We start from the raw sequence: 144,179 nt of genomic DNA, 5'->3' as shown, positions 1-144,179 counted from the left end.
CTTTGGGCTGGCACTCCCTAAACTGGCAACTCCAAGGATGAAAGCAAAGACAAGTTGGTTAATAGACACTTATTAAACATCTACTGTGTGCCAAACACTGAACCAGCAAAGAACACATGGTGATCAACCTTAAGATGTTGGAAACTGGTTACCTGGATGTCTTTTCCTGTGTATCTCTGAGTTTCTCTTCAGTTGGAGAAAATCTGGTGAGTTGGACTATACTCTAAATGGTCTGAGGTCTTAGGCACAGAGGATTGGGCTGTGATTCTATATCACAGCTGTCCCCTTGATTGCACTTTCAGAGCCTTTTCCTATTAGCTCTTAGTGTTTATGCATCAAGGGTAACAGCACCTCAAGTTCTACCTTAACCCATATACTATTCTTTCCTTAAGGCCCCCTCAGATCAATGACACAGATTGCTGCTTTTGTATGACTATTCTGACCCTTCTGGTCCCTCCCTGGGTAGGAACCTTTTGATCACAGTGTTGTCTTCTTTGCCCATTTCCCCTTTCCCTTCTGACCAAAGAAGTTATTCATCCTGATTCATGTAAGGCTCTTAGCCAGTGACTGTTCCTATTGATGGCTTTGCCTTGGATGGGAGGCAGAACCAGCAGGAAGAGAGTCTCCATTAATTCATTCAAGAAACAGGGCAGCTAGGTGGTGCAGTGGATAGAGCACTCACTGTTCTTTGAGTCAGGAGGATGGGAGTTCGAATCCAGCCTCAGATACTTAGCACTTACCAGCTGTGTGAGCTTGGACAAATCACTTCACCCTGATTGCCTCTCATCCAGGGCCATCTCTAGGCATCCTGATCCATATCTGGCTACTAGACCCAGATAGCTCTGCAGTAGAAAGTGAGGCTGGTGACTTAGCACCCCCTCACTCAAATCCAATTCATCTACTTGTCATCACCCTCTGAAATCAATAGTGAAGAGAGAGCAAATGGCTTGATTGAATTTATGAGGTTTCTGCTTGTGGATCAAGCTCTGTTTGCTATAAAGTCTGATGATAATGTGCTGTCAGTGAGCATAACTGAGAAAACGTAAGAAACTGTCCAAATAAATGAAGTCATGTCCTATCTCTATTGTAGAATCTAAGTTCCTTTAGGACAAGGGACTAAACCATTTGCATCTTTGTAGTCTCAGTATACAGGATGATGTTTTGCCTATAGTAGGTATTTAATAAATATTTACTGAATTAAATTGCAACCTTGTTGACCTCCCCAACATACACACACACACACACACACACACACACACACACACTCCCATTTCAGTTGTGACAAAAAGACAACTGGCCACAGCAGGTAGCCACAAGGGTTAACCAAAAGAACCGCTAAAGAGAAAGAAATGAAAAATTAACCTCAAGCAAGACTAGAAGAGCAAGGAGAATTATCTGTCCTACAGAAAGCATTATTTGTTTGTGTTTCTAACAGTGCTAAGACTGATGTGTTTATGGATTGCAAGGTGAGCTCTGCCTTGGAAAAGAGAATCTACTTTCCAGATTATTGACAATGATGAACTGTTCGGGGTGGGGTAGGAGAGGAGTATAGAAAAAAGGAAATAAATATGAATACACATAGAGGATAATATAAAGAACATTTCAGAAGATTGGAAGGTTAAAGAGCATGACCCAAAAAGGGAAGGGAAGAAGAAAACACAAACCAGATGAACAAGAATGAGTTTTCTGTGGAGAATGCAGGAGGTACAATCTACTGGACTCTTTGAGAAGGGAGCAGCTACTCAGGTAAAAAGCAGAAAAGCAGAGGTGGTGATTGCTAGCTTCCTCCTGAGGGTTACTGAGGCAGATGTCAACCAAATAGAAATAGTCAAGAGGTCTACCGTCTTGCCAACGCATGTATTTGGGATATGGCAGAAACTCTCTCAAGAATTGTCCAACCTGTTGATTACTATTCACTTGTTGTGATTCATGTGAGGATAGTACCAGAGGGAATGTAGAAAACATGACTAAGGATTAGGAAGTCTTGGGCAAAAAAAACCTAAAGATCTGAGGGTCACAGGTGGTGTTTTCATCCCTATTTCTGACTGAAAAATAGAGGATTAAAAAGAGAAAGACAGATTTGAGAAGTGAACAGCTGGCTAAGAAGATTGATTTCTGGATCATGGCTTAAAAATATAGGCATGATGGGCTCTCAGCCAGGGAAGAGTACATCTCTTGAGGAATGGCAAAGATGTGGTTTTTCTTGTAGACTTGTGGATCTGATCAAGTGTGCTTAAAATTGAAAAAGGAAAGGAAAGGAAAGAGGCCTGGATTGGTATCACAAGACAGATAGAACTGCCAAACTTGGTCTCATGGACAGGAGGAACCAGAACAAAGGAAGAAGGACAAAAGAAAGGACCAATAAGTCATAAGAGATAATATCTGAAAAAAACAGCAAGAAAACTCATGGTTTCCCATGTCTGTAAGTAAAAACAAAAGTATGAGTTACAAACAAGATAAACTAAAGATCCTAACACAAGGAGCCCATTTTGTCTGTATTAGGTGTCATTGATACTTGAGGAGATGATAGTTACAGCAGGAATATACGAATATAGAAAGGACATTCCTCATTCCAAAAGAATCAAATAAAGTTGATCAATTGAAGTTACATATTTAGAAGACCGAGTATTAAAAAAAATGAAGGCACACAAGGGAAGAAAGATACTAAGAATCCCTGAGTGAGGTTCAGTGGTGAGAGGAAACAGAAGTGATGAACTGTACCATGGTTTAGTAGAGTGATGAATTTATCTTACTGACCTTGAAGCCATGCCCTGATGTGATCCTGGGCAAATCACTTCCCTTTCAGAGGGTCTCAGTATTCTTGTCTCTCAAAGGAGGAACTTTAAGTGAAATCCAAGGTACCTTCCAACCCAAGATTTATGATTCTATGATCCTATGAATCTTTTAGGAGTTCAGAAAACATCACAAATTTAACAAAGAGAAGTAATAGACCAGATGTTTGGATGTATACTAGAATTTCCTTTCTGTTAAGCATGACTTGTGGGGCAGTTAGGTGGTATGGTAGAACACTAGCCCTGGAGTCAGGAGGATCTTAGTTCAAATGTGACCTCAGTCACTTAAGACTTACTGTGTGACCTTGGGCAAATCATTTAACTCCATTGCCCCATAAAACAAACAAACAAACCAACAAAATACATTACTTATCCTAAACATGGGGCAAGGACCATTTTAAGGGCTGACCCAGAATGATAATTTCTCTTTGGCTCATTATACCCTCATCCAGAATAGATTTGGGGGAAGGAAAGAGGGGATGGAATGGAATAAACAATTAGATAGCACCTACTGTGTACTACATTGTACAAAGCACCTTAAAAACAATAGCAATTATGATATCATTTGAGCTGCACAACAACCCTGAGAGGTAGGAATGGTGCTATCTCTATTTTATAGTTGAGGAAACAGGCAGACAAAGGTGAAGGGACTTGCCCAGGGTCACACAGCTAATAAGTATCTGAGGCCAGATTGAAACTCAGGCCTTCCTGACCACAGGTCTGGAACTCTACTCACTTTACCATCAGCTACTTCCTTCAGAGGATATTCTGTCTAGATCTTCCCAGATAAGGATAAAAGCCTTTGAAGATCCTATGCAAGTACTCAGGGTAACTTTACATATATTGAGTACAGGGCAGTCTCTTCTATAGAAAATGTGAAGGACTCACAGGAACCTATTAATAAACCATAAAATACACACCCCTTCCACCAGCATCCTACCCAATAGTTTTGGAGCTCTTTGATGATAGGGATTCTCTCTTTCTGCCTTTTTATCCCAAGTCCAGCACCTAGCACAATGCCCTTAAGAAATGCCACCTAGTCAGTTCCAGTTCCAGTTCCTAGTTTAGACACTGGGGAGAAATGACAAAAAACAAGACTGCCTAGTATCAAGAAGTTTGCAAGCTATTTTGTGCATCAGTGTGTACATAAGTAAGGAAATAGAAGGTTATTGGAGGGGGTAGCATACTATAAATTAGGGGGAATCAGAAAAGGTTTCCCTTGGTCCCTGAGCTCAACATGAAAGAAATCTAAGAGATCAATAGGAAGGAGATCATTCCAGACCCAGGGGAACCATGGGCAAAAGTGAAAGACAGGAGGACTGGAATGGGGTTGCCTGGGAACAACCAGTAGGCCAGTATGACCAATACAAAGAATTTGTGAAGGGAAATCACATTCAGTCAGTCTGGCAAAGTATACAAGAGCCAGGTTGAGGAGGACCAGACCTGCCAGGCTGATGATTTTGTATTTTATCTTAGAGAAAAGAGACAGCACTGACTTTCTGAATGAGGCAGTAGCATGGTCAGATTGGTCTTTTAGGACTATTGGTCTGGCACCTGGGGCAGGAGAGATCAGAGAAAGAAGACGAAAAGCAGGGAGACTAATTAGTAGGCTATTGCCGGAGTCCAGGGAAGGGGTGATGAGGGCACACGAGGCAGTGTTGACTTTCATCATACAGCGGGATAGTAACCTTCTCACTAAGCTGTGTGTGTGTGGGCTGGACAGCCATCCCTTTGAGCTCAGATTCTGTTTATCAAAGGATGACTGAGGGAAAACAGAACAAACCTTGGTGTTCTTTGGTGTTTCCAGCCTCCCCTTTTGGGGCTCCATTTCCCCCCTGAGGGGGAATTGCTGAGGAAATGTGACTGTCTGCTTACAACCTGAAGCAATTAAAGGGAACACTGGTTAGGATTCTCAGTCTCATTCAGTCCTCTGTTTACTTCTGGAACATTATATTTGGCAATCAGAGGCAAGGAGAAGAGATGCATATGTAGCAGGGAGGAAGAAAGCAATTTCCCTGTATTTTTACAGCCCAAAGAGGTGTACGCAGTAATGGAGGACAAGTGTCCCATTTTTAAAAAAACATATTCTGTCTTTGAAAGTGTTTTTCCCCAGGACTCTGGTAGTTAGATGTAATTGCTATATCCTTGAGTAGAGCAGGCACTAAGAAAGCCCAGCGGAAGGGTTCACAGTTGGCAGAGATATGGTTTGATGAGTGCGACGGCAAAGCTTTTTCTAGAATCTTCTGCTCTCCCACACAGTGACTCATCTGCTGGTCTGAGACATCCACATCTGAAGAATTAAAAGTTAACTCAGTACACCTCTAATTTAGTTATAGGAAATCACAGTCAAAGTTTTCCTGGGTTCAATCTGTCTTTCCTTGGGATAGAGCTTAGTTTATTGTGTTCTAGTGGAAAGATTGGCATCACAAGACAGAAGGTAGCACTTCAGAGGTAAAAGGGAACTCAGAGGCTAGCCAGTCCAACCTGTACCTGAACAAGAATGAAGGCTCATGGGAGTATGTGTAGTTGGTGAGCCTGCTCCTGGAAGAAAGTAGATAGATGGATAGAACAATGACTCTGGAGTCAGAAAGACTTGAGGTCAAATCCGGCCTCGGATACTTCCTGGCTGGGCAACCCTGGGCAAGTTACTTTGCCTCTGTTGTCTCAGTTTCTTCTACTGTAAAATGGTGATAATAACAGCCATCAGGTTTCCAGGGTTGTTGTGAGACTCAAATGAGATAAACATTGGTTAAAGAACTTACATGGTACTTACACATAGTAGATATTTAGTAAAATGTTGTTTTCTTACTGGTTTCTTGCTGTGTAGTCCATGCATTCATGACCCTACTAGCATTTTTATCTTTGTTGTGTCTATCCCTAACAGTGTTTATGGGAGATAGAATTGGAGATGGTAGTGATCTTGGTCATTGGAGAGGCTGGGACAATGAGTCATTGGAAGTCTAGTAACTAGAACCCATAACCAAAGTTTGCTGGCAGTCCATTCTGGTTCACCGACACAATTTCTAGATACAGTTTGCTTGATCCAGAGCAGCAGTGAATTGATGACCCAGGAGCCCAGGCATCAGCTTCTGCAAGCAAAGGAGTGATTTTGTTTATTGGCTATTCTATATTTAGATGTGACTTTGGGGGCTTTTTAGCAACTGTTTTAAGTTTGAACCCATTTTCCCAAATGACCAAAGTGATTTGGAGGAGATGGCACTCATGGGTGGTGCTGTCAAAATGTTCTGTAATTTCTTATCTTAGTATAACTTCTTGGTAAATACTCCTGTATAAAAACTAATTGATGTTAATTGGGTTAAATGATCCTGGAACACTTACCACAGGCTCAATTAATGATATAAGAGAGGTACTAACTATAATGGTGATTTATGTTGGGGAGAACACACCAGAATGGTTGCTTGAGCTGATATGTTTAGATATTCTCTAGGATACTCCTAGAACCCTGAGGGGTAAAATATATGAATAGGGACCCCATGTTGCCAATAAAGACCTCCAGAGTCTAAACAAAGTCTATACATCCAGTACACCCACAGACCTTGGGTTTTGACTTCCTTTATCTATTTTTATTCTGTCTTTTCCAATACAAAGATTGTTTTCTCTGGCAGAGAAAATAGAAACAAAATAAAAGTTAAATAGGTCTGCATTCTCTCTGCTGTCTATCATGATTTCCTATCTATCCTAGGAAATTGTTCTGTCCCTTCTTTGATCTTCTTTTCCTCAATTTAGTTTTAACAAACCTCACTTTTGTTGTCATTATCTTTCCCCACTATCTTCTCTTCATTCTGAGCTTTGGTGGCCCTGGTGTTATTCTTATAGGACCACACCATGCTTTTGTATCGATCCTCTCTTAGCTGCCCTTGCTCTCATTTACATGTCTTTAACAATCCAAGTTGGTTTGATGGAAGCCCTAGGCATTCACATTGGTCTCTTTTGGCAGCTTCCACATTTCCTCCTCATTGAAATCACTCCTCTGGAAATTCAGGATTTAATTCTTGAGAGTTTGTCCTTTCTCCTGGGATACCTTTTCCTAGAGAATTTTAATTTATGGGATCCAATCTATTCTCTCTCTAAAACTGCTGAAATCTGCTCTCAAAATTTAGGGTACTCATCAAACTTTCCCATTTTTCCTTTTAACAGATGGAGTTGTCACTTCCCTCAAGATTTTCATCCCTTGGCAGCAACCAGTTCCTCTTCTTCCTCATTTTCCTCCTCTTCCTTCTTCTCTACCACTCTTTCCTCCTCACAATCATCACCCCCATCAAAGTCCAAACTTTTGTCCATGCCACAAATGTTGGGGACGATCAGCTGGGAGGAAATACATAGTGGGAGGTGGGTCCAAAGGCTCTAAATCTGTTCCCATAGCTACAGGTTCACTGAAACACACTTGGAGGAGTCTGCAGAATATTCAATAGAAATGAATAATAGTAGGGTGATAACCTGGCTCAGGTCTGTTTCTGCCTAAATTCCACCAAAAAAAAATCAGAGCAAGATAAAATAAGAGGGAGGAAGGAGAAAGCACTTTGAAGAAATCCAAACAGTCAAGAGTGGAGTTCAGAAAGGAATGAAAACAAGTTTGGTCAGGAGGTTTGAGGAGGGACTGACCAATCAGAGGAAGATCACAGGTATAGAGGACCAGGAAAGAAGTAAATGTCCAGGGCGAGGGGGCATTCCAGCTGAATCCTAAAGGAAGCCAAAACTTCTAAGAGGTGGAGGTGAGCAAGAAAAACATCCCAGGTAGGGGAGAAGGAGGTAAAGAGGAAGATGATGAAGAGGAGAGTATTTGAGGGAACTTTTTGCAAATGTTCTCAATTTTTAAGTGTGAGGCAAAGCCTCCAGTCAAAAGGGTGGGATGAAGGGGTGGGCAGAATGGGAGACTCCACATGATTGGTTTCCTTGTATTTTGTTTCCTTTTGTATTTTATTTTATTATAGAAAAACATGATTCTGAGGAGTACCTAGACTTCACCAGACTGCCAAAGTGTCACTAGATCCTAGAAAAGTTAGGATCCTACAAGTTCCTCTGTTCATATTTTTGTATAAATAATTATGTACCTAGTTATTTAAATACTGCCTACTTCATTTGGAATGTATCTTTCTTTTTTTATTTTAGGTTTTGTTTGTTTTGCCAGGCAACAGGATAAGTGGCTTGCCCAAGGCCACACAAGCTAGGTAATTATTAAGAATCTGAGGTCAAATTTGAACTCGGGTCCTCCTGACTCTAGGGCCCGTGCTCTATCCACTACCCCAGAAAGTATCTTTCTTGAGGGCAGAGAACTTTCCCCTATTTCTTTGTACTCCCAGAATCCAGCACAATGCCTGAAATATAAGTAGATACTCGTAACTTAATAAATGTTTGTTGAAGCTGAGTGACTGGAAGGAAAATGGCACCCTTGATAGAAACACAGAAGGTAGGAAAAGGGGTAAGTTAGGATGCAGGAAGAGGACAACTAGGTGGGCCAATGGATAGAACTGAGTTCAAATCAGATCTCAGACACTCATTAGCTGTGTGACCTCAGGCAAGTCACTTAAACTTTGTTTACCTCAGTTTCCTCATCTGTAAAACAAACTGGGAAGGAAAAAACAAACCTCTCCTATATCTTTGCCAAGAAAACCTCATATGGGGTCACAGAATGTTGGACACAACTGAACAAGGGGTGAGAAGTTGAGGAGATAATTTTAGTTTGAATTGTAGGACATTAAGGTGGAGATATCCAGCAGGCAGCTGGTGATGTGTGAGTGGTGCTCACCAAAGAGGTGGATATGTAGATTTAGGCACCAACTTCATGGAGAAGATAATTGAACACCAGAGAGCTGATGAGATGATGAAGATAGGATATTTAAAAAAGGGAAAATTTCCCAAGGAAAAACTTTATTCAGCTATTTCCTAATTAGTGGGCATACACTTTGTTTTCAGTTTTTTTAGGTTTTTGCAAGATTATAGGGTTAAGTGGCTTGCCCAAGGCCACACAGCTAGGTAATTATTAAGTATGTCTGAGGCTGGATTTGAACTCATGTACTCCTGACTCCAGGGCCTGTGCTCTATCCACTGCACCACCTAGCCGTCCCTTTTCAGTTTTTTTCTGCTACTACAAAAAAAATACAAATGATTTCTTGCCAACCCTTGTTAGGTGTACTCCCATCCTTGACCAGGAGACTTTTATTTCTATGTATTTTAAACTGTATACAGAAATCCATAGCCTATTCTCAGATAACATTATTTTATCCAGTTGTTCATTTCCCAAATCTGCCCTTTTTTTAAAGCCTTCACCTTTGACAACAGTAATGAAAATTCTGCGTGTGTCCTTAAGGTTTTCAATTTCTTGCCCAAGACTTCATAATCTTACTTACCTTCTCTTACCAACTTCTTCCTCTTCTTAGTCCTACTACTGTTTCTCCTCCTCCCTCCCTTTCTCAATGTCTTTTCCTTCTGGTCCTCCTTTTCTTCAGGTCGTTCTGCTTTATTCTTTCTTCTTCAAATCAAGTCTTTCTCTTTAAGCTCTAACATGTTTTCTTCGACTTCTGTTCTCCATTTTCTCCTGCTTGAGTTTCTCAAGTCTTTCCAGATTCTTCATCTCTAAATTCAATCTCTAGTCTTTTTCACAATCCCCCAAACCATCCAGATCTCCCTCACAATTCCTTCCCTTTCTTAAACTCAATTCCTTCTCTTTTTTTGCAAGACAATGGGTTAAGTGGCTTGCCTAAGGCCACACAGCTAGGTCATGATTAAGTGTCTGAGGTCGGATTTGAACTCAGATCTTCTTGATTCTAAGGCTGATACTTTATTCACTATACCATGTAGCTGCCTCTGAGTGAACCTTTCTGGAGAGCAATTTGAAATTATGCCCAAAGACCAATAAAAATCTGCATACCCTTTGGTCCAGCAATACCAGTACTGGGTCTGTATCCTGAGGAGATTTTTTAAAAGAGTAAAAACCCCACATGTACAAAAATATTCATAGCAGCACTGTTTGTAGTGGCAAAGACTTGGAAACTGAAGCAATGGCTGAATAAATTGTGGTATATGTATGTGATGGAACACTATTGTTGTATAAGAAATCATGAGGGATGGGATTTCAGACAAGCCTGGAAAGACTTACGTGAACTGATGCTGAGTGAAGTGAGCAGAATCAAAAGAACATTATATATCTTAACAACAACATGGGGTGATAATGACTTCCTCACTCCATCAGTGCAATTAAAAGGGACAATTTTAGGGGATCTGTGAAGGAGAACGCCATCTGTATTCAGAGAAGGAACTATGGCATTTGTACAAAGACCAAAGTTTATTATTTTCAATTTTTAAAAGTTGTCTTATATATTATGTAATTTTGTTATCTCTAATGTTTTCATTGTTCCTTTTGGATTCTTTCTTCTCTCCCAAAACACTCAATTTTGATCTATGCATATCATAGATGGAATTGTAAAGACTATATTAGATTGCTTTCTGTTGGGGGGGAGGGGACAGGGAAGGGAGGGAGGGAGAAAAAAATTGTAAAACTCAAAAACCTGCAAAAAATATGATGGGTCTTTATGGACTTGCTTATTTCACCAGTGCAACAATCAGGGACAATTTTAGGGTATTTGTGATGTAGAATATCATCTGTATCCAAAGAAAAAACTGAAATTTAAACAAAGACAAAAGATTATAACTTTTAATTTTTTAGAAAAGGTATCTTATTATGTAATTTTGCTATCTCTTATATTTCATTATTTCATTATTTATTATATTTTATTTATATTATTATTATGCCATATTATTATATTTTATTTACTTTTTTATTTTTCTCTCTCAACACATTCAATTTTGGTCAGTGTTTACATTGCAAACAATGTAAAGACTATCGGACTGCCTTCTGTGGGGGGTGGGGGGAGGGAAGTGAAATTGGAGAACAATTGTAAAATTCAAAATAAGGATGATTGGCAGAAACTACCATTATATATATTATTATATATAATTGGAAAATTACATATAATTATATATGAAAATCATATATATTATATATAATTGGAAAAACATTTCTATAATGGAGAAAAAGATTTATGAATGAAAATTATAATTATGAATAGTATATTTCAATAATAATAATATATAAAATGATTGGCAGAAAGTATCATTATATATCATTGTGTATATAATTGGAAAATTATATATTATATAATTATATATGGAAATTATATATGATTGTATATAAAATTCTATATATAATATATATTATATATATAATTGGAAAAAATAAAATATTTATATAATGGAGAAAAAGGTTTATGAATGAAGAGGTAGGCAATGTAAGGAGGGCCAGGGTCCCTGGAGATGACCCTCTGATTGACCATGGCCAATCACAATGGTAGCACTGCCTAGTCATTGTCAAGTTTCCTTTTCCAGAGCTTATCATGAATCTAGACTTTGCTTAATGCAAAGTGTCTGATTCTGGCTTCAGAACAAGGGAGCAATTAACCCTTTTGTTGTGAATGCAGAGGAAAATTCCAACTTCATACTATTTTGATTCAGATCTTTGTATTCTGTGGACAAATACAGTAAAGAAAAAAGCACAACAGAAATGGTCAAAGGATATGCAAAGGCAATTTTCAGATGAGGAGATCAAAGAAATCCATAGTCATATGAAAAATTGCTCTGAATCATTACTTACTAGAGAAATGCAAATTAAAGTTTCTCTGAGGTATGACATCACACCTCTCAGATTGGCCAATATGACCAGAAAGAACAATTATCATTGTTCAAAGGGATGTGGGAAATCTGGAACAGTAATACCCTGTTGGCTGTGAAGTCATCCAGCCTTTCTGGAGAGCAATTTGGAACTATGTCCAAAGGGCAACAAAAATGTGTACATCCTTTGATCCAGCTATACCACTACTGGGTCGATCCCTTGAAGAGATGATGAAAAAGGGTAAAAGCATCCCTTGTACAAAAATATTCATAGCACCCCTGTTTGTGGTGGTAAAGAATTGGAAATCAAGTAAATGTTCTTCAATTGGGGAATGGCTTGACAAACTGTGGTATATGTATGTCATGGAACACTGTTGTTCTGTTAGAAACCAGGAGGGAATGGGAATTCAGGGAAACCTGGAGGGTTTTGCATGAACTGATCCTGAGTGAGATGAGCAGAATCAGAAAAACACTGTATACCCTAATAGCAACATGGGGATGATAATCAGCTTTGATGGACTTGCTCATTTCATCAGTGCAACAATCAGGGATAATTTGGGGCTGTCTGCAAGAGAGAATACCATCTTGTATCCAGAGAAAGAATTGTGGAGTTTGAACAAAGACCAAGGACAATTACCTTTAATTAAGAAAAAACCTGGGGCAGCTAGGTGGTGCAGTGGATAAAGCACGGGCCCTGGAGTCAGGAGTACCTGGGTTCAAATCTGCTCTCAAACACTTAGTAATTACTTAGTTGTGTGGCCTTAGGCAAACCACTTAACCCCATTTGCCTTGAAAAACCTAAAAAAAAAAGAAAAAACTGATTATCTTATTATCTGATCTTGCTATCTCTTATACTTTGTTTCTGGAGGATGTGATTTTTTGCTATTAAATTCAGCTTGGATCACTGTATACCATGGAAACAAAGTAAAGACTGGCAAACTGTCTTCTGTGGGGGGGGGGTGAAAAAAGGGAAGTAAGATTAGGGGGAAAATTGTAAAACTGAAAATAAATAAAATCTTTATAAAAAAAGAAAAATGCAGAACTAAAGATTTTAATTAGAAAACTATAAACCAGGGTGGCTAGGTGGTGCAGTGGATAAAGCACTGGCCTTGGAGTCAGAAGTACCTGGGTTCAAATCCGGTCTCAGACACTTAATAATTACCTAGCTGTGTGGCCTTGGGCAAGCCACTTAACCCCGTTTGCCTTGCAAAAACCTAAAAACAAAATAAAAAAGAAAACTAAACCTTTTGATTTAAAGAATATAATATTCATTTTTATTAATTTTACACTTATGAAGAAAAGTAAGAGCAGAAAAAATGGGGATTTTTTCCCCCAAATGTCTTTTACATAGATTTCTTATTTTTGAAGAAAGTAAGAGCAGAAAAAATGGGGATTTTTTTTCCCAATGTCTTTTACATAGGTTTCTTGTTTTTTCTATACAGTTTTCTTGAGTAATAATGGCTTCTTCTGGAATAATACCTGAAAGGAAAAACAAAGAACATGAAGGAAAAAATCATTAACAAAAGAAAATTTTGAAGATGTCCTTTGGACAGGCAAGCACCTGCACAGGAGTGGGGGAGGAAGGAATGGTCATAACACTTGATGTTTACGTTCCATTTAAGGGGGGCTGAGGGGAGATGGGGAGGAGGAGGTGGAGAGAGGGGAGGGGAGGGGAAGAGGGGGAAAGGGTAAGGAATAGAAAGCTTGACGTACTTTAATAGTTTGCTGACTGGGAATCCAGTGTAGGGATCAGTAGAAACAGACGGTGTGAAGGAACTTCTTTCTGTTTTTCAGCTCGAAGGCCTGCAAGAGATCTCCAATCTCGTTCTCCATGTCATTGGTGTATTGAATTCTCTGACAGATCTCGCAAATGAGAAAGGCTCCTATAATGGCATCTTCTTCGTTATCATTAATTTCTACGTTGATGACGTGAACGGGCTGGCAACTCTCTTGCTCTCTGGAATTCAAGCTTTCAACCACTCTGTCATAGACTCTCTCTTCACAGGTAAGAATGAGGTCAAAGACATCGGTGCAATTCTGGAATCTTTCTGGCTTAGGCTTGATTCTCTTATTTCTATCAAGCATATGCAAGAGCCCATTGTGGGTATAGAATAGTTCATCTTTTCTCACGAGATCTTGGTATATCTGGTCATACGTTGTTTGGAAGTCGTAAACGTTTGGCTTATCTGGTGATGGACCTGGAATTCTCACTTGACTCCCGGTCCCAAACGATCTGACACTGAAGCCGCGTCGCTGAAGGACTCTGTGGGCCTCCATACTTCGGTTCTGGTTACTAGCGCATACCACTGCCACTCGAAGTGGTAGCGCCGGCATGATGGTTGATGAAGTCAGAATAGCAAGGGGAAAACCGACCACAAGAAGAGTAAGGGTCTGGAGCGTTGCTTCCCACCTTGCGTACAGTCCAATGGCCGACAACTTCTACCTCAGCTTGGCATGCGCAAGATGGCTGCCGCCCCACTGTGACGCAACAGACGCCACCCCGACGTAATGACGTTATGCCTTCCTTTTTACGTTTGACCTCTCTGAACCCCAATTTTCCTTAAAAATTAGTTCAGGAAACATTTTCTTGCCTTTTCCTGATCCCTGAACTCGTAGTCCTCCTCCTTGTCAAAAAATTACCTTGCGTTTACATTGCTCATCTTTCTATGGGTCCATGGCATCTTCCCAATCGAGAACTCTCAGTGAAACAAATCGCTTTATTTTGATCTTTCTTTCTGGGACACCTCATATACTTTCATGTAGACTGACAGATTGACTCTACTATCAGTAAAATATATTTTTCTTTCAGTAGAGAAGTGACACAGGTTACGAACAGAATGAGTGATTTCTTATCAAGTATGGTGTCACTTGGCTCTTCTGAATTGTTATGGAGGAGGGGAAGCTCCACCACAGTAGTCAGACGGCTGCTCTCAGGTTCAGGTTTACTTGAATTCAATTCCATTTCTTGCATATACTATATGATCCTGATCACGACAATTTCACAAAACTCCAGGTAATTATTTAAGACTATAAGTTGCAGAGAAGGAACCAATCTTCATTAGCAAATGGTTTCCTCAAGTTCCCTAAATTAATTCTTATAATCCAGGATCTAATCCAAAAAACAATTTAAGAGTGGAGAGTCATTGAGAAGTTGTTGTCATATTTAACAATAATAATCCTAGCTAATATTCATATAGTATCGACTAGCACTCTGTTAAGCACCTTAAAATTATGATGTCATTTTATTCTCACAACTTTAAGGAGTTAGATATAGTTATTATTTCCATTTTATACTTGAGGAATCTGAGACAGACAATGGCTTAACCAGTGACCCACTTATATAAAAATGTTTATACGGTTTTTTTCAAAGTAAATGTGGTTAAGTGACTTGCCCAAGGTCACACAACTACGTAATTATTAAGTGTCTCAGGTAAGATTTGAACTCAGGTCCTCCTGACTCCAGCACCGGTGTGCTATCTACTGCACCACCTAGCCGTCCCCATAAAAATATTTTTAGCAGCTCTTTTTGTGGTGACAAAGAATTGGACACTGAGGGGATGCTTATCAATTGAGGAATGACCAAACAAGTTATGGTACATGAATATGATAGAACACAATTATTCTGTAAGGAATCATAACCAACCAGCCTTCAGAAAACCTGGAAATATTTCCCTGAAATGATTGTGAAAGCAGTGAGCAAAACTAGGAGAACACTGTTAACACAGTAACAGTAACATTGTCAGATAGTCACCTATATTGGAACTCATCTCTTCTCAACAGTTCACTGATCAAGGACAATTCTTTTTTTTTTTTTGAGTTTTTTTTTTATTTTTTTTATTTTATTTTTTTAATTCTCATTTTGTACAATTGTTTTTTTTACATTAATAAAATATTCTTGTTTAAGAGTAAACAAAATACCCCCCCATAAGTATAGACTTGCTTGAGCAATACAGGGGAGAGAAAAAAATTAAAATTAAGAAAAATAATAGTAATAATTGTAGGTATGGCCAGGTGGCGCAATGGACGAAGCACCAGCACTGGAGCCACGAGCACCCGAGCCCACATCCAGCCCCGTAAACCCAACAATCACCCAGCCTTGTGACATGCAAGCCACCCGATCCCCACTGCCCTGTAAAAACCAAAAAGAAAAAAAAAAGACCCAAAATAAAATAAAATAGTAATAATAATAGCGGTGGCTGGGTAGCAGACAGAGCATTGGCCTTTCAGCCAGGAGCACCCGTGTCCAAATCCAACCTCAGACAACCAATGATCACCCTGCTATGCGTCTCCAGGTAGGCCACCCAGCCCCATTTTCCCTGCACCCTCCCCCAAATAATAATAATAAAAAATGTGCTTCAGTCTTTGTTCCAACACCAACCACTATGTTGTGGGTGGATCACATTCTTTATGGTAAGTCCATCGCAAACTTTACTTCCATATTTTTCCAACATTGCTATTGCTGATTGCCAACTCCCTCCTTTTGTATTTCTCCACTACCATTTACTCTATTTTCTCTCTCCTTTCACTGACTCTGCTGTAGGGTAGCTGAGTGGCACAGCAGACAGATCCCAGGCCCTGGGGCCAAGAGGCCCTGAACCCCCATACCACCCCTTAGGCCCAGCATCCACCTGGCCCTATGGTCCTGGACAGGACCTTCCAATCCCAGCCCCTTGCAGGAAGTAAAAAAGAAAATGTGTTATATCTGACCACTCTCCCCCCATGGTCCATCCTCTCCTCCTTTATTCACATCCCCACCCCTTCCCCCTGCTCCCCCCTCCTTTTTACTCCAGATGTCTATACCCCATTGAGTATATATGCTGTTTCCTGTCCTAGCCACCTCTGATGAGAGCAAAGCTTCCCTCATTCCCCCTTGCCTCCCCCTTCCATATCATGGCAATAGCTCATTGTAATAAAGAAAAATCTTATTATAAGAGATATCTTGGCCTATTCCCCCTCTCCTTTTTCTTTCTCCCATCACATTTCCCTTTTATTCTATTGACTCCATTTTTACACCATATTTTATCTTCGAATTCAGCTTTCTCCTGTGCTTCAACTATAAAAGTTCCCTCTACCTGCTCTATTAACTGAGAAGGTTCATATGAGTATGATCAGTGTCATTTTTCTATGCAGGAATACATGCAGTTCGTCATTAAGTCCCTCATATTTTCCCCCTTTCCTCCACTCTCTATGCTTCACCTGAGTCCTGCATTTGAAGATCAAACCTTCTGTTCATCTCTCACCATTCCAAAAGGAACATTTGAAATTCCCCTGTTTCATTGAAAGTCCATCTTTTTCCCTGGAAGAGGACATTCAGCCTTGCTGGGTAGTTCATTCTTGGCTGTATTCTAAGCTCTTTTGCCTTCCAGTATATTATATTCCAAGCCCTACGAGCTTCCAGTGTACTTGCTGCTAAGTCCTGTGTGATCCTGACTGCAGCTCCACAATATTTGAACTGTGTCCTTCTGGCTACTTATATTTTCTCTTTGACTTGGCAGTTCTGGAACTTGGCTATAATATTCCTAGGGGTTGGTTTTTTGGGATCTCTTTCTTGGTGGATCAGTGGATTCTCTCCATTTCTATTTTGCCCTCTGCTTCTAGACTATCAGGGCAATTTTCCTATAGTAATTGTTTGAAAATGATGTCAAGGCTCTTTTCCTGATCATGACTTTCAGGTAGTTCAATAATTTTTAAATTATCTTTCCTAAGTCTGTTTTCCATATCAGTTGTTTTTTCAATGAAATATTTCACATTTTCTTCTAATTTTTCATTTTTTTGGTTTTGAAGTATTGATTCCTGATTTATGGAAAATTCATCAATCTCCCTGAATTCTATTCTTTGTCTGAAGGATTTCTTCTCCTCAGAGAGTTTTCTTATCTCTTTTTCCATCTGGCCAATTTTGCTTTTTAAAGCATTCTTCTCCTAAATAACTTTTTGAACTGTTTTATCCATTTGACCTAAGCTGGTTTTTAGCATGCTATTTTCTTCAGCATTTTTTTGGATTTCCTTGACTAGGCTACTGACTTCATTTTCATGTTTTTCCTGCATCTCTCTCCTTTCTTTTCCCAGTTTTTCTTCCAACTCCCTCATTTGATTTTCAAAGTCTTTTTTGACCTCTGTCATAGCCTGAGCCCAATTTCTGTTTTTCTTGGAGTCTTTAGATGCAGGAGCTTGTGCTTCCTCATCTGCAGACTGAGTATATTGATCCTTCTTGGGATCATACATAATGTATTTCTCAATGGTCTTCATCTTTTTTCTCTGCTTGCTCATTTTCCCAGCCGGCGCCTGTTTTTGGGGTGCTTCCTGAGCTTTTGGGACACTCCCACAAGGGTCTCAGTGTGTGAGGCTCTGTCCTCCCTCCTGGTCTGTGAATGACCATATGCTCCCCCCTCTGCCACGGGGCTGAGGTGGAGGGGGCCCCTGCTGTTCTATGGGGGGGGGGCCTAGACTGAGATCAGGATCTGAATGTGGTCAGAGCCCCAGAGTCCTGTTCCAGGGGCAGAGGACAGAGCTCTGCAGTCTCTCTCTCTTCGCTCGACTCCCTAGGTTCAATGGGTTCATGCCCTGGAGGCTCCTGCTTACTGGCTCCACTTGCTTCTGTTTCCGGATCTGGTCTACTGAAAGACCATGCTGCTTGCTGTGTGCCAGAGGTCCCCCTGCTGTTCCCCCACTTTGTGCCTGGTGCTCCCTGGGTTGTAGCTCAGGAGACTCCCCCGCTGCTGTGAGCTGGGGCTCCCAGTGCCCTGGGGCTGCCTGCGGGAGGCTGAAGTTCTTTTGCTCTGGAGGGCCACCCCTCAGGTGGGCAGCCCCTCCAACCCCCAGGGAGCAGAGCCTTTCTGCTCTTTTCCAGGTTACCTTGAGTAGGAGAACTACCACACTGGGTCCCTTTGTGGGTTCTGTCTCTTGAAATTTAGTTAGAGTCCTTAGTTTATAAGTTTTATCAGAGAGCGCCTAAGAGTCATCCTTTCTTGTCGAAATCTTGGCTCTGCCCCAGACAATTCTTTTTTAAAAATATTTTTATTTATGGATTTTTCCAACAACATGCACCAATTTTTTTTTGCTCAGGTTTTAACTTTAACATTTTTCTTCCTCCCTCTCTTCCTTCCTCCTTCCCTCTAACAGAAAACAATCTAATGGGCGGCTAGGTGGCACGGTGGATAGAGCACCAGCCTTGTACTCAGGAGGACCTGAGTTCAAATCCAAACTCAGACACTTAATAATTTCCTAGCTGTGTGGCCTTAGGCAAGCCACTTAACCCAATTGCCTTGCAAAAACCTAAACAAAACAGAAAACAACCTAATATAGGCTATACATGTGTAATTATGCTTAACAAGGATTCATATTAATCTTTTTAAATCATATAAATATTTTTTCCAATTATAGACAACAGTAGTTTATACCAATCATTTTGTGCAAGGTTTTAAATTTTGCAATTCCCCCCTTTCCCTTCCCCCCAACAGAAGGCAGTCTGATATAGTCTTTACATTGTTTCCATTTTATGCATAGATCAAAATTGAATATGTTGAGAGAAAAAAAACAGATCCTCAAGTAAGAAAATATTACAGACAGCAAAATTATAATGACAACTTTTTAAAAAAAATAAAGATAATCATCTTTGGTCGTTGTTTAAACTCCATAGTTCTTTCTCTGGAAACACATGATATTCTCCATTGCAGAACCCCTAAAATTGTTCCTGGTTGTTGCACTGATGGAATGATCAAGTCCATCAAGATTGATCAACACTCCATGTTGCTGTCAGGGTGTACAGTGTTTTTCTGGTTCTGCTCATCTCTCAGCATCAGTTGATGCAAATCCTTCCAGGCTTCCCTAAAATCTCATCCCTCCTGGTTTCTAATAGAACAATATTATTCCAATATATATATATATATATATATATATATATATATATATATATATATATATATATATGCCAAAGTTTGCTAAGCCATTCCCCAAATTGATGGCCATCCCCTCAATTTCCAATTCTTTGCCATTCCAAGCAGAGTTGCTATGAATATTTTTGTACACATGGGATTTTTACCCTTTTTTCATGATCTCTTCAAAATATAAACCCAGTAGGGGTATTGCTGGATCTAAGGGGATGTAGTTTTATTGTCCCTTGGCTATAATTCCAAATTGCTCTCCAGAAATGTTGGATCAGTTCACAGCTCCACCAAAAATGCATTAGTGTCTCAGATTTCCCACATCTCTTTCAACATTGATTATCCTTTCTGGAAATATTGACCAATCTAAGAGGTGTGAGGTAGTATCTCAGAAATGCTTTAATTTGCATTTCTCAAATCAGTAATGATTTAGAGCAATTTTTCATATGACTATAGATAACTTTGATTTCTAAAAATTGCCTTTGCATATCCTTTGCCTATTTGTCAGTTGGGGAATAGCTTTTTTTAAATAAATTTGACTCAGTTCTCTATATATAGTTCAGAAATGTGTCCTTTGTCAGAAATAACTAGTTATAAGAGTTGTTTCCCAATTTACTACATTTATTTTGATTTTGGTTACAGTGGTTTTGTCTGTGCAAAACCTTTTTAATTTAATGCAATCAAAATTATCCAGTTTGTTTTTTTATAATTCTCTATATCTCTTTCTTGGTAATAAACTGCTCCCCTTAGATCTGACAGGTAAACTATCCTTGTTCACCTAGTTTGTTATAATAATGTCTTTTAAGATTGATATTAATCTTCTTGTAAAAGATATCATACTAAAAAGTTTTGATCTGCATTTAAACTCCAAAATTCCCTCTTTGGGTATGGATGACATTTTCCATCACAAGAATTTTAGAATTGTCTGCAATTCTAAAAGACTTGTTATGGAAAAACTATCCACATCCAGAGGAAAAAAACATGGAGTTTGAATGCAGAGCAAAGCAGACTATGTATACTTCTAAAATTTTCATTTATCTCTTTTCTTTCTTTATTGTAGCTTTTTCTCTTTAGTTCTAATTCTTCTTTCACAATATGACCAATATGGAAATATGTTAAATATGATTTTCCATGTATAACTATCAGATTGTACACTGCCATATGAAAGGAGGAGGAAAAGGTAGATGGTAGAAAAATTTGGAACTCAAAAGCTTAAATAAAGATGAATGTTGAAAACATGCATGTAATGGGAAAAAATAAAATAACATAAAAAGAAATGTTGTTACTCTCCTGGTCTATAGTTATGATTTTGTGAACTTCTGAGCTTTGAAGGAAAGATCATAAATAGCAATATATTCTTGTACATCAGAATTTTGTAAACAAAATCCTAATTTTTAATATATATATAGTGAGTCTGATATTATTTTAGCTGCTTCCCAGAAATTTTGAGCCAAGGAGTTCCCATGCACTAAATTCAATTTTCTCCTACCATACCTCTGTCAACTGCCTCTCTCAGACCCCACATACAAATTCCCATTAGACCACTATTCAGCAAAATCCCAACCAAGATTCATTTTGCTCACCCCTCCATCCCCCAGGCTAGAATTAAATGTACTCTTCTCTTGGCCTTGGAAAGGCTGTGGCAGTCTATTCCCCAGTGTCTCTACGCACTGTCTCTGTTTTCAACCCAAAGCAACCCTCTCTGGCCACCACTTGCCTTATCTTCTCCATTGGAAAGAAAGCTCTTTGAGTGCCAAGTCCAGCACTCATCACAGCGCTTGAAACATAAAAACACTTAATAAATGCTTTTTCATTCATTCGCTCAACCAAGGTGGTACATTGTCAAATAAAGAAATCTTTTTGTAATTCATTCTGTACAGATGATTCCCAGTTCAATTTTTGTAATTCATTCTATACAGATGATTCCCAGTTCAATTTTATCCAGTCCCAGTTTCTCTCCTGAGCTTCAGTTCCACATCAGTAATCACCAGGTTGTACAGTAGGCAACTTGAACTCAACCTGTCCAAAGCAGAATTCCTCCAAACCTACCTCTTTTCAGAACTGCCCTCTTATTCCTTCCAGTCATCTAGGTTTTTGTAATCTTCGTGTCATCCTCCATTGCTCTTCCTAATTTGCCCCACACAGTCAGTGAGTTATATTTCTCTCTACATAACATTTCTCACACACATTCTTATCTCTTTACAGACATAGCTACTACCCTCATTCAAATCTTTATCACTTTCTCAATTGGACTAGTGCTATCACCTTCTAATTATCCTTTTCACCTCTAGCCTTTCCCCACAAAGTAGAGCCTGAGTGCAGATCAGGTACTTTTTTGGGGTTTTTTGCAAGGTAATGGGGTTAAGTGTCTTATCCAAGATCACACAGCTAAGTAAATATTAAGTGTTTGAGGTCACATTTGAACTCAGCTCCTTCTGACTCCAGGGCCAGTGCTTTCTCCACTTAGCCACCTAGCTGCCCCAAGTTCAGATACTTTTTCCTTTAATTTTTCTTGGTTTTGGGGTTTGTTTTCTTTCCCAGAGTGACTCACATTGAAATGTATTTTGCATGAATATATTTTGTATAATCTAAGTATCATAACTTGTTCTCTTTTAATATATAAGAAATTGAATTTTTTCCTTCTAAAAAGTTTTTCTTTCATTTTTGGTTGGACTTCCCCCAGCATTAAGACTATTGATGTGATACCAAAACAACCATCTGAATTTCATTTAAAACAAGAGAGAATTTGTTGTGCAAATTAAATAAAATGTTTTGCTGAATTTTTCACTCCAGATTGGTTGTGTTATGTCTGATTCTGATTATATTTATTCAAGTGAAAGAAAAATGAAATTAAAGGCATAAAAAATAAAGTACCTAAATTCAAATCCAGCCTCAGATACTTACTGGTGTGATCCTGGCCAAGTCACTTAATCCAGATTGTCTCCTCCCATTAAAAAAATGAAAAATAGTGATTTTTCTAATGCATCAATCTGACCATGTCATATCTCCATTGCTCACCTCCACTCAATAAACTTCAATTGGCTCCCTATCACCTCTAGAATCAAATACTATGAACTCCTCTCTTTGACATTTAAAGGTCTTCATAATCCATCCCCTTTCTATATTTTCAATGTCAACACATTATTCCTCTCAAAGTCCTTATGATTTGCCAAGCACTGCCTAGATATATTAACCCTCCTGATGCTCCTCACACATGATACTTTGTCCCCTGACTCCATGCCTTTACACTGTTATCCCTGTCTGGAATACTTTTCCTCCCTGATTTATTTCAAGGTTCATCTCAAAATTCACCTTTTCCAGGAAACCTTTCCTAAGTTCTGTTATTTGCTATTGATTTGCCCTCAAATGCTACTTCTCATCTGTATCGTTTATAATTTGCATATGGGCAAAGTTATTTAGAGATTGTCTTCCCATCTGAATGGGAGTTGAGGACAGAGACAATGTTTCTGCCATTTTCTTTATCTCAAGCACTTAGTAGCTAGATGGTGCACTGGGTAGAGCACTGGCCTTGGAATCAGGAGGCCAAGAGTTTAAATCCAACCTCAGATACTTACTAGCTGTGTGACCTTGGGCAAGTCACTTCACCCTGATTGCCCATATGCAAGGCCATCTCCAGTCATCCTGATCTATACCTGGCCATTGGACCCAGATGGCTCTGGAGGAGAAAGTGAGGTAGGTGACTTAGCACAGCATCCCCTCACTCAAATCCAATTCATGTATTTGTCTTAGCATTACCTTCCTGATGTTGTGGTCTTCTTCAAGAACAGAGGACAAACACCAGTAGCACTTAGCACAGTGATTGGTACACAGTAGGGGCTTACTAAATTCTTTGTGATTGATTGATTGTAGTAATAATAACCACTTTAAATTTTTTTGATTGATTGTAGTAATGACCATCACTTTAAATTTATCTGTTTAAATTCATATTTTTGTATGGTTTTTTTCCTTAATTCTTGGGATAAAAATCTCACATGCCTCATTTGTGTACCATTTGGGAACACTGATCAATCCAGCTTCCCTCCCCCAACACACTTTCTTCCAGTCTTCACACCCTCAAAAGAAGAGAAGAGGTAGGTTACTATGTGTTTGTAATGAAAAGAAAGACACACTTGGGAGTAGGAAGACCTGAATTCCAGTCCCAGATCCAATGGCTACATGACCCTGGGCAAGTCATTTTCCATCTCTAAGACTGTTTCTTCCTTTGTAAAATGAGGATAGTAATACTTGTGAAATCAACCTCAAAGACTTGATATAAGGAAAGTGCTGTTAAACCTTAGAGCAATGAGCTATAAATGTGAATTATTCTTATTTTTAGTTACAAAAGAAAGTCAAATCATATTCCTTCCTGAAGCTTTCAGGCACCATTTCACTCCCTACTGATGATGATGATGATGATGTGATGTTGATCCTTCATTCTCAATTCAAATTTTATTTTATTTTTCCAATTACATGCAATGGTCATTTTTCAACATTCATCCATTTGCAAATTTAGAAGTTCCACATTTTTCTACCACCCTCCCTTCCTCCCCTCATCCCCATGGTGACTAACAATCTGGGAAAAGTTGAACATGTAAATTCATGCGGTCCTTCATTCTCAAAGAAGACCAGGACATCAGGGAAGTGATGCCATGACAAGCAAGTGAATTGGATTTGAATTGGGGTGGGGGGCTTGGCAAAGTCACAGCCTCACAGACCATCTGGATCCAGGGGGCAGATATGAATCAGTATGATTGGAGATGGCCCTGGATGCGAGGCAATTAAGGTGAAGTGACTTGCCCTAGGTCACACAACTAATAAGTGGCAAGAGTCTGAGATTGGATTTGAACTCATTTCCTCCTGAATCCAGGGCTGGTGATTTATCCACCATACCACCTAGCTGCTCACCTAAAGGAGTTGGCAGGGACCTTATATATCTAAGTCTAACTCTACCTTTTGCAGAGGTAGGGACTGAAATCTAGAGAGGTCAAGGCATTTGTCCAAGTTCACACAGATTAAAGCAGCAGGATTAGTGTTGTCACTCCAGATCTAGTGTCTCTCTAAGCTGTATCTTGGTGCTTACCATCACTCCTCAATAAGTTACCAGGCTTTTTGGCCACAGTAGATCAGTCTGAAAAAACCCACTGATCCTGTTCTGACTGCCTCCTGGCTTCCCTGGCTTCTTTCAGACTCAGCTCAGATCCCACCTTCTGTAAGGACTTCAGAATAGCCTAGAAAGACTTACTAGAACAGATGCTGAGTGAAGTGAGAAGAACCAAGAGAACATTGTCCACATTAACAGCAACATTGGGTGATGATAAACTAGGATGGACTTGTTTATTTCAGCAGCACAATAATAAAAGATTATTCTTAAATCTTTTGTGAAGGAAAATACCAGCCATATCCAGAGAAGGAACTATGGAGTTTAAATGCAGACTCAAACTTGCTATCTTCAATTTTTAAAAATTATCTTAGGTATTAAAGGGGAAAAAAAAGCTGTTTCAAGCTCCTTGTCCCATCATGCCTTCCCTTCAAGATTACCTCTCATGGACACATTGTCTTCCCCACTAGAATGTGAGCTCTGTTGAGGGCAAGAGCTGTGCCAATATTTGCCATTCTTTGCACCCCTATCACTTAGCACAATGTCTGACACTGTCTAATAAGTTGTTGGCTGACAAACTGATATGGATCCTGTAGAGGTTCAGTTCAGGTGCCATCTCCTCCCCTCCCCATTCTGCCCAATAAATCCTTCCCACTTGAAAGTGTTCTCTCCCCAAATTGTCCTTGAGCACTTGTCAGGATCTCTCCTTTGCCTTCCTTCATTCCCTATTTTCTATCACACTTACTAGTAAACATCACTTCCCTACCACTCTTCTTCCCCTTGTAAAATAGAATGTTAGATCTTCTTGAGGAAAGCAACTCGGCCATTTTCCATCTTTCCATCCCTAGTACCCCATGTATTAACCAGGAGGATGAAGGGATTCGAAGCCACATCTTCTTATAAAGAGCTGGGGATGCTTAGTTTACAGAAGAAGAGATTTAAGGGGAATGTGATCCCTGTCTTCAGATATCTGAAGGGCTGCCAAGTGGAAGAGGGACTCGATTATTCTAAATAAGCTTCAGAGGGCAATACTAGGACAAGTGGGCAGAAGTTCTAAGGGAGTAGATTTGTGTCCAGTGAAAGGAAGTACTAACAATTAGAGTCGTCCATCAGTGGAATGGGCTGCCTCGCAGGGCATGGGAGCTGTCACTTGTCGAGAATGCTAAAAGAGAATTGATTAATCTACTTGTCAGGACTGGGGTGAGATTAGATCACCTCTGAGAGCCCTTCAACTTCAGCTTCAATGAGTCTGTGATTCTAATCTGAGAAATGAATCCATGCTAAGGTTTTAGTGGGGACCATGGGGCTAATGATTTCCCCTCCCATACCTACCATCCACGCACTGGAACAGATGCCTTTTGGAAGTGCAGAGCTTTCATTCTAAGTGATCATTCTAGTAGTGGGCATTTCAGGCTGGAGTCTGAGCAGGGGGTAAGGAAAGAAAGAGTCCTTTCAGGACAGATGGGCCCTTGGGGCATCTTTCACATCATACTATAGGCATCTACTTCACCGGTAGATCTGATGACCTATGATTCCTCTTCCTTCATGGACAAATAGTCCTGACCTTTACGCTTCCTTCTAGGCAGTTGGGAATAGTCAAACACATCCAAGATCGGTGATCTCATTGCCGTGGAAACTCTTTCCACCAATTCAAATTGCAACCTATCTATAACTTAGCAGATAAGTCTTAGAGTTGCCAGCTCAGGGTGATGAAGTGATTTGCCCATGGCTGTAGAGTTAGTAATGACAGAGATGGGATGGGAAGCAAAGGTCTCTGGCGCCAGGACCAGTTCTCTACTTACAACCACTTATTCTGTGACTCTAGAATCTTGTGAAATAATTGATCCTTGAAGCATTGATAACGATAACAACCATAATAAGAGCTAATATTTACATGGAACTTTATAACTTACCAAATCATTGCATATAATGAAATGGGAAGTATAAGCATAATTTTCCCATGTTACAGCTATGCAAAATTTTTTATAAGTTTAATTTCATTTGAGTCTCACAAATCTTATGAGGTAGATGCTATTAGGATATCCATTTTACAGATGAGAAAACCAAGACTGAGAAGTAAAGAGGTAAGGACCCCAGGTGACAAAACTAGAACTAAGCATTGAATTTCATAGATCAAAGGGACCTTCTAGTCCCATCTAGTCAAACTCACTCTACAGGAATCCTTCCATTATAACAAACCCAACGAAGTGATTGTCCAGCCTCAGCTGGACACCTCCAAGGAAGTGAAACTCATCACCTTTTTAAGAAGCTCATTTTACTTTGGGATGGTTTTGATTATTAGTTTTTTCTGACATCCAGTCTAAAATTGTTTTCCTGCAATTCCCCCTCTGTCCTGCTCATTCAAAAACATTGCTATCATGCCCAGTCTGAATCTTTTCTTATGGAGGCTAAACAGCCCTAGTTTCTTCAACTGATTCTCATATGGGTTCAAGGTCCTTCATCACCTTCTGCTATATAGTCTTATGCCTTATTTCTTCTATGACTATAATTTGAGGCCTTAATATTATGTTTTGGGCAGACAGATGTCTGAGTAAACAAAGTCCCCCATTACTACATGTTGGGCCTCCGTGTTGTCCCTGATATTTCCTGAACAACTCATCCAATTTCTTTTTCTGTTCAAGAGTGTTGATGATAAAATTGATGTTTTTCCTCCCTCTGCTGATCTTCACTCAAATGTTTTTCACTATGTCTTCCTGTTTCTAAGTGCCTAGGCTCCTTCACATGAATATACCTTCTTAAAATACAATACTATCCCACTCTCCTTTGTCTAGCTTGTTTCTTTTGAATGAGCCAGATTCCTGAGTTTCATCCCACCTTTTTTGTCCCACTCCGATTAGTACCTCTAAGAAGTCCTCTTGCTATTTACCCAAGTTTGGGGCACTTAAGTCCAGACATTACAGACTTTGTAATTTTTGTCAGTTTAGCCTCCTTGGCAATCTGGTCTCCTTGGCAATTCGATCTCCTTGGCATTCTGGACTACTTGACAATCTGGCCTATGTGGTGCCTCTGGGACATGCCATTCCATAGCCTTCCTTCATATTTTTGTGCCTGGAATATACTCTCTCTCTCCTCTTATTTTATGTTTCTTAAAATCTAGAACATCCTTCACAATTCACTTCTATATGAAGATGTTCCTATTTTCCTGCTTTTGACAGTACCCTCATCTCCAACATTACTTGGTATTTACCTTCATGCATACATGCTGTTGCCACCAAGAACATTAAGTTGTTGAAGGTAAGAACGTTTTCGTTTTTGTCTTTGTATATTTAACACCCATGAGTAGGCATAGTAGTCTCTCAATAAATGCTAGTTGATTGATCAACAGTTCAATTTTTTCATTTTATGAAATGGGGAAACTGAGGCACAGAAGGGAAATGACTTATCCCAAATTAAAGTGGTTTAGCTCAGAAGATAAACCTAGACTAGAAGAGGCCAAACTTTCTTAACAAACCCTTAAATATATGTTAAACTAGAACTCCTGATATCCTAATGATATTTCTGAATCTTAGCTCACAAGTACAAATCAGTTCATTGCATTTTGGATAAGCAGACAGGAGAGACATTAAACTAACTTGAATCAGATAAAAGGACCAAGGAAAATATGATGCTTGTATACCCTTTGATCCAGTAATACCACTACTGGGTCTGAAGAGATGATGAAAAAGGGTAAAAACATCACTTGTACAAATATATTCATAGCAGCCCTGTTTGTGGTGGCAAAGAATTGGAAATCAAGTAGATGTCCTTCAATTGGGTAATGGCTTAGCAAACTGTGGTATATGTATGTCATGGGACACTATTGTTCTATTAGAAACAAGGAGGGATGGGAATTCAGGGAAGCCTGGAAAGATTTGCATGACCTTATGCTGAGTGAGATGAGCAGACCCAGAAAAACACTGTATACCCTAACAGCAACATGGGGGTGATGATCAACCTTGATGGACTCGCTCATTCCATCAGTGCAGCAATCAGGGATGATTTGGGGCTGTCTGCAATGGAGAATACCATCTGTATCCAGAGAAAGCACTGTGGAGTTTGAACAAAGACTAAGGACTATTATCTTAAATTTAGGAAAAAAAACTGATCTCTTATTGTCTGATTTTGCTATCTCCTATAATTTGTTTCTTCCTTAAGGATATGATCTCTCTCATCACACTCAATTTGGATCAATGTACAACATGGAAACAAAATAAAGACTGACAGATTGCTTTCTGTGGGGGGTGGGGTGGGGGAGGGAAGTAAGATGGGGGAAAAATTGTAAAACTCAAAATCTTTAAAAATTAAAAAAAGCTTAAACATTGCCCTTGAAACATTCTTTCTATTATTCACAAGTCCAGCTTTGGATATGGCTTTATAAACATATATAATTAACCAATTTAGCCAAGATTAGAAGGAAAACAGAAAACTGGGAAATAATTTTCACAGCAAGGGGGTTCTTATAAAAGTCTCATTTCTAAAATATATAGAGAATTGAATCAAATCTATATGATTACAAGACATTCCCCAATTGATAAATGGTTAAAAGATATGAACAGGCAGTTTTCAGATGAAGAAATTAAAGCTATCTTTAGGTAGTTGAAGAAGTGCTCTAAATCACTATTGATTATAGAATTGCAAATTAAAACAACCATGAGGTACTAGCTCACACCTATCAGATTGGCTAAGATGACAAAAAAAAGGAAAATGATCAATGTTGAAGAAAATGTGGGGAAATTAGAGCATTTTAGAACATTGCAGTTGTGAACTTATCCAACCATTCTGGAGAGCAATCTGGAACTATTCCCCCAAAACAATAAAAAAGCTAGGTTCCTTTAACCCATCAATACCAATACTAGACTTGTATCCAGAAGGATTCATAAAAAAATGAGAAAAGTCTCACATGTTCAAGGATATATATGTAGCGACTCCTTTTATAGAATTAAAGAATTAGAGGTTGAAAAGATGCCAATCAATTGGGAAATGGTTGATCAAGTAACAACATTGTGAGTTGATCAACTCTGATGGATGCAGCTCCTCTTAGCAGTTCAGAGAACATGGGCAACCTTAGGAGACCTACTATGTAAAATGTCATCCATAACTAATAGGGAAAAAACCCCACAGAATGTGAACTTATACCATGTTTGCTTTTTAAAAACTTCTCTTATGTTTTTCCTTCCTATCTCATGGGTTTTTTACCTTTCCCCTTAGTCCTAATCCCCCTTATACAAAATGATAATATGTAAATATGTTAAACACGAAGGTACATGTATCAGACTGTTCGCCACCAGGGGGAGGAGGGAGGGAAGGAAGGGTGGTAGAAAAATGTGTAACATAAATTGAAAATGAATGAATGTTGAAAAAAACTTTTTAAAATAAATAATTTTTAAAATCTTTTTGCTATAAAAAAGATGATACTTGTAAGCAAACTTTTGTAGACTTGGAAAGCTACTGGAAATAAACATCTCTTCCTTCAATATTTGCTACCTAGAATCTGAGCTTTTGCTCTGGATGGTCTCCCTTAAGGTTCTCAGGCCTAATGGTGTCTGTGGAGTGCAAAGAGAATACCTTTTTCCTTGGCAATCATATGTCAATGTGCTTAATAGTGTCATGAGGTTAGTAGCATGGTTTCCAAATCACAGAGGAATAAATTGATAACTGGGAAGTATGTGTCTGACCCAGGATGGGAGAAGGTATAGGAAGAATTGAAATATACTTGTTGGGTTTCTCCTTTTCCAATACTTGCTATCAAACTGAAACTCCAAAATGTGATCAGACCAACCAGAGGAATTCCGAAGTTCATTCTGGCTCAAAGACGCGATGATCCTAGGAAAATTAATGATGTTTTCAGTCCGTTGGTTAATGTATGCATATTAACTCTTTTTATTGGGGAAAAAAACCAACAATAACATTTCTGTGTGCCTTCTTATTTACGTTGCACTTTGAAGACATCTCAGCTGATCCTTACAAATGACCCTGAGATGTAGGAGCTTGTATTGTCTCCGTTTTAGAGATAAAATCACCACCACCACCAACAACAACCACTATATCTCTGAGTGGCCCAAGGAACTGGTCCAGAGTCACACAGCTAATAAATTGTGAGGCAGTCTTCAAATTAACATCTTTCTGTGACTTCAAGTTGTTCCATAACACAAAGCTTTGGTGATGAAATAAAGTCCTCATAGACTTCTGTGGAGTGAATGAAAGCAAGAATTCTCTTAAAAATGGTTATCCTCCTCATCCCAATACCCCTTGTCCCCTCTCCCACTCTTGGGTTGGGGTTTTTGTGTTTTTTGGGGGGGGGTTTTTTGGTCCTAACATCATGGTCTCATCTTACCCAGACCCTATTATGACCACAAAGCACAGATTTACCAACCAGCTTTCTAGGAATAGAATTATACTATGATTGGGGAAACAAGAGGTTTTGTTACACTAACTTTCCCTTTTAAGGTTCCATCACCTTGACTGGCACCTCATTAGGAAGAAACATCAATAAACTGAGTTTAACAGCCTAGCCTAGAAAACAATACAAAATGTATGAGATCAAAAGAACCTTAGAAAACAGAAGGTCTAAATTTATATGGGGGGCCTTGAAATACAGAATGTCAGCATAGAGCTTGGGTTCATGCTTATGACACTATAAATGAAAACATTTGTCCTAGGTGATTTTGAAGTTCCTTTTCAGATTTAAATCTATGCTCCTAAGGATCATTTAAAAGCTGAGAAGCTCAGATTAATTGCGGCAACTAATCTTAGATCCTCAAATGATGGCAAATACACTCTATGGAAAGGTCCTGGAACTTCCCTGAGGGCAGAATGTTTTATAGAATGTCAGATGTCATCATTTTGTTAGGCTTTTGTTGAATTGTTTTTTTTCCTTTGTTTAAGGGAGAATTCAGTGGAGGTAGACAGGGTACATCAAGGAATGACTGGGGCAAGGAAGCCAATTCATCCATGAAACATTTTTAAAAGTACAGAACATCAGGACATCAATTCCACAATCATTAATCAACCCCCCTCATTTCATGGTGAAGAAACTGAGGCCCAGAAAGTTTGGCAAGAACCCTATTCCCCAACCTGGCTCTAAATAATTTCTAATAGTAGGGCTGATCCATTGTTCTTTCAATCCTAGGAGAGTGCAGTAACCCTTTTGTTCTTGTTTCATTCCCTTGTTGGGAAGAAACCATTTTGCAAACTAGAAAGTGATATCCTATTATTATGAGTTACTTTAGCAATATCTTTAGCCTCAGTGTCCAGTCAGTTTTCCTTATAAGGAAAGAAACTCTGCATTTATGACCTTATTAGGACATGCATGTTAATCAGTTGAGCTTCCCCACCCAGCATGGTTTTGGTGGATAAAAATTCTTCCAAGGTTACAAGTTTTATCCATATCTAAATTCACATGAAACATCATAAAATCTCTATAATTTCTTAGTGGATGGAATCTCAAAAGCCATGGAGTCATAAACCATCTAATGATTCCAATTCAACCCCTTCAAATTTCAGATAAGGCCCAGACAACAGTGACTTGTCTAGGTCATATAGGGTAGAATTCCATCCTTCCTTCCCAACCATGGCAAACATTAAGCATGGAATGCTTCTCACGATTTTGGAAATCCATGACCAAATTATGCCTTGGTTCAAGGTCCATGAAAGTAGGCAGACAGGGATTCTGTTTGTTGATGAAGTCTTGGAACTGTGTAACCAATATATCCTCACAGTCCTCCTGGTGCTCATAATTTAGCTCATATCTGCTATTCCCTTCTGAAATGATAGGAAATCAATACATCAATTAAAATTCTAACCTCATGGTTAAGTCGCCTCAAATGAGTCATTTTCTGTGATGACACAGGATATATTATGATGGATGCCATGGGAAAGTAAACATAAATGACTGGCCGAGAGTGCCTGGCATATTTCCTGAGTTGGCTTGAAGTTCAGAAAAGGACTTTTGCCTCTTCCCCCACCCCCAAAATACTAAGCATTCAAAACAATTAAATTCTCAGAAAGACCAGGAGAAAAATCTACATATTGGCTGGGCCCCAAATGGCATAGTTTTCTGTAGTATCTGATATTAAAGCATCAATAAAATTAAAGAATGATAAGGAGCATTGCAATCCAAATGATGGGTTCAGATGACTCAATCATTTTATGTGACCTATCCATCCAGGAAGGCCAGTTTTCAGGTATGCTAGTGAGTCATTTAGATGTGCACCCTTTAGATTTTATAGTACAAGTGATGGAAGGTCCAGCTTAAGTAAAGCAGACCAAAAGGCATCCTGAGAGAATGGAAGGCCAAGCCCTGTCTACCCAAAAGAGAGATTTCATAGCAGTCAAGTGGGCAAAAAAACCTCATTTGTCCATTTGAGTTGCTGCTGGTCCCGCTGCAAGTCCAAATCCCAGTTCCAAGAGAATATATGGGGGGGAAAAGGCAAAAAACCTAAGTTTGTGCCAATAGTGATTCTAAAAGAAGTCATATGTTAAGTTAAAAAAAATAAGCTTGACCATTATTTAGGTCCCAGGTGTCTTACCTGAGTTAATCAGTTGCACACATGTGTACCTTAACAACTGTTTCCTCATATCTTCCTTGAGTAGACAGTGGAAGATAAAGATAACAAATCCTATATCCGCAAAGATAGACAAAGGAAGCGTTAGTGTGTCCACCAGCTCCATCTCACCAATGTGCCAGTAGAGTATTAGTGTTGGCCCATGCCATTGTAGGTAAATAGGTAGGTTTTCAAATGTGAGATTGGGGGACAGACTCTGTTGTTGGGGATTCTCTTTGACAGGGATTCTCCCACAAGTTCCTTTGTTTCCTCCCCCCTCTTGCCTTGCTTACACAGCCTGGTAAAGTAATGGATTTAGAAAAAGACCAGGTTTAGTTAATATAAGTAGGTTACTATAATTCTGTATAACTTATTGGGCATTCTACTTCTTGAGGCCCCAGGTTTCTGACCTAAGCCCAGGTCTCATTTATCAAATGAGGAGGGGGTTAGTCTAAATGATTTCTAAGGAAAGGGTGTTAGTGACCCTTTCCAGAATCTGTAAACTTAGGATAACATGACTTATTATTTCTCAAACTCGGACAAAGCTGAGTCCCATCACTAACCCTGGCTACCTGAGGCCAACTCTCCCCCAACTCCATCTCCCGTGGACCCTGAAAGCTCTTCAACCTTGCCCCTATGGGATCCTTACCTCAATGGTAAGGTATCTGGTATAACCTTCATTTTGTGGACACAGAAATTGAGCAAAAAAGACAAACTCTGACCAAGATGAACACAGGAAAACTTGTGACTTAGGTGACCCTCACCACCTTTGGATTCCATAGCCTCTGAGGTCCCTTTTACATGCTCCCACTCACTTTCTATTTTTCCTCTCTCATTTCCTAACACCAGCCCCCATTCCTCCCCCATCTGTCTGTCTCATTACCTTCCTCTGTCTTTTTCTTTGTCTCTCTCTGCCCATGTTCTCGATCTCTGTCTCTGTGCCTATTTTCTGTTTGTTCACTCTATCTATTTTTGGACAGAAGATGTGGTGTTGGCTCACCTTCTACCAATGGTCACTTCTCTTTAGGTGTTTTCTCCTCCTAACCATATCCTGCTTACTTTAAAAGAATGACTGTGAAGATCAATTTAGATAATGGTATAAAATAGGATACAAAAATAAACCATCAATTGTGAGGCCTAACTACATTTACCATTTGCCTTTGTTATTTTGAATGTAATGGCTTTGGGTTTTTTTTTTTTAAATGAGAGTGCTTGAATTTCTAAAGAGTCTGAAAAGACACCTTACTAATATGGTTGAATGGGGTGGGATATATGGTGAGATCCCTTGTCTGAGCCTCACTTTCCCTCATCCATAAAGTAAGGAAGTTATTGCAGGATGCCTTTCGAAGTGGGTTTTGACAAACCCCCCTCTGCTCATTTTCATCTTTGAAAAGGAGATGCCCTCTCTACCAGGGAAATTCCCAAAATAGACCTTGTCCTGTCTCTTTTGGACCTGCGTGACCTGTATTGAAGAGGTTTTATCTAGTTGGGTAGGGAAAGGATATTTGCTAAACACTTTCCCTTATCTGGTTGATTTTTTCCTTTAAGTCCTAATATTGTTCTCTGTTTTTGCTTGTTTTTATTATTGCTTTTGCAAGGCAATGGGTTAAGTGACTTGCCCAGGGTCACACAACTAGGTAATTATTAAGTGTCTGAAGTTAAATTTGAACTCAGGTCTTCCTGACTTCAGGGTCTGTGTCCTATCCACTGTACCACCTAGCTCTCCCCTAATAGTGTTTTCCTAAATAATTTTTCCGTTTCCCTTCCCCTTTCTCTCTCCATGAGACCTAAGTTCAAAATCTCCTTAGGTCATACCTGGACTCTGAGAAGCACTGTGGTTTCAAGGTCAGCCAAGATTTCCTGCCTTCTCAGAAAAAAACAAAACAGAAGGAGAGGGGGCTTGGTCAGGGTGGGAGTAGCAGCTGGCTACATTATTAGTTCATAAAATTTAACTCTTCCATGGAATCAGAATGTTAGAACTGGAATTCTTGTTGTCTGCAAGGCTACTGTTGCTTCCCAGCCTACCACCCTCCTTAGTGGGGAAGCTGGGATAGGGTTATGGTCACTGAGGCTCCATTTTGAATCATTCAGTTTGTCTGTCCTTCCCAGACTGAGAATGTTAGAGGTAAAAGCTCACTTGCCCTAAAATGATTATAACATTATTGTTTCCCCCCAACCACCCATTATGGGTGGGAAAGCAGATCTAGAGAGGAGGGGAATGTTTGTCAAGGCTAGACTAAGTAAATAAAATTCATTCTCCTCCAAGAATCAAAATATTAAAGCTGAAAATCAAATTAGCTTTAGAATTATTATATCCTTACTATTTCTTCACCCTCCTCCTACTCATTGGCAAGTGGGGAAACTGAGATTCAAGAAAGGGGTCAGTGATTATCAATGCCAGTTAGACTACAACAATCTTCACAATGAATAAAAATGTTAAAATTGGAATGCACACCTGCTCTAAGAGAAGGACTGTATCTATACCCCTGCTTTTCCCCTACCCCTCTTACAGGTGAAGAAACTGAGACCCAGGAAGGGAAGGGCAGTGGATGTTAAGGTTACACTTAGAATCCTCTACTTCATCCTCTTCACAGAATGAGAATGTTAAAGCTGGAACTCTCATTTGCCATAGAATGTTTTCATTATTGTTTCCTCAGTCACCTCTCCACCCCATATAACCGATGGGGAAACTGAAGCTTGGGTTTGGAAGGAGAGTGGTGTCAAGGCTACACTTAGAATCATCTAGTTCTTTTCCTTCACATAATGAGAATGTTAGAACTGGAACTCTCACTAGCCCTACAATGACTAAAACTATTGTTGTTTCTTCCTCCCCACCCTGCTCGAGCTACACAGGCACACAGGGGCAGTGGTTATATCAAAAGATTTCAGGTAACTCATAGCAACCTAGTAAAGCCAAGCATTCTTCCTACTTCTCCAGCTCCCAGTGGAATAACAAAAGTCAATTTGCTAAGTCTGCTGTCATTCCCCCTACCCTACCATCTTCAACCATGCGTCAGATTAAAGTGACGGCAGGCTAATAAAATGAATTTCAAGAAATGCTAGAAAATCTATACTGTGGCTTGGACAACAATTGCTTTTCAGACTTCTCCACATTCCCTTGAATAATTAGGTGGTTCAAATCTCCAACATCTAACAGATGCCAAGTTGTCAGGTCAAACCGATCAATAGATACTTTTCATTTGGCATACAATGGTGGCAGCTCCCTTGCCTTTGAAAATATCAGACCTCTACTAATGGCCTTCTCTGATGCTTCATCATGTCATGTTCTCCAAGCCTAGTAGCCTTGGAGAACATATACATTCTGGTAGGTCTCAGTTAATAAGCCTGGCCAGACTGAGAGTGTGGGCCCAAGGACCAGCCCTTTTCTCTGGCTGCACAGAACAATGAATCTTTCAGCCATAGTAAGGCTCAAGACCTTTTTCTAAGTGTTTGCAGTGACATCGCAGGTGGTAATGGCCAAAAGAATCGATCACCTTGCAGCCAATCAGCTGATGACTTTGAAACATAATAGACATGTGACTATTCTTTATGGAAGCTGATGGGTATTTATAACAATAAGAGCTGGTGTTTCTTATAAAGTTCTCCCGGTTCCCAAAGCACTTTATATAGGCCAACTCATAGGATTACCTTGTGTTATGTTAGAAAGAGAAAAGAGACACAAAAAAATGATCCTCATGGGTCCCCGGGCAAAGAAAGCCAGGCCCCAGGTGAGCCCCATCAAGAAGGTGAGGCTGCTTGTACTCTTCAGATCATGCAGTATCATCTTTGTCCAAGTTTTATACTTCTGCCAATGAATGGAATTGATTTGGCAAAAAATGATTAAGAAGATGGAGACATTTATGAGAAATATGAGGCAAAAGTAGCCCACGATGGTGAAGTAAAAGATAAAATTGTCTTGAAACCAGCATCTGTGGAAGAAAGAAGGCAAAGAGGAAAATATGTCAGAGAAAAACAGAACTATTCCATCAGAACCCAAAACAATCTTTAAAATCATCAGATCTTGAATAACCTCCCTCTACCATATTACAAAAGAGGAAAATGAGGCTTAGAGAGAAGGAATAATTTGCCTAAAGTCACATACTGGATCTCAGGTCTTCAGACTGCCAGACTAGGGCTGCACTATGACAATGGGATTTATGACCAATGACCTCATATTTATTATAGGATATGATTGAATGGAAGACCTTTGAAGTCCAACACCCCACCCTGTTGTCATAGGGGTGAAATCAAGGCCCAGAGAGGGTTAAGTTGCTTGTCTCAGGTTATCCAAGTGGTCCAGGTCTGGGAACACTTAGTCCACTGCTTCTGCCACTAGTAGATGAATGGTGGCAAGTAGCCATCTGAATAACACAGAACTGGCTCCTTCTTGAAAGGAAGGAGGAAGGAAGGGAGGGAAGAAGAAAAATGTGAAGCTCAAAACCTTACCCACAAAATGATTGTTGAAAACTACCTTTTCATGTAGTTGGAAAAATAAATAAAATATTTTTTTTTATAAAAAGAAAGGAAGTTCACTCTCTGAGTTGGAAAGGTTTTCAGAGGCTTTCTAAACATAACTGAAAAGTTGATTCTTAAACTTCTTCTTGGAGATATACAGTAAGGGAGGAAAGCACTGCCCCAAAGTTAGCCCATTCCACTCTGGGACAGACCAGAGTCCTAAGAAAAATGAGCCTTACAAATCTGCTTCCTTATAATTTCTACCAATCTCTGCTCCTATTTCTGCCCCTAGGGCCCAATAAAACAAGTTGGATTCCACTCCATTGTCTTGGGTACAGTAAGACTGTCAACAGTAATGAAAACACAATGGGAGGAGAATTGAGGAGGAACATGTTGTGTTATGTGAATTTCAAGCCTCCCACTATAGCTGTGACAGGGACAAAGGGAACACTGGGCCCTTAGGGGGTGATGGACGGTGTTTTTCTATTAAGAAGTGTGCAATGGTGCATGTGTAACATCTCCAATTACTAAACAGAGGCATTCATTAATCATCTCTCTGTTGTGGGACAAGGGTACAAGACCAATTTAATATAAGAACCAACACTCTCGTAGCCTGCAGGCTCCCCTTTCCTACTCTGCAGACCCACAAAACAACTTTTATATCTCACTTTAAGGTTTTTTGAAGCCTCTCTCACACATCTCCACAGTACCAATTCTCATTTTACAAATGAGGAAATTGAGACAGAAAGAGAAACTTAGACACCATGCTATATTTTCAAGTATTAGCAATAACAACAGCCACAACAATAAAAGCTAACATTTATTTAGCCCTGTGTACTACATTGTGCAAAGTAAGCACTTAGTTCTGGGAGGCAGGTGCTATTATTATCATCCCCATTTTACAGATGAAGAAACTGAGGTAAACTAGGTAAAGTGATTTACCCAGAGTTAGGCATCTAGTAATATGTTTCTGAGGCTTGCTTTGAATGTATATCTTATTGACTCAAGGCTGGACACTATCCATTGAGTCACCTAGCTGTACCCTCAAGACTTTCATGAGGGTAATATTATCTAGAAGAGAAGGGTGAGACTTGGTTTGTTTGGTCTCAGCAACCAGAATTAGCAACAGTGGAACTGAAGGTTGCAAAGAAGCAAATGTAAGTTTGATATGAGAGAAACTCTCTAACAATGAAGCACACAATGTCCCAGAGTAGGATGGACTATTTCAGAGGTGACAAGTCTGCACATGTGTAGAGGGGATCCCTGAACAGGTAGGGGGGGTTAGACTACCAATGTCTCTCTGCGGTAGCTTTAGGAAGGTCAGACCCTGCTAGATCATCCTTTATGTTTGATAGAGTCAAATGAACTCAAGACTTGGAATCAGAAAACATGAGTGTGACCAGACTCAGCTAGCTCCCTTAGACAAATCTATCAGCTTCTCAGTTTCCTCAATGCCTCGGAGAATTAAGATGAGATTACAGCAGATCTGCTCTGGAAGAGGGTGTTTTCACACCAAGAGTTCCCACACACACAGGCTATAAGAAATAGTAAGACTCTACCATGGGATTTCTCTAATGACATTGTTCTTTCTACTCTTATCCTGCGTTCTCAATAGCAGAGCCCAAACTCCCTCTGAAGAAAGGGAGCCTATAGGATATATCTATTATCTGAGGTCTGGTCTAGCTGTGTTTGAAGAAGGGTGGTATCAGAGTCTAGAGAGTTGAGTTCAAGTCCCTCCTCTGTGTGACCACTCCATTGATTTTCCTGGACTAGGTTAATCTAAAAGAGCTGAAGCTTTGGAAGGGAAGCTGGGCTCCAATAGACATGAGAAGTTGTCAGTCAGCATTTACTTTCCTCTAGTACAGGCTAATCTACTTTCTCCCAAGGCAACCCTCTCCACTTTAGTTAGATCTAACCGTTTGAACCTTTTTTCTTTTCATCAAATTGAAATTTCTGTCTCTGAAAATTTCTACCTATTATTCCTTTTTCTGCCCTCTGGTGCCAAGTAGAGTCAGGTTAAGAGGCCTTCTCTCAAACATTTAATAACTGACATTCAAAACTAACAGTTATGTAGTATTTTACATATATAGGATAAAAAGATCATACATAGAGACCTGGAGGGGCCTCAGAAGTCATCTTTTTTACATAAAGAAATAGAGGTTCAGAGAAGGTCATATGACTTGCCCAGGGTCACGCTGCTTTTAGGAGTCTAAGGCAAGATTCAAACCCTGGTTTTCCTGGTTCTAGGTTCAGTATTTTGTCCACTAAATCTTCACGGCTTTTACTAAAAGGCAGCTATGATGATATGCTCCCCAAGACTCCTCTTCCTCAGGCTAAGCATCTGGGGATAGTTCCTTTTAGCCAATATCAAGGCCCCTTTACCATCCCCAGTCCAACTAAAATGTGGCTTCCAGGACTAAATTCAGCATTCGAAGTGTGGTCTGACTCATGTATCCCCAGCCCTGGTCAGACCACTATAACTTGGTAGGAAGGCCTGGTGATTGGGGAGTGAAGAATGGAACAGAGTGGTAGGGTTGGGGCAGTTGTGTTTTGTCCCAGAGGAGAGAGAATTGACCTAATCAAGGAAATCAGTCCTCCTTGAACTACTAAAATCTGGGAGACCAGATTGCCACTCACTTTATTCAACAGAAAGGCCCAGTACATGCCTACCCTTTACTTGCCTCCACAGTTTTCATTCATTCAATCAAAACATTTATACTTACAATCTTGTGGATTCCTTCAAAAAGCCATAAAATTCCCTATTCTTGAGGAGGCTGATCCCAATGATGCCTGCAGGTATTCCTAGTGGGGAAGAAGAGTTGGGAGGGGTGAACAAAAAACCAGATTAGGCAGGAACAGAGAAGAAAGAGCATACCTTAAGAAACCTCCTGCCATATTCAATGAGTCACAGATGGATGGGCATCTGAACACCATTGTTTATGGATTCTCCAAAAACTAAACATCCTGAGGAGGAGGTTTCCAATCTGCTAACAGAAACAGTGGGCCAATGGCTCAAATGTAGCACCCACAGTTTATTATATTATAAACAGCAGCCATGTCAAAAAGCAACTTGGCAGAGGGTACTTGGGGATGTGGATTTTCATCAAGTATTTCTTCCTCTAAAGTAGCGTTCCCCAGTTTTCTCCTGGAACACTGCTTCCAGGCAGGCCCTTGTGCCTCAAGAGGCCTGCAAGGTCACCTTGGAAACAAGGGAATAATCAACTCACCAGGTAATCATTTGAGTGCTCTTTTAGCCTCAGTCTCCCTTAGCTATAAAATGGGTATAATAATCCTGAGAGATAGCATGGCCTGGTGAGCCAAGGACTGAACCTGAATCCAAGTCCTGCCTCTAACTGGTTGTGTGAACAGGTGCGGTGGGGTTAGACTATCACAGATGCATTACTGACCTACCTCAGAAACTACCATAGTTTTCTACATGAGGAATTTCAATGAAATCACAGACCAAATAAAAAAATCTTTTAAGACTGTTTTTCTTGTCCCCAAAACTTTGAGATCATACTTTTTTTGTACCTACTTATAGAATATCAGATTTTAAAGATAACTAGAGAGCATCTAGTTCAATGACTTCATTTTACAGAAAAGGAACCTGAGGCCTGGAGAGAAGAAGGTTACACACAGCTAGAAAAGGGCAGAAGACAGGACTAGAGCCCAACTCTCTTGATTCTAAAACCAATATGGACAAAACCACTGTAACTAAGATCAAAAGAAATGTATCAAACTGGGGAACAATCTTTACAACTAATATTTCTGACAAAGGACTCATTTCTAAAATATATAGAGAACGGAGTCAAATTTTCAAAAAAACAAACCAGTCCCCAATTGACAAATGGTCAAAGGATACGCAAAGGCAATTTACAGATGAGGAAATCAAAGCGATCCACAGTCATATGAAAAAATTACTCTAAATCACTACTTATTAGAGAAATGCAAATTAAAGCTTCTCTAAGGTACCACCTCACACCTCTCAGACTGGCCAATATGACCAGAAGGGACAATGATCAATGTTGGAAGGGATGTGGGAAATATGGGACACTATTGCATTGTTCATGGAGCTGTGAACTCATCCAACCTTTCTGGAGAGGAATTTGGAATTATGCCCAAAGGGCAACAAAAATGAGCATACCCTTTGATCCAGCAATGCCACTACTGTCTCTACCCTGAAGAGATGATGAAAAAGGATAAAACATCACTTGTACAAAAATATTCATAGCAGCCCCGGTTGTGGTGGCAAAGAATTGGAAATCAAGTTAATGTCCTTCAACTGAGGAATGGCTTAGCAAACTGTGGTATATGTATGTCATGGAACACTATTGTTCTATTAGAAACCACGAGGGATGGGAATTCAGGGAAGCATGGAAGGATTTGCATGAGCTGATGCTCAGTGACTTGAGCAGAACCAGAAAAGCATTGCACACCCTAACAGCAACATGGGGGCAATGATCAACCTTGATGGACTTGCTTATTCCATCAGTGCAGCAATCAGGCACAATTTTGGGTTATCTGTAATGGAAAATACCATCTGTATCCAGAGAAAATAGTCAGAAGGTAAGTATCCAAGAAAGTATAATTAGTAAATAGTAGCACTGCTAAAAAAAACACTGAAGCTACCATATAAATTCAGGTCTCTTGACTCCAAATCTAACATATTTTCCCCTATGCTTTTCTTTTAGAAGGCAGTCCAATTTAGTGGAAAGAGCACTGTACTTAGAGTAAGGAAAAATCTATCAAATGAGGATAATTATCTTTAACACTCATGTCTCACCTTGTCAGTTCCCTGCTCATGGAGTGGCCTTTGTTCCTTCTTACCTTTAGGACAAAATACACTCTTGAGCACTCTTCACTAGCTGCCTCCAACCTATCTTTCCAGGCTAATTATACACATCCCCCTCCTCTTTACACATCTCATTTTCAGGCAACCTGGACATCTCCCTGTTTTCTGAACAATTTTCTATCTGCCCTTTTGGTCTTTCACGGAGTCCTTTGTAAACACTGCAGCACACTACAAATGAGACTTAGGAAGGCACTTTAATGGAGGGACAATGGAGGAACAGCTCAAGAGCCAAACTTACCCCAGCCAATAATGCAAACTTTAAAGATGTAATTTTTCATATAGATTTTGAAGACTTTGAACAGTGCAAGGTACATGTGAACAGCTTGCAGACCCATCCAAGTAAAGGAGGAGAGCAGAAAATAATGAAGCATCACAGCCAAGGTGACACAGAAGCTAGAGTTATCAAAAATCAAGAACCAGGAACTAGCCAGAAATGATATGTTCAACATCAGCAAGGCGGCACACAAATTGAGCAGGATTTTAGATGCACTATCTTGATGAAATGTGCTGAAAGGGAAAAAAATGAGTAGAATTTAGTAGGAGTTTCTACACATTTCTTTGGCTAGCTTTTCAAGTGCTATTGATTTGTGTTTGTTTCTTTCTTTTAATATCAGTTATTTCTAGTTATCCTGCCCCCCCTTAATCAATGAGTCTTACTCTCCAATGCAGATTCGTAGCCTCTTGGGTTCTGCACCTCTTGGTCAATCAGTCTGATGAACTAGACTTTTTCATTGCATAAAATATGTAGGATTATAAAAGAAACAATTGCATTGAATTCGGTTGTCAAAATATTCTTAAACAAATTCGTGTACCCCAGATCAAAAGTCCTTAGGCTATAACAATGGCCAAAAGAAAAGAAAAAAAATCAGTTAAGAAAAAGCAGGACACATGTTGTTTGCATCTGCTCTGTCTACCAGAATTCTACACTGATAGTTCCCCATTTCTCAAAAGAAAAAAGGAAGCTCCATTTCCTCATCTAGTCTATAAGACCAAGACTGATCATTAGAATTACAAAGTATTCATTTTTAAATGGTTTTCATCTGGTACTCATCCTTTTTTAGTGCAAACATGCAATTTCATCTGTGTGGAAGCACTTTTGGTATAGACATTCCCTCCAGTGCTGTAGGGCTGCAACAGGTCTATAAATTTACCATCTTAGGGGCAGCTAGGTTGCACAGTGGATAGAGCACTGACCCTGGAGTCAGGAGTACCTGAGTTCAAATCTGGCCTCAGATACTTAATAATTACCTAGCTGTGTGGCCTTGGGCAAGCCACTTAACCCCACTGCCGTGCACAAAAAAACCCTAAAAAAATAATTTACCATCTTAGACACTTAGAAGCTAAACAAGGAATCCTACAGAGGCAAGATTTGGTCCCAAGCCTTCCTGACTCTATCTCATCATGTTTGTCTCTCTTCTACATTATACTTGTAGAATACACACACACACACACACACACACACACACACACACACACACATAAATATATAGACATATATATTTGAAGATAATGCATATATACATGTTTTATGTATATCATGCATATATAAAGATCCATCTATACATATTTGTACACACATTTTTGTCATTCAGTCATTTCCATTGTGTCTAACTCTTCATAACCCCATTTGAGGTTTTCTTGACTTCTTCTCCAGTTCATTTTACAGATGAGGAAATGGAGGCAAGCAGGGTGAAAAGAGATTTAACTCAGGAAGATGAGTCTCCCTGACTCCAGGCCCTGCACTCTCTGAACTATGGCGCCATCTAGTCGATATACATATACATTCCTATATGTAAAATATACATGCAAACATACATGTAAGGCAGTATAATATAATCAACAGAACATGGAACTTAGTGCAGGTCGGCTTGGAATTAGGATTCTGCCTTCAATACTCAACAGTTGTATGATCTCTGGATAAGTCACCTTCCTCTTTTATGTGTCCTCTGCAAAATGGGATTGATCATATTCATTTCTCCCACCTCACAAACCTTCACTAGAAGGCGCTGATGTGAACTATGACTAGGATTTTACAGTATAGAATGGAATGGAAAAGCATTGTAAAAGCACTTTGTAAGTGAAATGGTTCATTGCACTGGTCAGAGTTTGGAGTTACTTTCTTTTACAATTTTATAATCACTGTATACATTATTTTCCTGTTTCTTCCTGCACTTTGCATTAGTTCATACAAGTCTTCTCAGTATTCACTGAATCTGAACCATTTGTCATTTCTTGTGGTACAAAAAAATTTTCCATTTCATTACTATTAATGTAATCAACATTAATATTAATAACAATATCTTAATTTGATTAGACAAATCTTCCCAGTATTATCTAAATCTGAACCATCTGTCACTTCTTGTGGTACAAAAAATTTTCCATTTCATTGCTATTAATGTAATCAATGTTAATATTAATAACAATATCTTAATTTGATTAGACATTTCCCAAATGATGGGCACCCCACCCACCCACACATCCACATACTTAGTTTCCCATGAGTTTTTTTTTTTGCTGCTATTAAAACAGCTACTAAAAACATTTTTGAATATTTTTTTTCCTCTTTCTTTATTATATAGAACTAGAAGTAGCATACGTGAAACCAAAAGGTATACACAATTTAGAGACTTTGGGGTATAGTTCTGAATTGCTTTCCAGAATGGTTGGATCAATCTACCAACAGTATGTTTTCCTGGAGCCCCTTCAACATTTGTCATTTTCCATTTATTTCATTTTTGCCAGTCTGATGAGGATAAGATGGAACCTCAGATTGCTTATAATTTGCATTTCTCTTAGTATTAGTGAGTTGAAATTTTTTTCCAATATGGTGACTAATAACTTTAATTTTCTTCTTTTGGGGGTCGGAGCCAAGATGTCGACAAGAGTGGAGGGTATCCTAGGAGCTCTCTCATATATCTTTGAAACTAAGGACTTTAACTAAATTTTCGAGAGGCAGAACCCACAGAGGGACCCAGTGAGGCAGTGCTCCTACTCAAGGTAACCTGGAAAAGAGCAGAAAGGCTCTGCTCCCCAGGGTCAGAGGGGCGGCCCGCCAGAAGGGTGGCCCGCCAGAGTGAAAGAACTTCAGCCTCCTGAAGGCAGCCCCAGGGCGCTGGAAGTCGCTGCTCCCAGCAGCGTGGGAGTTTCCTGACCTGAGCCCCGGGGAGCACAGGGCACAAAGTGGGGGACCAGCGGGGGACCTCTGCCAGAGCGAGCACGTGGAGCCCAGCCATCAGGGCACACAGCAAGCTGCCTGGTCACTGCATTCCAGATCCAGGAAACAGAAGCAGGCGGAGCCCGTAAGCAGGTGCCCCCAGGGCATGAGTCCATTGAACTGAGGGAGGGGAGTGAAAAGAGAGAGACTGCCAAGCTCTGTCCTCTGCCCCTGGAACAGGACTCAGGGGCTCTGACCACATTCAGATCCTGATTGCAGTCTAGGCCCCCCCGGAAGAGCAGCAGGGCCCCCCCTCCACCTCAGCCCCGTGGCAGAGGGGGGCGCATATGGTCATTCACAGACCAGGAGGGAGGACAGAGCCTCACACACTGAGACCCTTGTGGGAGTGTCCGAAAAGCTCAGGAAGCACCCCCAAAAACAGGCGCAGGCTGGGAAAAATGAGCAAGCAGAGAAAAAAGAGGAACACAATTGAGAAATATTTTGCAAATGAGCCCAAGAAGGATCAAAATACTCAGTCTGAAGATGAGGAAGCACAAGCTCCTGCATCTAAAGACTCCAAGAAAAACAGAAATTGGGCTCATGCTATGACAGAGATTAAAAAAGACTTTGAAAATCAAATGAGGGAGTTAGAAGAAAAACTGGGAAAAGAAATGAGAGAGATGCAGGAAAAACATGAAAATGAAGTCAGCAGCCTAGACAAGGAAATCCAAAAAAATGCTGAAGAAAATAGCATGCTAAAAACCAGCTTAGGTCAAATGGATAAAACAGTTCAAAAAGTTATTTAGGAGAAGAATGCTTTAAAAATCAGAATGGGCCAGATGGAAAAAGAGATAAGAAAACTCTCTGAGGAGAACAAATCCTTCAGACAAAGAATAGAATTCAGGGAGATTGATGAATTTTCCATAAATCAGGAATCAATACTTCAAAACCAAAAAAAATGAAAAATTAGAAGAAAATGTGAAATATCTCATTGAAAAAACAACTGATATGGAAAACAGAGTAGGGAAAGATAATTTAAAAATTATTGGAATACCTGAAAGTCATGATCAGGAAAAGAACCTTGACATCATTTTCAAAGAATTACTACAGGAAAATTGCCCTGATATCCTAGAAGCAGAGGGCAAAATAGAAATGGAGAGAATCCACCGATCCACCCCCCCCAGAAAGAGATCCCAAAAATCCAACCCCTAGGAATATCATAGCCAAGTTCCAGAACTCCCAAGTCAAAGAGAAAATATTACAAGCAGCCAGAAGGACACAATTCAAATATTGTGGAGCTGCAGTCAGGATCACACAGGACTTAGCAGCAGCTACATTGGAAGCTGGTAGGGCTTGGAATATAATATACCGGAAGGCAAAAGAGCTTAGAATGCAACCGAGAATCAACTACCCAGCAAGGCTGAATGTCCTCTTCCAGTGAAAAAGATGGACTTTCAATGAACCAGGGGAATTTCAAATGTTCCTGTTGGAATGGCCAGAGCTGAACAGAAGGTTTGATCTTCAGATACAGGATTCAGGTGAAGCATGGAGTTTGGAGGAGAGGGGGAAAATATGAGGGACTTAATGATGATGAACTGCATGTATTCCTGTATAGAAAAGGGACTCTGATAATACTCATACGAACCTTCTCAGTTAATAGAGCAGGTAGAGGGAGCTTTTATAGTTGAAGCACAGGAGAAAGCTGAATTCGAGATAAAATATGGTGTAAAAATGGAGTCAATAGCAAAAAAGGGAAATGTAATGGGAGAAAGAAAAAGGAGAGGGGGAACAGGCCAAGATATTTCATATAATAAGATTTCTCTTTATTATAATGAGCTATTGCAATGATATGGAAGGGGGGAAGGCAAGGGGGAACAAGGGAATCTTCGCTCTTATCCGAGGTGGCTAGGAGAGGAAACAGCATATATACTCAATGGGGTATAGGCATTTGGAATAAGAAGGAGAGAGGGGGGGACAGGGGGAAGGGGGGGATGTGAGTGATGGAGGAGAGGATGGACCATGGGGAGAGAGTGGTCAGATATAACACATTTTCTTTTTTACTTATTGCAAGGGGCTGGGATTGGATGGCCTGTCCAGGATCACAAGGCCAGGTGGATTCTGGGCCTAAGGGGAGGTATGGGGGCTCGGGGCCTCTTGGCCCCAGGGCCGGGGATCTGTCTGCTGCACCACTCAGCTACCCTACAGCAGAGTCAGAGTGAAAGGAGAGACAAAATATAGTACATGATAGTGGAGAAATACGGAAAGGAGGGAGTTGCGATCATCAATGGCAACACTGGAAAAATATGGAAAGTAATTTTTGTGATGGACTTATCATAAAGAATGTGATCCACACACGACCGAGTTGTTGATGTTGGAGCAAAGACTCAAGCACATCTTTTATTATTATTATTATTTTGGGGGTGGTACAGGGCAAATGGGGATGGGTGGCCTGCCTGGAGCCACATAGCAGGGTGATCCTTGGGTGTCTGAGGCCGGATTTGGCCCCGGGTGCTCCTGGCTCAAGGACCAATGCTCTGTCCACCACCCAGCCACCCCTACTATTATTACTATTTTATTTTATTTTGGGTCTTTTTTTTCTTTTTTCTTTTTGGTTTTTGCAGGGCAGTGGGGTTCGGGTGGCTTGCATATCACACAGCTGGGTGATTGTTGGGTGTACGGGGCCAGATGTGGGCTCCGGTGCTCGTGGCTCCAGGGCTGGTGCTCCGTCCATTGCTCCACCCGGACATACCTATAATTATTACTATTATTTTTTTTAATTTTAATTTTTTTCTCTCCCCTTTATTTTATCGCTGAAGCAAGTCTATATTTATGGGGGGAGGGGGTATCTCGTTCACTCTTTTTTTTTCTTGCAAGGCAAATGGGGTTAAGTGGCTTGCCCAAGGCACAGCTAGGTAATTATTAAGTGTCTGAGGGCGGATTTGAACCCAGGTACTCCTGACTCCAAGGCCAGTGCTTTATCCACTGCGCCACCTAGCCGCCCCTCTCGTTCACTCTTAAACAAGAATATTTTACTAATGTAAAAATAACATTAATTGTACAAAATGAGAATAAATATTAAATTAAAAAATAACAAAAGTGATTGCTCATTTGGAACTTGCTTCAAAAATCATTAAACTGTGCATAACCTTTATTTAGTAATGCTACTGTGCCCCAAGATCAAAGAAAAAAGGGAAAAGATTCCTGTGTATGTAATTATTAATAGTAGTTCTTTTTGAAATAGCAAAGAATTTGAACTAAAAGAGTTCAGTTTCAGAGAAACTGAAAGATCTACTGTAGAATATATAAACAAATTCTAGAATTTGGGACATTATTATACCCTAAAATAAGAAAATGTATGGGAAAGACATATATAAGTGAATAGACATGATAGAGTGAAATGAGCAAAACTAGAAGAGTAATGTATATAATAAAATTATAAAAACAATTTTGAAAGGCTTAAGAATGCTGATCAATGTAATATCCAATCATGATTCTAGAGGACTAAGAGGTAATGTCATAGAGGTCATGGACATTTTTTGGATACAGTCAATGTGGGAATTTGTTTTGCTTTACTATACATATCTGGTATAAGATCTTTGTTTCTCTTTTCCCTAAAGGGGAAGGGACATGTTAGGGAAAAAAGAAAATGAGAGAAAGAAAGACTATGGATCATTGAAACAACTTTGTGTGTATATGCAAGCATAGAGAAAAGAACAGAAAAGCTGGATAGCTTTGAAAGCTACTGTTGAATTTAATATGTTCAAAAAGAAAACTACATATAATAAGATTTATGTACCATTTTCATTTTGTTCTATCAAGTATATGGGAATTATATCTGGTGTTTGTTATATTTAGAATAAAAATAAATGTTAAAATATTTTTTAAAAATTTCTTCTTTTGATGATTATTTCCCTATCTTCTGACTGTTTATCTGTTCTTAAATATTTAAATGAGTCCCCCACACACACACACATCTACAGATTTGACCTTTACCAGAGAAGTTTGCTGCAAAGATTTTTTCCTAGTTAATTATTTCCTTCTAATTTTTTTTTTGTTTGTGTAAAAAGTTTTCAACTTTATATAATCAGATTTTTATCTTCTGTGATTCTTTCTGTCCCTTGGGTGGGCAATAACTATTACTTTATCCAAAGTTAAGCAATGTGTCTCCTTCCCTGCTCTTCTAATTTGTCTATTATGTGACCTTTTATATCTAGGTCATGCATCCATTTGGAACTTTTTGTGGTGTATAGTATATTTGTCTGTACCCAACTTCCATTAGATTGCTTTCTAGTGTTCCCAACTGAGGACAGTGAATAGTGAGCTCCCAACTGAATAGTGAATCCTAATCTCATTACTATCAAACATGCTCTCATGTCTGTTTCTGGACCTTGTCCAATCTAATCTATTCCATTCATCATTTTTTTAAAACTGGTTCCAAATAGTTTTTGATGGTTATTGCTCTACAGTGTAGTTTGAAATCTGGTAATGCTAGGTACCATTCTTTCTCACCTTTCCCTCCCATTATTTTCCTTAAGATTCTTGACCTTTTACTCCTCCAACTGCATTTTATTATTTTATTTTCTTGTTCTCTAAAGCAACCCTTTGATAGTTTAAGTTGTATGGCTTTGAAAAAGTTGATAAATTTGAATATGATAGTCATTTTTATCACATTAGTATGGACCATCCATGAGGAATACATATCTCTCCACTGATTTAAATCTCTCTATTTCTAGAAAAAGTGGTTTGTACTTTTATCCATGTAATTCCTTGGTAAGTGGACCAATTACCTACAATCCTTTAAGAATATTCCTCTTTCAGAACTTGATTATACAAATACAACTTTTACCAGATTATCCATTGCCATGGGGAGGGGGGAGGGAAGGGAGGGTGGGTAGAAAAATGTGGAACTCATAAACTTGCAAATGGATGAATGCTGAAAACTACCTTTGCATGTAATTGGAAAAAATAAATAAAAATTTGAAAAATTAAGAATAATATAGTTACCATGCTTATTCCCTTTAATCAGGTCTGTTTTTACTACCACCTTATTTGAAACCATGATTGCTATCACTGTCTTTTCAAATTAATGTGAAGCATAAAGAATTCTGCTTCAGAGAGGGTGGAACCCAGATACTGGAATAAAGGTAGGGACTCACTAGACCTCTGTCAAATTCCTCTCCAAAAACCTTTAAAATAATGCTTCAAGGGGGCGGCTAGGTGGCACAGTGGATAGAGCACCGGCCCTGGAGTCAGGAGGACCTGAGTTCAAATCTGGCCTCGGACACTTAATAACTACCTAGCTGTGTGGCCTTGGCGAAGCCACTTAACCCCATTGCCTTGCAAAAAACCTAAAAATAAATGATAATAATACAAATAATAATGCCTCAAAATGAATTCTGAAGTGACAAAAAACCACAAAAGGATGGAGTAAAATGGTATTTAACTTCAAAGGACAGCTGGAAAGGTCTGTCTCCCTGGAGTCAGAGGACAAAGGCAAAGCAGCTCACCCACACTGGAGCTCCCATCCTCACCCAATCCCTCTAAGTCAGTCGTGGGAGCAACTGAATCTGCCATAGCAACTTGCATCTCCTAGAACTCTTGACCCTGTTGGTAAGAGGGTTAGACAACTGTTTATTTGGGTTTTTTGTTTGTTTGTTTGTTTGTTTTTAGTTATTTTTGCAAGGCATTGGGGTTAAGTGGCTTCCCCAAGGCCACACAGCTAGGTAGTTATTAAGTGTCCGAGGTCAGATTTGAACTCAGGTCCTCCTGACTCCAGGGCCGGTGCTCTATCCACTAGACAACTGTTTAAAAGATTACAGGGGACCCATAGTTGGCATTAGATCTGGAATCAGGAAGACCTGACTTCAAATGTGGTCTTAGACATTTACTAGTTATGTGACTGCGCAACTCACTTTACCTGTGTTTGTCTCAGTTTTCTCATCAGTAAAGGAGGAATAATAACAGCACCTACCTCCTAGGGTTGTTATGAGATAATATTTGTAAAGTACTTTGCAAACATTAAAATGCTATAAAAATGCTAGCTATTATCACTGTTAAATTCTCTGGAGTATTGAGGCCTATCCCTACTTCTATCCTTACCTAAAGTTGGGTCTAAACCACGCTAAACATTTATTTTTTTGCTTGTTTTTGCAAGGCAATAGGGTTAAGTGGCTTGCCCAAGACCACATAGGTAATTTTTAAATGTCTGAGGCCGGATTTGAACTCAGATCCTCCTGACTCCAGGGCCGGTGCTCTATCCACTGTGCCACCTGGCTGCCCCTATGCTAAATATTTAAAAGCTTTTCAGAAAGTTTTTCTGATAAAGATCTAATTCCAAATACATGCATGCATTGATTCAAATTTATAAGAAGAGCTGTTCTTTAAAACAGAAATGTCTAAAAACAGGAACAAGTAGTTTTATAAGGAAGAAATCCAAGCTATCAACAACCACATGAAGAATGCTCCAAATCACTAGTAATAAATAAAGAGATGGAAATTAAAGAAAATGAAGTACTACCTCACACTGACAAAGGTGACAAATAAAGGAAAAAATGACAAAGGTTGGAGGGGCTACAGGGAAACAGGCACACTAGCATGGAGCTATGAAGCTCTCCATCTATACTAAAAAGTGATTTAAAACTAGACCCCCAATGTCACCAAAGTGGGCATACTCTTTGGCCTAGTGTTAACACGACAAGTCCTAAATCCCAAAGAGATTAAAGAAAGAGGTAAAGGAACCAACTGTACAAAAATATTGTAGTAGCTCTTTTTGTAGTGGCAAAGAAGTGGAAACCGAGGGGACATCTCCATCAAATGGGGAATAGTTGAACAAAATCAGGTATATGAATATGATGGAATACTATTGTGCCATAAAAATGACAAAACAGACTGTTATAGAGAAACCTGGGAACACTTGTATGAAATGATGCAGAGTGAAATGAGCAGAACCAGAACAATTTATACAATAATAATATTATCCAGATAAATAACTCTGAAGGACTTAAGAACTCTAATCAGTTCAGTAACTAACCTCGATTCCAAAAGACTAATAATGAACACTACCTACACACCTCCTGACTGAGAAGTAAATGACTGAGGGTATAGACTGAGAGATATAATTTTTATTCAAGACCAATGTAGGAATTTGTTCTGCTTGACTATGCCTATTTGTTACAAAGGATTTAGTTTTGGGGTTGTTTTTTCCCCGATGGGTGAGATAGGAGGAAGAAATAAATGTTTGCTTGATTTTTAAAAAGTGTTTTTAAACAAGGGACACCCCCTCACCCCTTCCACAAAACACACAAAACCACCAGCTACATTCCATGATATTTCCCCAAATTTTATCTAACAAAGACAGTTTAACCCTATAGAAACTGGTCAAGTATTTTCTTGAATTTTTTCCCTGTTTGCCTTCTGTCCCCTGACTTCTGGATGGTCCAATTATATTTAACTCAAAAACAGATTGTTGATAAATGGTGTCCTAATTGTCCTAACATTTTAAAACCTGCTCACTTCATTTTTCAATTGGTCAGACCTCTTCTTTTGTTCTCTGCCCTTGAAATGTGCATAACAAGTAGGTAAAGGATATCAGTAATATAGAATTACACATGAGAAAAGATTGTGTCAACTTACTGAAAATTTTGGTAAATCACTATTGTCATTCCCATAAAAGTAGAAGAGATTGCAGATCCAGAACATGTTATGGTCCTTAAGGCATGTTCGTTGAATTCATCCACCTTAGATGTAGACAAATACTAAGGAATGGAATATATACATATTAGAGATTCAACATAGGAGACCTGTAGCAAATACTGTATGCATCCAAAAATGCAAGGCTCTTGGGGTCTGCTACTAATCACTTCTGCCCATCACCATCCATAATTTTTTAAGCTATGGTCTTGAAAACATCTTTCATTCCCCTTAATACTTCCCCTGGCAAACAATTTAGGTTCAGGGACTCACCTTCCTACCCTGCTAAGAATTCTTGGTTACACAATATGTGTGTATGTGGATGGATGGATGGATGAACAGACAGATGAATAATATGAACAGACAAATGAATAATACACACACACACACACACATAGATATATCATGGAAATAAAAGAATAGTCACAGAAGCACCTGTGGAGGGATGAAGAGGTGGGGGTGGTGTCACAGAAGCAGGGTGGAAAAATCTGAGGCATCTGCCTTTAATTTAGTGCCTATTATGCTGTAACACAATGCCTCCTTAATATAGGAATAAAGGAGGTATCACTTCCAGGAAAGCTCCATGGGATCACAGAATGTCAGAGCTAGAAGGGACCTTAGAGATTATATATTCCAACTCCTCTATCTTTATAGATGGATATTAAAGAGTCTTCACAGAAGACATAACATTTGATCTGGGGTTTAAAGAATGGTCATGTGGAGATGGAGGGAAAGTTCAGCTGTAAGGTGAAAGGGGGAGAGCATTTCAGGTGCAAGGCGTTAAGGTGTAAATATGTAATGAGAGGAAAGAACAGGATATGTTCAGAGAACAGAAAATAGTCCATTTGGGCTATAGTGAAAGTGGAGCATATAGATGGAGGGAGAAAACTGTAAACTTGTAGAGAATTATCCAAATTGTTGACAATCTTGGAAGTTTGCAGTTTGTTTTGTATGTAATGGGGAAGGGCTTAAGGCAGGGGCATGGGTTAGACATACTAATCTGGAAATGGTAGCTAGAAAATACATTCAATGGCTAGTAGGAAGTAATAGGGAACTTTTTTTTTTAACAAGAGTAGAGGCAGTTGGATGATTACTGTGAATATACATTTAATATAGTTAAACACATATCACCTTTATTAGATTGCTTTCTGTCAGGAGGGAAAGGAGGGAGGGAGAAAAATGTGAAACTCAGAACCTTACAAAAATGGTTGTTGAAAATTATCTCTGCATGTAGTTGGAAGAATAAATAAATAAAATATTTTTATAAAAGAATAGAAGACAGTAAGGAGGGTACTAAAAAGTGTGGTGATTCTGCCTGAACCCCTATAACCACAGTCCAGTAGAGGGGACCTAAATTTATCTTGGGGTACCTGAGACCCGGGATAGTACATTTCCAGCAATAATCTCATGTTTATCATTCCATCTACATATTTGAATATTTCTTTCCAGGGCTTTAGGTCTGATCTACCCCAGGGCCTTAGAGACCCCAAAGCAACAGCTTTCACTTACCCAAAACTTTCTTCTGTGACTCAGCTTACATGCAAATGTTGTTTGCAATTTAATGACATTCGCCTCAATTCTCTCTGGGAAAGATTCATGGCCAACTTACCATTAAGATTCCAGAGTGAGTAAGATGATTACACTGACAGGTTGTATAATTGATATCCGTTTTGTTTACTTTACAGTCTGATAAATTCCATCCACCTAGTCCATCTGCAGGACACAGAAGGGAATTTCAAAGCAATTTCATTTTTCTCAGAAATGTTCAGCTTTGCATTGGGCAAACACCAAGTGAATGAGTATTAATGATTGGTTTTGTCTGGAAGGATGGTGAAATAGTAGCATAACTTAAAACTGAAATCCAATTAAGTTGAAAAGGCAAAATGACTATGGGGACTTAAGCATATAGCATAACTTCTCTTTTGCTAGGATGAATTAAAATTAGCAGTGGCAATGCCTCTACCCGATACAAGTGATGGAAGGAAGGCTGGTCTGAAAGACAACTGGTAGAAGGGAACAAGAGGTTCTTGGAGTTTGGGAGGGAGTTATGGGATCATAGCTGAACATTTGGGCATCCCTTGGGGGATGCATCAGGACTAGCAAGGCAAATGGCCACTGGACCTGCTGAACTTGCCAGAGGAAACTATGTGAGTATAGAATTTCTTTGAGCCCAAACACGAATTTCACCCTACAAGGCCCTAGATTGATGCCTAGGTGAATTTTCCAGATTCTCTGATCCCCTAGAGAATGTCTCAGTTGTGCTTGTAAGTATAATAAGGACACAAATCATGATCAAAATCAAATTACCTTCCTGTAGATCTAAGGAACCAGAGCATATATGGAGTAGTGTCTCAGAAAACAGCTCCAGAATAAGCAATTTCCTCTAGAACATATCCTTTCAGGGAAACCCCATAGTCTCTACAGGCTCAGGAAGCAAAGTGACTTACCAGAAGATGGCATTGCCATCTATGCATTTACATATAGCCATTCTCAGACTTCTAGGCATTGAGTTAGAGGTGGGGAAAATGGTGCAACATGCTAGTTAGGGCTCTTTCACAGATTGTGAAAAACCCCAGCCACCCACCAGGGATGTGCGGTCAGAGGAGGCAGGGCCTCCCCTGATATCAGGAAAAATAAAAAAAAAAAATGATAATGGTGAAATAAAATAAATAATACTTGCTCACTGCTCTGTTATATATGTAATTTCTTTCTGATTCCAATCATTTCATAGACAAAACCAACTGAATTTCCGTATTTTATCCTCAAATATGGAAAAAAAAACTTGAGGTGAAGCAGTATGCAGCTATGCCTCACCTCAGATTGCAGAATCCCTCACAAACTGGGTAGAACACATAAAATAAGCACCTGGCTGTTGCTATTTCTCTGTTTGTCACCAGTGGAATGTTTGTAGACTTTTTTATTATATAGACTCATTTTCCATAGTTTAGATGAGGTATTTCACTCATGTGTATATTTAATACAGCTGATCTTGATTTTACTCATCGGAAAAACCACTAGATGAGGCAGTCAGTACGTCTGCTTCCGTGAAAACGGAGTGTGTATTCGGCATCTATTAGGCTCAGTACCTCTGCCTCCCTGTAGGGGGTCTGCGTGTCAGTACTTCCACATCCCAGAATGGGGGTGTGCTCACACAGTCTAAATCTTGACTAAAAACTGTTCATGCCTCCCCACTCATGGCCTTCACCCCACGTCATTGCCACCCACCCACTCACTCACAAATACAAGAACCCATTTGATCCAATTCATAACGTACCAATTAATTACCCTCCCACTCTACCCACCTAACCCCCACCCCTGCAAAAAAAAAAAAAAAACACCTGTCACCCACCTGTTGCTTTGGTTGAAAGAAGAGTGAAAATCAGGTAGAGAACTATCCCTGCCTTTCCTTTTCCCTCCATCTCTTGCAGTTTTTTCCGTAAATCCAGGGATGATTTGACGTGGGCCTTTTAATAAACTATCTCAGGTTGCCTGTTCGCCCATGTAAGTTCATGGGATATTTACCAAAATCACAGGGCCAGAGGTTTTTAAACTTGAAAAGGCCTCGAACGTCTGCAGTTCCTCGTAAGCCAGACAGATCTGAGATCGAAGCAAGAAGCCAGACTAGCTCGCGATCTTGAAGAGTTTTGATTGGATGGAGGAAACATGTGATATTTCTCAGCCAATTAGAAAGCAAAGTGGTAGTTGTCAAGATAAAAGTCTTTTATACTGTCAGTCACGTGATTGCGCTTCTTCTGAACCTTTCTTTTTCAGGTTTTTGTTTTGCAAGGCCAATAGGGTTAAGGGACTTGCCCAAGGCCACACAGCTAGGTGATTATTGTCTGTGGTCGGATTTGAACTCAAGCATTCTTGACTCCAGAGCGTGCCCTGATTGGATGGAGGAAACATGTGATATTTCTCAGCCAATTAGAAAGCAAAGTGGTAGTCATCAAGATAAAAGTCTTTGGACATTGGGTCATGTGACTGGGCTACTTCTGAAGCTTTTTTAAAGGATTTTTGCAAGGCAAATGGAGTTAAGTGGCTTGCCCAAGGCCACACAGCTAGGGAATTATTGTGTCAGAGAGTGGATTTAAATTCAGGTCCTCCTGACTCCAGGGCCAGTATGCTAACTACTGTACCACCTAGCCACCCCCCCCCTTCTGAAGCTTTAAAATCCATGTATTAATTAAAGAGCCTTTCCTGTTACTTTCATGGAACTTTGACCCTAGATTGCTTCATATCACACTAATAATTTAGGGCAGTGTGTAGAGAAGATAGGACCTGGACAGAGGAAGACCGGAGTTAAAATTCTGTTTTAGACATTTGTTAACTCTGTGACCCTAACAAGTCACTTAAACCTCTTTGGGTCTCCATTTCCTCATCAGTAAAATGAAGACAATAATAATGTTCGCCACTCACAGTATTGTTTTAAAGATCAAATGTGAAAACATTAATTTGAAAACCTTAAAATTACCACTATGGTGATGATTGTTATTATTGCCATTATTATTATATTTTCCTTCGAGTTCCTGTCACTCCTGCTACTACCAACGACCAACAGAATGAAAATCCAAAATATTAGGCCATCCAAACATTTCATAAGACCCATAGAATATAACAACTAGAAAGGCCTAAGAGAAGATCTGGTTCAATATACCCCATTTTGCAGATGAAGAAACTGAGGCCCTGAAATGTGAAATGACTTACCTAAAGTCCCATAGCTAATAAGTAAACCTCTGTGACCCAGAGCCAGGACTTCTGACTCAAAGGTCAAGATTCTGTACACTTAACTGAACTGCCTTTTATACTCAACCTCTAAGGTTATTAAATGATTTGTGGTTCCTTTTATTGTTTAATAAGAAATTTAGCACTTTTAATTATATTTTGCTCATCTTAATAGTGAGATTCTTTTGCATTCTCTCAGTATATATATACCAATAAAAGGCAAGAGAAGGTAGCCCCAAAGTTTTCTGGGTGGCAGAGGAAATTCCTCCTGCATGTAGTTGAGCACAGGTGGGAAATGGAAAGGAGGTCACAGTTTTATATGACTCCTCCTCTTCTCCTGTCTTTCCCCATAACATTATTCCTAAAGACCAAGCCAATAAAAGATCCAAGAAACAAATTTCTCCCAAGGGAAGTTAGAGGAATTAAATGTTGCCTGCCATAGTCACCATTCTTCTTAAAATCCCAGAATACACGCTGTACATGAGTCCGCTTCTGGAGGAAATAGAACCTAGCATGAATGAAGTCTCTTTTTGAAACATTCAGGCAAAAACTTAAATACTTTACTGATTTTGTTAGTTTGGGAAGCTTTGCTTTCATAGACACATCATTTCTTAGTCAGTTTTAGGGACTTCCTTGTGGATGAAAAGACTCCCCATGTTTAAACAAGATCTAAGGATCTGCCAGGTACTCTTTAAAATATTTTATGAGGCGTTTGGGGATTTGACATCCTCTCCTAATCAGAGGATGAGCTTGCAAGTATTTCCTATGCTGATTGAATTAGTTTTATGATATCATGGCTCAGACTTCACCTCAGAAAAAAGACCAAATTAGGACCTGAACTGAAGTTGAATCTTATTTGTTCTAGGTTGGTCTGCCTCCTTACTAAGCCATAATGAACTCAAATCCTGTGATGGCCAGGGCAGAGGCAGAAATAAAAACCTAGTGGCCAAGTAGGGAAGATTTGGGCACTGGGGTCTTCAGGAAGGGGAATTAGGCAACAAACCCAGAATGGCTGACATTAAAATTCATAGGATCCTAGATTTGAAGTTAAAAGGGACCTTAGAGGTCATCCAGTTCAATCATCATTTTACAGATTAGGAAACTAAGTCACAGAAGGGATGTTCAGTGGCTTGCCCAAAGTCATAAAAATGATGAAAGCAGGATTGAAACCCAGGTTTTTGGACTCCAAATCCTGTGGACTTTCCCCCTGGACTATGCTTCCTCTAATAAATTACCAAGTAGAACATTGATTAACTTCTTTCTTATTGGCTAGAAATAAAGTCAGTGAAAAATGTGACATGCCTTATTGTTCTAGAATCAATAATAATGATGACATCAACCATAACCAGCAATTATATTATACTTTAAGCTTTACAAAACCTTTTATACACATTACTTCATTTGATCCTCACAACTGCCCTGGTTGTCTATTATTATTCCCATTTCGCGTATGAGGAAAATGAGATTGAGAGAAGTCAACCAACTTGCCACAGGTCATCTAGTCAAATAAATGTCTCAGACAGAATTTTGACTGAAGTTTACCTGACCAGTTCTGCCCTCTATCCAATGTGTTTCTTAACACACAATCATTAAAATTTTACACTTGGAAAATTACCTGGTCCAACCTATATCTAAGTAGAAATCCTCTGCTTGAATACCTCTAAGGACAGAGAACTCACTACCTGTAAAGGCAGTCTCTTTTGCTTTGGATTAGTACGGATTGTTAGGATATTTTCCCCTTTTGTTGAACTGAAATCTGCCTTGGGCCTTTTAGATTAGGGAGAATACAAAAATAATGATACATTTTTTAAAAAACTGAATCAGGGTTAACAGTTAAGGATGGTTCACAAAATAACTGAATTGCAGGGGTGGAAAGGTGCTCTAACACCTACATGCAAAAGGATCTCCTTCAGAGGCAGCCAGGTGGTACAGAAGAGCACTGGCCCTGAAGTCAGTAAGACCTGAGTTCAAATGCTTCCTCAGATCCTTACTAGCTGTATGACCCTAGGCAAGTCACTTAACCCAGATTACAAAAAAAAAAAGAATGTCTTCCACATCAAATATGAGTAGTAGCCACAGCTGGCCTCTAAGAGGCAGAACATTGCACTGAGACAGTTCTCATTGTTAAGGAGTTCTTCCTCTGTTCAGCTTCAGTGTGTCTGTGTGTGTATGTGTGTGTGTGTGTGTGTGGGGGTGTCTTTGCAATGTCTGCCCCTGGCTGCCCCCTGCCACCAGGCAAATAATGTCTGATCCCTCTTACACATAATGGTGCTTCCTTCAAAAATTTGCAGACAGACACAATTCCTTCTCTGCCCCCCCGCCCTCCCCCCACTAACCATCCCAAAGTCTTCCCTTCTCCAGGACAAACATTCTGAGTTCCTGCCATTGAGAAACAAGCAAACTTGAGTTAAGATTCCCCTTCTGATACCAACAAGCTGGCCTGTGCAGTGGACAGAGGTCTGGGCCTGGAGTCAAAAAGACCTGAGCTCGGGGGGGGGGGGGGGGGGCTAGGTGGCACAGTGGATAAAGCACCGGCCCTGGAGTCAGGAGTACCTGGGTTCAAATCTGGTCTCAGACACTTAATAATTACCTAGCTGTGTGGCCTTGGGCAAGCCACATGACCCCATTCGTCTTGCATAAACAAAAAACAAAACAAAAAAAGACCTGAGCTCAACTTCAGACACCCCCTGGCTATGTGACCCTGGGCAAGTCACTTGACTGCTGTTTGCCTCAGTTTCCTTAAATGTAAAATGGGGATAAAAATAACAACAGTACTGTGAGGTTCAATGAGATCAAATACATTTAGCACAGTGTCTGGCCCATAGTAACCATATAAATATTAACTATTTATTGATATTATTAGTATTATTATTAAACATTCCAGCTGTGTGATTATGAGAAAATCACTTAATCTCTCTGGGCCTCACCTTCCTCATCTGCAAATCAGTGATAATCATGCCTGCCTGCCATACTTTCTCATTCACTTGTTGTGAGGTTGAAATAAGATAAAATATGTTAAGAACTTTGTAAACTTTAAAGGTCTATGTCAATATCAATTATTATTTTATTCTGCCGACTGCGCTGAATCCACATTTATTCTGAGCTATTTATTCACAATACATCTATGTTATTAGCCTTTTAACTCTGAGAAGTTGTTATGCATCATTGGACATAATGAAGAAGAAAAAAGATTGGTGATTTCAGCAGTATGGGTGCTAATTGTAAAAGACTTTCTCCAAGGCCACGCCATTAATAAAGATCTCTGGACCCCAAATCCAGGTCTTTTATCCCTTTCCCACACTGCCTTTCTTTAATAATGGCTTCTAGGGTTCATTAAGTTTTAAAAAGTCCTTTCTTCACAACAGCCCTCTGAGATTTAAAATTTATATTCCTCTTCCCATTTCACAGAAGAGAAAACTGAGGCACAGAGAAATTAGTTGACTTGCCCAAGGTTATACATCTAGTGTTAAGTGTCAGAACCCAGATTGGAGTCTAAGTATTACTATAAAGGGGTTCTAGGCTGAACAAATGTAATTATGATTGAGGACTCTTCTGAGTCTGAATTCTTTCTTGGGTGTAGAGAAGGATCATTGTGGCAAGTAGGCCAGCCCTTGGAGCCCTTGGCCACCAATAAGGACTGAAGCCTACTAGAGCTAAAGGATAGCTACTAGCAGTCAAACATTACTCTTCTTCAGGAATCAGATCAGCTAACTAGGAAAAATTTTTAAAAGCACACACACACACACACATGCGCATGCATGTGTGTGTGTATATATATATATATATATATATATACATATGAGTCTAGAATTTAAATGAGAAATAAAAGAATGTCACTAGGATTGTAACTAGAAATTGTTAAGCCTTGTGCTGACACCACAAACTCTACTTAGGGCAAAGTGACACAAAATCCATTCTCAGAAGGGGGCAGGTAGAGACACAGCTGGAGGCGGGGGCTGCTAGGATAAGTAAGCTGAGAAGGGAACAAACTCAAGCACAACCTATCCTTCACAACTAGCTTCCAAAATCTGTGATTCATTCAAAGAGCATTTATTGAGTACTAAGACAAAGTTGAAGACTCCTTGCCCTCAAAAGAATTTTCTTTTCTTTTCTTTTTTTTTTAAGGAAACATCTGTTGTTCCCTTGTGGCTAAAGGACAACAAGTGTTATTGCCTCCCTGTACATTTGGCACCCTTGTACAACAGTTCAGTTGCCTCAGCCTAGTTGCAGCTGGCCCTGTTACTGCATTTCCTTTGATATGCTGTAATGTGAACTCTATTGGGTCAGCCAGGTTCTGAATCGATGTATTTGCAGCACTGGCACTCACAACATAAGTATCTAAGCTTTCATTTTGGGAAATGTGGTGCTGGAATATAAACAAAGAGTAGAGTTTGGTTCAAATTCCATTAACTGAAGAATGTAAGTGCTGGAGAAGAATTGCCAGAGCATCTCTAATCCTTTCATTTCACAGAAAAGCAAAAGTTCACAGAGGGAAGCACTCGATGAATTCATCTGACCAATAAAGGCAGAGTGAGAACTAGAATCCAGGGCTCTTGTCTCCAATCCAATGTTCTTTGTGCTGAGGGGTCTGAGAGTGGGCTCCCCCTGAATGACCATTCTAAGCTCCCCCTGAATTTCTCCTGATTGTAATAAATAAGTCAAAATTCGAGGCAAAGAAATAAGGGATGGATTGTTGTGTATGGGGAATGGTAAGGAGGCCAGTTTGGCTGGACTGGAGAATATTTGAGGAAGTATGATACAAAAATCAATCATATTGAATCCAAGTGATTAAATATTGATGTCTTTTGTTTTGTACATCAAATAATTTATACACACATATATGAGTATATATATATATTTTTTTCACCCCCTACATCAGGAATAGGGAACATCTGGCCCACAGGCTGTATAAGAAATCATTGGTTCTGGTGCTGTCATGGCAACTGTAGGTAGGATTCAAAATTCAATAAATCTAGGAGCTTTTTAGGGGTGAATTAATGAAATATTTGATCAAATAGAGCAGGCTAATTTTTAAGTTGAGAATTTTATATGGTCTGCAAATGATGTTCTAAATATCCAAATGGTCCTTGGTATAAAAGAGATTTCCCTACCCCTACCCTACATACACACAATGTTGTTTGCCCTTCATTTTCATAGTGAACTAATGATATCACAGGGTGATAGCACACATGGGTGATATGACACATGAATGAATTGGATTTTAGTGCGGCAGAGGTGAACAGTCATCAGCCTCACTCTCTAGAAGTCCAGGGGCAATACAAAAGTTGGGATAACTGGCAATGACCCAGGATGAAATGGATGACCTTGGTGTCTCCAATGTCTGACCAAGCTCTGGGTACTCCACAACATGTGCTTCAACCACCTTCATGGCCAATGAAACAAATTATTCTCATCCTTCCATTCCATCATATTCTCATCCTTCCATTCCACCAGGGGGTGCCTTCATATACTTGGGGTAGACATCGTCCCAAGTCACCTATGGGTTTGAGGCCTGTCATTTATCCTCAACTTGGTTTAGCCTGTCTGCCGAGATGGTCCTACCAGCATGTGGCCGCTGAGTATGCTACAGCTTCTTGGAGTCACAAGTGAGAGTTGGGTGACAGGTGGATACCAAAGACCTCAGCAGCCCTGAGGAACTAGTCTTCCCTGAATAGTCCATACATTGTACTACACACACACACACAATATTGAAGGCCAAAGAAAAACAAGCTAAATTGACAAAATGACCCTCTATCATACTCTGCAATGTTTGCACTCGCATACCTTTCATCATCTGATTTCCTAAAAGTGATCCTAGATTCTGAAGGCTCTGCCAACAGAGCCCGTCCTCCCATGTTGGAAAGGCTTCAATCCAGAGCATAACAGCGCAACCTTATCTCTGATGTCCAAGGACTAGAAAGACCAAATGTTGAGGGAGGTCTTATCATTGACTATTTGGCTTAATCGTGATTTCTCTAACCTGTGACCAGGGATTCCTCCCATTGTGGAAACATGAGAGGCATACATAGCATTGGAAGGTTCATTTTAGCAAAGTCCTTTTTATCCTTTTTGGTGAAAAATATTAATGTCTATAACTAATTCCACAATTAATCTATGCAAAATCAGTTTATATCTTATCCTCTATTACCATTCAAAAGGAATATGTGCTATGGATGGCCTCTGCCATTAAGAACTTCTTTTTTGGGTGGCTAGGTGGCACAGTGGATAGAGCACCGGCCCTGGAATCAGGAGGACCTGAGTTCAAATCGGACCTCAGACACTTAATAATTCCCCAGTTGTGTGGCCTTGGGAAAATCACTTAACCCCATTGCCTTGCAAAAAAAAACCCTAAAAAAAAAAAAGAACTTTTTTGTTTGTTTGTTTGTTTGTTTGTTTGTTTTTTGCAAGGCAATGGAGTTAAGTGATTTGCCCAAGGCCACACAGCTGGGGAATTATTAAATGTCTGAGGCCCGATTTGAACTCAGGTCCTCCTGACTCCAGGGCCGGTGCTCTATGTGCAACCCAGCTGCCCCCTTAAGAACTCTCAATCTAGTTGGAGAGAAAGGAAACATTAATAACTAGCAAATAACATGCCAATATTTGGGATTCCCCCTAGACAGGCAAGAAATGGCCTGGAGGCCCTGGCCCTAGCAAGATAAAACAAAACCTGACCTTTCAGAGTCAAAGGATCTGGGGCAGCAGAAACAAAACTATTGATTTTTCAAATGATTTCATCGTCTAGAAGAGAGATTTCAAATTGGCATTTCTCCTAAGTGCCTCTGAATCAGATGAAAATGTAATTGAGAAATGTTTAACAAAGTAAACAGAAAGATAATACAAAATGGATAATGTTAATTTGTGGTTTTCTAAGTCAATATGCACCCACAGAGATCCATTTCTACTTGAGTTTGGTGCTGGACTCTAAAGAACCCTGAGGAATTAACTAAAAATTAATTTAAAAATAACTTGAACAAAATGTCAGGATGTAAAATAAATCAACATCAGTTATTGGCATTGCAGTATATTACCAACACATCTCAGCAGGAAGAGACAGAAAGAGAAATTCCATTCAAAGTGACTTTATACACATATAATATATTTGGGAGGTCTACCAAAGACATACTCGGATGCTATAAGAATACAACCTATAAAATCCTCTTAATAGAAATGTTTATTGTTGTTCAGTCATTTTTCAGTCATGTTAAACCATTTGTGATCCCATTTGGGATTTTCTTAGCTAAGATACTGGAGCGAAGCTACTGGACTCGTTTGCCATTTCCTTCTCCAACTCATTTTACAGATGAGGAAACTGAGCAGTTGAGTGACTCACACAGTTAGTGTCTGAGACCAGATTGAATTCAGGAAGAGAAATTTCTATCTGGGTTTCTACCTACTTTATCACCTAGCCACACTTTACAGAAATAGACTTCAATAATCAGAGAAATATTCATTGCTCTTGAGTAGGTCATGACAGCCTAATAGAAATGTCAATACTACCTAAATTCATTCATGTATTATGTGTCATGCCAATTCAAATCTCCAAAGAATTATTTCATAAGAACTAGAAAGATAATAGTGAATTTATTCATTATAATAATTGATTCATTATCTGGAGGAACAAAAGGTCAAGAATCCCAAAGAAAACATGAAAAAAGTGGAAAGGAAGGAAGCCTAGCAGTGCCAGATCTCAAATGATACTACTAATGAATCATTAAAAAAGATTTAATATTGGTTATAAAATAGAGGTCAATCAGTGAAATCCATGAATTAAGTATACAACATACAGACCAAAATAAACACATGGGCCCTGCTCTCCTGATTGATGAGTCCCTAGCTAGGTCTATCATTTCATGAGGGGTTGCAGTCATGCTCACTTAACTTTCAGATCAATTCCCTCCCCCATTCTAGGCTTTTCAGCCCTTTGTGTTTTAGCTTCCTCTATTAAAATATAAACATCTTGAGAGTATGTTGCATCAGGTTTTACTGGTTTTGCATAGTCCCTAGCTGAGTCTTTTTTTGCAAGGCAATGGGGTTAAGTGGCTTGCCCAAGGCCACACAGCTAGGTAATTATTAAGTGTTTGAGGCTGGATTTGAACTCAGATACTCCTGACTCCAGGGCCAGTGTTCTATCCACTCCCTAGCTGAGTCTTAATAAGTGCTTATTTATTTATCTATCATCTATCTCTCTATCTCTCTCTATCCAGTTAGATATCTAGTGAGGCAGCTAGGTGCCATAGTGGATAGAGCAGACTCAGGAAGATCTGAGTTCAAAATCCATCCTCAGACAATTACTAGCCATATGACCCTGGGCAAAGTTACTTTTCCTCCATTTGCTGCCGTTTCCTTTTCTATAAAATGGAGAAAACAATAACACACTGTAGTACTTCATATAGCTCTTCCCAGTTTTCTCTGAAATTGTCCATTTAGTCATTTCTTATGGTACAATGATATTCCGTTGCAATCATATACCATAATTTGTTTATCTATTTCTCACTAGGTGGGTGCCCCCTTAGTTTCCAGTTCAAATTGTCATTACCAAAAAAAAAACTGCTTTAAATCTTTTTGTCCATATGGGTCCTTTTCTTCTTTCTTTGATTTCTCTGGAGTATGTGCCTAATAGTGTTATATATTGTGGGATCCAGATGAATTTTCCTGCAGCCCCTCCAGCATCTATCCTTTTTCTTTTATGCCAATTTTTCCAGTCTCATTGATATGAGCTGAAACTTCAGAGTGGCTTTAATTTGTATTACTCTATTTGTGATTTGGAGTTTTTTCATATAGCTATTGATGGTATGGATTTATTTTTCTGAAAACTATTCATATCATTTGAACATTTATTTATTAGGGTATGGCTTCTTATAAACTGGAATCAAACCCTTATACAAGGCACTTTTAAGCTATTAAATAACTAAGTACTAAAGCTTAAAACTACATTAAGATTTTTGGGGACATTCTGCAAAAATTATTAGCTATTTTACTTGTTTTAACTGCATTCGTTTTATTTGTATGAAAAAATTTTTTAATGGACTCAAAGTGAAGAAAGAGATGGACATTTTTGGACATGGCCAATGAGGGAATTTGCTTCCATTTGACTATGAATAATATTTTCAGTGGCAAGTGGAGAATTTGAGGGAGAGAAAATAAATGCTTGTGAATTTAAAAAATGAAATGGAATTTTTAAAAAGAACAGCCATTGAAATATATTTCCCTCCTCTTGGTAGAGAAGTGCACTGTTCAACAATGTCAGAAATGGTTTCTCAATCAGTTTTGCTTTAACTTTGTGTGTGTGTGTGTGTGTGTGTGTGTGTGTGTGTGTGTGTGTGTGTGTTACAAATGGAGTTCAATGATGTGGACAGAGGAATATAGTGGAGAAATGATTGTAATACAAAAAAATACAAACCTCCATATGAATAAACTGGCTTTATTCTTTCAGATTGCACATTAGGTCCCCTCTCACCCTGTCTAGTTCTATCAGATACAGCATTCTATCCCCAGGTAAAATGTTTTCCTTTCTTACTCCTTGGAGCCTCTAGACTACACCAAGCTTTAGCTCAGGAGCCATTGTCTCCATGAAAGCTCTCCCAATCCCTTTGATTGGGACTCCTGCAATTACTTTGTATTTCCTCTGCATATATTTGTGTACATGATATTTTCCATGGCAAATTTTAAGTTCCTTGAGAGCAAAAGTGAGTTTTTTCTATATTTGTTTCCCCCAATACATAGTACTTACAAATAGTACTTGATAAATACTTGTCTTTTTGAATAAAACTCAGCAGGTACTTCAAGCAGTAAAGGTTTATTCAGGTGGTGGGCCTGGGGTGCATTCAGATAATTGTGGAGCGGGGTGGCTAGGTGGCACAGTGGACAGAACACTGGCCCTGGAGTCAGGCTCAGGAGAACCTGAGTTCAAATCCGGCCTCAGACACTTAATGATTACCTAGCTGTGTGGCCTTGGGCAAGTCACTTAACCCCATTGCCAAGATAATTGTGGAGCAAATTAAAGTGAGAAATATTACTACACTAACAAAACAAAATGGTTATCCCCTCCTTAAATGTAAGACTGTACCTTACAGACTGACATGTGCCCAAAGAAGCTAAACAAAATCTTCTGTAGGTCAAAAGGAATTCTCTCCTTCAGTGATTTAGGAAAATATATGATATATGGAAGCCAAAGTCATCCTCTGAGGTGTCTTGTCTAGATAAACCTGTGGAGGGAAACTTTAAAATGAGGGAAGGTATCAAAAAGTCTCTGCCCAATGAGCAGCCCCCCCCCACCAAGTCCAAGATGGCTGCTAGCATCCCAGGTGATCTCTAGAAGACAGAAAGCCTTCACATTTCAAAGAACAGAAGTCATTTTCTTCCTAAAATATGCCGCATACCCCATAGGAATAACTAAATGATCCCTGGGGACACTATGGAAGAAAGGACCCCTTTCCCCAACCCCAGGTAGAGTCTTCTCCTTCCCTGAGACTGTCTTTCAGCATCCCTGGGCTACTTACCTCAAGAGCTATGCCTGCCTTAAAGTAGTAAATGCTAAAGGAAATGCCTTCAAATTCCTCATCCACCTGAAGCACAGTTAAAGCCAATGAGGCTGTAGTTACATTGGTGGTCTTCCCAGAAAACTCCATCTTGTAACCTACTCATTCCATTGTCCTCAAGATACTTTCAAGGACAAAAAAAAATTATTAAAAAAAAACCCCAATCCAAACCATTAGGATAATGTAATAGCTAGCATTTATAAAGTACCTTCAGGTTGGCAAAGTATGTTTCATGTGTCATTTTATTTGATCCTCACAACATCCTTGGGAGGGAAGTACTGTTATTTCCATTTTACAGATGAGGAAACTGAGGTCAAGAGAAGCTAATTGAATTACCCAGGGTATACAACTGGTTTAGTGGCTGAGGCAGGATCTGAACTCAGATCTTCCTTGCTCCATATGCCACACTATCCATTATGATACCTAGTTGCTGTCATTACCTAAAACAAACAAACAAACAACAGTTTCTCAAGCAAATTTCTTATTTTGGACCATAAGAAGATGGGGACTTAGTAGGTTCAACTAAGTTAGAAAAGCTTCACATACAATCCTGGTAATGGACCGTGTATTTGGCATTTGAAGACCAGTCTTGGCCCATCATATGAGGACCAGTCTAACTAAATTTGGAGAGGTTCATCTCCAAGGCCCAGCCATCAAAGGATGAACACTGGAGGACTTGTAGTGTACAGTACTTTCCCTATTCTTCTGGAGTTGGAGTATTAAATTATAAATAACTTTTAGGGGTGGAGGGAGGGAGAGTGGAGATGAGAGGAGTGACCATGAACATGGAACACTGCATATTTTGTAAGATTTATTTTTGATGTAGTGATTAGTTCTGCTGATTTTTTCTCCTTCCTTGTTTTCTTTTTACAAATGACTTTGTATTATGGAAGGAGGGTGGGAGGGGATACAAGAGAAAATTTAAGCTGTGTAAAAACCAAAGGGACTGTGTGAAAACAGTTAACTTGGCAATGAGTCTCCCTCAATTTAACTAAGTTGGTGTTATCTGGGCTTGTGTTAAAGTGATATGCTAATGTCAGTTATTACTACAACTATCAATCACAACAGTGATAATACTATTAGCTAGCATTCAAGTTTACAAAGAGCTTTGCAAATATTACCTCCCCTGATCCTTACAACAACCCTCAGAGATAGGTGCTATTATTATAATACCCATTTTACGGATGAAGAAACTGAGGCAGGCAGAGGTTTAAGTGACTTGCCCAGCATCACATAGCTAGGAAGTGTCTGAGGTTGGATTGAAACTCAATCTTTCTGATCCCATGTCTGGAGCTCTCTCTATAATTAGCAATAAGTCTTAATGAAGGGCAAGTAGAGTATAGGGGAGTCAAAAGGACTGAGTTTGACTTCCAGTCCTATGACTTTGATCAAGTTGGGTTTTTTACTTCTCAGATTCTGTTTCTTCATCTACTTAAGGGGAATAATAATGACTTCTGCTATCATCATCATAATCCATCTGGACCTGAGATTTTTAATCATTTTAGGGGACTCCCAGTATGGAAACTCCTTCTATAGATACAGGTCAGCAACTCATGTGAAACTCGCTTGGAGTACTGAGAAGTTAAATGGCTTACCCATGGTCACATAGTCAATATGTATCAGAGACCCAGGATTTAAGCCCAGGTCTTTCTGACACCAAGGTTAGCTCTCTAGCTACTCTACCACACCGAATTCCATTATTACTATTAAGGACTCTATTGTCCACTGCCTCAAATCCACACTCCTTTGCTTTCATTCAAAGTCTTCCATAATTGCCCAACCCCAACCCATTCCCCTGCTGTTCATGCATGTTAAGCCTGTGTTCTTGGCCTCCTCACTATCCTGAGTTCATACCAAACTCATTCCCAACTCTCTGTGTTGGTTCATGGTCTTGGTCCCTTGTCTGGAATGATGTTCCTTCTTCCCTTTCCTTTATGACCCCTACCTATCTTCTAGGGTTGAGCTTAAGATCCATTTCCTCCAGGAAGCCATCTCCGTCTACTTGAACCTCCATAGATTTTTCCCTTCATGGAACCACTACAACTCTTGTAATCTGAATCATATTTTGTATTGCACTTGTAATAATGATAGCAGAGGGTACTTTACTGTATTCAAAACACAACTCTGGGATGGAAGAAGGGAAGTCACTGCTTATATATTAACTTTGTTAAGACCAGAGGCTCTGAAAAGGTTAATAACTTGCCCATATGAGTAATACAGCTAGTAAGTGACTGGGATTTAAGGAAGTGTCCAGCTCTTCCTCCTCCAAATCTGTGTCTTTTCTGTATCCCACAGAATCTAGACTCAATTCATTTGATTATATCACTAAAAAGAGACTCATAATTCTCTCCTTGAAAACTGCTTGAGGTCAGGGCCCTTATGCTATCATTCATTTGCATCTTTCACAGGCCCTGATGCAGCCTTACAAACATAATAGGCAGATGATTGGTTGAGTCATCTAGCCAGATAATGAGATTTGGGCCATAAGGTGAGTTGCCATTAAGATATAATAACCACTTCACCAAAGTAACAATTGCTTTGTGTCTTAAAGTCATAGAATCTTAGAATTTCAGAGATGGAAGAGATTTCGTTAGCCCCCTAGTCCAAATTTCCTAGCCCCCATTTCCCAAAAGGCATGTCATAGCATCCAAGTAGTCATCCAGCCCTTATTTGAGATCAGTTTAGCTCTGTTTTGAGTCCCCTTTCCTTGGCTCATATAAACCAGTCTGGGCCAAGATCAGTTGGTTACTAGCTATATACCCAACACTATGGATACAAGGAGACAAAGAAATCTAAAAACAGTTCCCGGCCTTTAGGAACTTATTAGATTCGAACAGTTATTTTCTCCCTATGACCCTAAACAAATTCTGCGGCCTCTCCAGGTCACCATTTTCTTCCCTTGATCTCTCTATAGGTAATTTGACCTGACCTCCTCCTATGAAAAAAGATGAAAAATGAGGCCCGGAGAAGCTTGTCACTTCTTCCTTACTCATTGCTTAATAGGGGCTGATCAGGCAGCAAACCAAGCCCCAAAACAACATCTAGTATCTCTAACAGGACCTGTGTTAAATTCAGGCTTAATTCATCACATTTTGAGATGTCAGACACCTTGGAGACAATAATCTTTATCTCCTTTTGGTTTAGGCCCTGGGAACCACGTATCAGACTTAAAATGTACTCAGCAAAATCACTGGCATTCTCTACAAAAGATTGGGAACAATGATGACAAAGCTATGTTAGAGTGAGGATTTTTAAGGACTTCCATCTAAAGTTTTCTCACTAACTTTCAAAAAAGTTTATCTTATTGTTGTAAAGGTTTTTAGACATCATGGCCATGTCTACATAAATCTTCCATCTCCCTGTGAGCCATCCCTTGTAACAAAGAATTGAAAAGCAGTACAATTAAACTAACACACACATTGATTAGGTCTGAAAGCACATGAAACATTTCCTACCTCTTTAGTGAAGGGAGGGAGGTACCTACTTTATAGACTCATCTCCATTTCCCCTTAATTTGAGCAAATAAAGAAACATTGTGCCAGACTGAACCAAATGAAAGTGGGAGACCTTGATTTCAATCTTCCTGCCAAAGTTGAGAGTAAATGTTATCTACCCTATCCAGGTCCCAAGGAGCACTTCAAATCCGAACTTGTTTTTGGAAAAAGGAGAGATTCTTGAGTGATGCAAATAGTCCATATTCCAAAGGAATCCTTCTTGTAGGTAGGGAGTTCTGTGTAGAGCCCACCTAGGTTCATATCTCACTAATCATTCATTTTCTTATAGTCATTTCAAACTTTGCACAGTCATTTATAACATTTCATCAACTCATTTCAGTATTGTAGTTCTTTACACAAATATTAATATTAATCCTATTTTGCAGATGAGGAAACTAAGACTCAGAGAGGTCTAGGTCTGAGGCCTGGGGTCACTCAGCTAGTGTCAGAGGTGGTGACTGAAATCTGATCTTGGGTCTAAGTTTCCATGACTTCTACTTTACCTTTCTTTTTCTTTTTTTGTTTTTTTACAAGGCAATAGGGTTAAGTGACTTGCCCAAAGTCACAGTTAAATAATTATTAAGTGTCTGAGGCCAGATTTGAATTCAGGTCCTCTTGACTCCAGGACCAGTGCTCTAACCATGGCATCACTTAGCTGCACCCAGTTTCCATGATTTCTAGTAGGGGTACTTTTTTTTTTATCTGATAAAAGATTCCAGCCCACAGGAGAAAAAGCATCTGGGACCAAGTCAATGACCTGTGTGAGAATTTCCTCCAGCAACACAGATTACCCCTAATCTATAACTTAAATTCTTAACAAGACTCCTGAGGGTCAGAGATGTTAATGACTTGCTCAGAGCCACACAGACAGACCTACCCAACTCCCTATCCAGCACCTTCTACCATGCTGGGCTGTCTGTCTATAGCAATGGGGAAAGCAACTTCCCTTAGAATTGTTTTGACGACAGAAAAATAGAATAGATCCTGATCGCCTTAAGATGTGGTTGCTATGGCAACCAAATTCTCTGTGCATTCTTTTTCAGCTGAGAAATTAACTGCTGTTCAATATACACAGTGATCACAATAATGTAAAGGAAAATGTTATTAAAATGTATCAGAGCTTGGATCGATGAGTCCATCTATCTTGCCTCCAGAAGTCTGATGAGGAGGGATCTCCCTCCTCCTCTTGGTAGGGAGTTGGTTGAATGGCAGACTCAGAGTGAAATATGTAATGTCAGACACGGTCAATTTTCATTTGTTTTGTCAAAATCTATGACTTTATTACAAGAGAAGATTCCATGAGCGTGCTGAGGGAAATAACAATAACTTTAAAAAATCAATAAAATATTTGTAAAAGAAAATCACTGCTCCTTGGCCAGTATTTTTAGTCTTCTCAGGGCAAGACCTTAAGAATCCTCCACCTAGATCTCCTTTCAATTTATTGTAGAGATTGTCTCACTGTTATGCATAGATCACAGACTAGGAAGTTATGTCTAAATTGAAATTTTGTTAACTTGAAAAACATTTCAAACCTATTCAGAGGGCTAGCTACCTAAAGGGACCTTGTATTACTCCTTTTATAAGAGTGAATAATGACTCTCCTGCTTACCCCCCCCCCCCATTCCCCACATTTTATTTACTTTTTAAGACTGGATTTCTTTTTTTTTTTAGGTTTTTGCTAGGCAATGGGGTTAAGTGGCTTGCCCAAGGCCACACAGCTAGGTTATTATTAAGTGTCTGAGACCGGATTTGAACCCAGGTACTCCTGACTCCAGGGCCAGTGCTTTATTCACTGCGCCATCTAGCTGCCTCAAGACTGGATTATTTCACTGGGTTTTTTAAAAGTGTAGCTCACTGGCACTGTCTGGTCCTATGACTTTGAATATGTGATTAATCAACTCTTACCATCAGTGATAAGAATCCCTTCAAGGTCAACAATCTTATCTGGAAGTGCCTTGAGCAGTTTACATGGTTTACATTGGAGGGTTCCCCAACTAGATTTGCCATTCTCCACATCATTAGTGCTGAAAAAGGAGAGGAGGGAGAAATTTTCATTCTTTTACTGTCCTTTCTTGAGGATCTTGACAGTTCTGGCCTCCAAATAAAGGGCAAGCATGGGGGCTCTGCAATTTTTGATTCTAAGTACTACTCCCTCTTCCTGGACCCTCTCTCCTCCTCTAGCTTCTGTGACACTGCTCTCTCCTGCCTTTTCTCCTACCTATTCAAAGGTTCTTTCTCAGTTTCTTTGATTGGCTCGTCATACATTTCCAACCCTGGAATCTTGCCCTGACACTCTCCTTTGTGATCTCATTCACTCTTAGGCATTCAATTTGAGACATGATATTTGGAATGAGTTCAGATTTCATCTCTTTCCAGAATTATAGGTATACATCACCAACTGAAGGTAAGATAGTTCCTCCTGGATGGCCAATAAGGATCTCAAAATCAAACAGACTTGCATAGGTCTAGGTCAAGGATCAAATACATGAACACACACTGTCCCAAGTCCCCATTCCATGCTCCATCCTTAAGACCTCAAACATATACAAAATAGAATAAGGAGAAAAACAAAGGTTTGGAAAGTGTGGACCATGGAAAGTGTGATGAGTCAATTAGAGATGAATAAAGCATTGCCGTGCATCCTATGATTCATAGAAGCTTAGACAACAGAGCTGAAAGGAATCTCACAGATCACTATCTCCCATTTTTAGATATAAGAAAAATGAGGGCCCTCTCAGTGAGGTGAATTGCCCAAGATTGCCTAGCTAGTTAGTATCAAAGCTGGGATTTAAAACTAGGTCCTTTGAAACTAAATGTATTGTTCTTTCCATGATAAGATGCTACAGAACCAAAAAACCCCACTAATAGGGGACTATTTCCTAGGGGACTATTATTATTTCCAATAATGATGATTGTCATTGTGGTTGTTGGTTGTCCTTTGTTCTCAAAGAAGACCATAACATCAGGGAGACAATGCCAGGTCTTGCAAGTGAATTGAATTAAAGTGGAAATGCTGTTCTAAGTCACCAGCCTTACTTTCTCCTCCTGAGCCATGTGGGTCCAGTGGCCAGATATGGAGCAGGACAACTGGAGATGGTCCTGGATACAGTGAGAGACATTGACTTTTTAAATCTAGGTCTTTCCCATGTGGTCATTCTTGGCGTCTGCCTCATCTCTCAATAAGAATGATAATAAATAATAGCAATAACAACAGTAATGAGATTTATATAGTCATTTAGGGTTTTGAAATTCTTAAAAATCCGATCTCATCTTCTCACAGCAACTATGGAAAGTGGGTGCTATGATTACCTCCCTCATTTTACAGCTAAGGACACCCAGGCAGACTGAGTTTTAATGACTTTTCCAAGGTCAGAATGCTAATCGGTATCTGAGGTCAGATTTTAACTTCTCTCTCTCTCTGATTCCAGGTCTAACTCTAGTCACTGCATAGCTTAGCTGTCCAATATAACTAAAAAGACCTTTTTGTTATCCTTAGTTTTCACCACCCACCTCAGGGCATGGCTGACACTAAGCTTACAACTCTTTTGACATTGTTCTGTACTATTCCTTTGTGTTTATCCTCAGTTCCTGGTCCTTGCTTCCATCTTCAGGAAACTATGAATCTCTATAATGTGCCTCTTGTTTTTCCTTTAAAAGAAAAACATGTAACTTTCAAGAACTGTCATGCTTGTCTATGATTCATTCCTTCTGATCTTTCTTCTCTTCTCTCCTGTGCATTTTTAAAAATGCTTCAGTGATCTTCTTTTCGTTTTGTTTCCTTCCCATTTTTGGCAACTTTATCATTTCCCCAATTGATAAATGATTAAAAGATATTCAAAGGAAAGAAATCTAAGTTATCAACAGCCCAAATTAAACAATGCTCCAAATCACTAATAATTAGAGAAATTCAAATTCAAACAACTCTGAGGTGGCTGAGGTTTAATCACCCATCAGACTGACAAAGTTGACAAAAAGGGAAAGTGACAGAGATGAGAAGAGCATCAGGAAAACAGGAAGTTAACACACTGAACTGCAGTGGTCTAGCCATTCTGGAAAGCTCTACCCCCCCAAATCATTAACCTTTTGGACTCTGCTATATACCTCTACTAGACCTATACTCTCAAAGAGATCAAACAAAAAGGGAAAATGACCTATATGCACAAAAATATTTATAGCAGCTCTTTTCATAATGACAAAAAACTGGAAACTAAAGGAGTATCCAGCAGGAGGGTAATGCCTAAACAAACTTAGAGTATCTGAATGGAATCGAATGCTGTTGTGCCATAAAAATGATGAAAGGAATGGTTCCAGAGAAACCTGGGGAAATTAATGAGAACCAATGCAGAGTAAAGTGAATGATTCAGAATTCAAAACAATTCAAAAGTTCAAAAGAAAGAACAATTTATACAATAATATTTCAAATACAAACAATTCTGATCAAAACAAAGGATCAGAGGACCAATAATGACTTTCTGAAAGAGGGGATAGGCTTAAGAAATAGAATGAAATATACATTTTTGGACATAGCCAATGCATAAATCTATTTTCCTTGACTATGCATATTTTTTACAAGAGTTTTGCCTTTTTTCATGGGAAGTAGGGTGAATTGGAAGAAGAAAAATTGAAGAAATAAGTCAAAAGCAATAAAAGTTGCATTTTATAAAATCCTTCTAACAAATATGATCAGGCAAAATAAATTCTCACATTGATGTGTCTGAAATATGTTGTTCAGTCATCCAATCATGTGTGTTTCTTTGTCCATGGGGTTTTCTTGGCAAAGATACTAGAGTGGTTTGTCATTTCCTTCTCCATTGGATTAAGACAAAGAAAGGGTATGGGACTTAGCCCAGGGTCACACATCTAGTATCTGAGGTAGGATTTGAATTCAGGTCTTCCTGACTCCAGATCTAGCGGTCTATCCATTAAGTCATCTAGCTGCCTGTTTAAGCATCTAAGTTGACCAATAAAAGTTCCCTGTGCATTTAATTCCTTCGTTCTTTTTCTTCTTCCTCATTAGAATAATTTGGTTTTGTGTTTCTGTCAACAGAATTTTATCCTTCAGAGACCCTACCTATCTTTTCTCTGAATTCCTTGAAAATTACCCTCTCCAAATCTAGGACATTATTCCCAGCTTGCTTCTATTGCCCTATCACGAACATTTCTCCCCTAGCCAGAATGGAATGGCCTTTCTTCTGGGGGCACCTGTTGGTCCACAGTCATTAAGGTCCAAGAAGCAACTTCCTCATCAGATGTCTCTAGCTTTCACATCTCTTTTATAACTCTTAAGTGTTAAGCAATCCATTCTCTTCTCCTCCTGCTCTGTGTCATATCCCTCCCACACAGGCTAGAACTCATGCCCTTCCTGATTCATTTTCTCCTTTGTTCTTCTCCTCAAGCAGTTTTTCCAAGAAATCTCTCATATTTTCCTGGTAATTTGGAGAGCACAGAGGCACTACTCCAGTCCTTTCATCTTTTCCTCTAAAAGGGAGACCAAAATGCACTTAGTGTACATAGAAGTGATACTCAAGACTGGCAGGATTTGGAACAGTCAGCTCTTTGCAAGGCACTGGACCATTTTTCTTCCCCTCTCTACTTGCTGAAAATGAGGTCCTCAGTTTTCTGCTGCTCTAACTGGAAGTTCTTGTGGCTAATTACCAAAATAACCTGGCTGCTTCTTCCTCTAGTCACAGGTCCTGAACCCCAATCCTATTTTTTTCCATTAACTTTGTGACCTTGGGGAAAATCAGTTTGCCTCTGTTATACTCAGTTGTCTCCCCTGTCAAATGACGAAACTGGACTTGTTCTTGTAGAGTTGTTTCAGTCATGTCTAACTTTCTGTGATCCAATTTGGGGTTTTGTTGGCAAAGATACTAGACTGGTTTGCTATTTCCTTCTCTAGCTCATTTTACAGATGAGGAAACTAAAGCAAATAGGTTGAAATGACTTCTCTAAGATCATGCAGCTAACAAAGTCTGAGGTCAAATTTTAACTCACAAAGATGAATCTTCCTAACTCCAGGCCTAAGACTCTAGCCACTTAGCTGCCCTAGAAATTGAACTGGATGACCTCTAATTTCCCTTTCAGCTTTCTGTACTAGAATATACTAGACTTTTCTGCCTTTGAAAGGGATTTGTCCACTTGGTATTATTATTTTCCTCCTTTTTTCAGATGAAGAAACTGAGGCTGACAGAGGTTAAGTGACTTGCCCAGGTTCACAGAACCAGGAAGTGTCTGAGGCTGGATTTGAATTTAGGTCTTCTTGACTCCAGGTCCAGCTCTCTATCTCCTGAACTAGTGGCTACCTAAACATGTCTCTATGAGCCTGGACTCCTCAGGAAATTACGATAAAAATCCCAATATAAATGGCAGTTGCCCTTTGCTCTTGTCTGTGAAAAGATCTTAAATAAAAATGATATTTCCAGTCATGTTGGCACTTCTTTCTTTCTCATCTCACCTTGTTAATCAGATTTCAAATGGCTCATATTCCCATATTGCTTCTTCACTGAGTGCCTGCTTTCTGTTCCATTGCATTGATCAGAGCCTGTCTGGATTCTTGCACTTGGTATTGGGCATCACATTTTAGGAAGGGTGTTGACAAGTAGGGAGTTTCCAGAGAAGGACATTCAAGGTAGTGAGGAAGATTTGAAATCCCATTTTATTAGGAGCATTTGAAAAATACTAAAGATGCCCAGCCTGGAGAAGAGAAGACTCGGTGGGGATATGCTAGTTACTCCTTTGTTGTTTTGTTGGGGAGGTGGCATTAAATATTTTATTTATTATTTTTCTAATCACATGGCAACAGTTTTTGCAAGGTTTTGATTTTTCCATATTTCTCCCTCCCTCCCTCCCCTCCTCCTGCCCCTGGTAGAAAGCAATCTAATATAGGCTAAACATGTATAACCACGCTAAACATAGATCCATGTTAATCACGTGGTGAAAGAAGAATCAAATCAAAACAGAAAAAAATTTGAGAGGAACAAAACCCTCCTAATACCTAAGCCAACTTTTAAAAATTGAAGAGAGTAAGCTTTGGTCTTAGGTTAGTTATTGTTATGTATTTAAATAGAGAAGAAGAGTGAGATTCATTTTGCTTGGCTTCACAGGGCAGAACTAGGAGCACTAGAGAGAAGCTTTTACAGGGGTATATTTCCGTTTGATAGAGAGAGAAATTTCCTTCCAATTAAAGCTGTACCAAAGTAGAATGGACTGCAGTGGGAAGTAATGAGCTTCCCATCACTAGAGGTCTTCAAAAAGAGGCAATTAACCTGAGATGAATGAATACCCCAAAAGACAGAGTTCCTCAGTAATTAATAATCAATTTATTCAGTAAGCCAACAGGGCAGTCAATAAACTGATTGTCGGTGTTTTCTCTCAGTAACCAGACACCAAGGGAGACCCCAAAACATCTTAAATGCCTTCCAAAAGGGAACTCCCTTGACACTTGAGGATTGATCCTGATTGGTGGGCATTTAATGAGGAGCTGGGTTAAAGTCTTTATTTACTCCTACTGCAAACAAGATTGATCATGAGAATCAGCAGCCATCTCCATTGGACCTCTCCAGCTAGTCTTCTCCTTCATTAACTGGGCTGCCAGGCAAAGGCTCACCCAGACTGGATTCTCTTTATACTCTTAACAGAACTTAGATCTCCCATTTGACTGGGGTCCCCCCAACAAATAAGCAGGTACCTTGAGGTCGAGAAGCAAATTTCATCTGTCAGCCATGCTCTTTAGAGGTTGACTGATCTTTTCAGGATATGGGTTTTAATAGAAATAAAAGGGGAAGGGGTGGCTCACACATCTAGTTATTAGTTCTTAATATAATAGTATAACTAATTTCTTTCAAACCACTAATCAGGGGAGGAAATTCCAAAGGGGATTCCTACTTAGAGATAGGTTTGACTGGATGACCTTTGAAGATAACCTCTCACTCTAAAGTCGATAATCCTATCACTATTGAGGCCCTTTCCAGCTCTATGATTCAGAAGTTTACAATTTTCAGTCCCAATTTGCCAACCTTCAACCAGAACCAAATGAGAAATTAGATTACGTTTAATGTCTGATGTTGGTTTCTAATTTTTTGTGAGAACCATGTTTTTTTCAAAAATAGCACAGACAGCAACAGCAAGGAGTGACATCCAAAGGTGGCAGAAGGGAGATTGGCATAGGATAGGTAAAAGGTAACTAGCATAATTGGTTATATGAAATAAATCAGCACATGTCAATTTGTAGCTAATAGAAATTGATTCTGTACTTACCGAAATCTGGTAGCATTCTCATGAGGATTTTTAATACATCTGCTTTGAGCTGTCTCTGTAGGATTGGTTAATGGCCATTTATATGTTCCTTTGTATCTAGTGGTGGTTTCTTCTTCATGCACTTTCCTGGCTCTAAAGAGAGGATACATAAGGGTCAATTGTCACCATGTCTATTGGATGAGAGCCTCAGGAAACCTGGATGATCCCCAAGGTCCTACTTAGTTCTAACATTCTTTGGCCCTAAATAAAAAACAAAGCTTTTTACAAGGTCATTTTGACCAATCTTACTTGGCCACTTAAAATAAGTCTCTCTTTAAATAGCTCAAAAAGTCCCTGATGCAGTAGAGAAAACATGAGATTTTTAAGTCTGAGGATCCAGGTTCAAAACCTCACTCTGCCATTTGCTACCTGTATGAACTTAGACAAGTGACTTTCTTTCTTTGGGACTCAGTTTTCCTCACATGTAAAATGAGAGGTTTCAATTAGATGACCAATGAGTCCTTTGAAGTTCTGAATCTATGTTTCTGTGAGCCAGATAGTCATTTAAAAGGGAGATAGCAGATTTTCCCCTTGAGTCACTCTTCCTTTACTAATAGATAGCTGAGCCTTTTTTTTCCTTTTTCTTATGTTACTACTTTACACACTTCACCAATAAATGCAATGGAAGCCATAGGATAAACACCCATGTGACTGGCTAATGGTATTATAGTAGGCTATTCAGTATAGATCATAGATTTAGAGAAGGAAAGAACCTTAGAAGTCACTGAATCCAACCCCATCATTTTACAGATGAGGAAAATAGAGAATGGGGCACTGTGACTTGCCCAGGGTCTCACAATTAGTAAAGATCTGAGTCAGTATTTGAACTCAGGTCTTCTTTACTCCAAGTATAGTGCCCTATCAATCCACCATGCCATGCTGCCTCTCTATTACAAGGTAAGATTTGTACTATACTCTCTCAGTTCTCAAATTATGATCTATGAAGTCCAACCATCAGCCATAATAAGCCATGTTAAAATGAAGTTCTGTGATGTTTGTGGAATCAAATTTTATATCCTTCCAATTCAACAGACACTTACTGAGTGTCAACTGTATGCAAGGGCCATGTTCAGTATATCCACTGAGTTATTTTGATGAGTTATTTTCTTCCTTGAAGGACAAATTAACCCAGAGAGTATAGAAAGCCAGAATTTACCAGGATCATCTATTATCTGGTGAAGCTCTCATCACCATTATCAGGGACAATATAATGATGCCAGCCAGACTAATGTCCTAAACCCACTCCTATGAAAGATAGGCTAGTTTTTCCTTTAAAGAAATTGAGAATCAAAAGATGAAGGACAAAGTATTAACGACCAGATGGAAGAATATACCAAATCACTAATAATCAGAGAAATGTAAATCAAAACAACCCTGAAGTTTCACTTCATATTCAATAAATTGGCAAAGATAGAAATAATCAATGCTGGAATGGTTGTTGGAAGATAGACCCACTAGTGCAATACTGGTGAATTAATACAATTGCTTTGGAAAGCTGTTTGGAATCATTCACATAAAGTAACTTAAATTATCCATATCTTTCAACCTAGAAGATCTGTTACTAGCTTTATACTCCAAGGAGACCTTTACTAAAAAGAGAGTCCCTGTTTATAGCAAAATATCTAAGTAGTTGTTCTCAGTTGTGTCTGACTCTTCATAACCCCATTTGGGGTATTCTTGACAAAGATCCTGGAGTGATTTGCTATTTCCTTCTCCAGTTCATTTTACAGATGAGGAAACTGAGGCAAACAGTGTTAAGTAACTTGCTTAAAGTCACATGGCTAGTAAGTGGTTGAGGGCAGATTGAACTCAGAAAGATGAATCTCCTTGACCCCAGGCCCAGCCCTCTATTCATAGAATTGCCCCCAAAATATTTATAGCAACACTTTTTGTGATTATAAAGAATTGAAAACAACATAGATGCCCATCAATTGAAGAATAGATAAACAAATTATGGAAAAATAACCCTGTGTTGTAATAGATGATGAATATGGGCAATAAAAATGTGCATACTTGATCCAGCAATACCACTACTGGGTCTATACCCTGAAGAGATGACGAAAAAAGGTAAAAATATCACATGTACAAAAATATTCACAACAGCCCTGTTTGTGGTGGCAAAGAATTGGAAATTGAGTGAATGTCCATCAATTGGGGAATGGCTTAGCAAACTGTGATATATGTATGTTATGGAACACTATTGTTCTATTAGAAACCAGGAGGGATGGGAATTCAGGGAAGCCTGGAGGAATTTACATGAACTGATGCTGAGCAAGATGAGCAGAACCAGAAGAACACTGTATACCTTAACAGCAACATGGGGGCGATGATCAACCTTAATGGACTTGCTCATTCCATCAGTGCAACAATCAGGGACAATTTTAGGGTATCTGTGATGGAAAATACGATCTGTATCTAGAGAAAGAATTGTGGAGTTTAAACAAAGACCAAAGACTATTACCTTTAATTTAAAAAAATTAATTTATTATGTAATTTTTCTATTTCTTATATTTTATTTTTTCTTTAAGGATATGATTTCTCTCTCAACACATTCAATTTAGATCAATGTATACCATGGAAACAATGTAAAGACTATCAGACTGCCTTCTCTGTGGGAGGGGCGAACGAGATTGGGGGAAAAATTGTAAAATTCAAAAAACAATAAAAAAAATGATGAATGTGATGAATACAGATAAGGATGAAAATATTTACATGAACTGATAGAGTGAAGTTAGTGGAGCCAAGAAAATAACCTACACAATGACTGTAGCGATGTAAACTGAAAGAATAATCAGTTTTTTAAAAAATCAACAGTAAATGTTGAAATATAATTAAAAAATAAGTATAAATGGAAAAAGAGATGAGAAGAAATTCCCATCCCACTCTCTTGGAGAGGGGGGGAGGCACCTCTCCCAGTGTTACACACTGCTCATATTTTCAATTTTTGTGAATCAGTTATGTTATTTTCCTCTACTTTTTCTTCTTTTTTTTCTTTTCTTTTTTAAAAAACACTGTTCATTGACTTTCTAGGAAAAGGAAGGGAAGGAATACTTTTTATTTATTTATTTATTTTTATTTAAGGCAATGGGGTTAAGTGACTTGCCCAAGGTCACACAGCTACGCAATTAAGTGTCCGAGGCTGATTTTGAACTCATGTCCTCCTGACTCCAGGACCAATGCTCTATCCATGGGGCCACTGAGCTGCCCCCAAAGGGAAGGAATACTGGAGGAAATGATGATGAATTAGATAAAAAAACAGATAACACTAAAATTTGGTTTAAAAACAAAAAATATATCTTTGACACTTGATTGACTCAGGCTGATGACATCATTTCGTGGTCACCTGAAAACAAAGAAACCAGTGGTGGTCCAGTGGAAAATGCAGTCAAAGGAGAGTAACTCTGTGGAATCAACTCAGGATGTCCCACTCTGGCTAAAAGTATTTCCGTTTGTTAATTGTTGAATGACCTAGAACTCTCTCAGTTTGTTCCAATATCAAACCTAAACTTCCAGGAGTCAGGTCTGCCCAGTACAAAACAACACCTTAAGTGAATCTCTTTCCCTCCCTGGAGCCTCAGTTTCTTCTTCTATAAAATGAGAAAGTGGGACTAGATGGTCTCAGAGGTCCCTCCTGGTTGGGAAAATATATACTTCTCTCAAATATCTATTAAACAGTATATTCCATGCTGGCTACTCTTCTTGCCTCTCTTTTTGCCTCACTTTCCATTTTTGCCTTTGTGTCTATCCTCTTCACAATCCCTTTATTGTACAGAATTATGCCTTTCAAAGTGATGTCTGCCACATTGGGGTGTGGTGGAAAGATTTCTCAATTAGAAACCAGAAAGATCCGGGATGCTGCCCCCTTGCTGAGCCTCACTTTCCCCATTTCTAAAATAAAGATTGTAGTCTCAACTTCCTCACAGGGTTGGGGTTTTTTAAGGTACTGGTTAGATTCTGGACATAGATGTTTTTTGTAAACTATAAAGCACTCTTAAAAATATCTGGGGTCATGAGCATCTTGGTTGGGAATTCTACTGCCCAGAACAGAATCTTCTATTGTGAGGAATGATCAGGCAGGGTGGGAGCCAGGCAACTTTGATTTTTATTGCTAAAATCTCAGCAACATAAAAGAACAAGTATTTGAGGTGCCCCCTAACATGGCCCAGATTGTCTCTGGACAGTTGGATTGTCTGCCCAAGTTTAATCAATAAGTCACCACATATTTATTGAGCATGTAGGAAGGCAGAGGTCAGACTGTAGCCAAGGCCTTCACAATCTGACTCCAGTCCACCTTTCCAGACTGATTTCCCATGACTCTCTTTCATTCACACTATTAGAGCCCAGCCAGATTGTTCTCCTTGATGTTCCCCCTCTGGGACATCTCATCTCCTCCCTCTGGTCCTTTGCCCAGGCTGTCCCCCATGTCTATAATGTACACCCTTTTCATTCCTGGCTCCTCTTTTCAAGGTTCAACTCATGTCAAACCTAGCAGAGGAGGCTTTTGGGGGGACTTTGTATTTACCCCAGGACCCAGTGTGATGTCATTCATGTGTTAGACACTTTATAAATACTTACTGAATTTAACTGAATTGAGGACTTCCAGACCTGCCCACTTAATGAATCAATCTTTGAGGGAGAGAGGAGGGTAGCCCAGACTCTACTTTTCAGACCTTAGGAGATTCTACCTAACCCTTCTTGAATACAAACAAACAAACACTTCCCTCTGTCCACAACCTCAGATCAACTGCTTGAGAAAAGGATGGTGTCAGAGAAATGTTTGGCTAATAATCTGTGTGGTTTATCTAGACTTTAAGGTATCCATAATACTTTCCTTACAACAACCCTATGATAGGTAATATAAGTATATACTTATAGAATAATTATCCCATTTGATAGATGAGAAAACTAAGACTCAGAAAGCTGAAGTGATCTATCATCCAATGTCTTAGAGTTCACTACTTCAATGATTCTGTGATCTCACAAATTTGGAGATTCTTTCTGACCAAGCAAATGGCAACCCATCCATCCCCTCTCATCCTATGCAAGTCTAGTCTATGTTTTTTGTTTGTTTGTTTTTTAGTTTTTGTAAGGCAGTGGGGTTAAGTGACTTGCCCAAGGTCACATAGCTAGGTAATTATAAAGTTTCTGAGGTCGGATTTGAACTCAGGTCCTCCTGACCCCAGGGCCAGTGCTCTATCCACTGCACCACCTAGCTGCCCAGTCTATGTTTTCTTGAAGCTCTTCTTCCAAGAAGCAAAGCGGTCTCCTGAATGTCTTTCTACAGGCCCTTTTGCATTTCAAGGGCACTAGTGCAGCTCCCTGACTGCATCTGTTATGACTCCTGTGTCTTGCTGTAGGACCAACCCATCTCCCTTGCTGAGCAAGGATTTCCTGGGTAGGGGAAGCACACATGGCTAGGATTCAACCATAGGTTTATGTTTCCATTACATCCCTTTTCCTCTCTGTCTCAGGCACTGGTAAAACCAAAAACCAAAAACAAAGAAACAAATGCGCCAAAGATATTTGGAGCAATTATCTCAGAAGCTTCTAACCTCAGTTTACTCCTCTGTAAAATAGAAGGTAGTGAGGTTGAATCAGACCTCTCTCTGGTTCCTTCCAATTCTAAATCCTCTGGTCCACTGTAGACTTTTCCACAGCACCCTCACACATACATATCTATTTCTTCTTCTTTTCAACCACCATTCCTAAGAGCTGCCTCTTCCCTCTCAGACTGATAGCTCCCCTCTTTTCAGCTGCCTTCTCACTTTCAGCCACATAGCATTCTTTTGGTTTTTGCAAGGCAGTGGGGTGAAGTGATTTGCTCAAGGTCACCAGCTAAGTATTGGATGTCTGAGGTTGGATTTGAACTCAGGTTCTCCTGATAGGTCTGGGACTCTGACCACTGTACTACCTAACTGCCCCTAAGGTCTGGTTTCTTAAAACTTAAGGGAACTTTAGAGACCAACTGGTTCAACTCCTTCATGTGACAGAGGAGAAAACCAATTCCACTGTACTCTGCTCTGGTTAGAGCATGACAAGAATATTGCCCTCAGTTCTAACAGAAACCTGCTAAGCTGGATGAAGAAGGCCTTGGGGGAGGTCCAGGCTATGTGAGAATTAGGAGGAGGAAATGGGGGTGTTTAGGATGGCAAAGAGAAGAATGGGGAGAGAGATATGAGAACTACCTTCCAGTATTTGAAAGACTGACATGTGGAAGAGGAATCTGACTTGGTTTGGGTGACCTCCAAGGTCAGAACCAGGAGCAACAACATAGGGAGGGGATGGAGAGATACAAAAAGGCAAACTTGGGTTGGATGCCAAGAAAAACTTTTTCAAAAAATAATCAAGTGGTAACTAGGCGATGCAATGGATAGAGCACTGGCCCTGGAATTAGGAAGCCCTGAGTTCAAATCCAGTGTGGACAAGTCACTTAACCCCATTGCTCCACAAAAAAATCAAGCATTTACTTAGTGCCTAACACAAATTCAAGTCAAAAGACAGGCCCTGCCCTCAAGAAGGTTATATTCTATTGCTGGAAGACAGGGAACTAAAAAAGAGAAGAGAGAAGGTACCCAGGCCTGTACATGATACATAAATAAAGGGAGTTAGAAAAACAGCCAGAAGAGAATTGAAGTGTGGCCAACCTGAGTCTGTCCTCAGAAAGAACTCTGCAATGGGAGAAGGAACCAGCATGGTGGTGGGATGTGCCAGGGTGAAAAGATCCCAGAAACTGAGGAAAGTTCAGTGAGAGATAATCAAAAGCAGAATGAACTGCCTTGGGAAGGAGTAGGCTCCCCCTCATGGCAGTGAGGTCTTTAAATGGAGGCTGAATGGTCACTCATTGTAGAGGGAATTATTTTTCACACCGAGGTTGTGTCTCTTCTATCTAAATTACCTCATTGAGGTACTATGGATCTTATTATTACCATTTGACAGATGAGAAAAGTGAGATTCAGAAAGGTTAGCTTACTTGCCCATGGACACACAGCTACGTGTCAGAGGTGAGATTTGAATCCAGATGATCAATAACCCAAGTCTAGGACTCTGTATACACAATGCCATGATAGCAAGGATTGGAACAGACAAAAGGAGAATTACCTAATTTCTTAACTTCCACATCTTCAGACTTCACATTTAAAGTCAAATGGTCTTGGGTGATTTCCATTTTTATCAGTTTCATCAGATCAACTGGGACAGCAGATGAATGAGCTTTTATGATTGCTTTGACAAGCATAGCTCAAGACAAGAAGAGAGAAGAAAGATGTTGCATTTGAGTGAACAAGATGCCCCATAACCAGGGATTCCCACCTCCTACTTGTAACTGCCATTTAATTTCCCACCTCCATGCCTTTGTATGTCAAATATACACTCCCTCCTCTCTGTCACTTTCTAGACTCTGTCTCCAAAGCATAGCTCAAGGGCTCCCTCCTGCACCAGGCCTTTCTTTGATCTGGGTACCCAGATCTCCTGCCACGTCCCACTAGGCTCAGTGAAGACAGGGGCTGTTCTAGTTTTGTTTTCACACACACAGTGTCTGGCACGCTGCAATCCCTTAATCAGGGCTTGATTGGAGAGAATTCACAGATCTGCTTCAGACCATTTCTGGTGAACACACAACCCCTCCCTGTCAGGGTCCTGGGAATATTGTTAGAATTGGGGGGGGGGGTGCCCATTTGGAAAGAAGAGGACCAGCTAAAGGAAAGAGGATGCCTAGTCTAGAGAAAAGACACAGGAAGGCACTGTGAGATGAACAACCTTGATGGCTGCAGCTCCTCTCAGCAGTTCCAAGAGCTAGGACAACCTTGTTAGACTGGCCATGGGCAATGCTATCCCCATCCAGAGGAAGAAAAACAAAACAAGGCCAAAAAAAACCAACCCTTCCGAATCTGATGACACTTTATAAAAATGATCCCTTACTTATCTCTTTCCCTTAATTCTAATTCCTCATACCAAAAATGACTAATCTGTAAACATGTTTATCAAAATTATGTATATGCAATGCTAACTTGACTGTTTGTCTGCTGAGAGAAGGGGGGGTGGGAAAGGAGGGTGGAAGGAAATTTTGTAACTTAAAAATATACATGTGCATATGGATGAAAAAAATAAAAATTAGTAAAAAAAAAGTTGGTGCTATAAAAAAAGAAAAGGCAGGAAGGAAGGGAAGAGGAGGGAGGAAGGAAGAAAGGAAAGAAGGTAGGTGGGTGAAGGAAGGAAGGAAGAAGGGAGGAAGGAAGGGAGAGAGGAAAGAAGGTTGGTGGGTGAAGGAAGGAAGGAAGAAGGGAGGAAGGAAGGGAGAGAGGAAAGAAGGTAGGTGGGTGAAGGAAGGAAGGAAGAAGGGAGGAAGGAAGGGAGAGAGGAAAGAAGGGAAGGAGGAAGGAAGGAAAGAAAGAATGACTCTCCTGGAGAGGAGGCATTCAACTTTTTGCCTCTGGAAGGGAGAACTAGGAGCAATGAAGAGAAGTTGTAAAAAGGTCAATTTCAGCTCCTTGTGAATTAATAAGTAAAAATTGTTCATTAATAGATTAATTTGAATAACTAATAAAGCAGCCCAGTTGGGGAAGTCCAGTTCCCTCCCCCCACCCCACCCCGGACACCAAGGTGTGAGATCCTTTTAGGAGAAAGGTGTGTACAGAGCAGAGACATGCTATTGCAAAGATTCTTTAGGTCAATTAAACAGGGTTTCAAGACTCCTCTGGAGGCAATGGAGCACCTAGTCATACTCTTGGACCTGTCTTAGAATCTGTAATGTTGCTTCTAAAATTAGGGTTTGGCCTTGCTGAACAGGACAGGTATGAGTCTAGACTGTTTGCTGAGCCCAGAAAGAAACTCTTGGGTAGGAGGGCATTGGAGATCACACTACCACACTGGCAAGACCATCAATAAATCCCCTTCTTCCTCCTACAACCATAAGGCTGGGCCTCATCTGCCAGCTAAGGCTAAGTCATAAATGGGCTCTGCTCCTGTGGAGCCCCTGATGTATTCCTATCAATCAAATAAGGATTTTTAAGCCCCTGCCATAGGTGATGGGGACAAACGACACAAGTCAGCCTCTACCCTCAGCTATCAGGGGAGGCAACATGCGCATATATGTTTATATTTTTTTCAAATTGACTGAAATGTTTATGGAATGTAAGAGTTAAGTCAGTATTTCAGTTTTAAAATCTTCTGATGTTTCTACCTTTTGCTGAAGATTTTCAGTGGTTTTGCCTTAGATGTCTTTTAAGGGGCAGGTCATGACAGGCCAGGAACATACTAAAAATATTCACCTTGAACAGACTATATACTTCTTCCAGAGGTAAAATTATAGAGAGAAAAGAGATGCAGAGAGGTTTAGAAATCCTTTTACTGATTATGTATGAACCTACATACTTATTACCTTCTCTTGTAAAAAATAAAAAAGTTGCTTTTTCAGAGCACTGTTTATTATGATGTCTGGACTGCAAGTTAAGATTTGGCTTACAAATCTAAAGTCCATCATTGCCCCAAAGTGCTTCATTTCACAAAAGGATAAAATAACAACTTCCTCTGAGATGATGAGAAAAATTTAAGTTTGCAGAGATGTGGTCAGTTGAGAAAGCTCATTCCCTTTCCTGTGCTCCATCAAGTCTCAAAAATAGCTGCCAATACAAGGGGAATAGAAGATAATAGAGAGTGGGGGTGGGAGAAGGGGGGAGCAGCTGAGGGGAACAGAAAAGGCCTTATGGAGAATACCATCTGTATCCAGAGAAAGAATTGTGGGGTTTGAACAAAGACCAAAGACTATTACCTTTAATTTAAAAAAAAAAACATTATCTCATTATATAATTTTGCTATTTCTTATACCTTATTTTTCTTAAGGATATGATTTCTCTCTCATCACATTCATCTGAGATCATTGTATACCATGGAAACAATGTAAAGACTAACAGACTGGCTTCTGGGGGCAGGAGAGGGAAGCAAGATTAGGGGAAAAAATTGTAAAATTCAAAATAAATAAATTTTTTAAAAAAAGGTCTCATGTAGAAGCTGATGCATGTGCTGTATCTTTATGAAAACTAGGGATTCTAGGAGGTGGGGGTAAGGAATGAATATGTTCCAGCTGAAAAAAAAGGCACACTTATGAAAGGTATCTGTGATCCAGGGGGTCTACTGAAATCACTTTAAAAAAGTTGATTGTTAACTTTTTAGTATAAGCATTTAACACTTTGATTTCCCTTGGCTACCCTTAAGAAAATTTAGGGAAAATGTTAATAATGCAATTTAAACTTAAAGGTGTGCTGGGTGTACAATTTTTACCCAGAAAGCTGGTTGTAAAACATTTACCAGGGTTCCAATGTATCCTTGTCCCTCTCTTTCTTCATCCTCCTCCTCCTGGCCCTCTAAGTATTCTCATATGAAGCACATTCCCTTCTGTGAGATAAAATGTGCCCATAATAAAGGTTTATAGCTTTCAGTATCTTTGGCCTCATCTGTCTCGTCTGTGTAAATCTCTAAGTCCCCCAACAGCAACTGCAACAGTAGTGTGGGCCAGGATCCTGGCAACTTTGACCAAGAGTTTAATAAATCAGAAAAGCCCCTGTTAGAGAAGACAGGTGGAATGTGTGTCTCTGTGTGTGTGTGTGTGTGTGTGTGTGTGTGTGTGTGTGTGTGTTTGTAAAATACAGAAGCTATAAATGACCTGGCTCCTACCTGTGTGGTCCTCAGCAAAACACAAACATCATTTTTGGGCTTCTCTGCTCCAAACAATAAAAGACAATGGAAGAATACAGTTAACTTAAGTTTCAAATATCATCAAATCAAATCAAATCAAATCAAAAATAATTGAAATAAAATAAAACAACCATTTTGATATCACTGGTCAAACAAACTAGTAAATAATGTCTAGAGCTTGCTAGATGGCTCAGTAGCTTGAGCACTGGGCCTCCAATCAGGAAGTTGTTGAGTTGTTTTTCAGACATTTCCAGCTCTTTGGGATCCCCTGGAGGTTTTCTAGGCAGAGGTATTGGAGTAGTTTGCCATTTCCTTCTTGGCCTTATTTTACAGATGAGGAAACTGAGGCAAACAGGGTGAAGTGACTGCCTAGGGTCACATACCTAGTGACTGAGGTCAGAGTCATATAACTAGTTAAGTGTCTGAGGTTGGATTTAAATTCAAGAAGATGTCTTCTTGACACCAGATCTGGTGCTCTATCCATCATGCCACACAGTCTTGAGTTCAAATCCAAATCAGTCCTGTGCTAATGTCCCCCATGTTGCACAATCAGTTCCACAGTTTTTAAGAGAGACGTTAAGAGAGTCCTCATACTCGTATTACTTCTTCTGACCGCCACCCCCCCCCAGCTGCTGGTGAGCTCTGCCTTGTGTGAATTCTCTGTAAAATGGTGTTTTAGGCAAATGTACAGTTGACATATGAACAACATGGCCAGTCCATCTGAGTTGCTTTGCTACAGTAGAGTTTGAATACTTGGTAATTCAACTCAAGAAAGGACCTTAGTGTCTGGTAGTTTATCATCAGCAATTTTCTAAAATGATTCAAATGGGAGTGATGTGGTTTCTTGGCATGGTGTCCCAGTTTCATGGGTTATAACAATAAGGTCAACACAATGACTCTGTATACCTTCAGTTTGGTAGATGGCCAAATACTTCTCTCCTACATTTTCTTTCAGAGCCTCCCAAACACTGAGCTAGCCCTGCCATTGCATGTATCAATCTCAGCATCTATGAGGACTTCCCTGGAAAGAATACTGCCAAGATAAGTGAATGTATCCCACAGTATTCAAATTTTCTCCATTTGCTGCAATCGATGGTTCTATATAGAGATGATGTGGTGCAGGCTGGTGGAGAACCTCTGTTTTCTTGGTTTTCATTGTTGGCCCAAAATTAGCGCAAGCAGCAGAGGATTGATCCATACTCCCGAGACATCTCAGCCTCAGAGGTTGCATTGAGAGCATGATCATCTATGAACAAAAAGTCATACACCAAGTCTCCTTCCACTTTCGTCTTGACTTGCAGCCATTTCAAAGTCATGTAAGTAGTAAGTGGAAGATCCAGGATTTGACTCCAGGTGTGCTCTAATGTCAAATTCAGCACCCCCTTCTCCCTGCATCACCCTGCATCCCAACAAAGCTTAGAGTCAACAAGCATTTCTGGATGAGACTGAGGAGCATGAGGATAGGGACTGTCTTATCTAAATTTTGAATTTTCTTTTTGTTCATTTGGTTATTGAAGGCAATGGGGTTAAGTGATTTGCCTAAGGTCACACAGCTAGGTAATTAGTAAGTGTCTGAGGCTGGATTTCAACGCAGGCCATCCTGACTCCAGGGCCAGTGTTTCTATCCACTGTGCCATCTAGCTGCCCCTTGTATTTTCTCTAGCATCCAGCACAGTATTCTACACACAGTGGGTGCTTAATAAGTGTTAAATAATACTTGACAAAATTTGATGATAGGCAATATAAAATCCCCAGGCATTACTCAGCTAGGTGTTTTTGCCAGTCAGTCAACAAACATTTATTAATCACTTACACCATTCTTTACATTAGGAAATAAATGAAGGCTAGAAGGACTGAAGGTCATGGTGAGGGTGACCAAGACTAGGAACTGTCAGGAAGAGGGAAAGATGGAATGATAAAAGATGATCAGATGAAAGAACTTCAGAGTTCAGGAACATGGAAGTGGGACACTTGGGGAATGCTGGCAACATCAAAGGTCTGGTGGAGTGGAGGAAGAAGTCCTGAAAACTGAAAAGGTAAGAAACTGGAAAGTTAGGGTAATTGAGGAAACATTAATGTGTGTGTGTGTGTGTGTGTGTGTGTGTGTGTGTGTATGTGTGTGTTTTCTACTCTGAGGACAAAAGTCAGGATGCACAGAAAGACTGTGATCTAAGCACTGACCTCATTGAGGAAGGAAGGATAATGTCCTAGAGAATGATGCTTTTATCATGACCAGAGTATTTTGGAATATCTTAGAAACATCACTGTACTTTATAGAGTGAATATATGTATCTAATATATAAATGCTTTGAAAAACTCAATATTTGATGAAAATTTTTATTATGATGCCATCATCTTCAAGATATTAAAATAAGGTTTGAAGACTGGAAGGAGTAGAAGGAAAACTGAAACTCAGAGAAGGGAAGTTACTTGCCCCACAATGGGGAGAGAAGAAGACATCAGCAACTGAGGGGATCAAAAAAGACCCTATGGAGGAGCAGCTGGATAGTGCAGAAGATAGAGCGCCAGCATTGAAGTTAGGAGGATCTGAGTTCAAATCTGCCTTCAGACACTTGAAATTCCTAGCTGTGTGGCCATGGGCAAATCACTTACTCCCAAATAAAAGCCTCATCTAGAGGCCTTTAAGAAAACTAGGGATTCTAAGGGGTGGAGATAAAAGAGGAAATATGTTCTAGTGAAAAGACACACCTATGAAAAATAGAGTGTGATGTGTCTTTGAAGTAACTGTGATTCAGGAGTTTGCTGAAGCTAGTTATACCATGAAAGCTGATTGTTAAATTTTCAGTGTAAGAATTTACACAAATGCTACAGATCAGGCCTTGATTTATTGTTTTGTTTGTTGTCTAGGCTTAAGAAACTTATTAAGAAAATGTTAATAATGCATATTAAACATGAATACAGGTAATAGAGTCCGTAGGGGAGTCTAGGGGTGGGAGTGGGGGCGAGAGGGAGAGGGTCGGTTTTGCTCTGTATCCAAGAGCTGCTATTCATCCAGTATGGTGCTACTTGAACAGTCATTTGACAGCCTTTTATTAAGTCCTTATTATATGCAGAGAACATTGTGCTAGGTGCTGAAGAAGACACAACATTTTATTCAGGTATGGTCTTTGCCCTTTGAGATCTGTCTCTAGGAGACTAACTGAATGCTAACTAAATTCCAAGCCGGGTGACTTTGACACAAGGCCTCGGCCTTCACATAACAAACGCTGAATACCTGGGGATTCCTGTAAGGTGACTGCCCCCTAGGGTTCACTTTATAAAATGGAATTTCCAAAGTCATTTCATAGCCACATTCTTCACCAAAATATTTCCCCCAAATTACCAGAATAAAAATGGGTACAACTTTTCTTAATAGAGTTTTGTTTTTCAAAGGAAGTATATTCTAAGTAGTCCCAATGGGCATTTTCTTCAATAATATAAACCTGGGTGGTAAAGTTATAAAGCTTAATCTCAGAGGTCCAGGGAAGAAACATGCTGCCTTTTCCTAAGCAGAAGGGGCATCTAGGTGGTACAGTGAATAAATCACCAGCCCTGAAGTCAGGAGGTCAGGAGTTCAAACCCAGCCTCAGACACTAGCTATGTGACCTTGGGAAAGTCACTTCACCCTGACTGCCTCTCATCCAGGGACATCTCTAATCGGCCTGATCCATATTTGATCCAGATGGCTCCAGAGGAGAAAGTGAGGCTGGTGACTTAGCACAGCCCCCCCTCACTCAAATCCAGTTCACATGCTTGTCATGGCATCACTTCCCTGATGCCATGGTCCTCTTCAAGAACAAAAGACAAACATCATCAGAGAGGCCATGCACTATGGGAACAGGATACTACATACACTGTCAGACATGCTTAACCGATTCTCTTTGCTACACGACAGTTATGTGGAGGTGATGTTGTCAAAAAAGAAGCATGGGGCAGCTAGGTGGCGCAGTGGATGGAGCACCGGCCCTGGAGTCAGGAGGACCTGAGTTCAAATCCAGACTCAGACACTTAACAATTACCTAGCTGTGTGGCCTTGGTCAAGCCACTTAATACCATTGCCTTAAATAAAATAAAATTTGAAAATAAAAAAGCAAAAGGCATTAACAAAACATCAAAAAGGAAAAAAAAACATTGATTTATATCTAGTCAGAAAAATGAAAAGTAATCAATGAATCTATTTAAAGGCATACTCACCCTGCTTTGGTTCATTCTTCTTTTTTCTTGAAACCCATTTCTGCATCAAAGGTGAAAAGAGATTATAAAAAATTGAAAGAAACTAAATATACCCAAAGATAAAAACAAAAGCCCTGTTATACAGGATCAGACCAAGAGTCCATGCAATCTGGGGTTTGAGTACTGGAAGGGATACCAAAGGACATGAGGGACCAAGAGCTAAGTAACTGACCTGCTTAGCTTCAAAAAGTTCAGAGTAGGGGGTGGCTAGGTAGTGTAGTGAGGGGGTGGCTAGGTAGTGTAGTGGATAAAGCACCAGCCCTGGAGTCAGGAGTACTTGGGTTCAAATCTGATCTCAGACACACCTAGCTGTGTGGCCTTGGGCAAGCCACTTAATCCCATTTGCCTTGTTAAAAAAACCCTAAAAAAAAAGTTCAGAGTATGTCTCAAATATGTCTCCTCTTTTCTTAATGCTCTACTTATAGGAAACTCAGAAAGAAGAGGGGACAAGTTGTTGCATCTGCCCCAGACTACAGCTATAAGAAAACCTTAAAGACACAATATTTTTCTTAAGGACTCTCAACTGATCAGGAAAGAAGTCCCCTTTCTTTTTATGTGTTCTCTCCTAATCAAAGTACAAATTCATTCCCTTTGTCCCTGATTCCCTTTTCTCCCCTTACCCTCTATACCCAAATTGTCTAATATATCTTGGATTTTAACATTCTAAATGGAGTGAAATAATTTTCTCTTTTTCTGTTTTTGCAAGACAATGGGGTTAAGTGACTTGCCTAAGGTCACACAGCTGTTAAGTATCAAGTGTCTGGGGCTGTATTTGAACTCAGGTCCTCCTGACTCCAGGGACAGTGTTCTATCCACTGTGCCACCTAGCTGTCCCTTGTTTTTTCTCTAGCATCCAGCACAGTATTATACAGACAGTGGTGCTCTATTCACTGCATCACCTAGTTTTTCTCATGAGTACAATCATTTTCTAGCTTTGGGATACTGAAAGAACTACAAAGAAGAACATTGTGTACCCTAACAGCAACATGGGAGTGATGATTGACCTTAATGGACTTGCTCATTGCAACAATCAGGCGTAATCTTGGTATATTTGTGATGAAGAATGCCATCTGTATCCTGAGAAAGAACTGTGGAGTTTGAACAAAGACCAAAGACTATTACCTTTAATTTAAAAAAAAACTGTTAACTTATTATGTAATTTTGCTATCTCTTATGCTTTATGTTTCTTCCTTAAGGATAATATTTCTCTTTCATCACATTCAATTTGGATCAATGCATACCATGGAAACAATGTAAAGACTGGCAAATTGCCTTCTGTGGGGGATGTGGGGAAGGAAGTAAGATTGGGGGAAAAATTGTAAAACTCAAAATAAATAAAACCCTTCTAAAATAAAAAAAAAAGAACTACAAAGAACAGGAGGCAGAGGCAGCCATGATTAGTCCAAAAACATTCTTCCTATAGAAGGGGACACAGTATAGTTAACTCTACTTAGTCTATGGGTTCTTAACCATTTTTTGTGTGTGCTGGACGCCTTCAGCAATCTGCTGGAGCCTATGAATTCCCCTTTCTTAGAATCATGTTTTAGATAAAATACATTGGGGAGTCCAAGCCCTTGTCCTCAAGAAGCTGATGTTGCATTGGGGGGACAATATGGGAACAACTCTGAACCTACAAGATAGACAAAGTTTAAATGGGAGGTCAGCTCAAGGAAGGAGCTAGCCATTGAGGGGGTCTGGGGGAGTAAGAACAGCTGGAGAAGTTTTCCTATGGGAGGAGGGATTTGAGATGAACCTTGAAGGAAGGCAAAAGACAGAGGAAAGAACAAGAGCATTCCAGGCCTGGAGAACCAGGAGTCAATAGGAAGAAACTGAGTGAGGGGTATGGAGCATTATGTGCAAAAAAAAACAAAAAACAAAACAGCAATAGGAATTTTAACTCCGAGTAAAGTATAAGAAGACTGAAACAGGAGGAAGGGACTAATATGTGGCTTTCAAATTCAGTCCTACATTAACTCTGCATAAGTCCCTTTTTGCATAGGTCATCATTGAAAATTTGCTGCAAGTTAGGGACTGTTGTGTGTGGGAATACTGTGAATCTTCATCACCTGGTGCCCTTGAGACCAGAATGTTCTTTTACTAAGTGCCATAGGAGTGGGAGTGGATTAGGTACTGGAGAGGATATTTAAGCACTTGTACTTTGATAAATAAACAGAGTACTTGGAGATCTTGGAGAACTTGTCATCCTTGTCTCCCTTGTCTCCCTTGTTTCCTGTCCCTTCAATGCTCGTCTGGGGAAGATTGAAGGAGTCCAGAAAGGGACTCAACATCTGCAGCCTATTTATCCCCCACCCTCAACCATTGCTTCATGTCTTCCGGGTCCCCCACCATTTCAATTCACTCCATTGTGGAACTGTGCTGGTAGATAATCTTAATAATTAGTCCCCGTTTTCCCTATTCTTTCTCATTGACCCCATAGTAACAATACAGGATAAAAAAGATCACTTTAAGAGTTCACCAAATGTACCTTCCCCTTCAGAATATGAAATCTATGCCCCATTCCCCCCCCCATACACATATACCTATCTGCCTTTCACTTTTACTTTTAGATTTATAAGAGAAAACTCACTATCTTGAAAAACATGGTTCAACTGAAAAAGACCAAAGAAAAAACATTTTTACAATTGTTTAAGGCAGTGGGGTGGGGTGGGCTGCTAAAATCAATAGGACAGCATAATTTTCAGCCAGTTATTTGTGCTCTGTAAAGGCAGCACTGGACCTACTGACAGGAGGGCCTGGATTTAAATGCCTCCTTTGACACTGGGGTAGCTGCATGGTCCTGTAGTGGATAGAGTACCAGGCCTGGAGTCAGGAAAACTCACCTTTGTGAGTTCAAATCTGACCTCAGATATTTGCTGGTTTTGTGATCCTGTGCATATCACTTCACTCTGCCTCAATTTCCTCATCTGTAAAATGAGCTGGAGAAGGAAATGGTGAACTATTATAGGATCTCTGCCCCAAAACCCCACAAATGAAATGACTAAATAACAAGAAACATTGATACTTACTAGTTATGTGACTATGGGCAAGTCACTCACCTCTCCAAACCTCTGGCAATTCTCTAAGATTCTTCCAATACGTTGTAGCTGATTGCAATATGAGTAAAGTGGAGGAGGTTCCCACCCTGAGGAGATCACTGATCATTGATAGTAGCTTAACTAACCCAACATTTTCCTAGACTCTCATCAGGTTTTTCTATTTGCCAAAGGAGTTATGCCAAAGCTAGAAGAGACCTTTGACGTCGCCTAGTTCAATCTCATCATTGTAAATGGGGAAGCTGGGGAACAGAGGGAGTACAGTCATTAGAACAAGGTCATATGTGACCTAGGAAGTGATAAAACCAGAACTACTCGGACCTTGAATCCTGACTCCCACTATGCCACACTGTAAGGATATTGCATGAACTACAAAATAATGCACCCAAACCATCCAACTGATAGAGCTGCCTCCCACACACAAACATCACCCATATAATTCAAAGGACTGCTAAACCTTCCTCACCAAAAGAAAAGATTAATTGAGCTAATATCCAATGGATTCATAGACTAAGATGTGAAAAGAACCTTCAGGTCATTTAATCCAAGCTTCTTATTTACAGATGAGGAAACTGAGACCCAGGTGACAGAACCAGATTTGGAAGTCAGGTCCTGTACCACCAAATTCAGGGCTATCTCGGCTGAACCACAATTAGGATGCTGGGAGAAAGGGTCCAAAACAGCATCAATGCCTCACTGAGGCTTTCAACATCTATTCTCTCTGTAGGACTGTTCATTTGAGAAAAGAGAAAAGCCCTCTTCATTTGTGAGAAATTATGTAGGCCCGGTGTATGGGCTTTTGAAGTGGATGGACCCAGAAGGAAAAAAAAGTCAAAATCCAAAATGAGATATGAAAAATCCTGCTGTACACATATTACCTCAAACTCTAGTTTCCCATGCTCTTCCATCATGCATACTTATTGTCTTTTACCCAGTTTTCTTTTAGGTTTTTGCAAGGCAATGGGGTTAAGTGACTTGCCCAAGGCCACACAGCTAGGTAATTATTAAGTGTCTGAGGCTGGATTTGAACTCAGGTACTCCTGACTCCAGGACCGGTGCTCTATCCACTATGCCACCTAGCTGCCCCCTTTTACCCAGTTTTCAACAAACGTCTCACTGAGGTGAACCGTTGACTTGTTATCATACATGGAGAACCTCATCTTGATAGTGTAGAAGGAAACTGAAATGAAAGACAAAGAGAGTAAGTACATTTTGGACAATTAATTTAGGATAATGATTTCATGGGGTCCTGTGGGGTTCAATTTGAGATTCTATGATCTGAAGTCAGAAATGCTCTCTGACCTAATAAGAGAGCCTTGATTTTTCAATTTGCTTCCTTTGACCACAAGAGCAATCACCAAAGCCTACAACTTTGATTGCTTAACCTAGATCAAATGGAAGCTAGAGCACTTATTTGGGTTTGGGCCTCAAGGATCTGGGTAGTTCCCATAGCCCTCTTCCTTTACCTCAGATGTGGGAACAAAAAGATGCAAAAATTGGGAGTCGATAGGGTGGTGGTAGACAAGCAAAACTTAGGGAGCTGCTTTAGACGGCTGTCAACTTCCAATTTTCAGCCCATTCCATGGTGATCATTCATCTGAAGAGCCTATAGAGTTGCTTTTTGACATAATGGCAAGAATACTGAATTTAGAATCAAGGGATCTGGATTTAAACTCACCCTACCCCAACCCTGATATTATATGACCTTGACAAATCATTTAACTTTTCTAGGCTTTACTTTTCTCATTGGTAAAAATGAGGGGAGAGCAGAATCTCTAAGGTCCTTTCTCTGCTGCTACTATGGACTCTGCTATTTTGCCACCTGAAATTGTTTAAAGGTGCCAGGGGCAGTCAATCTAGGACTAGGGATTCTGTGATTGGAAGCAGATGATGGTGCCAATTATTTGCAAGTCTTTTCAGCAGTCAGGGAGGGAGGGCTGCAAAGAGCTATCCCTCTTTGGGAAGGTTTCCCTACTTTTAGGTAGATCTAGATACCAGTTCTCCCTCAAATTTCCTCCAAAATTTCCAGAACTGCAAAGATTGTAAGAAAGCATATAGAGCTGGTTCCTAATGCAAGAAGAGGAATAACATGGAAGCAAGATTTGGGTTCTATAGGAGGACAAGAAAGGGTGTTCCCATAGTGAGAAAGTAGAAGAGAGAACTAAATGACTTGATAGGTGGAACCTTGGAGCTCTAGTCCAAATTCCCTCATTTTACAGATGAGAAAACTGAGACCCGAGATCCCATAGTGGGTGACATAGTACAGAAAATAACCCAGGTCTTCTGACTTTAGATTCACTGTTCCATTAGATTCAAGAGTCACCTAAAAGGATATATGATCAATCTTTTAGAAATCCCACACTCTTGAGTGACAGTAGAGTAGCACCTGTAGACTGGGCAGCAGCAGGTGAACTTAACATTCCTGTAGATAGAAAGGACAATGTGGAGCCCAGCAGCATAGTCTCAGATAAGGCCAACATAGAGCAGGAGGAGGAAAAATAGGGATTAGAGGTCAGTTTGGAAGGTGTGTCCATCATGGATACAGAGAGTGATGTTAACTGCAGTAGCAAAGATGGTAGCAGTGATATTAAGAGGCAAGGAAGATACTGGATGAGCCTCAGTAGAAGTAGGTACCACCCAAGAGGATGGTGGACTTGCTGACCAGGAGGCCGTTATCACAGAAGTTCTGATTGAAGTCCCAACACCCTTTTTTGTACTGTAGCATGTACAGTAATAGATGGTGAAGACTCAACCAGTGTGGATAGAGGAAGAGTGGAAATGAGTATGGTGTTAGCTGTGCTTATAGGTTGAGTTGAAACATTAGTAAATGAACCGGTTAGGTGGTATAGTGATGTCGGATGACCCCCAAGGTAGATGTGATTCCTAGTTCAGGACCTGCAGATATTGCCTTAGAAACCCCTGAAGAAATCCCTGAAGTAGAAATGCAATCTATCTGGGTAAATGTGAATGTTGTGGGGTACCCAGGAGAGAAGTCTGCAGTTGTGAATTTGCCTGGGGTTGACCCAGATGCAGCTGTGGCTTCAGGTGCTGTTTCAGAGCCTACAGATGACATTATAGTGTGAGAGGTTGTATGGATGTAACTAGAGGTGAATGTTGTTGCCAGAGCTATAGTCTCTGCAGTATGAGATATAGGGTTAGTTGTGTCTATTACAGATGCAGTGGGAGTCAATAGTGTAGATGAAATGGAGGTTCTAACTGGTTTTGAACTTCTGTCATTTCAGGAGTCATGGTGGTAGGTCTTATGAGGGTTGTCATGGATCCTATGTCAGGAGGCAGGGAAGTGGCAACCATGCCAGTTTTCCCAGGTTCCAAAGTTTTCCTGAAAGTATGGACTGATGGGAAATACTGAATTGCTACAGAAGTAGAAGGATTGTTGGTTGGAATAGTTGAAGGTGATGGCATGTTCTGAGTCACTTTTGAAGGAGTCTTTGGGTCAGTAGTTGCATGGGTTGCTGGGGAGTTGAGTGTAGTCATGGCAGTAGTGAAAGTTGAAGGAACCATTGTCTCCCTCAGAGTAGCATTGCTTGTTGTAGTGGTAGCCTCAGTTGGGTTGGATGTCATCAAGGTCATAGTTGCACTGGCCCCAGTTGAAGGTTCTGTGGGTAATATGAAAGATGGTTGGATGGTTGCTGCAGAGGGTTCAGTCAGTATAGCACTGGGAGAATTCAAGACTGCAGCAGTAGAGAAGACAGGTCTGCTCATAGGAAATGAGGGCAGGGATGTGGTCTGAAGAGCTGGGGCCATAGAGGAGGTGTTTCCAGGCAGGGTGGTGATGACGATGGTCCCAGCACTAAAAGGTGTGGTTGAAAGTTGAGAGGCAGGTGTGCTTGGTCCTTCAACTGTTGTATTTCCTGGAGTAACTAAAAATTTGAAAAAGGCATGTTACTTCTGAAGGTCTAACCTTTAGAGAGTAGAAACTCTTCTTTCAGTCAAAAAAATCATCATTTCCTTCCCCAGCTTTCAGAGAACAAAGATCACAAAAAAAATCAAATCACTCATTAGGTAAACATAGGATATTATATATGATCCTGGAGGTGACAGGGAGCCATGGGAGGTTATTGAGTAGAGGAGTGATATTGCTTTAGGAAGATCGAGATACTTGAGATAGGTTATTTCAATAATAGAGACATGAAGTGATGAGGGCCTTCACAAGGTAAGGAAACTCCCTCTAGGTAGTCACTGGGCCAGGTCCTGAGTAGGATCTGACCAGAAAAATATCCAATCCCTTGACAAGTTCACATTCTCCCTGAGGGAAAACAATACTACCAAACAGATATGAAATAGATTCAGAGGAATTTGGACAGTGGAGAACACTGGCACCTGGGGGCAATTGGAGAAAGGCTTTTAGGAGAGGAGACGGTGAGTGTATTGTAGTTTAGTTGTTAAATGAAGGAAATAGTTTGAGGAGATGAACTGAATAAGTAATGGTTTCCTAAGGATAGGGGAAACTTATGCATGTGGAGGGAATGGGAAGAAGCCAGTTGGTAAGGGGTGATTGACTCAGAGTTCAGTGGTGCTTGGTTGGCAGTTGTTGGGAGCAGTGGACCCCTTCTCCACAGGGATTGTTCCCCTGTGTGGCTGGGGGAGGGGAAATAACCTGAGTTCTGGCAATCTGGGCAAGGTTCTTGGCTCCTCAGAAGGATTTACCTGCCCGGAAGTAGGTGGCAGTTGGTGGAGAAGAGGAATCTCTACTTTACCCTCCCCCCTCCATTCTACTTTTTTGAACATGCCATTTTCTCATCTTCCATTGATATCCAGTCATCTAGATGAGAAAATGGGATGTTCTAACTTCACTGCTCATTGCTTACCAGCAAACCTTTCCTTTTCCAGGATTGATTACATCATTGACCCCTTAACCACCTAGTGAAGTTTATGGAACCCTTCTCAGTGTCACATTTGTTGCCCACCTTTATCCTTGAAGGAAATGTTAAATTTCAGTTAAAAGTTAGTGAAACTGAAGACTTCATTTTTTCTATCCAAGTTCATGGACCCCCTGAAATCAACCCATAGACCCCTTTGGGGATCCCTGAACTCCAAGTTAAGAAACCCTGCTCTATGATCTGCTATTCTCTGTTCTTCTAAAAATTACCTATGCTACCTTTCCTCTCAGAAGAGGAAAAATTGAGTCCATCATGACTCCCTCTTCTACTTGTCTATATTTCAAACTCCTTCAAACTCACTCCTTCTTTCTTGTCTTCTTTTCTCCAATCTCCCTAGGTGATCTACATTGTCTCCAAGGCCAAGCTCTCTATTTGTGAACTTAATCTCTCCCTATTTCCTTCACGAGCTAACCTCTCTGCTCATCTCTAGTCCCACCACACAATTCAATCAATTTCTGATCCCAACCTAGCAATTACTTCTATAGGTGCCAACAGCCACCAAGAGGCCAGTCAGTCTAAGAACCAGGCATAGCAGCACCTTCCACCTAGGCCCAACTCAGGTCATTAGCCTACTTCCCACCTGTCCCTAAAGCCATGATCCAGGGAAGCAGCCTCTGGGGAGATCCGCCTCTGGGAGCTGCCTCTGCAGGACCTACAGGGCCTGCCTCCTCAGCAGCCACAGCTACCAAAAATCCAGAAACAGCAGTTCTCACCACTCAAGCCCTTGGTCAAGTGGTTCATTCAACATCATAAACAGAAACTATTTTATTAATAGGAATGACACTAAAGAGAAGTCATTGTCATTTTGTCTTGCCCAAGGGCCACAGGGTCTTTCCATCTGACTTGGAATTAAAATGTGTTGTCTTCCCCCCTTTTTTGGTATCTTTAAATACCTATATTTATACTGTATAATATTAGTATTGTATATTTTTAGAAATTATATTCAAGGTTAGGGTGAATAAGATATTTAGCAGTGCCAAGTCAAAGGGAAAGAGGAAAGGTAAAATGATCATCTTTTTTAAAAAAATGTTTTTTATTTTACAATTATTCCCTAATCTCACTTCCCTCCCCCACACCCACAGAAGTCAGTCTGTTAGTCTTTACATTGTTTCTATGCTATACATTGATCAAAATTGAATGTGTTGAGAGAGAAACCATATCCTTGAGGGAAAAATAAAATATAAGAGATAGCAAGGTTACATAATAAGATAACTTATTAAAAAAATTAAAGGTAATAGTCTTTGGTCTTTTAAAATTAAAGGTAATAGTCTTTGGTCTTTGTTTAAACTCCACAATTCTTTCTCCGGACACAGATGGTATTCTCCATTGCAGACAGCCCCAAATTGTCCCTGATTATTGCACTGATGGAACGAGCAAGTCCATTAAGGTTGATCACCACCCCTATGTTGCTGTTAGGGTGTACAGTGTTCTTCTGGTTCTGCTCATCTCACTCAGCATCAGTTCATGCAAATCCCTCCAGGCTTCTCTGAATTCTCATCCCTCCTCATTTCTAATAGAACAATAGTGTTCTATGACATACATATACCACAGTTTCTTACAGAATACAAGTACTCTATCACAATCATATACCACAACTTGTTCAGTCATTCCCCAATTGATGGACATTCACTCAATTCCCAATTCTTTGCCACCACAAACAGGGCTGCTATGAGTATTTTTGTACAAGTGATGTTTTTACCCTTTTTCATGATCTCATCAGGGTATAGACCCAGTGGTAGTATTATTAGATCAAAGGGTATACACATTTTTATTGCCCTTTGGGCATAATTCCAAATTGCTCTCCAGAAAGGTTGGATGAGTTCACAGCTCCACCAACAATGTATGAGTGTCCCAGATTTCCCACATCCCTTCCAATATTGATCATTATCCTTTCTGGTCATATTGGACAGTCTGAGAGGTGTGAGGTGGTATCTCAGAGATGCTTTAATTTGCATTTCTCTAATGAGTAAAGATTTAGAGAAATATTTCATATGACTATGGATTGCTTTGATTTCCTCATCTGTAAATTTCCTCTGCATATCCTTTAATGCAGGCTGGCAGCCAGCTTCTTTGTGATGTTGTGGAATGTTGAGTGGTAACCATTGTACCCAGACTGGTGGATATATACATATACATATACATATATATATATATATATATATATATATATATATATATATATACATATATATGACTCAAGCCCAATTTTATTATTACTACCAGAGAGCCTCAGCCTGGGAACCAAGAAGGCCATGAATGAGGAGGGTTGTCCTTGATCAACTACAGGAATGTCCCCAGGCTTCCTAGGAGCCATCCTCTCCATCACTCTCTAGGACACATTCTACTGCTTTGTTCATAGGCTTCTGAGTGAAGATCAGCTTCTCCTTTGGAACTTTTCTCTGCAGGAATGGCAGACTACCTTGACATCTTTGTGGTTGCTTTCCGTGTCCTGTAGACCGGCATCCTGCAGACTGGTGGAGGTCTGACTGGCATGCTGACCTTAAAAGCTCAGTGTGACGGTATTCTACTCCCAACTCTGCAGCCAATATTACTCCCTAAGTCAAGGCCTTGGCCCTGGCCTACCATTGACTTTGATAGACCTGGAAACAAGAACCAGTCTCTTTAGAACTCATGTACTGCCTAAAACTGGTTCTAGGCATAGCTCATCTGAAGACCAGGGAGAACCACCAGTAGAGGAGCTGCCCCTCTGTCTCCAGAGAAATGAACATGACTCAACCAGTACTTCTTAAAGCTAAATATCTTCACCCTTATCATCATAAGCTTCTATTGAATTCAACCTTGGCCTTTGTGAAGGCAGGTCTCAATTGGCTTCAAGAATCAAAGAAACACATCTTTCACTTTTTCCCCATTCTGTGTCCAAAACCCTTTTCCTACTCTCTATCCAGAGCCTATTCCTCTTCTGCCTTCCCTCTGTATCCATCCCACTACCCATTTGTCTGGCCCCATCCATTTGAACAGATCCTAAACTAAAATGACTGAATATGAATCAGCTGAGAGTCCTGTGTCTATTTTCTGGTAAGGGGGACAGGGGGTCAAAAATTTTCAACTGTCTAGTTTGGATATTGTCATTTAAAATTTGCTAGTTATAAAACTTTGTATACCCTTTGAGTCAGCAATCCCACTACTAGGTCTATATCCCAAAGAGATAAAAAAAGGAGAAAGGACCCACATGTACAAAAATATTTAGAGCAGTTCTGTTTGTGAGGGCCAAAAAATTGGAAATTGAGATGCCCATCAGTTGGGGAATGACTGAACAAATTGTGGTATATGATTGTGATAGAATAGTATTCTGTAAGAAATCATGAGTAGGTGGATTTCAGAAAAACCTAGAAAGACTTACATGAACTGATGCTTGAGTGAAGTGAGCAGAACCAAGAGAATATTGTACACAGCCACAGCAATATTATGTGGTGATCAACTATGATAGACTTAGCCTTTCTCAGCAATACAGTGATCCAAGACAATTCCAAAAGACTTGTGATGGAAAATGTTAACCACATCCAGATAAAAGAACTCTGAACTCTGAATGTAGACCAACGTATATACTATTTTCATTTTTTAAAATTTGTTTTTTGTTGTTTCTTTCTCATGGGTTTTCCCCTTTGTTCTGATTCTTCTTTCACAACATGACTAATATGAAACTATGTTTAACATGATTGTACATATATAACCTATATCAGACCTCTTGCTGTCTTGGGGAGGGGGACAAAGGGAGAAAGGCAGAAAAATTTGTATCTCAAAATGTTAAAAAAATGAATGTTGAAAACTATCTTAACATGGATTATTTAAAAATAGAAATGCAGTTCTTAACCTGGGGTCAGTAAACTAGAGTTTTAAAAACATATTTTGATGATTAATTTCAACATAATTGGTTTCATCCTATGCATTTTATTTGAGGCATTTAAAAACATTATTCTGACAAAGGTCAGGCTTCACTCAACTGTACACAGAGGCTTGTGATTAATCAAAAGGTTAAGAATTTATTTCCAGAACAGTAAGTCCCAATGACTAAACCTAGTTGTGTCTGGACATTGTAGCCCAAATTAAAGCAATTTTAGGAGCACTTACCCTCTTGAAAAATAATTTTGTATTAGTTTGTATTCTGTGTACACATCAGACTAAATAGCTCCTTGAGGGTAGAAGCTTTCTCATGTTTTGTCTGGCTGCTGATACTAAATGGAAGCCAGGCTCCTTGACTCAGGCCGATGAGAACTTAATATTTGTTCAATTGAATAGAATTCAATTAATGGTCCACTTAAATAAATGGTATTTCTGCTCTTACCCCCATTTAAAAATCAGACCTAAAGACACTGTTAAAGGTCATCAGTCTACCTCCAACATGAGTCTGTAGATGAGAAAACAGTTTTTTAAAGGTTAAGTGATTTGTCTGAGGTCTGCAAATGTGATAAACATGTTCATTGCCATTATCTGTCTTTAGAGATCAATAACTACTCAGAGGATTCAATAAACCAGTGTTTCCACTGGGACCTGACTTTTTAAGGAGGGCAAATGGACCTGAATGGACTTGGGGCCCCAGCCAGTGTTAACTACTCTTGGAGGAGCTCAGGAAAGTTCGAAAAAACAAATTTTAAAGTTCTTGCCTGCACATATGGCATATCCAATTAGCAACTGACAACCTATGTGGGGTAACATTAGTATCCCATTTTACTGCAGAGAGCAGAACACTCTTGCACAATTGCTGAATGATGCTGCATGTTGGTAGTGCCCATGTAGCTGGGCAGTAGGTAACTAGGTGGTATGGTATATAAAGAGCCCTCTGCCTAAAGTTAAGAAGACATGAGTCCAAAACTCTGTGACCCTGGGCAAGTCACTTAACCTCAGTGTCTCAACTATAAAATGAGCCTAACAATAGTACCCAACTACTGAAGTTGTTGTGAGGATCAATAAGACAATTGTTTATAAAAATGCTTAGATAATTTAGAAGAGGGGAGGGGGAGAAGGAAGAGGGGGAGGACAGAAGGGAGATGGAGGGAGGAGGGCAGGGTGGCAGATCTACTGGGCCCCATGGACATTTTAATGAAATGTCTAATGGTTATAAGAAGGTTGCAAGGCTGACGATTTTCAGGGGTGATATCGGTAGAAGAAATTTAATTAACTGTCAACCGTCTCTCACAGAAACATGACCCGGGATGAAATTCTGCCAAAGTTTAAGGACATGGTGAAGAGAGTTTTCAAAACTTAGGAGAAAGTAGCAGGACAATGCTATTTATTAAAACCTTGTGGATTACAAACACAATGAGCAGTAGAGTCTTCCCTTCAATCAGAACCCATTAAGGAGAGATGCCAACATGAAGAACTCTGAAAGGAAGAACAATACACCAAAGGATCTGAAGGAGGTTGTTTTCCCCTATCTGGACCAACTCCATGATCATTACTACTCAGCTGTCCTCAGAACCATACATAATAAATTTGTTTAGTCTGGAACAAGTTTGTTCAGAAAGGGCTTGAATTATCCAGTTTGATAAAAGATCAGAAACAAGAAGAGGGCAAAAATGGGAATGACCCAGGCTAGCTTGGGGCAATGGCTGCTCATCTGGCAGACCTTGGGGAGCTGCCCCAGCACCTGGAGATGTGGGGCTGCATCTATCTCTGTTTCCATAGCAACGAGAATCGTTCAACCAGGGCTTTCTGAACACATCCAGCCTAATCAGGAGCTTCTTCTGCTGAATTCGACTTTGGTCCTTAAGGGGTAAGGGCATCCAAAGCACATCTTTCCCCTTTCCCCAACTCTATATCTATTTACCAGCTTCAAGCCCCAAGTTCCTCTCAAGCTTACAGCAATCCTAAGCAGAAATTTAAATGTGGTATGGCTTTCTCAGCTGTATCACTCATTACCTGCTCAGTTTGGAGGGGCCAGCTTATCCTTATGGGTTATACAAATCATGACCGGATTTTCTGTCTCAGGATGCTGCTTCTAGCTTGGCGCATCTTCATCCACATAACAATATTACCTTGGATAAGAAGCTGATGAGATTTAAAATCCTCTTACAGACTTAGCCTCTTGAGGACCAAATGTGGAGCTGTTCATGATTTCAATAATGCTGAGTGCAAATGTAAAGGTTTAGTTTTAGATAAATGAGTGGAACAGGACGTAGAAGTGTTCTGATTGCACTTGTAATCAAGAACACCAGAGTTTTAATCCTGCCTCAGGACTTAATTACTTAATTTAATCTAAATTAATTTAAATTAAAACAATTTAAAGGACCCTCTGTGCCTCAGTTTCCTCATCTGTAAAGATAATCATGAACTCTCAATATAAAAAAATCATTCTGAAAAAACCTAGAAGCATGATTTCTTTTACCCAACCAGGAAGCCTCCATGGCCAACAGCAAATCTCAGGGGCTGCTTACAGTAGTAGGCAGGGGAAGGGACAGGAGAAGTTTTCCTTCAAAACCAACAAGACTCATAAATATAACTCTTTTGAGCTCTGGACTTAGAGCCAGGAGACCTTAGTTCAAATCCAGTTCTGGGCAAGTCACTTATCCCCCAGTGGTTTGCCTTAGTTTGTTCATTTTTAAGATGGGCATAATATTCCTATCTCCCAGTATTGTGATGATCAAAGGAGAGACTATTGCAAAGTACTTAGCAAATTTCAAGCATATTGTAGGTATATATAATGTCAGCTGTTTTTTATTATTGCTCACTATCACTGTTGGGTGATGATGTTTGTCTTTCATTCTCGAAGAAGACCATGACATCAGGGAGGTGATGTCATGCATGACAAGCATGTTAATTGAATTGGAGTGAAGGGGTGTTGTGCTAAGTCACCAACCTCACTTTCTCCTCCAGAGCCATCTAGGCCCAGTGGACAGATATGAATCCGGATGAGTGGAGATGACCCTGGAGGAGAGACAATAAGGGGTAAGTGACTTGCCCAGGGTCATGTAGTTAGTAAGTGAAGTCAGGTCCTTCTGACTTCAGGGCTGACGTTCTACCCACTATACCATCTAGTTGCCCAACCACTATTGGGTAGGCAATAATCAATTGAAGCATTCATTTTCATGAAAAACTCATTTTGCACCAATTTCACTTCTCTAAATGAGAAGTGAAAAGATTTTTTATTCTCTTGGATTCAACTAATATGTTCAAATGCCTGAAATCCCCCAATGTTCGACCAGTTTTAAGTTTCTTAAGTTAATTTTCTTTGAATTCTATGAAACAGGCATCTGAAAGCGAACTGAATTAACTAACCAGCCCCTCTGGACTAGTGGTAAAAAATGAAGCATGCTTTAACTTATAAAACAAAAATTTGTTTCACTTAGTGTTTCCACAAACCGGAAAAACAATTTTTTTCTTTTTAGTTGTTTAAAGATGTTAGACTGACACTGAGTGGGTTTTTCTCAGTAGCTCAAACATTTAAAATGATTGATGCCTTGAAGGTTGACAGTAAATTGCCTTCCAAAGTAGATCTTAGTGCCACTTAATCTTCAGGGTTTTTAAAGTGGTCTTAAGAGTAAACAGCATGCCTGACTCAACTTTTAATACCACTGGGGAGGAGGAAAGCAATTGTACACTGAACCATGGTCAAGCTGTGTAAATAAAAATATAGAGTTTTCAAAAGCCAAAATCTGAATAGGAAATGGACCAAGGAGTTTCAAAGAAGCTCTCTAAGAGGATTGCAGAGTTGAATTTAATTTTCACGACATCATGAACATGTGTTGGTTGAGCCCTAACATCCTGATCCTTTAGTCTAAAGGATGGATTGATTAATCAATAAATCTCGATAGGAACAATAAATATAGAAGTTGTTTACCTACTATGATGATAGACACTGGGACACAGCTCTGGAAATATAAAAAGGAATATAAACGAGGGCTCCCAACCTCAAGGAGTTCATATACTGAGGGAGAAAACATACAAATAAACATATGTGTAAAGCAAACCATATAATTAGTAGATAATTAACCGAGGGAAGGCACTGGAATTAAGAGGGGTTGGGGAAGGCTTCCTATATAAAAGGTGAGATTTTAGTTGGGATTTAAAGGAAGTTTGGAAACAGTCTTTAGAGAAACCTTCCAGTATCAAAGATCATTCAAACGAGTTTAAATTCTTAATGATAGCTCCACTTTGTATAGCATAGAAACATTAGGATTAATGTCTATCTCACATCACTCCTTTGGTGCACTAAATATTTTTTTCTGTCTGAGTAAGATTTCGTTTTGCAATTGTTTTCTTATGCATTTTGCTCAGCAAAATCTACATATTTCTTGCAAGTTATCCACTAACAAGACCTGCTTTTATTGTTTTAAAGATAATACTCAAGAGTGCTTCTTGAGTCCTTGCAGTTGCTCCTTGTTTCTGTTAAGTTTCCTTTTGCTTTTGTGTATGTGTGAATGTGTCTTTTGTCTGTAAACTTTGACAGTTAAGACCATTAAATTTGTTATTGTTTTGGCTTAAAAAGAAAAAAATCAAAGGAATCCTCAAGAGTTCCATGATCCCAAAGACATGGCTTGGAGTTTGCTTACAAGGGGATATGGGGGATTAGATGAGACAATAAATGTGAAAACATTTTGTAAACAGAAGTATATTACTTTCCAGGTTGTAAGTTGCATGGTTAATTATAGTAATACAAAGAATAACTAGTATTGGCATGGAGTTTTCACATTTCACAAATATCTCATTTTAGTCTTGCAACAACCTTGGGAGGTAGTCACTAATATTATCTCCATTTTACAGATGAGGAGACTGGGGCTGCAGAAGTTAAGTAACTTGCCCAGGGTCATACAGCTTAAGGATTTGAGGTAATATTTGAACCCAGATCTTTCTGATTCCTGACCCAGTGCTGTCTATTATCCACTCTGTCTAGCTTCCTCAATTAGCATTTGTGTCATTGTCTTTGAGTTGTAAAATGCTTTTCAAATATTGTCTCATTTGTTCATGCTCACAACACCTTATCTTCATTTTGAAGATGAGGAAACTGAGGCAAACAGAGGCAAATACCTGAGACTAGATTTAAGTCTTCTGTTCTCCAAGCCCAACAATATTCAAGTGTACCACTTTGCTGCCTCTTTCAGGGGTTGCCTTGGAAAACCTAATGCTGTGAGGGAAGGAAATTGCATTACCTGGAGAGCCTCTCCAACCAGATAGCAGACTGCCTTCCAGTCTATACCTAGGTCAGACTTGAGTTCAGACATCATTCAGTAAGCCAAGGTCTGCACCTCAATACACTATAAAGAAGATGAGGTATTTCCTCATACACCTAGGAAGGGTGAAGTATCATACTTCATATTTGACAAACACAGACTCTTGTGCAAGCCAATCCTTAAGATGAAGGAGTCTGGGACAAGAACCTGGTATATATCAATGCTTCCATTACTTATCTTCTTCTCTCACTTCTCTTGAACACCCTAACTTAGTCTGAGCTCTGGTTGGATTGATTCAGCACTTCCCTGGCGCCATTTCTATCCCTTCTTTGTGACCAAGCCCAATTTTTGCCTAAAGGCCCCAATCCCAAATTCATATATTCACCCTCCTGGGTGGAGGTCCAGGAGGTCCTTCCTGGGTAGCCCAGAAAAAAAAATAGCCTCAAGAACAAAACTTTTTAGACCCTTTTCTTTGGAACCTTTCTCAGAATCAGGTTTATAAATGTAGAAAATTAAATACAAAGGAACTCACAAAGGAAACATTATTCTGGTCTCAAAATTGTTTTTAATTTACAGTACCCACAGCACTGGATCAAGAGGTCTAGTTCTTTCTTCATCAGGTTGGGCATCTGAAGTCTCACGTGTCTATGGTCAGTCAGCCAGGTGCTCCACTGGTGTGGAATTGATAACTCAAGCTGCTGTCTCTACACACAAATTCATTATACAGTTGTATATGCAATTTTGTTCCTGTAATTTTCACAAACATTCCATGAGTCATATATGATAAGTCACAGGTATAATCATCGCAAATATAACTTATTTACGTAAGCACATAGTACAATAAAAATCAAGATTGCACGTGATTGGTCTGGCCTGCTGAATGCAGTCCTAATGGGAATATTTTTATTGTCCAATGTACCTGCAAATGTCATATTTGGGATGATTAAGTTTATGACTTACCATATAATTTAACTCATGGGGTGTTTTTGAAAATTACAAGAATACTTATGGTGATGGTGAATAATCACTGGATCTGATAGTGGGAGGGAGCCATGATGGCCTTTGACTGAGAAAGTAAAGATTCACAGAGTACTTTAAACCAAGTCCTTTTCCCATTATGATGACTCAAGGGGATGAAATTAGGAGCTAGAAGTACGGCTTTTACTTTTTCCTTCTCAGTCCTTTTCAGTTCAAAGCCTCCTCTTTTAAAATCAGATTATGCAAGACTCCAGGCAAGTACATCTGTACTAACTCTTGCCATCTCTAGCCTTCAAACCTGTCTATTTCTTTTTTTAAAGAAAGATATTATTTATTTTGTTTTACAGTTTTTCCCCTAATCTTGCTTCCTTCCCTCCACCCCCCCCCCCACAGAAGGCAATTTGCCAGTCTTTACATTGTTTCCATGGTATACATTGATCCAAATTGAATGTGATGAGAGAAAAATCATATCCTTAAGGAAGAAAAATAAAGTCTAAGAGAGAGCAAAATTACATAATAAGATAATGGGTTTTTTTCTAATTTGACGGTAATAGTCTTTGGTCTTTGTTCAAAGTCCATAATTCTTTCTCTGGATACAGATGCTATTCTCCATCTCAGACAGTCCCAAATTGTCCCTGATTGTTGCCCTGATGGAATGAGCCAGTCCATCAAGGTTGGTCATCACCCGCATGTTGCTGTTAGGGTATATAGTGTTTTTCTGGTTCTGCTCATCTCACTCAGCATCAGTCCATGCAAATCCCTCCAGGCTTCCCTGAAATCCTGTCCCTCCTGGTTTCTAATAGAACAATAGTGTTTCATGACATACATATACCACAGTTTGCTAAGCCATTCCCCAATTGAAGGACATTTACTTAATTTCCATTTCTTTGCCACCACAAACAGGGCTGCTATGAATATTTTTGTACAAGTGATGTTTTTTCCCTTTTTCATCATCATCTCTTCAGAGTATATACCCAGGAGTGGTATTGCTGGATCAAAGAGTATGTACATTTTTGTTGCCCTTTGGGCATACTCCCAAATTGCTCTCCAGAAAGGTTGGATGAGTTCACAGCTCCACCAACAATGTAATAGTGTCGAAGATTTCCCACAACCCTTCCAACAATGATCATTATCCTTTCTGGTCATATTGGACAGTCTGAGAGGTGTGAGGTGGTATCTCAGAGATGCTTTAATTTGCATTTCTCTAATAAACAATGATTTGGAGCAATTTTTCATATGACTAGGGATTGCTTTGATTTTCTCATCTGAAAATTGCCTTTGCATATCCCTTGACCATTTGTCTATTGGGGAATGGCTTGTTTTTTTGAAAATTTGACTCAGTTCTCTGTATATTTTAGAAATGAGTCCTTTGTCAGAAATACTAGTTGTAAAAATTATTTCCCAATTTACTACATTTCTTTTGATCTTGCAAACCTGTCTATTTCTATATTATAAACTGGGTCCAAAAAATCCAAATTGACCGTCACTTTCTATGATCAGCAGCAAATTCTCAAATCTCACTTTCCCTTCTGACCTTAGGATCAGATCTCCTGGTTGTCCCTAGAGTAGTAAATGGAACTTTCTCAGCTTAGTTGTTTTGATCACCAGGCAGTCCTACTAACTTTTGATCTGAGCACAAAAAGTTCTTTGGAACAGATGCCGAGGAGTACCCCCAACCGTTCTGGTTCTCTGGGGAGATTTATTGCCCAAAAGAAATGACTCCATCTCTAAAGTACCCGGGGATGGACGTGTATTTCTCCCAAACTCCAAGATTTCTTAGTAGGACTCTAGCAATAGTACTTTGATGATAAATGAACATCACACTGTCATCCTGCACGTCTTGACATTTGCTGTTTCTGAGCTAAATTTTGTAAGCCCAGAACTAACAGTCCTCAGAGATTTAGTCAGCTTATGAGTCGTCTTGTTTTTCTCTGAGACTCCAAACTATGGCATTATATGTGTAGCCCAGAAATGACCAGTCTGACTCTCTACTGAGACCTCAGGGGTCCCAGAAATGTTCTGAAGTGAGCTATTAGAATCCTCCTGGGTCTTCTGAGGTAGGACTCCTGGTCAGGCAAAAACTAACTTAATTTCCTTGAACATCTGTCTCTCACAATCTTAACTCAGAAACCAGCACAGGAAGCGATGCTGTCCAATTAGTTATCTACCCAGCAGGAGTTGGACATACGGAACTTTTCGGTGGTTAGCCGTGATCACAGGCCACGTTGGCTTCATCCTCCCTCCAAGTCCATGTGACTTTCCTCACACTCACTGCGTAGGACTACAGTCCTTTCTTTCCCTCTACTTTTCTTGTCCAACTTTACTGTAAAAACTTAGGCCTACTTTTTTTTTCTTTTATACTTAGGCCATCAGAGCCTGGACTGAGGTTGAGGGATGGAGGAAGCTCAGTCCACTGTGGAACACAGGCAGTTTGGTGGGGGGGGGGGAGATATAGACCAGAGACAGACTCCCAGAAACCAATAATCTCTCTGTCCCTCCCAAGCATTTAGGGACTCTGGTGATCCTATGACTGGGCTCCAGAAAGGTGAATCAGACCTTCTGTAAGAATCTCCAGGGACACATTCAGGTGATAGCTCCCATCCCACCAAGTAAGATTCAGTAATATGTATGGAAATAGATCTTGAGAGAGGTAATACAGCTAGTCTTTGTCCATTCTGTTTGTATTGAATTGAGTTTGTTTTGGCCTCTGGTCCCTTTCGAGTTTCATATTTGCCTTATGTGAAAGGAGAAATGGTTTTCTACGGGTGATGAAAGGCACCTCTTTTAAGAGAGAGGTGAGGGATTCTGGTTACTGAATGGTGTACACAGAACAGACAGCAATTTTATTGGTTTTGCTTAATTGGTTTTCAGTGTCAGTGCTCAGGTTTTAGAGGGGGATATCCAGAAATGATTAATGTAAAAGAATTTTTTTAACTTTAAAAAAAGTCTTCAAAGTGGACTGAATTTGTTGTTGGCTAATTTTTTTATTTTGCTTAGAACATATCTTCCCTGTGAGCTGATCCCCCCAAGCTAATACAAAACCATTTCTGTGCTAGTCAGAACTGCATTCTTGTTTCCTAACTTTCCTTCAGTGGCTGTCTCTCAGCCAGCAATGCAAACAGAGTTCATGGATGACCCTTGTTGCTTCCAGTTTCCGAAGTGGGAATAAGCCATGCCTAATTCAAAAGGGTAAGGGGGAGTGTATGTGTGTGTGTGGGGGGGTGGAGGGTTGATGCCATTTGCTCCTAAGCTCCAAACAAAATTCTGTCTAGTAATTATTGGACCCCATGAAACTAAGCTATAGCCTCTGAATATGGATGAGGGCGTCTGTTAGAGATGTACCTGCCAGCAGAATATTAACTAGAACATTTGTTAAGGTGTCTAAGGAAAGTTGTGATTTGGCTCTATCACCTCATATTAAAATTGGGTTTTGCCAGCTGCAGATCTCATTTGTTTTTTTCCATCGATCATGACCTCTGTAAATTATGATTCAGAGTCTATTTATTAATGCAGAGTGAGAAAATAGTGACTAGAACCGAACAGTCAGATACTGCCAGGCAAACAGAATAAACACATATGAGGAGAAGGAATTTTCAAAATGGGGACCAAACTTCTCTATCAGACAAGGGAATAAAATTTGACTCATACATGAGCAGAGTAAAACAGCAAGTGATACTGGGTAATCAGAGTTGAGCAAACATCTCTGAAACCAGAGTACAATGGCACCTGGAGGCAGAGAAAGGCAAAGAAAACCATTTTTAGTAGACTATCAAGAAGCTTTATTTTCCCACTTTTCCAAAATGTCACAGAGATGAGAACCATTTACATCAGAGCTACATAGAGGAAGGAGAAAAAATTCTTTCAGAGTTAAATATTTTTGATTGGACTTGTCCATCCGTCAGGGAGGTGCTGCTTATTAACAAAAATAATGGGAAATGATCATAAAAAGTAATTTGTGTGTGTGTGTGTGTGTGTGTGTGTGTGTGTGTGTGTGTGTGTGTGTGTGTGTGTGTGTAGATAGGAGAGAAGAGAGACACACACAGAGACAGAGAGATAGATACAGAAGAATTAGGAGAGGAATGTCAGTCCCACAAGTGAACTAGGGACAAAAACCCAGTTTGCTGCCTTTCAGTCAATGCTCCCTCTCTTCTATAGAAAAAGAAAAGGCTGGAAGATGAATAAGACATCGTATCCTTCCCATAATTCCCCTCTTGGGGGGGGTAGAAGCAGGGGTGAGTAAAACAAACAGAGATGCTGCTCCTGCTAGAGTGAGCCCAGGTGGCTATGGCAGCTGGTAGGAGAATTTTCCCCAGGCAGCAAGGAGGCTTTCAAGGGAGTTCCCTTTAGCATAAAGAAGTCTCTAAACTAAGGTTTGTTAATAGGGTATCTTCAGTCTCTCCTTCACCACTGGCTCTTTGCCATCAGCCTACAAATGTCTTCAGGTCTCTCCAACCCTAAAAAAAAAAAAAAACCTTTCCCTTGCTTCTCCCAGTCCAGTCCAGCCAATATATCCAAATACTTTTCTTTTTATTTATAAAACTTGTCTCATCTATTCCTTTGCTCAGAAATCTTCAGTGACTGTATTTCCCTGACGCCACTGCTCTCCTCTGGATCTGCTCTTACTTCTCTACTTCTCTATTTCACTGACTCCTTTTCCCTTTTCTGATTCTTTAATGCAGATAGTATGCCTCAAGAATTCTGTCCTTGACCATCTCTTCCTCTCTCTACACTCCCTCCCTTGGCAATCTCATTCACTTCCATGACTTTAGCCACTACCTCTATGCAGATTACTCTCACCTCTCTCTCTCTCTCTCTCTCTCTCTCTCTCTCTCTCTCTCTCTCTCTCTCACACACACACACACACACACACACACACACACACACACACACACACACCCCTTTGTCTCTTTTCTGAGCTTAAAACCAACATTTCTTGCCTCTCCTACTTCTCTACCTGACTGTTCTAGCACTACCTCAAAATCACAATTGCTCAGCCCCAGACTCCTAAATGTACTCTTCATTTGGACTTCCCTATTCTGTCTGAAGAATTACCAATTACTTTGTCTCCCATTGTCCATGACTCGGGGTTAATGTTGACCCTTCCCTAGACCCTACAATAAACCAGTTGGACAGTGCCCTTTCCATCCAGTCCCCTCCTCCTCTTTTCCAATGCCAGAATGTTTGTATTTAATGTAGATATTGATTCAATTAATCAGCCATATTTGTTGAGTGTTTACTATGTGCTAGACAAAGTACAAAGCTCTGAAATTACAAAGAAAAGGGAAATCCACAATTCTTGCCCTCAAAAAACTCTTATTCCAATGGGAGAGATGATATACAAATAACTATAGAGAAATATGATATGTTCAAGCCAATGGGAAGTAATTCAGAGGGAAAATATTAGTCATTATGGGAGAGCAGGGAAGAACCCAAAGAGACTCTTGGGAATGTTGAGATCTGAACTGAGTCTTGAGGGAAGCTGGGGAAACCAAGAGATGGAGGTGAAGTAGTGCATTCCAGTTCTGGGGCACAGCCAATACAAAGACATAGAGTTGGGAGAAGTATGAGTACCATGGGTAAGGAAGAACAAGGAGACCATTGTCACTGGATTATAACATATGTGGAAAGGAGTCAAGTGGAAGGACACTGAAAATTTGTGAAGGGTTTTGAATGCTAAGCAGAATTGGATCTTCTTAATGCACAGATCTGACCATTTAGGTCATTTTATTTTTTTTACTCAAAAAACCTTTAATAACTTTCTGTTGCCTTGGAAATAAGTTTTAAATTATTCTAGTTAGTCCTCCATCATTTCAATACTGTCCTAATATTCTGGTCTTATCCTACTTTCTCTTTTTTTCCAGCCCAAACTCTACTTCTACGATCCTATGCCTTCTCCAAATACCCTGTATGGCCTGACCTTTGTTCCTTATACATGAAGGTCCCCCCTCCCCACTTTGTCTATGAGATAGATAGAGTACAATTTATTGTTTTATTATCCCCATTAGATGTGAAGTAACAGATTCAGAGAGGGGAAGTAACTTGTCTAAGACCACATAGCTAAAGTAAAATAATTGTTCTAGTGACAGAACCATTCCAACACTTCTGACCTTCTGATAATGCCTCTTACTGAATGTGACTCTTTATCCAGATATTTTTCTGTGAGTGTGTGTCAGTATGTCTATCTGTCTATGTCTGTGTGTTTGTGAGTGTCCATATAACTGGAAGAGTGGCCCAGTTATATAGAATTAGACTCAGCTCTTGTAAGCACGCAGTTATTTTCTGCCTGCTAAAAACTCCCACATGGACTTCAGAGTATACAGAGATATATTGTGACATTTTCCTTACTATATGGCAAAGAGGAATCTTTTGAGTAGCTGCTGACAGACTACAGTGATAGATGTCATAGGGTACCTACAGAGAGAAACCTCAGATTCAATTGACCCAGAAATGTTGGTTTTAATCACTGGTAAGGTCTGAAATGATCTCCATAAGTGAAGGATCAAATTGGGCAGTGGATTTGTTTAAAATGTTACTCACAGTAAGCAAAATTCTAAAGGTTATTATTATTATAACCTTTGGTCATCTTAAAGAGTTTAAAAGTTGATAGAAGGATCCTAGATCATTAGACTGCGTAAAACCAACAGAACAACAGTGGACTGGAAAGAACTGTCATTTTTTTCAAGGAATGAAGGGTCAGAGGCATTGAGCAGCAACTCACAGAGAGAAGGATTGAAATGGTTCAATTAAAAGAGTTCATCAAGGCAGGAGAGGCTCCCAAATCAGTTAACAAATGTCTAGCTCCAAAAAGTCATTTCAACTGACTACTATTAGTGGTCACAAGTTATCTTAAGAAATAAGGAAAAAAGAACAATAAGGAAAGAAATAGCTTGTATGTACTTAATATAACCCCTCAAAAAGTGAAGGGAAAGAGAATAGAAAACTGTTCAAGAGCATCACCATTGCAAAGGAAAAGGTAACTGAGTTGCCAGAAGTTATAGACTGGAAGCAAAAGAGAAATAAGGGCAGCTATGTGGCAAAGAAGTGGATAGAGTGCTGGGCCCAGAATCAGGAAGAGCTGAGTTCCAATTTGGTTTCAGAGACTTACTAAATTGTGTGACTCTGGGCAAGTCACTTCACCCTGTTTGCTTCACTTTCCTTATCTGCAAAATGAGCTGGAGAAGAAAATGGCAAACCAATCCACTGTCTTTGCCAAATAAATCCCAAATGGGATTACAAAGGATCAGACACAACTAAAAAGTAACTGAACAACTGAAAAAGAAATAACGAAACTATAGAATGGAGCAAAATTAAGGAGTCAGGATAAGTATGGTGGAAAGAATGCCAAGTTTGTAGTCAGAGGAGCTGGGTCCAAATCCTGGCTCTGCCACTTATCATCTATGTGACCAGGAACAAGTCACAGACTCTCTAGCCCTATTTTCTCATCTATAAAATAAGATGTTTTTGAAAAAGATGACCCATATGGTTCTTTGCAGTTCTAAATCTAGAATCCTAGAATATTGAGAAAATGAGATGAAATTGATAGCAATAGGGACTTGACCTGTGATTTCATTGGTAACAGGAGCTCTTGCTAAGGAATTGTCTTTACCAGCTTTCCTTCTCTGCAATTTATGGGCATCGGGAGTAGCCTAGATTACCAAGAAGTCAAGTGATTTGCCCAGAGTCACACAGCCAGTAGAGGGCATCCTGAGTTTGAGACCAAGTCTGCTCACTACTCTCACATTATTGTGCTGCAGATTCAAGGCAAAACCTGAATAGGTTTATCAGAAAATATTTTTCTTTTTTTTTCACATATAGATGAGGCATTTACAAAAATTGATCACACTCCAGGCCCCAAAGAATTTATGAATAAATGCAAGAAAAAAACATCAGAAATTTTATATATTTTTGTAGACCATCACACAGAATAGTAATCGATAAGAAAAATGGGAGTAAAAGAGTCAGACCTACATGGAGACTAAAAATTATTTGTTTAAAAATGACAACCAGTAGGGAAGGGGTGGCATAGATGTATAATCCCTTCTGTTGGGAGGTTGAGGCTGGTGGATAATTTGAGCTCTGGAGTTCTGAGCTACAGTAGGCAAAGAGTGTACTGTATGATGTCTAGTCTCAATATGGTGATTCTTAGAAGCAGGGGGTCACCTAGCTATCAAGGGAGGGGTTTTCTAGGTCAGAAATGGAACAGGTCAAAGTTGCCATGCCAATCAGCAATAGACACCTTCTAGAAGCTACTGCACTTTCAGCCTGAACAACCAAAGGGAGAACCAGGGTCCAACAAAAAATGCTTAGATCAAAGACTAAATTATAGAAACAATTAAAAATTATCTTGAAGATAATGACAATAATAAAAGAACACATTAAAATTTAGGAGACACAGTGAAAGCAATTCTTAGAGGAAAATTTATTTCCCTGTGTCCTTATAGAAAGAAAATAGAAAGAAAGAATATTAATGAGTTGAGTTTGCAATTAAAAAGGAGAAAAATCAATAAAAAGAATACCAAAATAAGCACAAAAATGATAGAGCTCAATTCAAAAGAGGAATTAACAAAAGTGAGAGCCAGAAGAACAAATTGAATAAATAAAACAATCGATTTTTAAAAGATTCACAAAACTGATAAACAGTTAATTAAATAAAAAATTAGAGCCAAGGCAACTAAGTTATCAGAACAAAAAGGGCAAAATCACATTGAATAATGAGGGAGAATTTTTAAAGTATTCAAGAATACTGCATGCAATTATACTAGAAAAACTAAGAATGCAAAAGAAATGGGAGTGCATTAAATATATAAAGCATCCAGACTGATAAAATGAAGAAGAGATCATCTAAACAAAATAATAACAAAAATAAATTGAACAGTATACTATTGTAAAAAGAAAGGAAGGAAACAAGGGTTTATTAAATGCCTAATATGGGCCAGGCACTGGACTCAGGTCTTCCTGACTCTAAGCCCAGTGCTCTATCCACTGTGCCACCTAGATGTTGATGTGCAAAAATAATAATATATAGCTAATATTTATATGGTGCTTATGATGTGCCATGGAAGGTAGCTAGGTGGCATTGCAGTGGTTAGAGTGCTGGGTCTAGTGTCAGGAACACTCCCCTCCCTGAGTTTAAAATCTTCCCTCAGGCACTTATGAGCTGTATGACTCTGAGCAAGTCACTTCACCCTGTTTACCTCAGTTTCTTCATTAATAAAATGAGTTGAAGAAGGAAATGGCAAACCACTCAGTATTTCTGCCAAGAAACCCCCAAATAAGGTCAGATATGTGCACTCTGGCGCCACCTAGCAGCCGATATTAAAAAAAACACACCAGGACCAGATTAAATAAAATTTATAAAGAACTGATATAAATTTATGTCCATACTCCAGTAGCTGAGTGATCAAGAGATATAAGCAGGTAGTATTTGAAAGAAGAAATAAAAAATTGTCAACAGTCATGCTTAAAAAATGTTCAAAATTACTAATAATCAGAGTAACACAAATTCAAGTAACTGAGATCCCACTTGACAGCCATCAGGCATTCCCTTACAGTGCTGATAGACTTGTTAAGAGACCCAATATTTCTGTAAAGCAATATATAGTCTTTCATATTTCAAAATATGAAAAGTCAGGAAAAGAAATAAAAAAGAAATAACAGAATTGATTATTGAATAAAACTTTGGAAAATGTGGTAAGGGTTACCATAAATCTATATTCCCTTTGATCTTATATTCCCAGTAGAAAAAAAATCCTAGCCTAGCTGTACAAAAATATTCACTGAAGAGTGACTGAATAAATTATGAATGTGGTCAAATATTTTTGTGCTATAAAGAAAAACTTAAGAATATATTACACAAAGGCTGGGGGGGAAGAAATCAGAAAGAAAACAGTTTACATATTATTTCAACTAGGTAGAAGGAAAAAACAATGGTGACAACAAATATATTTTCTTCACATATAAGAGCAGGCCCAGAAGGAACAGAACAAGGATGTTATGGGTACTAGCAGATGAAAGACAATAAGTATATCCTGGGGATAGGAGCAACAATCAGGAAATTACCAAAGCTACAGATACAAGCAGAACCACAATTCCTTTGTTAAATATCAAATGTTCCTGGTGAAATCTTGCTTGCTCCTTCTTCTTAGGCCTTTATTTTCATATTTATTTATGTCTGAATACCTGAATTTGGCCACAGAAGCTAAAATCTAAATTTAAAAAAATTCCTAAGGAAGGAAAGGGCTAATGTGATTAAGTCATATGAATTCCATCTCAAATGGATAAATTCTCTACAGCTCTTGTCACATAGATAAATTTCTTCAAATTTCAATTCAAGCACCACCTCATACATGAGGCTTTTCTTGGTCTGCAAATGATGAGGGCCCTCCCCCCACTCAACTTCTTGCTTTTCAGATTAGACAATCTCTAAGGGACCATCCTGTTCTATATCTGTGACCCTATTATCTTGTCAAATATTTTTAATACACAAAGTTGCATGTACATAATTTTCTCTCCTGGTAGAATATAAGTATCTCAAGGGCAAGGAATTCTTTCATCTTTGCACCTTCAAAGTAGTCACTACCCTAAGCTCCTATGTTTTCTTCACAACGACCCTGTGAGGTAGGGAGTACAAATCTCAATAACCCCATTTTACAGAGAGACTCACAAAGATTATCCAGAATCCCATGGAGAGTATCAGAACTAAGGTATTCTGTCTCTGTGTCCAATCTTCTTTCTAACTCATTATACTGCCTCTCAATCCTTTTCATTAGGTGTGTTTGCCACTTGCCCTAAAATTCCATTTTCTTTTTTTGTGTGTTTGTTTTTGTGAGGCAATGGGGTTAAGTGACTTGTCCAAGGTCACATAGCTAGTAAGTATCAAGTGTCTGAAGATGGATTTGAACTCAGATACTCCTGACTACAGGGTTATCCTGTATTCACTGAGCTACCTAGTTGCCCCAAGTATCCAAATTTCACACCAACAAGTCAGAAAAGGTTCTCATACTAGGTGTTCTAGTAACACTCAGCATGCTTCTCTTTATGTACATCTCTCTCTCTCTCTCAGTATTGTATACAACAGTATATTCCAGGGCTTAGATAAAGAACAATTTCTCCTGGTACATCCACCTCCCCCAAAATACTTGTGTAATTACCCATTCCATATTTCCTAAAATTTCCTAAATATTTAACCATTTACTCACAACAGCCCAATTGATCATCAGTTGTAGTAGTCATATCTATGAAAAACCAATCGCCTTCCTCCCAGCTCACCACATTTCCAGGGTAGCATTTCTGAAAGTCCTCACTGTCCAAGATGTGATCTCACGCTGAAAGTGATACAATCGGCCCATGGTGCCATTGGTCCCAGTATCTGGCTGGTTTTTCTCATTCTGATGAAAACATCCTAGGACTAAACTCCCATTGGCCATCAGGTTCTGAGAATTGGCCATCACTACCAACAGCCTTGTCTTATTGAGGAACAGTTCTAGACTGGCCTTCACCCCATCCCATATCAGACGCACACTGTGCCATTCCGAAAGAGGAAAGGCTTTGGTTAACAAGAAATGTTTTGCCCAAAAGATATATGTTTAGCTGCCAGTAGTCTCCTTTTAGTCCAAAATCCATATCTTTTGTATTCAAGGAAGTATTTTGAGTAGTATAAGACAAAGCCATGCAAGGCTTCAAGTTGGGTTCCATCAGGGACAAATCAACACAGGTTGTAAGTAGAAAGAGTTGAGGAATGGGATGGGTCGGTTTTATGTATTAGTCATATCTTCCCTGGAAGTCCATTCTTTTCCCTTTCAGGGAAGCTGCATCTTTCCAAATGGGAAAGGGGTGGGGGGAAGTAAGAGAAGGAGATATGAGAGAAGAGAAAACATCAGTTTTCAAAATAGAACCATAGCAAAATAAATATATAACTGATAAAGAAAAAAATAAGACCATAATATGTGGGCTGTAAGTCCTATTTCTATAGGAATTTGCGAAGTGTTCTGGCCCGAAGAAACATGAGAGGTTAGCAGTGCCAGCATGATTATCCTCATTTTATAGATTAAGAAACTGAGGTTCAGGGTGGCTAGGTGGTGCAGTGAATAGAGCACCAGTCCTGGAGTCAGGAGGACCTGAGTTCAAATCTGACCCCAGACACTTAATAACTACCTAGCTGTGTGGCCTTGGGCAAGCCACTTAACCCCATTGCCTTGCAAAAAAAAGCTAAAAAAAAAGAAACTGAGGTTCACAGAGGAGAAATGACTTATTCAAAGTCACACAGTTAGGAAGAATTTGAGCTGACAATTGAACTATGTGTTTGGTCCCTTGAATCTCAGGCCAACACTCTACCTCACTAGATACAATATGATTTAAATTAGGCCCCAATATGTCACCTTTCTTTGGTGGGGGAAGGGGTAGGAGTGACAACATACTCTTGGTGTCATCATGGTAGATACTCCTGGTATGGAAATTCCCATCAACACAGATGGGCAACTCATCTGTCATCTACAGTCTTAGAGAGTTGATAGGGCAAAATGAGTGGTTAGGTGACTTGTCCAAAGTCACAAATGTGCAAAAGGGAAGATTTGAATCCAGGTCCTCTTATCCATTACTTCTCTTTTCTGTGTCTCCAGTCCCTGGTATTCCCAGGTGGGGCCCCATCTAAGTTCTAAAGAAGTGTCTCCATCCCTTTTTCACTTCTGGGATCAGACAAGATTGGCTCATTAACAACAATATGGCTGACAGCTAACATTTTCCATGGTGTAAATAATCCATAAAAGTAGTTTGTACAAAAGAAATTTTTCTCAAACTTTGAAACATACTTTTTTGCAGTAGATTTCCTTCCTAATTATATTTTGCTGAGGCTAATATTAAAATTAGATTTGTGTTCCCTGAGTACATGCCATCTGGGCAATTTGGGGAAGCGGCCAGGAGTGTGTTGGGAAGTGGAAAGAAGCCAGATGTAGATGAACAATTTGCTGCCAATAGTCCATGCACATATATTTTCAAAGTCACCATTTCTATTAGCTTAACAGCCTCATCATATTCGTGTTGCAACAGCAATTACTCCTTTAACGCAGGTTCCAAAGCTAAATGACAACATGATTGCTTCGGTTTTAAGACCTTGCTTCCTACGAGAATGCACCACAGGGGACCCAAAGCGTTCAGGTTGCTCCAGAGAATTAGAAGGGCCGACCTCCAAGTCAAGTCAAGTCAGCAAGCACTTAGTAAACCTGCTGTGGGTCAGACACTATGCTTTCAGGGGTTACCCCCAAAAGGAGGCAAAAAACAGCCTCTGCTCTCTAGGAGCTCCTCATTTAATGGAGTAGACAACACGCCAACAGCTACATACATGCAAGATGCATTCAGGATAGACTAGAGGTGATCTCAGAGTAAAGACATGAACATTTAAAGGGGACTGAGAAAGGTTTCTTTACAGAAAGTGAATTTTTAACTGAGACTTGAAACAAGTCAAGAAAGAAAGGAGAATTCCAGGCATGATGGACAGTCTATGAAAATGACCAGTCAGGTGGCCAAAGTCTCTGGATTGTAGAGTACACAGAGGGGTATAAAATGGAAGAAGGTTGGGAAGGTAGGAGAATACTAGATTATGAGGGGCTTTAAAACTCAAACAGAGGGGACAGCTAGGTTGCACAGTGTCAGGAGGACCTGAGTTCAAATGTGGCTCCAGACACTTAACAATTGCCTAGCTGTGTGACCTTCGGCAAGTCACTTAACCCCATTGCCTTGAAAAAAACTAAAAAAAAAATCCAACAGAGGATTTTATATTTGATCCTGGAGGCACTATGGAGCCACTGGTATTTATTGAGCATGGGAGTGATGGACTTCCTTGCAATCACAAGAGCTGACAAATCAGCACTGTTCACTGACTCTTGCGCCTGTCTCTGAATTGGTTACAGCTGTCAGCCCTCTAAGTCAGACTTCTCCCTTGAACAGTAGTCTCTGTACCTTCATTTTGTCCCTTTACAATTCATTATTTATACCATTACTAGATTAATTTTAATATTATGATATGTTAAAGCTAGAAGGGACCTGTGAAGTCACATCATCCAACCCCTTCATTTTCAGATAAGGCCCAGAGAGATTAAATAGTTTACCAAAAGTGACATCACTGGTAAGTGTCAGGGACTCCATTTTTCCCCCTGTGCCAATTTCCCTATTGTCTGTATTTGACCAATTACTGATCCCATCCTTCCAAGGGCCCTGGGTTACTACTCTGGACTTGGAAGAATAATGGACCTGAGTTTGAGTCCCAGCTCTTTCACTTAGCAGATATATCACCTTGGAAGAGTCACTTCCCCACTTTGGGTCATTTGTAAAATCAGGGGGTTAAAGACAGAAGAGACTTCAAAGATCATAAGAATATAGATTAAGAGTAGGAAGGCACCCAAAAAATCACCTAATCTGACATTCTGTGATTCTAGAAATATACTATCAACTTATTGGATCAGTAGGCAATTCAGTTGATATTTTTAAAAGCATTTACTTGAAACAAAAAACCCTACTTCTGCTGTCATTTAAGCCCTCAACAAACTGACTTAATTGTATCTTGCCAATCTCATCTCAATATCTTATTTGTTAGACACTTCAGCCAAATGGAACTAACTACCCATCGTCTCTTGATGCTTCCCATTCTTTCCTACCTCCAAGTCTTTGATCAGGCTGTTCCTAGTGTCCTGAATGTATCACAAAGTAAAGGGTATGAGTCCTGTTAAAAGACTCTCACTATTTTAGCCCCATCAGACTGGTAGTTCTCATCTGGCTCGCTATCTGGTTCCTCTATGCAAAATCATAACCAGGAATGGAAAACTGGAGGCTTTGCTTCTGGTTACTGAAATTTAGAGGATACTGAAAGCCCTTGTATTCTTTCAAGAGGTAGAAACAACTGAGCTTAGCATCAGTCAACAAAAATAATTCATTTAAATATGAAACCAGTTCCTCCCATCCAAAACTTGGTTCCATGCTGAAATCTCTATTATAGATGGTCATCCACCCCAGCCACAGCCTCCTAGTATATCCTTAGATCTGTATACTTGAGAGTCCCAAAGTCCAAGGTCCTCCATCCCCTGACAACTCAATTTGTCTTTTTTTTTTCTTTTATTCTGCTCTATTTTAGATTTGAGAGTTTGTTGATATAGGGAGCTCTCAGGAGAGCACTTTCTACCAATATGGATCAGGCCTTTCTCTGCGATTTGTAAGCTTAGAGCATTGCCAAGAAAACAGAGAAGTTAAGCTACTTGTCCAGGGTCACACAACCAATATGTGTCAGAGGTGGAATTTGAACCCAGGTCTTTCAACCAGGTCTCAGTTCCACTCTGCTACACTACCTCTCACTCTCTTTGTCTTAAAAAAGTTGATTTTAGGGTATCTTTTAAGCCCCAATCACTCCTCTGGTGATTATCCCAGGCCCTAGAAGTATTAGTTGTGGCTCTGCCTCTGCATACCATATCCTTCCTTATCTGGCCTGACTCCAGCCTCTGGCCTTTTCTTTGGTCCTGAAGTTCTCTTGTAAGTGATCCCATACTTGGTCTCAGATTCCCCCTTTTGACATTGAGTATTTACTTTGGATCCTAATTGCTAAGCCTCCTACCTCCTACCTCCTACCCAGAATTCCTTGAAAAGACAGGATTCTTCCTAGAGAAGGAAGATCAGAAGCTGAAGGCCAGATAATAGGGTGGTAGACATCCTGTCTTTTAGAAGGCAGTTCAATGGCAAGAAAGGCATGGCCTTGGACTCTTCTTACTCATCTCAGAAAGGACTCCGGCTTTCTTCAGACAAAGCCCCAGAAACCCAGGGCTAGCACATGCCACCCAAATGTCACAAGAGAGACCAGGCCCAGACACACACAAAATCACAGAGCCCCTGCTCTATGCTCTGGGCTCTATGTATGGCATTCTTAATGAATGTTGAATTTCAGCAAGTACAAAGTCAGGGAAATAGGAGATGATGTATTGTGGGTGGGATGCAGAGGGGCCAATTGGGGTGAATCTGAACAATTCAGGAAAGAAACAAAGTTGTAATGAGACCAGAAAGCTAGTTTAGGTCAAAGTTGTCAAGGGCTGTGAAAGTGAAAACAGAAGAGCTTCTAATATATTTAATTCCAAAGATCAAGGTGAGGCTGACCTCACCAAACAAGCTTAAGTGATAACAACTGCCTTTTTGACTACTGTTAAGCTTCCCTCTCCCCTCCCAACCCTCTCTAAAATTAAAGTTATGAGCAAGGTTTCCAAAAGTTAACCCTGGAAATGGTACCTTAAGAGCAAATGCATAGTTGGTGTGACCGACATGGCTATGAGAGCATTGGGTATATCTAAGAAAATATTGTCATTGGTTTCTCAAAACCTAGAGATCACAGGATTTGTGTTTGCAAATAGCAATGAGGAGGAGGCTGGGGCCACAGCCCCAAAAGTCTCCAGTCCAATTGCTGTCCTTGGGATGAACAAGATGGTGGCCTGCTTGGTTTTTTCCACCCCCTCATCTCACAAATTCCAAATAGCAAGAAATGAGTCAAAATATTCACCTTGAAACCTGCAATAAAGAGGAAGAAGAGAAGTTGTGGTTGCTTTACTCTTACAGGGTAGTCTTCTTCAATTGATCTTCAGAGATTGGAAACTCCCACTCACCCTCAGCAGCCCAGCCCTGTCAACCTTCTTCTGGTCACTGTAGTAGACTCGGATGATGGAAAGAGGTCAAAATCTGAAGAGCTGAGTTCAGATCTTACCTCTGACCTTTGCCAACTATGTGACCTTGGGCAAATCACTGGGCATCAGATGATTGGACAACATGGCCTCTAAGTTCCCTTCCAGCTCTGAATCTATGACCTTATGATTTTCTGTGTTTATACGCCCCCTAATAAATTATAAATTTCTTTAGAGCAGGAGCTATGTCAACCTTGTCTTGGTTGGGGCAGCTAGGTGGTGAAGTGGATAGAGCCCTGGCCCTGGAGTTGGGAGGACCTGAGTTCAAATTTGACCTTGGGCAAGTCACTTAACCCTATTTCTTTGCCAAAAAAAAACTTGTATTCTTAGTCCTTACACATAAATCACAGGGTGTTAAAAAATTAAGCACATGGTGCTTAATAAATGCTCATTGATCCATTGGTCATTGTGTCTCTGGAAGGTCTCTTCTAAAGGCAATGCTGCATAGTGGGTAGAGCATTTGACTTGAAATGGAGAAGACCCTTGTGCAATTCCACCTCAAATGCTTACTAGCTGTGTGACCATGGGTCAATCACTCAACCTCTCTGGGTTTAAAGTACCTCTGTAAGATATATGTGCTAAGTCATAGATGAGTTTCCTATGCCGATGAAATCATAGGTCTATCATATATTTGCATATGACATATTGGGCATTTACATAGGAAAATTACTGTAAAAATTCTTACAAGAGAGGAAGGTAAAACAAGTCACAAGGATCAATTCCCAAAGTCTCTTCTCAAGCCTCTGACATAGAAATGATTCGTGCTTTCATTGTCTAAATCGTTATTCAAGAAATGAAGACTATCTCTTCCTCTGAATCTGAAACAGTCATTAAGTCATTAGTTGTTCTTCCGATTCCATTCAAATAATTTTGCTAATTATTTGTCATCAAGTAATTATGATATGATTGTACTTACGTAAGAATATACTTTGTATACAATATCATACAAAGGCAAGAGAGAAGCTCCATTCATCTATCTAGGTACATCAAATTACCTACTTGAATACACAGACCTTCTCTGCTGTTGACCCTGTGGACCGCCCCCCCCCCCCCATTCTAACAGCCCATTGGACTTCCTTTCTCCTCCAGTTTTTGTTGTGTGATTTTTAAGGACAAACTCCTGGAAGAACCCCTGCTGCCAAAAGGAACTCACAAATAACTCCTATTTGAAAAGCAAAGTCTCTGTCTCCCTTATCACTTCAACCAGTTCCGCCATAATTAATTTGAACCCAAAAATCATTCATTGGAAAACAACTTTTCTAATTAAAAATTTTAGAAACTTTACCATCTTACTGAAACCTACTGGAAAAGCTCTATCAACAATACCATTGGAGTCTGCTTATTTTAAATAAAATACATTTCCTGAGTGATTTTCTCTGGGAAAACATTTCTCTCCCTACCTTCTATTTCTTCATGCTTGAAAGTGAAATCATCATCTGGATTTTGAGTTAATTGAATAACTTTAGATCGAACATAATTTGCAAACCAAATGAGAAGCTAAAGGAGTTTTAGACTCGCTACGAATTTATTGCTTTTTCATCGAGCTATGGGTGAGGAATCCCACTCAGCCACTGCACATAAGCACCTCCCTCTACAACTCAGACTTAGCAAGCTGCCTAATAATATGACATTTAGAAAGTATTTTCAAGTTTACAAAGCACTTTTCCTATATATCATTCTCTTCCAGTAGCATACCAAGCCTGTCAAATCATTTTACAGACAAGGAAACTGAGACAGAAAAGATAAATGACTTGGCCATGGTCATATAACGAATACCTAGCAAGGTCAGGATTTGAACCCAAGTATTCATGACTCCAAGGTCAGCATTCACTATACTCCACCAGAAATTCTTACTATGGATGATCACATGCCATTAACATGCCACTTTTTACTTTCCCAAAATGATATGTAGTTATTCTTACTGGAACTAATAAGCACATTTGTGATTATTTCCTTAAAAATTTTTTTTTTCTTATAAACTTAACAGTAATGTCAATAAAAGACCAGAAAGTATCAATAAAACCATAGGACCAGGATTATTTTCATTGTTTCTAAAAGAATCTATATAAGGCATTAACAAAATAAGAGCTAAAATGTATTTGTTCTGTAATCCTTTCCAATCTTTATTCAATGTAGTCCTTGCAATAACCCCAGGCAAGTTAAACACATTAAATTCATTGACTGTTCTTGTAATTAGTCTTTATTCCTTTTGCATTTATCATTGACATTCTTGCAAGGATTTTATCTAATTGGGAGTAAGAAGTAGTCTGAATGCTAAGGTGAGGTGTCAAAGTGACTTAGGAGAGCCAAGCATTTGAGTTTCCTTTACCTTTCTTTTTGAGGTACAAGTGGAAAGGAAGGACTAGTTAAGGATTTCCTCCCTAAATTCATCACCCATAAGGTACTGCTTCCCTCAGGAATTAACTTATGTTTATATTGTATTTATCCTAAGTAACTTTATGGTTGCATTCTTCCAATAGATTGGGAGCTCCCTGAGGGCAAGGACCATTTCAGTTCTTGTCTTTGTCTACTCAACCCCAAGCACAGTGTGGGCACACAGACTTAGTAAATGTTTATTGCTCGATTGGTGGACTACACCATCAACTATTACCATTCAAATTTACAGTGTGGTACAATTGAAAGGCAGTATTTTACCAGTGTTATAATATATCTGTTAGTTGTAGAATACTGCAGCTGTTGAAGAATACAAAATTAGTATCACTCAGAGGACAATGGGGAAGCCCATGATCGGAGTGAGCTAGCCTCAGGCATAACAAATAAGAAAATACTAAAAGAAAACCAGAGTAAGGGATGTCATCAAAGAAATGTGTAGTCTAAAATGAAGATGAAGATGACCAGGGCTCTATTGATGCTCTCAGCATGTTGGGTAGATGCCCTATGGTGAACTTGTAGGACATGGACAAGAGTCACTTAGGATGGGAAGACAAGGATGGGTGGCCACTTGCAAGTGTGGAGGAAATAAGATCACTGATGCATTAGATTATTATGAAAGTAATAGAAAAAAAGCATTTGATTAGGAATCAGAATTGGGGGTCAGAAAATTTGGCTTCTAGTACCAGTTTGGTTGCTGACCTATGTGCTGGGGCAAGTTCATGGAACCTTTCCGATCAATCCACAAGCCTTTTAAAGCACCTATTAAGAGACAGACACTGGTCTAGGCACTGGAAATACAAAGGCAAAATCAAAACAGTCCCTACCATGAATGTAAAAAATATATAAGGAGTAGCTACAAGGTTACTTTGAGTGCAAGAACACTAACAGCTGGGGAACCAGAAAAGTTTTCCTGAAGAAGATGATTGAGCTGAGACTTGAATGATATTCACAAGACCTGGGAATCAGTCATTGTAAAGTCATAGAAATGGAACATAAAGCATTATGTGTGAAGAACAAGAAAGCCAGTTTGGCTGGAAAGGGAAGCTGTGAAATAAGACCAGAAAGGCAGGCTGAGGTGAAGGTATGAAGCAGAAGGGGTTACATTTGATCATGGTACTTTCGGAGTTTATTGAGCAGTGGGGTGACATGGTTATTTTGACTGCACTTTGGAAGATTGATTGATGAGAATAGAGAATTGAGACAGAGATGCTACAGGTGAAAGGCGATAAGGTTGGCAGCTGTGTGAGTTGAGAGAACAGGGACATACTGGAAAGGTGTGATAGAATTGGAAACAAGAACTGGCTGCTGATTGGCTATGTGGAGTGCATGAGAGTAAGGAGTGCCTCGGTTCCCTTATCTTTCTACTGGGGCTGCCTTGTCTAGTCATATTTCTATTGTGAAGATCAAAAGTAGGTCAGTTTTCATTTTTATTTGATAAAATATAAAATATTATAAGATTCAAACCCAGGTCTTCCATTAAGAACCAAATCATAAGGGGCAGCTAGGTGGCACAGTGGATAGAGCACCATCCCTGAAGTCAGGCAAACCTGAGTTCAAATTTGGCCTCAGACACTTAATAATTACCTATCTGTGTGGCCTTGGGCAAGCCACTTAACCCCATTTGCCTTGCAAAAAATCATAAAAAAAATTTTTAAAAAAAAACCATATCATAGATACCTTGATCAATGGAGCATATATTTAGAGCTGGAAAAGACTTAGAAGATACCTACTCATAGGATTATAGATTTCTCTTTGGAGGGGACCTAAAAGGCCATCTAGCTCAACCCTTCCCATTTTACAGATGAGGAAATTGAGTCCTAGAAAGGTTAAGTGATTTATTCAGGGTCACACAGAAATCAGAGGCAGGAGGTAAAGCCAGATGCTTTGACTCCAAATAATGGACTCCTCAATAATAATAGCACATTTGTAGCTCTTTTAAGTTTGCAGAACACTTTCCACATTTCATCTCATATGGAAGTCCACTGCTTAGGAAGAAAGGTAGCAGGATCTGACCTAGGAGGTCTTGCCCTTCCTAGACCAATGGAAAGAACATTTGACTTGGAGTTGCAGGAGATAAGTGGGCAAAACCTAATTGCCATTTAACCATCTACATGACTTTTGACAAGTCACTGGACTTCCAGATACCTCGGTGTAGAGAATGAGGAGGTCAGACTAGATGTCTCACCTCTAAAGGCCTTTACAGCTAGCTCCAAATTCACATTCTCATGATGCTCACTCCAGGCTCAGGAGAATGCTTTATCTCTTGGGCAATTAGATGGCATAGTATCCAGAACAATGGACCAGACCCTGAATCAGAAAGCTCTCAATTCAAATCTGTTCCTGACTGTGACCCTGGACCAGTTATCTCTCTGGACCTCAGTTTTCTCATCTGTAAGATGGGGGATAATGATAGTACCTACCTCCCAGGGTTGTTGTGAAGACAAAACGATATATTTGAAAAATCTTTGCAAACTTTAAAACACTTATACAAATAAATTGTCTCTATTCTTTGTGTATTATATAATGTGATAAAAATCATAAAATTAGCTCCCTAAAAGTATAACATGCTACACAATTACAAGTTCTTATTATCACTTCTTCACAGAATTAAAGAATCTATACATAGGAAGCTGTATTGGTGACCATTTAATCCAAATCATGTCTGAACAAGAATTTTCTAAACAACCCTATCAAATGGTGATCTAACCTTCACTTGAAGCCCTCCAGTGATGGGGCAGCTCTAACTCTTAGGAAGGTTTGCCTACATCTAGTCTAAGTCGTTCTCTCTGGAATTTTCTACCCATTACTCCTAATTTTTTTTCTCTGGGGCTGACCAGAGCAAATCAATCCCTTTCTACATTGCAACCCTTACAGTGCTTGACATCAGTTGTCTTGCCTTCCCATTCCCCCAGTTCTCTTCTCCAGGCTAAGTAGCAATACTTGAAGAATCCAGAGTTTTATGGCTCTGGAGCTGAGTTTCTTTACCTTTTTGTATACCGTGGGCCCCTTGGAGAGCCTAGGGACCCCTTCTTCAAATTGCATTCTTAAATGCATAAAATGAGATGCATAGGATTAAAAAGGAAGGTGTAATAATGGTTATAAAATATATTTAAAAACAAAAACCCAAAGGAATGGATCCCAAGTGGAGAACTTCCAGCTACAGGGAAACTCTGTCAATGCCACAAGTCTCAAGGCCTCCTTAGCTCCACAAATGGTCTTTGAGAATTTCTAGGTATGAAAACTTCATTCCTTTTTGGCTAGCTTGGTGATGAACCTGTCTAAGCATAACTCTCTTACCTAGGAAGTCCATTACCAGGCCTACACTCAAAGCCATACCAGCTTAACAGGACCTGCCAAGGCTTATTCTCTAATGACATAACCTTTAAGAACTCAGGGTGACCTCCACACCACCAGAAGGCACTGGAGGAAGACAATTTAGGGGTAGATATTATTAATGCTCTTTTGCTTATTCCTAATAACATGGAAAATAATCAAATTTCATTTCAAACAGTCAGAGGCAGCATGGCATAGTGAATAGGACTTTTGACATGGACATTGAAAAACCTGAGTTCAAATCCTATTTCATACATCAGGCCCCAGTTTCCTCATCTATAAAATGAAGTAGCTGGACTTGATGGCTTCCCAGGTCCCTTTTGGCTCTAAATCCATAATCCTGTAACCACCTTGCAGACATCTTTCTTGCCTCTCTTTCTAGCAGCTCCAAGATTTGTTTTCGAAACTCACCTGGCAATAGGATGGGGAGTTGGCAACTTTTCACTTTGAAAACTTTCAGAGCTATAAGGAAGCAAAGATTCTCTCAAAGTGACACAAGTGGTCTTCCCAAATCCCACCCACTCAGCTCTAAGTGGATAGGGGTATCACACAGGTTGCTCAGCATCTTCTCACTGAGCACCAGATGCTTTCTTGGCTAGGACAAGGTAGCTGCCCTTGTTTCCTGATGTACTGTTGGAAATAAGGCAGGAATAGCTCATTGTCAGATCTTCTTTTTAATTGGTTCTCAGCACATGACAAGCAGGTATGTCCTCAGGAACATGAAATCACCATGAGCAAAGTTCTAGTGTTATTAAATGTAGAGGCTAATGTGGGCTCATAGGAGAGAATTCACCTCCTTGTTCTCCCAGCTTATCTCCTGTTCTCAGACAACTATCTACTTTAATCAAATGGCAGATGTAAATGGTCACTGGCTCACTTAACATTTTCCAAAGCAACTCAAATTAAATTGAGTTCAGCCCAGTGGGGCTCAAGGCTAGGAGGAATCCAATTTAATAAATTCACTATTCATACTCTGAGTGTGATAAGATTAAACAAACACTTAGCCCAGTCCTGGTACATTGTAGATCTTTAATGAATGCTTGTTGATTGACTGACTGTTGATAGAACCAAGCTTTGCCCTTTTATTAGGTTCTCATATGAAGATTGTCTTCAAATATTAAGTAGATTCTATAGTGTGGGTTTTGGAGTTAGAAGAGATCTGTGTTTGGATCCTGCCACCAACATTTACTAGCTGTGTCATTTATGAACAAGACACTTGATTTTGTCATGTCAATCAGTCAATACTTGCCTCACAGGGTCCTATGAAGATCCATTGAGATAACCTAAGGAAATCACTTTGCAGTCCTTATTTATTCTTATCTCTTTTTTTTTGTTTTTTTCCCCAAGGCAATGAGTGCCTTGTGCCCAAGGTCACACAACTAGATAATTATTAAGTGTCTGAGGTCAGGTTTGAACTTATGTCCTCCTGACTCCAGGGTTGGTGCTCTAGCCACTACACCACCTAGCTGCCCTCCTAGTCTGATCTCTTTTGACATTTCAGATAAGAATGATACTGGGATCAGTTAATATCCTGCTATTGTTTTTTCTACGTAATATTTGGTGGATAAAATTACTGGGTTTTATAACTGAAGAAAAGAATGGGTTATAAGCCTGCCTTTTGTAGATTAGTTGAAAATATCTTTCATGAAACTCCAGGAGCAGACAGAAGAAGGGGAGATACATACCTCGGTTGTTCCCCCCTTAGTTTTTATTTCTTCTACTATATCTCTATATTTTGAAAGCTTTTCATTCTACATAGTTTAGAGATTATAAATTGTTCATATGAAAAGGCAAATTAAAAATGCTATTCTAAAATTTTTCTGGATCAAAGTTATGTCTAGATGGGCAACAGTGTGATCTGCAATGATGCTCCCATTTTTTATATAATTGATTTGCTCAATTGTCAAATGTTTATATTTGTAGTTCAGGAATTTGGCATCAGTTATTTTAGAAAAAAAGAGCAAGGGTATGTATGGTGCATAATTCTAGCTACCTGATTTCATCTTTCTAAAGTATCCCAGTAGATACTAAATTTTTGTAGCTTGCCATATGTTGCCATATTCTCTTACTTCACTGAACAACCTACATTGATCAGTAAGCCTGGATTCTTTAAAGATAACATTTTGGGGGGCAGCTAGGTGGCGCAATAGATAGAGCACCAGCCCTTGGAGTCAGGAGGACCTGAGTTCAAATGTGACCTCAGACACTTAATAATTCCCTAGCTGCGTGACCTTGGGCAAGTCATTTAACCCCATTTCCTCACAAAAAAATAACGTTTTTGTCATTTCTGATGATGGTGACTTAGTTTTGAACCACTATTGTAAGTTTCTCCATTTTTTACAAAGAAATCCATATGGCCACTTGTTTGAAGTCACTTGCTTCTTTGTCAACATAGTGTTGGGTAAGTCCATATCAACATATTGTTGGATGAGTCCATGTGGTTGTCAGCCATGGAAGGCTTTTCTATTTCACTGTTAGATCTTGGCAATTCTAAATACTTCACCCAGAGAAGTGCCACTTTCCATCACAGATTCAGTGGCTTATCTATGGGGTCAGCCTTTATTTTTGCATTACAAAGTAAAGATCTCTTGGCTCCAGATCTTTTCTGATGTGCTCTGAAAACATTAATCAGTCTTCTTTCTCCTTTTGGATGAGGAAGTGTTTGTCTTTCTTTAGCTGCCTTGGGGGTGATGAGTCCTAGGCTTCATTATTGTATACCTCCATTTGAATATTTCAGACATATATATGAAAACAGGCACAACCTATGTGTTACTTGCTCATCATCATCATCATCGTCATCACTGTCATTGTCGTCATCTCATTCTTCTTATCTTTTTAATGAGACTCAAATAGAAACGATGTGAGAACAAGTTGCTATCCTGCTGTCTATTTTATATTTAATGTTCTGTAGACTATTTATTCTGTAGTTGGCGAAAATGACTGCTTTTTTTGTAATTTAATAAGAGTACTAGGGTATAAGCTTGCCTTTTGTAGACTCACTGAAACCATCTTTGCAACTGGCATATTGTAGATGCTTAAAAAATATTTGTTGAGTTGAATTGAATTGAAATGAATTTCTGGGACAACTCCATCAGCAGACAAGATGACAGGGGAACATGGTCCCATTTCCTAGCAGTTTTAATTTTTGTCTACCAATGCTCTATGTTTTGAAAGTTTTTTATTCTGCAGTTTAGAGATTTTGAGTGTTCATTATGACTCTAGCTATCACAAATGTTAGTCTTACATTTTTACGGATCAATGTAATGCCTAGGCAGTTGTGAGCAACAATTCTACCTGTGATGATGCTATAATTACAGTGTCTTTTGTCTTCTGAATTGTCAAGGATAACTGTAGGTTTGGATTTGTAATACTAAGAATTGTCATCTGCAAGTTTAAGAAGGATAGGAAGTTTCTGGTGTATAATTAATTTCTGGTCACCTAATCATATTTTCTATGTATCTATCTAGGTACAAATTTTTGATATGTTGCACAGTTTATGCCACTTCATTAAGTCATCTACATAGATCAATAAACTTGGTTCCTTATAGATAATCCTTCTGTAACTTCTGGTGGTGGGGATCTAATCCCGCTATCATAAATCCCGCATTTCTAGAAACAAATCCATATGGCTCAGCCATTTGCTGGACTTGAAGTCAGGAAAGACCTGGGTTTGAGTCCAGTGTCTAGCTGTTTGATTGGAGTAAGGCACTTAACTTCTCTCACCCTCCATTTCTGCAACTGTAAAATGGACAGAACAATAGCATCTATCTCATCTCTAAGTGACAGTTTGAGAAGTGATCCATACCAAGTGTAGAGTTCATTAAATACTTTTTTTAAACAAGCAAAATGAAATAGAGAGTCATGGTTTCATATAGGATCACTTTATGTCTGTCCCCTGTTTTGTGATGGAAATGCACAATCATTTTGGTACTAAAATTCAGAATTTTAAAAATTAGAAGAAGTGATCTATATAAGGAATGGAAAGCTGCTGACTAGTCACAGAACATGTTGTACCATAGAGGTACAAGACTTTGTCTAGGAAATGGTGTGTCTGAATCAGGAGATAATCTAGTAAAAAAAGAAAGTATTATTTATATATTGGGAGAGGGGTCAGTGCTTTCTCCACCAAGCTTGTTTATTTGACCACTCTCCATTCTCATTCATAATTCATAATGAAGATACCTTGTGCTTTCAAAAATATTAGCTTTGGAGATTTTATGATCTCCATTGGTGGACCCCTCTAATATTTACCACATCCTATTGTCAATGACTTCTCATGTGACTCATTCTCTCACATGAATCTAAACCTATTTCTTGGTACACTATAGATATGGAGAACAGATGGTCAGCAACCTCGCTATAATAAGTTGCTCCATAATTGAGATCAATCACCAAGTTACCCATTAGTCTGCTCTTTTTTTCTTCCTAAATCTTACTATCTCCTCTCCTTTTCCCCAAAGGGAAAGTATTGCAGTTCTTTTCTTACGGTCTTTACAACATTCCCCCTCTCCCCCAAAATGGAAACACTTAGGACATGCATGGTGCATAAGTCCATTCATTCTCACACTTGGGAACAAATTCTTAAAATAGAGGCCAGTTTTGTATCTCTTTCTTAGATACTTGTAAATGTTGACTCCCCTGATCGATAAGGAATTGTTTCATCTTGATCTTTCTGACCCCACTGCCTACCATAAAGTCTGGCACATTTTTGTTGCTGCTCAGTTCACTCTTCATGACCCTGGATTGATTTTCTTGGGAAAGATACTGTAGTGGTTTGTCATTTCCTTCTCCAGTTTATTTTGCAGATGAGGAAACTGAGGCAAACAGAGTGAAGTGACTTGACCAAAGTCATACAAATCTAGGGCCAGATTTGAACTCAGGAAGATGAGTCTTCCTGACTCCAGGCCCAGCATACTATACACCTTGGTACCACCTAGTTGTTCCTCCTAGAACATAGTAATGTTTGTCCTTCATTTTCGAAGAAGACAGCATCAGGGATGTGATTCCATGACAAGCACATAGATAGGATTAGAGTGAAAGGGAAGCTGTGCTAAGTCACCAGTCTCACTTTCATCTGGGTCCAGCAACCAGATATGAATCAGGACAAGTGGAGATGGTCCTGGATGCAAGGTAATCAAGGTTAAGTAAGTTGCCCAAAGTCACACAGCTAGTAAGTGTCAGAGACTAGATTTGAATTCCCCTCCTCCTGATTCCAAGATCGGTGCTCTATCCACTGTGCCATCTAGCTGCCCTCTTAGAACATAGTAGTAATTCAATAAATGTTTGTTGATTAATAGATTTATTGGTGACCTAGTTCTTCATTGTACCTGTCCAATATTCAAAAATCAATATTCAAGGAGAAGACAGTGTCAAGTGCATTCTAGAAATAACCCTAAGATGTTGAAGTGTCTCTTCTCTATTGCTAGCCACGCAAGCCCCTCATAGTTTTTCCCCCTCCCATTGTTAACCACCAGTGACTAACTAGCACCCTGGTTCCATTTAACCATTCACATCAATTAGGTTTTTTTTTGTTTATGCAAGGCAGTGGGGTTAAGTGACTTGTCCAAGGTCACACAGCTAGGTAATTAAGTGTCTGAGGCCACATTTGAACTCCAGTCCTCCTGACTCCAGGGCTAGTGGTAATTAGGTTTTTACAAAAGAGATATTTGCCTTGAAAAAACACAGAAAATATTGGAGTGGCTAGGTGGTGCAGTGGAAATAGCACTGGCCCTGGAGTCAGGAGTACTGGAGTTCAAATCCGGCCTCAGACACTTAATAATTACCTAGCTGTGTGACCTTGGGCAAGCCACTTAACCCCATTGCCTTGCAAAAAAAGAAGAAAAGAAAAAACACAGAAAATACAAAAGTACAAATATTTCCCCGTCCAAAACTTCAGGGCCATACTCTCCCCTGTATAACTTCAGTCTTTAGGTGAGTAGGCTCAAACAGCATAATTCTACATAGTATTAGTCCCATATACATTACTGCTATGAGTTTTCCTCTCCATGCTATATGAGTCCTCTTCACTCCTGGGCTAGGTCCTGAAGCTCTCTCTTGGATCCCGAAAGGCCTTTGTTGAATTGGTTGCAAAATCCAGTTTAGACTCCAACTTCAAGATTCTTAGACTCTTGGAATCTCATTCTCCTGAGCCTTTGAAACTCACAAGATTGAAGATTCCAGATTAATTTACTAAACTTTGGGGCGGCTAGGTGGTACAGTGGATAGAGCACTGGCCCTGGAGTCAGGAGTACCTGAGTTCAAATCCGGCCTCAGACACTTAATAATGACCTAGCTGTGTGGCCTTGGGCAAGCCACTTAACCTCACTACCTTGCAAAAAAAAATTTACTAAATTATATGGTAAGAAAAATGAAAGAACAGATATAGAGGCAAAAGATGGAAGTCTGTTTTCACAGGACCACATGTTAGCCTCCGAGGAGAGAAGCCTCAAGTAGTCTCCCCTTATAGTATCTTACTGAACTCATATTCCAAAGAGTCAAAACAAGGGCAGAGATCTACCTAAAGAGACCAACTAAGAAACAAGAGTTGAGGCTTTAGTTAGCAAATACAATACAAATACAAATGCAAAGGCACCCCCAGTTCTGCCTATACAGTCAATTAAGAGGTTGTTATTCATCACATGGTTAGCCTACAGAGGGATGTTTGGGGGTTCAGGAGGACTAACATCTCTGTTGTGAGGACTTGAGCCCTTTTCAGGGCTTCTCATCCACCTTTGGTGTTCACCTCATTTACCAAATTTGTACCTGTGGCTCCAAGAAACTGGAGCATGCACAGTGGTCTCCACAGAGAGACTAAACAAGACTGAGGGTAACTGACAAAACTCAAACCCATTGGTGAGTTGGAGTGTGTCTACCCCGAGAATGTGAAGACTTTGCTTGGTGGAATGGGTGGATGAGAAAAATTAATTCCAGCAGCTATGAAATATTCGTAGCAGCACAGAAACACAGAACAATATGAGTCTCCATGGATTGGGGTGGGATTGAAGAAATTTTGGTATATGAATGTCATTTTATTGCACCATAAGAAATTATGGCTCCATTGGATTCAAAGAAACATGGGTGATTTGTAATTCAAAGTGGAAAAAAAAGCAGAAATAAAAGAGCAATATATACATTGATGACTATAACCTAAGTAGGAGCAACAAGAAAAAAACAGTTAAAATCTGATGAATTATAATGAATAATTTCAGTCCTAGAGAATTGATATGGAAACCAATTTTCCTCCTGAAATATGGGAGAGACCATCATATGCAGTTGCAATGCCAACTGGCTTGCTTAAATATCTTGGAGGGCTTTTGGTTCTAAGGAAAGGTTTGGGGTTTTTTGTTACAGGGAAAAGTTGCAAGCAAGACATTTAAAAGAAGTAGCTGCAATATTTAAAAAAAAGACAATAATAGAAGTATTTTTAAAAGAAATAAAATTCAATGATGAATCATTTTGGAAAAAAAAAATTGAAACTAGGAATGCTCATTGTACCCTCCAGCTCTTTGCCCTCCACCCCCTTCCTACAAGACTGCAGTTGATCATGTTGACGCACATCCAGAAGGATGGTGACAAGACATCTATGGGCTTGGTACACTGTTTGAATAATCACCAGCCAAAACATTCAGCGATCCCCCCTGGCTCTTACTGTAGGTGCCCAACAATATCCTCTCAACTAGAAATACCAGTGTCTAAAGACTTGGAAGTTACTTTGAAGATGGGATTTTTTTTAAATGATACATTTTTGTAAATTACCAGCCTAGTGCAAGCCAACTTGAGTGGATTCAAGGCAAAGGCTGTCGAGATGATTGTACGCTCCTGCTGGTGATGATGGCTTTGCCTCAAGCTCACCTGTCTCAGTTTTTGACTCCTGTGTTCCTGGGGGGAGAAAAAAAGTAAGAAAGAAGAAAATCCTTCCATTTTCTGCCTCTCAAACTTAAAAGTCGACTTACTGTTCTGAATAGAAATCGGAATCTTCCATTCAATTACAAGACAGGTGTCACAGAGATAAATCAAGGCTTCATTTTTTTGGGTTCATTTTTAAAGTTTAAAAAGGAGTTGACAAAGTACTTTCTTCACAACAGCATATAATGGTAGATAACTCAAGGATTTTTATCCCTATTTTACAGAGGAGAAAATTGAGGTTTAGAGAGGTGAAGGGACTTGTTCCAGTAATAGTATGGCATGAACTCTTGGCAAATCATGAGACTTCCAGTGTGGTCCTGGCTCAAGGAGAGTTGGTGCAAACTGGGCTGCTCTTGGGGCAGCTAGGTGGCGCAGTGGATAGAGCACCAGCCCTGGAGTCAGAAGAACCTGAGTTCAAATCCAGCCTCAGACATTTAATAATTGCCTAGCTGTGTGACCTTAGACAAATCACTTAACCCCACTGCCTTGCCAAAAAAACCAAAAAAACTGGGCTGCTCTTTCCCTAAAAGAATCCATGTCCTCAGTCCTGAGGCAGAAGAACCAGGCTGACAGTTGAATGAACGAAAACATAAAAGGCAGCCAGGTTTGATTATCTATGAGAGGCAGTAGAGGAGAATAGATAGAGTAGTGTGTTTAGGAGTCCATAG

The 144,179-nt window shown here is 39.6% G+C and overlaps 1 protein-coding gene and 1 pseudogene across 3 annotated transcripts; both read right to left on the bottom strand.

Annotated features, from left to right (window-relative positions):
- Positions 1-13,211: 13,211 nt before the first annotated feature.
- Positions 13,212-13,925, bottom strand: LOC141498380 (RNA polymerase II subunit A C-terminal domain phosphatase SSU72 pseudogene; annotated as a pseudogene).
- Positions 13,926-30,325: 16,400 nt separating this feature from the next.
- ADGRG4 (adhesion G protein-coupled receptor G4) lies at positions 30,326-98,372 on the bottom strand. 3 transcript variants are annotated; one of them, XM_074201077.1, is made up of 12 exons: positions 98,146-98,372; positions 95,081-95,120; positions 80,159-80,290; positions 56,498-57,033; positions 54,758-54,861; positions 53,092-53,213; positions 42,544-42,812; positions 40,177-40,255; positions 36,647-36,927; positions 32,984-33,073; positions 32,058-32,216; positions 30,326-30,641 (listed from the first exon to the last, which is right to left on the bottom strand). In XM_074201077.1, exons 4-12 carry the CDS (start codon positions 56,565-56,567, stop codon positions 30,568-30,570), a joined length of 1,248 nt encoding a protein of 415 aa, XP_074057178.1. In that variant the 5' UTR covers positions 56,568-57,033; positions 80,159-80,290; positions 95,081-95,120; positions 98,146-98,372; the 3' UTR covers positions 30,326-30,567. The 3 variants fall into 3 exon arrangements, with proteins under 3 accessions (XP_074057178.1, XP_074057180.1, XP_074057179.1); XM_074201079.1 differs by having other exon boundaries at positions 98,176-98,372; XM_074201078.1 differs by lacking the exon at positions 98,146-98,372 and adding an exon at positions 97,960-98,045.
- Between the last annotated feature and the right edge of the window lie 45,807 nt (positions 98,373-144,179).

Source organism: Macrotis lagotis, chromosome X (assembly GCF_037893015.1).
Source record: "Macrotis lagotis isolate mMagLag1 chromosome X, bilby.v1.9.chrom.fasta, whole genome shotgun sequence".
Lineage (NCBI taxonomy): Eukaryota > Metazoa > Chordata > Mammalia > Peramelemorphia > Peramelidae > Macrotis > Macrotis lagotis.
Note: the sequence above shows the minus strand (reverse complement) of the source record. Positions and strands in the feature narration are given on the sequence as shown.

Bases quoted from the DNA above. Each gene is read 5' to 3' on its own strand.
- ADGRG4 (XM_074201077.1), bottom strand. From the start codon at position 56,567: ATGGAGGGAAAAGGAAAGGCAGGGATAGTTCTCTACCTGATTTTCACT. The intron at 54,862-56,497 runs GTGGGTGACAGG...TGTGTCCTGCAG, and splicing joins TCTTTCAACCAAAGCAACAG to ATGGACTAGGTGGATGGAAT. The intron at 53,214-54,757 runs GTAAGTTGGCCA...TCCATTCCTTAG, and splicing joins CTCACTCTGGAATCTTAATG to TATTTGTCTACATCTAAGGT.